At 50.7% G+C, this 128795-nt stretch overlaps 3 protein-coding genes across 5 annotated transcripts in view; 1 reads left to right on the forward strand and 2 right to left on the reverse strand.

The window, feature by feature from the left end:
- The first annotated feature begins 60854 nt into the window (after positions 1 to 60854).
- On the forward strand, positions 60855 to 113417 carry ACAN (aggrecan). Its single transcript, XM_074601265.1, has 20 exons — positions 60855 to 62557; positions 85510 to 85586; positions 86126 to 86497; positions 87796 to 87970; positions 88523 to 88650; positions 89251 to 89544; positions 91321 to 91833; positions 92343 to 92517; positions 92915 to 93042; positions 93164 to 93457; positions 93607 to 93801; positions 94470 to 96401; positions 96462 to 96603; positions 96844 to 98060; positions 107028 to 107141; positions 109845 to 110003; positions 110490 to 110572; positions 110920 to 111064; positions 111547 to 111729; positions 113204 to 113417. The coding sequence occupies exons 2-20, from the start codon at positions 85517 to 85519 to the stop codon at positions 113290 to 113292; spliced, it is 6408 nt and encodes a 2135-aa protein (XP_074457366.1). The 5' UTR covers positions 60855 to 62557; positions 85510 to 85516; the 3' UTR covers positions 113293 to 113417.
- HAPLN3 (hyaluronan and proteoglycan link protein 3) lies at positions 113385 to 119451 on the reverse strand. 2 transcript variants are annotated; one of them, XM_074601267.1, is made up of 5 exons: positions 119367 to 119451; positions 117645 to 117798; positions 117000 to 117371; positions 115646 to 115948; positions 113385 to 115455 (listed from the first exon to the last, which is right to left on the reverse strand). In XM_074601267.1, the coding sequence occupies exons 2-5, from the start codon at positions 117769 to 117771 to the stop codon at positions 115175 to 115177; spliced, it is 1083 nt and encodes a 360-aa protein (XP_074457368.1). In that variant the 5' UTR covers positions 117772 to 117798; positions 119367 to 119451; the 3' UTR covers positions 113385 to 115174. The 2 variants fall into 2 exon arrangements, with proteins under 2 accessions (XP_074457368.1, XP_074457369.1); XM_074601268.1 differs by having other exon boundaries at positions 117645 to 117801; positions 119367 to 119449.
- Positions 119452 to 123223: 3772 nt separating this feature from the next.
- Positions 123224 to 128795, reverse strand: part of MFGE8 (milk fat globule EGF and factor V/VIII domain containing) — an 11405-nt gene continuing 5833 nt past the window's right edge. The window contains exons 6-10 of one of the 2 annotated variants that reach the window (XM_074600315.1): positions 128239 to 128394; positions 127393 to 127537; positions 126313 to 126515; positions 124808 to 124963; positions 123224 to 124684 (exon numbers count right to left, since the gene is read on the reverse strand). In XM_074600315.1, coding sequence (XP_074456416.1) covers positions 124541 to 124684; positions 124808 to 124963; positions 126313 to 126515; positions 127393 to 127537; positions 128239 to 128394 — 804 coding nt within the window. In that variant the 3' untranslated portion in view covers positions 123224 to 124540. The remainder of the gene's footprint in view (positions 124685 to 124807; positions 124964 to 126312; positions 126516 to 127392; positions 127538 to 128238; positions 128395 to 128795) is intronic. The other variant, XM_074600317.1, reaches the window with a different exon arrangement.

Below are 128795 nucleotides of genomic sequence, written 5' to 3' on the forward strand. Positions count from 1 at the left end.
GTAATTAAGGGGAAAAAAAAAAGTTCGGAAGTCTTGGCCATCCAAACACTTTAGTGAGACCCACTTCCAAAAGTGAGCCTGGGGTGGGCTCCAGCAAAGGGATAGATTTCTCCAAGCGCTCATCCCCTGTGATCCAGGGCAGCTTTTTCCCCGCCTGCCCATGGCAGAGCTTCCCGGCCTGCCTGCACAGCCTGGGGCTTGCACAGCGGCAGGAGGCACTGGGAAAGTCCCAGGTTGCCTCTGAGAGCTTGTCCCCGTCACCACCACACTGATTTAACCCCCCTGCTGAAATACCCGCCCTGCTTTGGGGGCAAACCTGAAGGCAGCAAGGCAACCAAAGGCTGTCTGCCCTTTGGTGTTTATACGTCCTTGCAAGCTTTGCTTCTACGCCGTGATCTCCCGCTCTTGGGGAAGCTGAGAAACAAATCGGGGGGGGAGGGGGGGTGTCAGTGCCCATATACATCAGATTGAAGGGCTGGAAAACCCCTGCTGTTGTGCTCTGCAGCCCCCAGCCCCCCCAAGGCAAGGTTGCTGAGGAGCAAACCCCACCGCGGATGATGAGGGGTGGTGGTGACCCACTCCCTGCTGACGAAGTGGTGTTTGCTCTGAGCAATCTGAATGGCAACTTCTGTCACGTTTGCACCCAGCGAACCCTTCGAGAGCTAAACAGGATTTTCACAGGTGTTGGTGAATATTCACCTACACGCCAGGGAGCTGCTATGGCTGAGAGTCACCAGCCTTCGCTTCGGCTCGTCACCTGAGCAGCCCGCTGAGCATCTTCAGGCGGGCGAAGGAGAGCTGGGCTGGCTCACCATTCAGGCTAAATTTTGTGATAATTGAAGAATCTGCAGAAAACTCCGCCATTGTCTCAACGACCCTGAATAATGATTAACGCAAACCCACGAATCCAGCAACGGGGTTTTTTATCAGAGGGAAAACATTGCCAAATGAGGTTTTTTTTTCCAGCCAGCTGCGAGAGCAGGTAACTGATAAGCCCGTCATTGGAGTGGGGCTGAGCCAATGGGAGCCGATGGCGACGGCTTTTACTTCTGTCTAGCAACAGCTTCTCCTTGAGCAACAGACAGTGATTCAATGCTTTCCCTTGCTCTTATTCAGCTCCCCGCCTTCCTGCCCTCCTGTTACACAGGGATTTTCATGGGGGACACTCAGAAACTGAGTTTTGCGTGGATTATCTACGGCTTTCTGCAAGTTTTTGGTGTCCAATCCTACCCCGCATGGCGAGAGCTTTGCAGCGGTAGATGCGGATGCGTGCCCGCATCCTGCTCACACCCCGGGCTCTGCTCGCACCGCCGTGCCCGTGTACCCGGGGGCTCCGCTTCTGCTGGGTGGGTGTTGGACACCCATATGGTGAAATAGCAGCACGGCAGACCAGCAGCTGTTCAAAGAGACCCCACACCAGGGGTGCCTCTGACCCTCCTGCCCCACATCGCCAGCGCCTGGCCATGGTCCAGCGCCTCTCCCGGCTGCCGGGGGCTGTTTGCATGGGGACCATGGCTGGGAGCAGCATCTCCTCATCAAACACCTCGTTTGCTTTGATGCCGGCTCTGGTTATCACGGTACATGTGGTTGAAGTGCCACGTAAGCCCCAAATGCCTTGGGGTGGAGCAATGGTGGTACCTCATAACAGCCCAGAGCCAGTCGCTAACCTGGGGCTGTCAGTCCCCTCACTGTGGGGATGCTGGGGGACTATTTGCCCCATTTGCAGGCAGAGAGCAGAGTCTTCACTGGGCCAACTGGCCAGAGACCAAACCGGTCACAGAGGAAGGAGGAACCGGCCTTCCCGCACCCCTCCCCAGCAGTACCCCCACCCACCATCGCTCCTCTCCTCTACGCCCCCAGCGTAAATTAGAAGGCAGAAAACTCGCAGCCGGCTATAAATTAAAGTCTCGGGAGCCTTAATAACCCGCTTGGCCAGAAGAAGCGACTAGGTGTGATGTGGAAATGAATAGGCACATCTGGCAGCCGCTTAGCGCTCCGGCTGCGGGAGGGGTGTGCGTGTGTGCGTGTGTGTGTGCGTGTGTGTGCGTGTGCGAGCCGCCGGCACAGCCTCCCGGATTGGCTGCAAAACCCCTTCCCGACCAATGCTGGGGACCAGGGTGGCCTAGCAACAGCCTTTCCCTAATGAAAAACAAGCCACTTAAGCATCGTGACTGTCTGCAGACGAGAGGAAAAGGCACAATTTCCGGCACGCTCCATCCCCCCCAGGGGACACAACCCCAAAAGGGGGCTACAAAGGCTGCGCTGGGTGGGCTGGAATTCTCCCAACCCGAGTACCCCTCGGTGCCTGTGCCATGGGTGAGTTGGGTGCATGGGAAGGGTTTGCTCCAGGCACAACACAAGGAAGCCCCCACAGAAGAAACCACATCCCGTTCAGCCATGGCTCCATCCCCCTGTGCTGGGCTCACCCTCAGCACAGCAAGGGGACCCCTGCCGCAGGCACCCCACAGCCCTGCACCTATGGGGCATGTGGAGGGCTGGATGCCAAGTGGCCGTGGGCGCTGTGAGCTGCTGAAAATGTCACCTTTACGGCATGAAGGGTTCATGTGGTGCAGTGCCAGGAGCATGTGGGGTGCTCCCCACTACTGCCGGGTACAGGATAGGCCAAGGGGCTGGTCACTGCTGTGGTCTTGCTTGGAGACGTCACCTTCCCATGTCCCTGTCCCCTCCCCTGCCCGGGGAAAGGGGTCTGAGGACAGTGGGGTCCGACGCATGAGCATAAGCCCATGCCTTAGTGATGGCCTCCCTGCTAGCCAGCTCACAGAAGACCTGCTGAGCTCACAGCTGAGGGCACCAGGGGCTGGCCGTGGGGTCAGTGGGCACGGGGACACCTGTCAGGAGGCAGGCTGGGAGCTGGGGGACAATGGCAGAGGGTATCAAGGCACAGCATCGCTTTTGGGCTGCAGAAACACCTCTTCCTTGGGGAACAGTGAGATGCAGGTCAGCTCTCTCCCATCCATGTGTGCAATTCCCAGTAAGGCAATGCGGGGGAGAGGACCCAGCTCAGCCCACCTGGCACTGGGAGCAGCAGCAGCAGTTTCCTCCATCCCCAAGCGCCGCATCATCCCAGGGAGCTTTAAGCTCTGCGCCAAACTTGCGGTCTTTCAGCCCGCTTTTCCCCATCCTGGCTCACCCCGGGGATGACGGGGAGACGGGGAGCGCCTATGGTGGTTTTTAAATTTTCTCATTCAAAAGGGAGGTTTCGGCTCATCCGAAAGCACAGCCCACGCCTCCAGCTCAAACCTGCCCCACAACAGACCTGCCTGCGCCGCTCTGCTCCCGCACACCTGGGGGCCCCTCACAAAGCATTAGAAATAACTCTATATTTTTTTTTAATTTTTTTTTTTTTATCCCAGACAAGAAAACAAAATATCGTCATCTTACCAACGCCACCTGACCGGGGCAGAGCAGTAAGCGTGGTGTGCCCCAGGCCAACATCTCTGCCACGACGGATGGAGCGTGGCGAAGGCTCTTCTCTGGGGGAACCTGATGGAGAAAATGAAAAAATAACTGGAGGCGGGGGAAAGCACAAGACGTGACTCTCGACTCCTCTGGGCTGACCCCCTGGGGAACCCCCCCCTCGTGTTTTTCACTCCATTTCTGCCCGTTCCGGGTTTGTGCAGTCCCGGCTGTTCACTAGATGGTGCCCTCGGGCTGCTGGTTTCCGAGTTGTCCCCTCGCAGGCTGGGGACAGGACGGGGCCCGGCTCTGCCCCGGGCTCCCAGGCCGTATTTTAGGCAGGTCACAAGCACAAAAGGAGCGTGAAAGCCACTTGAATCCCATAATTAAATCCCCGCACGTTTTGGGTGCTTCGGGGTCTGGGTCCGGTAATGAACTGCAAGCGCTGGCCTCCCTCCGGTACCCCGGGTTTATCTGAATCCCTCAGTATTTTATGTCTCTACCACCGTGAAGGTGCTTTACATCCCCAAGACAGCAAGAGAAGATGTGATGGCCAAAGAGGTAATTTCATGGTGAATGCGTGTGGGTAAAATAGCAAATAACCATCCACAACCACCACCAAAAAAATGCGTACAGCCGTAGCGCTGCAGCTCCGGTGCAGGGTGCAGGGCGGGAAGAGGAGGAAGACATGCTAACACGCATTAGCGTTACTAAGAAGGTATTTATTCATTTAGAAATGTAAATCTATGCCCATTAAGCAGCATTAGCTGTCTCCACTAGGGAGGAGCCCTGCCATGGAGCAGGAGGATGCGATGGGACAGGGATGCAGGGCATCCGCAGGGCTGCCCACGGACCCAGGGCAGGAACAGCCGGGGCTGCTTCAGGTCAGCAATGGGGTCTGTTTGCCATCCCGGGAGGTCACTGTTTGCATTTGGCCTTCACCTGGCGAGGATGGAGACACTTTCCCTTTTATTAGAAACCACTCCTGCCTTCATAAGATGGCGAACCCAGATGCGAGTGGCAACTTACAGGGGTCAAGTCACACAAGGCCACTCTGTGGTGGCAGCATAGGATGGACGTGCCAGCATCCCACTTAATCTTCTGGTCTCTCAAAATAGCAGAATGACGGAAAAGATCAAAGCCAGAGCTACACAGAGCAGCATTTGTTGTCATTTTAAGATGGCATTAATATGCAGCTCTGGGTGAAAAAGTTGCTCAAAAAATGGTTTCTTCTTGCTGCTCATCTCTGCCCTGCCCCAGGCAAATCCTGAGTCCTGCCCGTGCGCAGGAACCCACAGTGCTCCAGGTCCTCCAGAGCTGCCCAGATGTCAGGGTCTGAGCCACAAAGGCCAGGTGCTGCTACTAAATTTTATTGTTATTTGTATATTTTCACTTTTTTAATTTTTTTTTTTTTATACTAGGCAGATCAAGCTGGAAATAACATGGGAGAAATTATGTTTGCCTTCAGCATCAGCAGCTCAAATATCCCGGAGGGAGACACCTCACCGATGAACCTTGAGGAGCTAACGTCAGCAGGAGGCAGGAATGATCTTCTTGGCCTCTGGCATCATTGGCTCCAATAAAAAGATGTAAAAGAGGGCAAAATGGCTCTCAGAGGCCTCCACAGCATCTCTCATTTTGGGGACAAACATGGAGAATGAGCACATGAACAGAACAACTGCCTACAGAGCCTGCTTTTGATCTTCCAGGTTTCCCTTGTTGTAGGAAACCTTGGCCAAACCAACCTATTAAATAGGGAATTCAATCCCAGGAACCTCCCTGGGAGCTGCTCTTCAACAATCCAACAATGCTCCTGCCTTGGACACGGGTTCATCCCATCTCTGGGAATGGCACCTTCCACCCCACTGACTCCCACCCTCACAAACCCTCACCTCTGGGCAGGAGACAGACCTGCCCCCTCATGCCCCAGGGACCTGACAATCCACTGCCTTCAACCCTGCAAACAAAACCCCACGTTTAGCACCTAAGTCCAGTGTTGGGGAAAAACACTGGAGTAAAGCTACACACCCTTGTCACTTCTATAATTTACCTTTGTGTGAGCTCACAATAGCCCCTTACAAAGCAGCTGATGGGGAACGGGTTGAAGGGCAGGGAGTTTTCCCTTGGACTTGCCTCTAAACGCATCCCCCATCCCAGGCCACCACTGCCTCCCCCAAGGAACTCATTTCACCTCCCGACAGCTGCATGGGTGGGAATTGCTGCCGTGGGAACCCACAGGGTTTTGCCGGGTTCCACCACAGGGTTTTGGGCACATATTTACCCCCTCTCCAGGAGCGGGCTCCAGGTATGAAGGCAGGGGAGCAGGCAGCCGTCCCCCAGCCCCCCAGTTGCCTTCTCAGACAGGATCAGGATCAATCCTGGCTGCCTTGCATCCCCCGAGGCTGGAAAACGCCTGTGCCAGGACCAAGACACTACGTGTGTGTGCACCTATTTGGCCTGTCTCTGCGTCCCCGGGAGCGGGGCTGACCCGCTCGGCGGATCCCGATAACGGGCCATTTTGAGCAAGATCCTTATGAAACCGCCTTTCACGGGCAGCACAGAGGACGGTTGTTCCCGGGGCCAAACCTCCCTCTCCCCGGCTCCTGCCACGGGGATGCTCGGCTGCTCGAAACCCGCGGAGCCAGCGGCAAAGGAGGAGAGGTGGGAAGGGGGATTTACGGCGGGAGGAGCCGTGCCGAGGCAGGGGTTTCGGGGGAGAGGGCGGCATCCAGGCTGGGCTGCAGCTGGCTGACGCCAGCCCCGCTCTGCGGCCTGAGACCCTTCCAAGGTGCCGGCCGAGGTACAGATGTTCCCATTGTGCATCTTGGGAGCCTTCTCGGAAAACTCCAGCAGCTTCGAGCTGCCTTTTTAGCTCCAGCTTTTGGGTGGTTTTTTTCGTTTGTTTTTTTTTTTTAAATCATATACATAAGTTTGGAAGAGAGCCTTCTCGCTACTGCATTTCTTTGCTTTCTGCCAACCCCCCAGTGTTTTAAGAGCTCCCTCCCTGCTTTGTGTCGTCCCCCCCACCCCCCGCCTGAATGATCGTCACCATCCCAGGGGTTGGCACTATTAAGCCCCGGTGCAAAGCAACGGCTGCCAACCACAGCCTGTTTTGTATTGCAGGGGCTGGTTAGCCGGGTAAAGCGGATGGGTGGAAAGGCAGACCGTGCACTAGGGATCCTGCAAACCGGTTCTGCTCCGGCACTGCCAGGCGTTTGATGATAGAAGCGCACATGACCCCATGGCTGCTCCCTGGCTCAATTTTCCCACCACCAGAACAAGCAGCACCGCAGCGGGGAGAAGAGAGGTTTGCAAACCGCTCTGAGATCCTCAGTTACAGGGTTTTTTGTTCCCCTCGGCACTGTTTCCTATGGGCAAAAGCAGCTAAGCAGGGACAAGAAGTGAGACGTGCAAAAGGGATGTTAGATCAGCCCTCAGACACAGCGGGAGAGGCAGCTTTGAAAAACCGAGCTGAGAATGGAGCTAAAAAAAAAATTATTCAAGGATTTTGGGAAGAATCAGCCTCTTAGAGCAGGATCAGGGCCAGGAACCAGAGCCACAAGGTGCCTGTCCCTGCCTCTAGCTCCATCGCTGGCCAACTTTATGGTGTGCTTGGTCCCTGCAGGGAGAGGGACCGACCAAAGCCTTGGGTTGAACCTAGGTGTGAGCAGAGAGGATGATAAAACCCTGTTTTGGGACCTGCGCTGGTCCTGTGTCTCACCCTGCCCTTGCTTAGAAACCATTTTGGCTGGGCTGCAGAGCTCTGCTGCTTCCCCGTGGCTGAGGTTCCCAATTAGCCTCCAGGTTCAAACGCAACGGGAGGGCAAGGAGAAAGCCCTGCAACACTCTCAAACCCCCATCCCAGCCTGAATCCTCTCTCAAGTACGGCATCTTTAAGGTTAGCGGTGGATCCAGGTGTAATTTAGTTAGGAAGTAACGCTTAGGAGAAGGGAAATTACCCTCTCTCTCCCGGCCAGCACTAGCAGCTGACGGAGAAGGCAGCGATAAATGAGAATCAACTTCCAAAGAGAAACAAAAAAGCAACACCACTTAGAGACAGAAAGCAACTGAAAGGGCACATTTGTAACAGGAAAGATGTTTACAGCCCACCAGCAGCAAGAAAAGCCGTGGCTTTTAAAGAGAGCAGGGGCAGAGGGCATCTGCCTTTCAAAACAATCAGGAAAGGGAATCTGAAAAGCAAACACAGCCCTCTCAGCTGTTAAAGAAAAGGCAACAGCGGGTGGAAGTCACCCTCGGATCACAAGGGCATCCAGAGAGGGATCACATCGGGAGGGACGCCAGCAGCGGGGGGACAGGCAGGGCTGGCAGCGAGAGGGAAGATGGGGCTCCCGCGAGCCCTTTGCTGGCGACGGACTGCCTTGGGAAACTGCTGGCCAGGGGGGTTTAATCTTCTCCTGCAGATAGGCTTTTCCTTATCAGCTTCCTCCTCCAGGCACGAGGCCCTCGGGGCTGGTGAGCCAGCACGTCCCCCCACTCTGTTGGTGGGAAGAGGAAGAGGGCAGCTCGGGGCAGGCATCAATGTGGTGCTGATTTCACACTGCTCCGCTTCCTATCTTCCCTAAAAAGCATGGAGCAAAACCACAGGGAGCTCCCAGCCCGCCCCCTGCAGCCAAGCCCCCCCATCCCCAAGCTGTGAGCACAACCCAGACCAGTGTCCCCTGCCCTCCAACGTAGGAACTTGGGTCTTAACAGAGGTTTTTTCGTAGCCTGCAAGCGGCATTTAAATTACCCAAACCATCACCTCCACCCCATCACATCCATCTTCAAGGTCTCTGTGCCCACCAGGAGCTGTGGCCCATCCACCTTCCCCTTCTGATGTGCGCCCCAGACACAGAGCGTGGGCACAGAGAGGTGCCGAGGAGAGGGGTTTCAAAGGCTGCCTCGCTAAACAGGGAGTCACTTGAGCAAGACGAGAAGGCAGGGAGAACCCCACCCGAGAGCTTTGAGATGTCAGATCTGAGAAATTGAGAAGCACCTGTAGGATTAAGGAGCCAACCAGAAGCTTTGAGAGCACCCTCAGCCCCTAAACGATGAGTAGGAGGCCTCTCCCTTCCTCTGACACCTACATCCCTTTTGAAATCCTGGCTTATATCCTAAAAAGCTCACAGTTTTAAAGAGAAACGTAGAGAGAAGGAAGCATCTCCCAGCAAAGAGTAGGGGAGCATGCACATCCTACTGCTGTTCATTAAAAGTGGCTAATAATCTCATTTTTTTTCCAGCCCAGATAAAGCGCTGTGTATAAGTAGATAAGAGGCTTACATACCCAGGAGGCTCAATTAACGTTCTTAGTTCACACAGCCTCAGGTAGAAGGCATTGCTGACCAGAGGTTGCAGCTACCAACTGCCGAAGGAATATCTTTCTTTTAAGTCTTTATAATCCCAAGTCTTTTATTTTTAGGTATTTCTAGGACTCCTCATCTCCGCAGCACTTCAGTGCAGCTCTCCCTGACTCTAAGGGTACCGCTGGCCGTTCACCAGCAGCCCAACAAAAATTATTTCTCTTGCCTCCCCCATCACCTAAATCCTTACACAAAAAGAAGAGGTCCCTCATGAACCCAGTTGTATACAGACCAGCTATGCTGGTGTGAACTGGCCCACCTGGATCCCCCTGTCCTATATAAAGCCGGAGCTGCCTCTGGTGCTGTTTTAAGTGAACATGTGGGAGCCCAGGGTGCCTGGAGGAGGGAATGGCTTGTTTTTCCCCTCATCTGAGCTTGTTGGTCAGGCTTGCTCACTCTGAGTTAGTTTTAGCTATTTGCTCTTGTGTAGTCTTATGAGAGAAGGAGCACTTGGGGATCTATATTTTCCTCTAGAAAAGGAGTGAGTATTTGAGCTGGGAAGGTGTTTTCTAAGGGATGTGCTGGGCTGTAGCTCCCACGGAGTTTCTCTCTCCTTCAGAGGTGGCTCTTAGGTTGCACCCTGTGCAAACAAACACCCTGGGCTGGGGTATCAGCAGGTCCTGCAGCTACTTAGGGCTTTTTTTTCATCACGTACTGACTGCAGCAGCAGGGTTTGGGTCTGTCTGTCTTCTAGGGCTGGTCAAAGGAGCAAGGTGTCCTTCACTGGTAAAGCCAGAAGGACAGCTGTAGGGAAAAAAAAACGCAACCCTGGAGATGCTCTTGAGCTGCTGGGGTATGGTCATGGGAGAGAGCTGTGCTATGGAAGTACTGGTCATAATAAGGGTACAACACCAATACTGAGAGCTACAGATGCTCAGAGGCACATGTGGGGCACAGCTGCTGTGAGCAGGATAACCAGGGATCAAGGGAATAGCAAGGATTGACAGGGCTGTAGTCATGGCTGAGGTTTGCAGTGTGCCAGCCTGTGCCCCTGGGCTCTGCCTCCTGCTCTTATGTCTCTGCATCGATGGGTGACAGAGCATCCTAAATATTTGTAGGGAGAGGCAAGTGTCCTAAGTGGAGGGTGCCGTAGAGAGGCAGTCAGGAAGGACAGCAGTGGGGAGCAGGAGGTTCCGCTGTCCCCGTGGGACAGAGGCACAGCTGAAGATCTGCCAGCACCTGTAGCCCACCCCTCGTCCCTAGTGGCATTGCCCAGAGCACTGCCTGTGCCTGGGCCACGTAACACAAGCGTGTCTGCCTGTTTCTTCCCTCTGCTTGGTTTGAGGCTGTACCCTGACCCAGCCTTCCGGGCTTTGGTCCCTTCTGGCGTCATTGGTGACCACATGCAAAGATGACTTTCAGATATAAAGGCTTTCAATTCTCACCGTATGCTTCTCCACCAGCTCACCCCACCTTGTTGCTGATCTTACCCACGGGTGGGTGAACCTGGCATGGAAGCATTAAGGTGCTGAGATAAACACTGTGCTTCATCCCGAGGTGAGGTGCACACTGTCCCTGTGCTCCCAGACGCACCGTGCTCCCAGGTTCATCCTGCGTGTCGAAGGTGATTGCTTTTTCTCAAGCCAGCACACGTCCTTCCCCTCCTGCCCTGCTCCTCTCTGCCAGCCCAGCCCTCCCCTGGGGCTGCACGGTGCCTGCAAAAGACAATGTGGGCCGAGCCCTGCTGGCCACCATGGCAGGGAGGCTTCAACAACATCGGTGCTAAACGGGCTACAGAAGATTAAGTGCTCTCTCTGCTCCTGAAAGGCCCATTTAATTCACTTTCACCCTCTCTTCCCCCTCCCCCAGACCTCCCTGGCATCCAGGACACAGGGACTTTTATTACACCACTGAAAACCTTGAAGGGGACTGATCTCTTTTTTTTTTTTTTGCCTGTTCCACCCCTCAGAGAAATGTCTCCTCTGACGAGCCACCAAGCTTACGTGCCTGCTGTCACGCACAGGCGGCTCCGGCCCCAGGACAACCTGCCAGTGGGTTTGCTCAGCCAGGATCGGGTGGCCCCAAGAGCAAGATTTAAAGCTTGGCAGTGGGGAGGGCTCCGAGAAAGGATGCGTTATCAGCCAGGGACAAAGACTGTCTCTTGCTACTTGTTCCGCTTCGGTGTTTTGGAGGGACCTGGCAGAAGCTCTGAGGTGCTGGCAGGGTGGCAATAAGATGGGCGTGAGGGTGCAGCTGGCCACCGGGATGGGACCAGCCTGGCCTTGGCCTCTCCTCCTCTGTTTCTTCCCGTGCTGGGCTATCAGCTTGCGTCTCGCCAGCCCTTGGCGACTGAGAGCCTGTGGCAGGGCACAGCTGCTTGCTTTCAAACAGTTGAAATTCCAGAAACGTCGTGAATTAATTCAGCTTCCTGGGTTTGCGCTGGGGAAGCTGAAACCCACTTCGCTCTGGGTTTGTCCTACTGGAAATGAGCTTTCCTCCGCATTGCACAGGGGCCAGCCACGCAGCGGGGTCGGTTTTCTTCTTAAGGGGAAAAAGCAGGCTGTGGGGAATGGGATGTACCATGGCGCTTTGCATGCACATGCATTCCTCTGGCTCAGGTCAGGAGCAAGTCTGCTGGCTACATGGGGCCAAGATCTCCCTTGGTGTAACAGCCCTAGAGGCAGCAGGAACACAGGCGGGACTACTTTGGTCCACAAAGCAGTAGTCACAGCTTAGCACCAGGTGAGTCTCCCGCTGCAGGTGTCTGAGTTTAACTGGAAAGGGGATAGATTCCCCGCTGGAGCAGACAGCTGCGAAATGTGCTGGTTTTTAAATACTTGATTGAAAGCTCTCTGCCTCATTAAAACAAACTGGGAACCAAAAGCTTTCTCTCAAGAGATGCACGAGCAGGGAAAGGTGTATCTGCCTGGTTGGTGAGCTCCCCATCCCAGAGAGGCTTCCCTCTACTTGCTGCCCTTTACCAGGAGGGGTTTGGATTATTCCTGCACCCCGTGCCTGACTTTGAGATGTTGCTCTGTGTCCAGTGCCCCTCCAGCCCCCTTGTGAGAGGTACAAATGCACTGATATAACTGCACAGCAATAATTGCAGCTTCTGCGGCGTAGGAGAGCATCTGCTGCTGCCGCCTTCCAGACCTATTCTCAGCCCTTCGGGTTAAGCCAAGATCGTGTCCTTGCAGAAGTCCACGGCAAAACTCCAGCTGAGCTAAAAGGTCTCCAGTTTCTTATTAGGAAATCTTGCTGAAGGTACAGTAATAAAAACAGTATTTTTGAAAGAAAATCAAATGCCAAGTAAGAATAGTATTTTCTCCTAAAGATGCGCCAATAATGAGAAAATCCTCAGTCAATAAAGAGCAAGAGAAACACTAAGCTGCTAGAAATCAGGTGGGGCTGTCTCCAATTAGCCTGTTACCATGTGAATGCAGCACATCTGGATTTTCTTTTGTTGTTCTGACATTTCTTTTCCAACAGGCATAAGTGTCCAACTTGTCTTTTTTTTCCCCGAGACAGTCCCGCCTTTCCCAGCACTCAGTCCTCTGGCAGTTGCGCTTCCCTACTGTAAGCAGGTGAGATGCCAGGCTCCGGAGACACAGCCGTTTACCCCAGGGAAAGTCTGGCAGGTGAATTTAAGCTGCATCAGAAGATCAATAGGCTTTGAAAACCTGAACAGAACATATGCACGTGCTGCTGCAAACCACCACATTGCCAAAATATAGCTGCCCCCTCTCTTGACAGCTGGAAGGTGCTGCTTTGGGACAAGAGCAGCCCAGACGCGCTGGTGCTGTGGCACGGCAATGTCAACGTGTCACCCTAAAGCAAGTCTTGCAGCCCCCAGGCGATGGGAACACACGACATGTGTTCTGATCCCCGCTGTATGGGAAAAGCAAAGATGTGAGTAAGGCAGGGTGAAACAAGGCCTTCTGTTTCAAGACAGCTGCAGGCTTCGAAGAACAAGAACTCTTCCATAAGGTCCATGCCATGGGTTTACCCAAAGGCTCCTGTAGACCCCTGTCTCTGCCATGGAGGTTACAGAGGGGACACTTTCCTTCCAGCACTCAACAAGCTCTTGGGGGAAGATTCAGGCTATGAACAAGGGCAGCACTTCAGAACCGCCTGGCACGCCCACCATTTGGATAAGCCATGTTGGCAAATATCTTCCCTTCGCTCAACAGAAATGGGGAGAAACCTGTCAGCCAATGGGTTATTGAAGACTTTTGCTTTTTCCCTTGTCCACTGCTTGAAAAAAAACCCACAGCTTTCTGCAAAGTGTGTGTTTATTTGAAATGAGTTCTTGAACTCCTTCCCTCCCTAGGTGTCGGACTGTAGGACATCTGTGGTGTCAAAGCTGCATTGCTTGCTCTGATGGGACACAGGTCAAATTTCTTTCTCAATCTCTCACTCCAAACACCCTCTCCAATATTTGCTTAAAAAATCACTCTTTCCACGTCCGTTCTGCCAGTAATTTCTCTTACTGGAATCTCTTGTAGTTCAAGTGCTGTCAAAAGAAGAAAAATTGCCCAAATAATCTTATTCCCTAGTGTTATCACACACTGGCTGCTCCATCCAGGATGTGCCCACAGTAAGGCAAAGCTAGAGTCGCCAGTAATAATTACTATTATGGCGCTGCTAAAAGCCTTAAAAAGCACGGTGGTTACGGGCAGGAAAACCTGCAGCTAGCAACCAGGTCCAGTTTATGCAAACACGACCTGACTCACAAAAGCTGTAGTCAGATGAAGAGTTGAGAGCTCCTTCTGTCATCCCAGGACTCTTTCCGGCTTTCGCTGGGCTGGTTGAGCTCTGGGATGAGCCATAGCCCGGGCTGTATGCTGTACCAAAGCATGCTGTGTGCGTCCCAGCAATGCAAGCCCCTCTGTTGCCTTCCGTGAGGCCAGCCCAATCTTGTGCGCACACCACAGCCTCCTCTCACCACTTACCCAGCTGCAGGACAACGAGTGGGTCTGAAACCTGAGTGGTGTTGACCATCATTAGGAGCGTAGCCCTGAAGGATTGCTCTGCAAGTAGCGTGCTTGTTTTCCAAGCCTCGGTACACACGGAGAGGATGCTGCTGTTTCCAGATCTGTCCCATCATGTCAGGGCCGGGGCAAGCAGGGCTATCTATGACTTTCCCTGGGCACAGTCCCTCAAGCCCACACCTTACCTGTTCATGCTGTCTGTGGCAACAACCACCGTCCCAGAGCTCTGGCGGTTCACAAACAAGCTGTGTCTGACCATGCTTTACAAACAGATAAAACCCAGACATTGTTGGAGATGAGGAACGTGAGCTTCCTTTAGCACCACAGTACGTGCTGATGTTCTCCTGAGCAGCACCTCTGCCTAGAGACACCAGACAAGTCCATCAGTCACTGTGTGATGGAGAGTAATGCAGGAAATGTGCTTGTGTCCTGGACAGGCTGTGCTTCCTGCCCAAGATCAAGTACAGTTTGCCCTCTCCCTGGCTTTTTGAGGAAGCAGAGGGAAAGCAGGTCTCCAAGACAGACTTCAGAAGAGTGTGTTGAGTTCACATGGCAGAGATGTGCCAGCCTGGTGCCTGCAGAAGGGACGACCTCGCTGGGCTCACTTCCTCCAGAGATTCCTGGTGCCTTGCAGCAAGGAACGTTATCCTGGCAGTGCTTTGTTCCCACCTTGGTTGGGCATCCCTTTACCTTCCCCTCCCCTGGTGCAGAGCTCTTGCCTGGGAGATCAGGGAAGGCAGCTGCCGGCAGTGGCAGCGAGACCTCTGCACCATCACGTGTCTCCTAAAAGAGAGAGGTGGAGGTCTGGGGGTGGGATATTTAAGGAAGTATTTGGTGGATAAATGTTTCAGAGCCCTTAACTGAGCAGGAGAGGAGCTGAGTTTTGATATCCTAAAGCACGTACCTCTGCTTTTCCACCTGCTGCTTCTCTGCCCATCTGTCCCACCCCAGGCAGCCAGGAGAGGGGTGAAGTGCTGACCTCCGTGTGTGCTTGCGGCAGTCAGCAGCTGTCGGCTGGTCACAGAGGTGTGTGTTTTTGCCGGTGAACTCTGTAAGCAGGGGTAAAAGGTGATGCTGAAGGCAGCGTAGCACCCAGGGCAGAGCCTCGCACACTCCGGCCTCCCGTGCCCCGGGGGCAGGAGATCTTGGCAGGGTCTGTGGTGTCTCCCCATGTACTGCGTCACACCAGAGGCTTCTAGTTCACATAGGCAAGGGGACAGCTACCGGGACTCTAAAACTTACCGCTGCCATCTTTCTCCCCAGACATCCTGGCTCCATCCTCCGCAGGTTACCATGGGAGCCGCGAAGCTCTGCCAAAATTCGCACCTTATAAGGACTTCTGAGTGGAAACTCCGAATCTGTGCAATTTCCACACTTTCGGCGGCAATCTCTCCATCCTTCCCCCCACTTTTCCCAGTACCTCATTATCCTACAAACCCACAGATTGACCAGCCCACCCCCCCTCCCCCATTTCAGTGTCTGTGCCCTGCAGCTTTGCGCTGGGCCCGCCCCAGCCCTCAATGGAGCCATTGATAGCGATCCCTGGTTTGCTTTGGCTTCCAGTTCAGCTCCTCAGAAACACTGAAAAATAGACACTGGCATTTCCCCGATGTATATCTAGGAATAAAGGGATTTCATTTCAGGGAGGCTACACGGCCCTGGCCCTGCCTGAGAGGTGCAGTGGGACCCACGTGAGGCTTTGACTCCATCCACTCCCTGCTGCTCCTTGGCTCTCCCTAGAAGCGTAGCACAAGGGCTTTCCTGAAGCAGACCTTGCTTTCTCCACGCTGTGGGTGCAGAGACCTCACAGCTATTTATCTCCAGACAATGCCCTCCACCACTCATTGGGCAGCTCAGGGGCTGGTTCAATTTAGGGACTTTCTGCATGTGTTGTGGGACACCCCCATGTCCCCTCCTTCTTGCCCCTGGCATGCCCTGGACTAAAGGCACGTCCAGCTGGTTCACAGGCTGATGCTTTTGGATTTATGCTAATGGAAAGTTTTCCTCCACAAGGCTTTTTTTTTTTCCTCCGGCCAGTCGCAACGAAAATCCAGTCCTCAACTTAGCAAGGACAGAGCAAAGGTCTCTGTATATGACTTGCGGGTTCTGGCTGGCAAATCTTAACATCATATATGGTTGTTGACTTTTCAGGTTTACAAATGTACAAGTCACACATTTTGTAGACCAGCTGGTGGGAGGTATTTTCTTTAAGCTCTTTGAAAGCCCCAGTGAAGAACAGTGAACATTTCTTATCCCCAGGCTACATACTTATTTTATCCTTAAATGTTCTTAGTAACTATTCACAGATTAAGTCTCTAATTTTCTTCAGGAGTGAAGGCCAAGATAGATTGTAGATAGCAAGGGCTATCAGCAGAGACAGGAGAGCACAGCTGAGATCCTTTTTTGATCACTAGAGTGTGATGCAGAGAATTTAACAAGCTGCGTGTTGCAAGGTGAAAACTACACAGACCAGCATTTTGATGAATTATGTAAAGATTTATACATACATATTTTGCATGTATAAAAATGCATATAGAAATACACACACATGGAGAAAATGAGCTTAGCTAGTGGTTGTGCCTGGCACTTACATCGCCTTCGTCATATAAGGAGCTCAGCATGGTTTATAAAGCCGTATGAGAGCACTTTTCCCTCACCATTGAAAAATGGGGGTGGTTGTTTTAATGTTTCATAGCAACAACTAGAAAGAGAAAGCACAGTGCCCAAGTGAAGCTGCTGGCTAGCTTGGGCAGGCAGGTTTATTGGAGGCTGGCTAGCGCAGCGGAGTTAATGCATTTCTTCCATCGGGTGCCAGGGGGACTCTTTGGTGACCACAGGCTGCCAGAGACCTCGTCTTCCCTGTCAGCCCAAAGGCAGCCTTTCATGGTGTGGCTGGTCTTTCCATAAGAGCTTGTTTGTGCTGACAGCTTCTTACTGAACTTGCAAGAGAGATTGACAGCAGCTGTCCATCCCAGCAGATGCTTCTTGGACTAGCCTGCCTGTTGACATGGTGGGCAGCCCAGTGCTTGGACAGGCAGGAAGCAGCCTGGCTTCCCTTCCAGTGTGACCTCCACAGGCTCTGGGAGACCAAGAAAGTTCTTGCCTTGTGGACAAACATCTCACAAATCAGTTTCAACCAGGTCATGCTTGAGTTCTCTGGAAGTGCCTTATGGATCTATCTGCAAGCCTGAAAGGTGTTTATCCCATGTATCTACAGTGTAGTGGAGTCCAGTCATCCCAGTCCTGCCCAGTGACCCAGTGCTTGGTTCTTAAACAATCAGCAAAAACCAGATTTTGTTCCAAATTGAGCCATTCCTGATGAAGCATCTTGGTTGATGGAGTTTTGGTGCCGGGAGGTTCAGTCTAAGCTGCTTTCACCCTGGCACACCATCAGGGGGACCCACACTGGATTTCCATGACAGCTTGTGGGCCAGTAGAAGGTCTTCTAGCAAACGATCAGATGAGAAGCAACATCCAGCACAGCCAGTTGGAAGAGGAGGGGAGAGGCAGGGGAAGGAGCAACCACCATCACGCATGGACCAGGGCTCCCCTAACCTCAGAGGACACTACCCTGTCCCGGTGAGCACCCTTCCATCAGTCACTGAGTTGTATGGTGCCGACAGAATGAGAATGAGAAGATACCATTGGTTCTGTCTTCATCCTTACTGTTGCCCTCTTCTCAATTCTAACAGTTGCCCTTTTTTTCTTGGTTCCCCTTTTCCTTTCCTCCCTGTCTCTTCTCCCTGTGCCTGCTCCAAGCCATCTCTTCTTAATTGCCTGCATGTATTTTTTTAAATGAAAGGGCTATACAAACAGAACCCCACGAGTGCCAGGCTAAATTCCTAAAACAAGCTTTCTCTTCCGGGAGGAGACCCAAACACATTCACTCATTGATTGGGCCGCTAGCTGATACTCAGCTCACCCCCCTCCTCCTGTATTTCAGATAGGTTTTCTTTTTTATTAAATGTCTCTAAAAAAGACCAACAGATTGCCTGTGAATGACCACACAGTAGAATCCTACAAAGCTCCCATTCATGGCCAAGAAACTTGTACAATCCCAGTGGTGCAACAGAAAGACAGCTCTTTATAAACCAACCTGAGTTAAAAGGTCAATGACCATAAACTCCCCCTCCCTGCTTTCCTGCAGGGTTTGGGTTTTTAATAGTAATCAGTATTTTTTTACTATCCTAAGGAATAGGTCTTTTGAAGGGCCGGGGGGAAGGGTTATTTTTTTGCTTGAGGACTGCAGGGAAAGAGCTGTATCATGCTGAGAGAGGTGCCTCAGGATCCCTCCACTGAAATTCCCTTTATCCAGTGGAGCTGTCGGCTGGATGGATTAACCCTGGCTTGGTTTGTTTTATGCCGCTGGCCTTGGAAAGCAGGAGGGTGCTTTGGCTTGAACATGGCCTGAAGATGAAAGAACCTCCTACAGAGGGTGACCATGGATGTGGTCTCTGAGAGAAGGCAGGCAATGGAGTTAAGTGGCCAAGATTCCTAAAATCAGGCCATCTGTTATGACCAAGGACAGGCAAGTTTCCACAATGTCAAAGGTCTCAGTACTTCCAGCAGCATCCTCTCCTCTTGATCGTTTGACCTTCCTGCCACAAATAACCTGCTCTGGCTGACTGAGCCACTTTTAGCTGTCTGTTAGTCTGCTTAGCTACAAGGTACAGACAACACATGGGTCTCTTCAAGGCTCTTCCATTTGCACTAACAAGAGACCATACAAGAATGCCTGCAAAAGGAAAAAACCAAAACCGGATGATTGCAGATAGAACATCCAGGTGGCCTGTGCCCGTGTGGTTACCTAACAACTATATGTCTCTGCTCAATGGCAGAGCTATGGTAGTAATTAGGTGTTTCCTAGAGACCCATGTGGAGAGGCAGGTAGAGCAATTTAGCTTTGCTACATCTTTGTGAACACAAGCACCGCCTTCTCCGAGCAGGTTCCTCAGCCAGAAGGTTATGAAGAGCCTCTGGACATCGTTCATTAAAGCATGGGGTGCATTCCCAGAGAAGAAAGCATACGAGTAGGCTGTGCTTTGCTAAGTCAGGACCAGCGAGCCCTGTTAGCACACAATCCTCAAGGGTTTGTCCAAGTAGGAACAACTTTTGCCACCATCCTGGCCTTTTAGAAATTGACCTGGATACTTTTATATCTCTGAGTGATACTTGTAAAATATACCTGATTCTGAAAAAGTTAAGTAATTTTTATAGGAGATGATAAAATCCCTTTCCTAAAAACCCCTAAAGCCAAAGGAGACGGAGTCCTCCATTGCAATAAGTCATAGGAGCATAAATACGAGGACTTGCAGCTGAAGTGTTTACGAATCGAGCATGTATTTACTGTCTCAGAGACACGTCTTTATTCAGGAATTATTGGGGAAGGACTACAGTTCCCTGTGGCAGTAGCTATGGATGAATGGGTGGGTCTGGATGAAGGCAGGTGTGTGCCCATGCAAGTTTATGTTCAAGTGAACTTCAAAGGCATCAGCCCACAAACATACCCACTCAGCGTGGTGGGAATAAAAGGTTATTTAAGTTCTTCCATTAAAAAATATCATTCTTCAATTATTTTGGCATGTTTAAGATGTTTAAGCCCTCATTAATATCCTTTAAATCTCCCTTTCACACACACCGCAAAGCCTTTCAACGAAGGACTCATTTTAATGGACTTAGAGGTAATCTTGTTTTTTAGCAAATAAAATAAAGGTTTTGCTAATTAAAAATGTTACAACATTTAGACTGGTCTTTTCTTTCCACTGCTTTAATGAAAAGGCATCTTGGGGGAAGGTCTTGAGAGCTGGATCCAAGTTTTATTTAATAATCCTAATACCGAGGCCAAAAAGGAACAAGCTGTTCTTGAAAGAATTTCATCCTGGAGATGTAGAGAGTGGGAAAGGCTTAGCTTAGCTAAGAGCCACTGGTTCAGGTGGTCGGATCTGAGCAAGCCCTTCACGAAAACAACGAGGGGGTACACGAAGCAGAGATTCTGTTGCCATGGAGAGCGGGGTTAAAATAGTCACGCTTTTGAGTTCAAGAACGAGGAATACACTTCTTAGGTCCCTGGAGAGCAACCGCAGCGACGGCAACTCTAGCCCCATGTTGCTGGCTACGCGCCCCATCGGCTCTCCGTTGCCTGTGCAGAATATTATCTCACACAAGAGCTGCATCCCTTCCAGCTGGCCTCGCGGCGTGCCAATGGAGGGATGCAGTGATTGCTCTGAACGCTCATTTGACAACCCACACCACCCCTGGTAGGCGGTTGAGGTACAAGCTGGAGGAGCAGAGTTGAGATTTGGCGATCCCTGTGTGTCTGCCGAGGAAGGGCAGGTTACCTGTTACTCAGGTCAGCTGCCTGCCGGAGACAGTGCGAGTGCTCCCTCCAGAGCCCGTGCTGACTCTCACATGCGCTGGGCTTGCATCAGCGTCTCGCTGGAAAACAGGTATGGTTTTTTTGGTGGAAAACCAGACAGGAGTGGTTCTTCTCCCTCCTTTTTTCCCTTCCCTCACCCAGGCTCCTGTTGCTGAGCACCTCTTTTGTGTTTAAAATCAGCGAAATGATCGAGGTTCGAACGAAAGCTGAGGTTTATTCTCAAGGGCTTTTTTTAAACACAGATCCCTGACCCAGTTAGACATGAGTTGGCGCAATGGAGTGGGGTGGCCAGCTGCCTCACAGCAGAGAGGTATGAGTAGCCGGAGGCTGGCAAGATGCGAACTTAAACTGGCTTTGCCACTAGGAAAATTGCAGTGACACCACACCCTGCATCTCCTCTTCCTTCTCCTCCTCCTGAAAGTGCTTGAACACGAGACCAAATCCCAGCCTGCTTTGCAATGGATGCCCTATTGCACAGTGTTGCTCTCTGCTTGATCCCAAATCCCACTACCTCGACTTTGAGACGCTGGAAGGCATTAGGTCGGTGTTAAACAGCAGGGAGGCAGAGAGGTCCTGGTATCCACATAGCGCACAAGCTGATGAAGAACAGCATCCTAAGGGGCACTGCTATTGACCCTTTCAGGGAGCAGAAAAGGGCCAGCAGCTGGCTTTTCCCCATGGAAGGAAGGAAGTTGGACTAGATGATCATTCTATGTCCCTTCCAACAGAAATCAACTGAAAGATTCTATTCTATTGTCCCTTCCAACTGAAATAAAATGAATTATTCTATTCTATTCTATTCTATTCTATTCTATTCTAATCATCTAAGCCTGTTTCCTTTGGCTAGTGCAGGGATAGCTGGAGGTCTGACTCCCACCTTGTTCTGATGAGCAGGAATGGGTGAAGCCAGGTGGTGAAGATGAAGGCTTCTCTGACATTGACCTAAACAAATACCCACAGCTCTGACCATGGGAGAAGGCCTGCTCTTCCACCTTCCAGCACTGAAAACACTCTTCCAAGCCTGGATGGAGGGGGCCTGAAGGACTCTCTTGATCTTGTGATCTTGAGAGCATTTTACAGCCTTCACCTCACTCAGCTCCTGAGCCGTAAAAGCATAAAGGACAAGATGGTGGACATCTGAACCTCAGAGTCAGCAGGGCACCTTGTCACTAACTGGCATAGGGGGTCTCTAGGTTCACTTACTGATCCTTTCTAGACTATAAAAGCTATTTTCAAAGCCTGGCCCGGTGTCTTTATCGGTGCTGAGCAATGACACCACTTCCCAGCTCCACCACTTGCATCCCTCCCACACATCTGTTAAAGGACCAGCAGCAACTGTTAACGGGTGCATGAGACATCTGCCACTTCTGGAAAATGTTAACGTTTTCCTGCCTGATATGCTCAGCTAGCCTGGAATTATTTAAAAAAAAAAAAAAAAAAAAAAAGGAAGGACTTTTCCACAAGATTTCTGGGAGGGGTCTGCAAAGAGGAACTTGTTGTCAGCCACAGCTCATGACTAATGTAATATAAAAAGCGTCTGTTTGGCAGGATTTTAGGCAAGTGACTGTTTCAGGAATGAGGGTATTATTTTATGTGCAAGGTTATATTTAGAATTTGTAGACTGCAGAGTCGCAAGAAAATAATTGCATCAAGGAAATCTGGTGGAATCATAAACCATGAGAATGCAAAGCCTGAATCATCTGAGCCCACAGGAGCCTGGAAATTTATTCCACCACGGCTCGCAGCAGCTCATCCATTTGTTGGTGTTTTGAGTATTTCCTTAGCTTTAAAGGAGTTTATGCTTCCGTGTTGATATATTTACTAAGGGCAATAATTGCAACATGTGAGAATGACTGAAGCTGTAAAATAGTTTCTAGACCCTTAGAAAACAGACTTCAAACTGTCTCGTTTTGAACTATACCTCCTCCCCCTGGCACGGGTGCAGCTGAAAGCTCTGAAGATATGAATCCTCAGGAATTTGACTATTGTTCAGATGTGGCTTTCCACATGATGATTCACACCCTCCTCATTTTGGGCATCCTGGCATTCAAGCGATGATGCGTCCCCTGCTCCTGAGTATCAGCCTAGAATACAAAATGCCCCAAGATGAGATGGCAAAGCATTAGGCTGTGACAGCCTCACCCCCTGCCCCTCACAAGATCCTCTTGTGTCAGCTAAAAGCCTCCCAAAGGGCTGCAGAGGTGTTTATGGCTCCTAGATATTGCATTATTTACATATACAGCATCAGAGGTGGGAGGGTTGCATACAGACTCCTGCATTCCGATATGGCAGGACCATAGATGTACAAGCTGGACGTTTTGAAAACAGGGGACAGCTCAGCTGGGACAAGAACATGAAACAAACTCTCCGACCCTTATCTCCCTCTGTCACCTCCAGACCCCTCCTCCTCACCTTTCTCCATACGCTCCTCAACAGGTTGCAGTTGGCTAAGCTGAAGCCTGTCTGCATTTTTAAATTAAATAGTTATTTTATTGAGTCTTCAGTCTGGTTGCACAGTGTGACAGGCCAGGGATGATCCTGGCAGTCACTGATCTTGCCTTTTCTAACAACAAAGGCATGTGTTTATCCCAGGGCAAGGAGGACATCTGAATGGGGCCAAGGGTTGACTCAGGTAAATTTGTTTTGCAATAAAACCATAATGCCTCTTCTTCACTTCTGCATCTGAGCCGAAGAGCATAATGGGTTTCAGTTACTTTTATTTGGGCAGTGAAGACAAGACCCTTGTCACAGCACCTCAAGGGACAGTCAAACACGAACTGTCCATGGCTCCCAATTTCCCTCCAACTGAAGGGCACGTATGATACCTAAGAAGAGTCTCTTTCTTCACAAGTCAATACACTGCCATAGTGTCCTCAGTGAGCAGGAAGGAGGGATGGGGCAAAAGAGGGTTTCAGAGAAAGAGATGAGAGCGGTGGTGACATTTATTTCAAGACCTTCATGATGAAAGCTTCCCCACGCTGTGAGGACTCATTCATGCCATTTCAGAGCTGGCATTCAACCAGGGCTTAATCCGGTGCAGAATGAAATCAGGCATTATGAAGAGATGGATGGTTGTAATTGAAATAATAACATAAATATAATTGAAATATAAATATATGTATGCACACACACACGCACACTGTATAAAACCTCCGTGGAAACAACAATAACCTTTTAGCTCTGCAAGCCAACTAACCTATTCCTGTAACCGCCTCTAATCTGTATGTTTGCACCTGGGGTTCTTTAAGGAAATGCAGAGTTGTAATTAACTGGGGGTGTGGAGAAGTCAGATGAGTGGGATATTCACACTACAAGACCAGAGCGTGAATTTGCACCAGGTCACAAGCATAAAGAGGGGGGGTGTGCCAACTTCGTCCCAAGAGATCGTTTTACGTGCTCTCCATCGTCAAATAGCCACACATTGCAACTCGCAAATTTCCTCCAGTGACCGTAAAGCTTCTCAGAAAACCTTACTTCTGAGTTAGTCATTCAAAAAGTTACTCTGTGACATTAAAAAAGACCCTTGGCTTTCATTAGACTCCTGCACAGCTTTAGCAGCCGTGAAGCTGGTACCAAGCTGCCATGAGACGTTACAGTGCCTACATTGTTGGTGGGAACCTTAGGGAAAGAGGTTTCTGGACATGCCCTAGCGTCCACTTTCAGGTGATAACTTCTTGGCTAATAAACACATTTAAAACACAAAATATGAATTTCCCTTATTGCTCATGATGGAGTGGCTGCCAAGCATCGGCAATTAGGATTATGTCTGGAGAGGGAAGGGGCTTAGCCAGCGCCTTTGGATGTTCAGCGCAGGAGTCTTGGCTCATGGCTGAGACCGCTCTCATGTCTGGCTGGAAGGGCTGGCTGGTTGTGACGCTTCGGTGAAGCTTTAAACTGGGCCGAGGCCTGGCTAGATGAAGCACAGCTTCCCCCCAGATTCCAGTGGCCCAGCCCCTGGGCAAGCGGTTCCTTCTTTTTCCCTGTTGACAATACTGTTTCTTGCCCGGTCTTATCTTGGAGATTAAAGTTGTCTGCAAAATGTCCACATCCAAACCAGTAGTGTCAAAGGTGTTCGGGAGGCTTCACTAACAAAACTTAGTTTATAAATCCGAATCTCCAATCAGTCTAACACAGCCCACAAATGGGTTCTTGTCTGTTCCTCTCTTGGATGCTGCAGCCCACAAAGCGGCTTTTGAAAGGAGATGATGTTTGTAGTGTTTGTTAGAAGGACGCTCTGTAAACCATTGAGACATCCATAGCTACCTTAAACCAACATCATGGTGTGGCTAGTGGGGCAAACATAGAGAATTTGGCAGAGCGAGTGATGGAGCTGAGAATAACGTGGAGGTTTCATTTTGTCAAGGCGGATGTTGCTGTTGGGTGGAGGTGTCTGGTGTGTGTTCTTGTCAGTGAGAACTCTGAAAATGCCAAAAAATTGTCATCGGTGATTAAGCTCCCTCACGCTGGGAGGCTTTGGGAATAACAGTCAATGGCTTTATAATTAGCAAAAATTACTGAGAAAAGAGTCATTTGGATGCTTCTTTTTTTCATCAAAGACTTTCTGTCTCTAAGTCCCCTTCTGAGCTGGTCTGTCTCCCAGCCCAGCCTTGTTGTGATGACAAGGGACAACAGACCGCCTCAGATCACACAAGACAGGATGGATTCACACTTGCCAACGTGTGAATCATATAATGACTAAAGAAACTCCACTGGAGTCTGCTCCTCTGAATGCCAGTCAGCTTTTGCATCGCACCTGATCCTGGCTGGGTGGTCAGTCACGGGCACGGTGTTCCCTGCTGGTGCTCACCCCTGCCAGCTAAAGCAGTTGATCCTTCAATAGACTTGGAGCTGGCTAGCAGGTTCTAGAAACTCTCTTTGATCCTCTCAGCCTGCAGCCCGAAGATCCAAACATGAAAACTAGGACCGCATCAGGACCTTCAGCTCTGATCTGGTCCTGCTGGACTCAGCACAACTTCTGCTCCTGGTACCGTTAAATCCCCTTTTCTAGCTGGATCACACGTGTGCGGCCGGAGGAGCAGGAGCCTGGCAATGGTTAGAAGCAGGGTTGCTGGCTTTTTAGGCACAAATTACACTCAGGAAATATAGCTAGTGTGGTTTGCATGCTTAGCTCCCCGCCATACGTGAGTGAAGGCTTGGCCAGCACGTCCTGGCTGATGCGCAGAGCGTGCAGAAGCCTGAACCTTTCCTTCTGGAGCTGATGAGCCTGGTTGAGCCCCAGGGAACTGTCACAGATTCACACCGCTGCTGGATGAGGCCCCAAGAGGATGCGTAACACCCTTTCCACAGGCAGATTGCATACATTAGTGTAAGAATTTCTCAGGAAAACCCATTCTTAGAGAGAGCTGGCTTCTATTTAGCAAACGCCACATGAAACAAGCTGTCATGAGACTGCTGTCTCCTATGGCGTGATGAAGACCTTTTCTTGCTTCAAGGAGTCTTCTCGGATGGAGAAGATTTTATCTGCTCCCCCCCTCCAAAAAAAATTTCACTGTCTTTCTATCTGCAGCTCTGTTCTTTCCCAGAGGGCTGGACATGCCTGCCAGTGAGTCTAGTCCCTCTAGTATGAACACAGGGAGCGTCACCCAAAAAACAGTGTGATGAAGGTCTAAGTGAACAGGTGCAAGGGAGCTGGTGGCACTGTGCTCAGTCGTCATGCCAGCGCTGGGATGCCGGAGTCACTTGTTAGTGTATAATGCATGTGCTCAAACACCCACGGGTTGCTCTTCACAGAATCACAGAGTCACAGAATGGCAGGGGTTGGAAGGGACCTCTGGAGATCATCTAGTCCAACCCCCTGCCAGAGCAGGGTCACCCAGAGCAGGTTGCACAGGAACACGTCCAGGGGGGTTCTGGATGTCTCCAGAGACGGAGACTCCACCACCTCTCTGGGCAGCCCATTCCATGTTTAGGTGGAACTTCCTATGTTCGAGTTTGTGCCCGTTACCTCTTGTCCTGTCACTGGGCACCACTGGTTACTTGCTCGTGGTTACTTGGATGTGACTCCATTGACCGCAGGGGGAGCTGCAATTGAAAGGGGAGCAAAGCAGACCCTTGGAAGAGGGACGCAATGTCCCAGTTGCCATCTGCCATGTGGAAGTGGCAGATATTGCTTTGCTTCTGCTGCCTTCAACAGATGGTCCTGTAAAACACACCACCAAAACCAGCAAAGATCTTGACAGCAAGGGCCGCTTAGCAGAGAGCGCTGCCTACTTGCTCTTTCAGAGAGACACTCGGGAGAGGTCCCCGGAGGCATCGGTGGAGCCTGGGGCTCCCACTGGAGCCAGCGTTCAGCTTCCCCAAGTCCCGCAGCCTCCGGTGAGCCCTGAGCAGCATCCTGCCAACAGACCAGAGCTTCTTAAGGCTCGAAGACTGGAAGTGTTGTTCCAGGCATAAGGCAGCAGTGTTTTAAGCCGCCTGTCCCCAGGGCTTTCTCTCACGAGCTCTGTGATTACGTCATGTCTCCAGTGAGGTCAGCGCTCAGCTATCGAGATGGAGTTTCAATTGCTGCCGGGCTTGCAGGCGCGCTCTTGCCCGTGCAGGATGTGGCCAAGCCATCACCAGGAGGGTGCAATGGGATTGTCCCACCTCAGTAGTCCTTTCTTCGGGGACCGGCTTCCCCCCGCACACCCAAGCAAGTCCCGTGGTGGGAAGAAAGGGGCGCTTGTTTCTTGCCTACCGTTAATAGAAAGGGTTGGAAGTGTAACCAGAAATGACAACTTGAGTGAAATGTGATGCCTCCAGAGGGGCCCTGAAGGCAGCAAAGCGGTGCCTTCCAGCCACACGCCAGAGACCCCTTTCTCCCCCTCACCAGAGAAGCAGTCAGCTTGGGAAATCTTGTTTTCACAAACGTATATTTTTCCCTCTAAAAACAATAAATGGTGTTATTGATGGGCAAAGCTGAGGTCCAATGTGGCCACACACTGTGAGGTTTGGCTGGCTTCCTCTGCTGTTGCTACGCTCTTCGTTTCCCAAGGAGACTTTGGATACTTCCTTCTGCTGCGAGGGCCACACATAATGACAGAGCAACCCATCGGAGGACCCTCTATACACCATCCAGTCGCATCCAGGACCCGGGAGGTGAAGAGGTGCCCAGGAGGATGAGACAATGGCCCCTTACTATAATCCGTGCCTCCAACTCCTTCTGTCACTGCTGACCTGCAAGAACAGAGCCTGCCTCAAGCCTCAAGCTCCAGTCCAAGCTGACCAACCTATTTCTCAATACTAAATTTCAATTGACAAGGCTGCAAATTTATGTGCATGCAGAAAAGACCATCCTCAGGAGGAGAAACAGCTCTGAGCAACGGCTGCTCTTTCAGTCCCACATCCTGCATGGCCTGGGCTGATTTAGAGCCATCCTTATCTCTCAGGTACAAGTGATTTGGGAGGTTTGTTGAGCACAGATGCTCAGGCTCAGGTCCAGTCTCATCTGGACAAGGTCTGAGCAAGGAAGGAAACATTGCTCGGCGCCTGGCTTGGACAATGCTTAATTCTCAAGAGCTGTCCTCACAATTTTCCCCCAACACTGTCTCTAACTAGCAGTTGCCAAAAAAAAAAAAGAAAAAAGGTCAGACCCTAAACAGATGTTAGAAAAGAAAAATTAGAGCAAATAAATAGTATCTGGCTTCGTATCAGGAATCCGAACTATGAACAAAACCCAACGGCTGGTCACCATTAAAGCAAACATCGGAGAAGAAAGCGGAAACTGGTCAAGCCCTTGATCTCTCCCACACATCTGCAACACCAAGCTGCTTCGCTGATTTACATCCCCCCCTGCCTCTCCCAGCTCCCGTGCATCACGTCCCCCTCCACATGCTGTCCTCCACGCGTGCACAGGCACACTCACACACACTCGCACTCACACGCACCCTTTCCTCCCGTGTCCCCTCCTCCGCCAGCCCGCGCCGCTCGCTTGGGCCGGTGCCCCGGCTGCCATGGCATGGATGCTGCTGATTCACATGTCGTCACCGGTGGCTGCCCTCCCACGCTGCCCCCATCCCTTGGATCTGCTGCGCCGCACGTCGCTGGCACATAGCGGGGCCAGGAGCATTTACTGGCCTGAAGTAGGGTACTGGGGCAAATGCCCGCTGCATACCAATGAGTGGAAAGCAGCCCGTGAGCAGCCGCGGGGCAAAGGTTCCCTATTCTCTTTTCTTGGCTGCTGGCACAACGTGGGGCAGCGGGGAGGTGGGAGAGGAGGGAAGGAGCGGCGTGAGCCAGAGACAGTGGTAGGAGCTCTGTCGCACTTTGGGATGAATGCTAAGCAGACCCCACTGGGCGGGAGTGCCCAGATGAATGGGATCCTTTCACATCAGCCTGACAGAGGAGGGATTTCATAGTTCTCCGAGCAGCACAGAGCTGCCTTAATCCAGCAGATACAATGCCCTGCTCATACGGCTCAGGAAACAAAATAAATATGTTCTTGCAAGGACATCACAATGAAGCTTTTAAGGACTCAACACGAGAAGGCTCTACCTGGTTCTCGGGTCTCCTCGCATGTGTGGGAGCTAAGAGCCAGGCTTTTTATTTTCTCCCTCTCTTTGGTTTTCTCAATACTTTTCTCCACCGCTGAACCTGGCCCCGGGGTGGAGGAGGAGAAGAACACTTCCATATAGTCTCTCCTCTAAAAATAAACAGAAACAGTAAGCCCCAGGTTTGTTCTAAAGAAAGCCATCACATATACACCTGGCAAAAAAAAAAGTAGAAATGCAACCACTGCTGCAGGTCAAGTAAAAATAACCAAAAAAGACTAAAACAGCTGAGGGGACCGTGCCTGGGCAGGACAGAGAAGATGTCTGCTCCCCACGTCTAACATCTCTGGTGTCTCTACCAAACAGCCATTGCAGCAGCAGCAGGATGGAGTAGTTGTGACTATAGGATAACCATGGAGCAAAGCTCACCATTGAGGACCAGGGGCTGTTCCTTCCATCTTCCCTGTAATCCCACGTGCAGGCAGGGATGAAGCAAAACAGCCCAACAGGGTGCAGTGTAGCAATACCCAAGCAACTCTGTGTCTAAAAGCAGCCGTGGAGCTCGTGATGAGCCGTTTGCACTGTGGCTTAGTCCTACAGCAGGTCCACTAGCATGCAGGACCACAGGCTGCCACAGAGTCTAGTACCCAGCAAGCTCTCAATGGCTTTGAGACAGGGAAGCTGTGGCTGCCCCATCCCTGGAGGTGTTCAAGGCCAGGCTGGATGGGGCTTTGAGCAGCCTGGTCTAGTGGGAGGTGTCCCTGCCCAGGGCAGGGGGGTTGGAACTAGATGATCTTTAAGGTCCCTTCCAACCCAAACCATTCTATGATTCTATGATTCTCCACTTCCATCCAACCATGGGTGGAGAGGAGTCTTTAGCATTAGTGGCTAACTTAGCTGCTCTCCTCTGGCCACACACCTGGTTTTTGATGTTCTCCATTTGTCCTGTGGTGCTGCTGTGGCAAAGAGCATTTACTCCGCCGTACAAGTGGGATGTTATCGGAGATCTGTGGCACATTTGCTGTGGTGGTTGGGGCTGGTTTTGGTGCTGCAGTCAGGGCTGCTTGAGTCCATCCCTCCCTCCCCTAGACTGCCCTTTCCCAGGTGGCATGCAGCCTTGAGAACAGGCTGAGTGACTTCACTTAAGGCATATATGGTTCATTTCTTATTTCTGTGGTGGTTTGGGTTCCCAGCTGAAGGTTACCCTTGTTGTGCTGGGAGGGCATATATTAATATCTCTGCTAAGAGGTAACGAAGGCTCTTTCCAACACCGCAGCTGAAATCTCCTCTGGGAATGGCTCCGAGGAGATGGGTTTATAATACCCAGAGGTTATGACAGAATTATACCACGTATATGGGATGAATGATCACCTTGTTTGGCCTTCTGTGCTGTCCCTGTTGTGAAGGACCAGGTATGGGGTGTTACTCAAGCAGCCTTTGTCACCTATCATCTGGAACAGATTTCCGAGTGCAGGACTCTGTGCTGTCACACGTCAGCTTGGGAAGCTGCCTGCTTGTTCTGCACGTGGCAGGTGCCAAACAGCAGCATAAAACTGTCAAATCCATTCCTGAGATAACGAGCTTGTGTCAAGCTGATCAAAGCATGCAGACATGAGAAATGCAGAGAGGCTGAGGTTTTAAGGCCAGAACCGGTGGCTTTTCCACCAGACCTCCTTGCGTACACCCAGTGGCAGAAATTGTTCTTCCTATCAGTGCCAGGGGCTGAGGAGAGATGTGCCTTTTGGGGACAAAGCTCTGCCTTCCAGAACCCTATCAGCCAGCTGTCCCGCTGCAAGACTTCTGGCCACATTTTGCTTTCCCAAAGCATTAAGCTTTGTCAGAAACCCAGTGCTTGTGCCCATCGCTGAAATGGAAACATGCTCTTCCAAAATTTAGCCTAACCGTGGCCCTCGCTGTTAGATGCGTGTTAGCTCCCATGCCCTGCAGCCTGTCTGGATGTGGAGTAAAATGCCCATTTTCTGCCAGCTTCCCCAGCCCCTCTGTGTGCGAGTGCCGCCGTTCCCGTGCCAGAGCTGCCGAGATGCGGCGGCGGGTTGGCCGGAATAATGGCAGCTCTGTGATTTCCCGGGCTGATGATCTACCAGAAGTGCCAGACTGTGTCAAGCGACATGTGAGTCACCGCTCACAGCTTCTGCTCAGTGGTGAAGCAGAAATCCACAATTCTGGCAAAATTTAGGCCTTTTTATTATTCTCTATAACAGCCTTACCAAGCTGGCATTTTTAGCGTCCCAAACCGAAGTTGAATAGAGCTGCCAAGGGCTGTCATCCCAAGTCTCTGCTTCTAATTTCCTTGCAGTGGAGATGCTGAGGCGGCTGAGAATATTTCATTTTACCACCTGGCCGCCAAAAAGCTGGGTCTGCATTTTGGGTGATGTCACATTTCCTGAGCTTTGGAGAATGGTTGTCTCTCCTTTCTCTTTTGGCGCAAAACGAGCTCGATCATTCAAAAAAAGCAATCCCTCGTGAGCTGCCAAGGAAATACCAATGAGAGAGACAGGAACAAAAGCACAACTGTAAAATCGGAGGAGACAAAAGGATTCAATAAATCTGATATTTTTTTTTCCCACCCAGACCGTAGCAGCCATGTCAACTGGTGACAATAATAATTTCGTGACGTTGGAAGAAGTCGGAACAAATCTGCTCTTCCTCAGCAGCCCTGTGTCTAAGCCACCCATCCCAGTGGGTTTGTGGTTAATCTGGCTGAGGTCTGTGCCCTCTTTGGCTCAAGCTGTAGCTCCCATACAGCCCTTCCTAGCAGGATTCGTCTCAGAGATGTCAAGGAGATGACTAATAACTGAATGTGCTCTCAAGCTCGGCGACTGAATTCATTTGTGTGGCCAAAGACCCCATTAATAGTCTGTACACACAGTGTATATATAGTTACTTTTTTAAATATAGAGGCATTGTCCAGAGGTATTTCTATTAGCCCTGTTTACTCCCAAACCACTTGGGCTCAGACATCTTGACGTCCCGAACCTAAATGTGGATAAAGCGTGAGGCAGCGCTCCAAAGGGTGAGACAGAAGGGAAATCACTGTGCCAAGCAGCTTTAATGGAAAAAACATTGGAAGTTGCCACAGTTCAAGATTTCTTTTTTTTTTAACCTGGGTAACCCAAAAAATGCAATGACTGGGTTACATCGAAGGTGGGGATTAAGGGTTACACCAGAGGCGGGGGTTAGGTGCCCATGGAGAAGGAAAAGACATCAGTCATGGGAAAAACACCAGGTTGGGTTATTGGAGCATCTCACTATCAGAAAAGATTGGAGACTGATTTTCTGGGCATTCCCACAGGAGCAGCTATCTCCTACTGGAGTCGTTATTTGTCAGGCCTTTTCTTCACTTTGCTGGTGGAGTGACCCCAACTTCTTTGAGAACATTTGCTACTCCAAAGCGCCTGCCGATGAACCTCTCTTCAGTGATTTTTAGGATAAGAAGTATCTGATGGCTATTTCCAGTTTGCTCCTTACTCTGGGGATTCAGGAGCTGAATTGCACCAAGTTTTTATTTTGGGTTTGGTTTGGTTTTGATCTGGAGGGCCTTGGTTTGGGCTGGTGTTTTTTTTTTCCTTTCTGGATGGAGAACAGGAAATCAGTTCAAAAAAGCAATGACAAAAAATAGTACCTGTATGGCAAGTACATGTGAACAGATGATCAGTAAGGTTTAAAGAATATGGAGGTTTGCAAATATTTTCACCCAGAAACAAAGTTGTGCCACCCATAAATAGCAGCAATTCAAACAGAAGGCTCAAGCTCACAAATAAACGCATGAATCGCTGTTTTTATTCTTTAGTCACATTAGTTACTAAATACTTGGGAACTCCAGTTCTTCCACCCTCCTAGCTGGGCAGGGAGAAGCAAAAGCGTAAGGCCAAATGCTGACTCAGAGCCGCGAAGGAAAGCATATGTGCAACAGAAGAGCTTTTGAGAGCCATTCTCCTTTCAGTCTGCCTTGTTCCTGCTAGAGGTCTTCTGAGGCTCTTGCTGAGGACTCACATTGTTAGAAAAGTGGTTTGGTTTGACCCAAACACAAAACAAAACTTTCCAGCTAAAGGAGAGCAGGAAGGTCTATGGCTCTGGGGCGATTCTGCTGGCTGGTGTGAAAAAGGATGCAGTGAGGATCCAGGGAAGCAGATTCCTCTGCCGTTGCCATCACTGCCTTAGAGCTGCAGATCCTGGGAGGTAAGCAGTGGAGCAGTCAGGGACTATTTTTCTGGCTGGCTGCAAAAGCAGCCAGTGAGATTAGCACAGGTCCCAGTGCATCAAGCAGGCTTCTGGAGCATCTCCCGACATGCCAAGGATGGCAGCCACTACACAAGCTTTTATTCCCACATTTAGCCCCCATAGAGAAACACTGTTGGTGGTTTTGGCAACAATGAAAACACATCAAAAAGGAAAGCGTTCTTGGGGGAGGAAATGGGGAGAAAGGAAAGGGAAGCGCCTGAGACTTCGTCTCTGTCACCTAAGGGACAAAGAGAAAGGGGCGTTGCTAATTAATGGGTGGTTTTCAACATTATGTAAAATGTTTTTAAAAGTTTCATTTGAAGAAGAGCTGGCCTGATGTGCAGGGGGATGTTTGAGCCCTTTCAGGTCTCAGCTGGCTCGCTCGCACCTCGGCCCCGCCGAGCCCGCCCGGCTGCTCCGGTAGAAGCGGGGCATTCATGCTCCCGGCGTGTTAATGATTTCACCCTCCATAAACCGGGCTGCTCAACCGCACGCTCGGCAGGACACACGCCGAGATGAAATGCTCTCTTTGAAGGCCGGGAGGAGGTGAAAGGACTGAAGTTTCTTCCTGGGACAGTTTCACCTCCATCCCAGGGGAGTTCCCCATGGGAAGGGTTGTCTGATTCCCATCACCCATGGAGGCATCTAGCCCTCTTAGCCTCGCTGATATTGATATATTTTAACATAGGCGGCTCGCTGGGAGCTCATGGAGGCTGTTAATACTCAAAGCCAATTCCTTCTCTTGGCTCCTGCTTTGGCAAAGGGGCAGGGGGACTCCATACATCCCGCTGCTCTGCTGGCGGTGAGGGGCAGAAGACCTTCTCTTGTTGCAGAGCTCTCCACCCACAGACACACAGGGTTAATTTACTGCCCAAGCACTCTGTTGACAAATTTTACAGAAGGCTGGGAAAGTCATGGAAATAGTCTGCGCTGCATGTTTATCTGAAAAATGCTATAAAACCCCCTGAATAATTTTCACACTGAGGTGATCTGACCAGCCTGACATGAAATACTTAAGTGGGCAACAGCCCTGGACCTGCCCGCGTAACCCAGCTGGGTATGATGCTCTTCATTGCTGTTGCATGTTCCAGCCGTTCCTGGGGGTTAGTATGAGTCTGCTGCTGCGTCTGGGCTGCTCCCATTTGCATCCAGCTGTGGGATCTACCTTGACACTTCCAGTGCACCAGAGGGCTCCATGATGCACCCTCCCCAGCTGGGAGCATAGGACACACAGAAGGAACCTGGATGCTCCTGCACTGGGATGTTCCCAGGTGATGATGTAGGGTAGCACAGCATCTTCCCAAGGCAAAGACAAGGGGGAAGGAGACAGCAAGGAAAACCCAGGATTTTCCTTCCATTTTCAAGGTGAAAAAATGATGCAACCATTCAAATACAGTGAATTAAATGTGATCCTATCTCATATTTGCCATCCTATCTCATATTTAATGGGGAGCCATCTCTCCAGATGAAACTCCGCAGGTTCCTCTCCCTGTAGTTTGGACATTTGCAGCTCAAAGGAACTACAGATCCCAGTATGCAACGGTCCTTGTCCTTCTGAAAGGCCTGAGGGAAATGTGGGTACTACTGGATTGAAGTGTTTTTACTAGTAAGACTCCACGCCAGTACAGATGTTTCTATAGCTTTTATCCTCGTTCCATCCACTTGGCTCCAGCAGTCAGTGTTTCCCTCTGTGACACACTAATGCTTTTTGCATAGGTGTTAATGGCAGGAAGATCCAAACCCGCCAGCTCCGTTGGGCAAAGCAGCTTTACACCCTCTCACACGGTGTTAACATCCACTGAGAAAACCCAAAGGAAAACGACTGAGCCTCCCACTGCCTGCTGGCTCTCTCCTGCTGCCCTGGGTGGGGAGAGTCCTGTTAACCAGGATCTCGTGATCACACGAGAGGGGCAGAAGAAGATGCGGGTGAATGGTTTTATGCCAAGTACAGCTCTCAAAGCTGCTGGGTCAGCGAGGGGTGGGACTGAGCACTGAGGGAGGGTGAGGATCTTCTCAAAGCAGCAGATGGAGAGACACAGCAAGTTCTCACATCCTGGAAGATCCATGGCCCACAGCAGATGGAAAAGCAGGAGAGGAGCAACACGGTCTCCGTAAAACTACATGGTGCTTTTGGAGGGAGGAAGGGATTTCTTTCATGGGGTAGTTGAGGTCAGAGTTTGGACTTGGATCGGTGTGTGAGTGAGACAGCAACTCACGTTGTGCTTCAGCAGGACCCAGCACTGCTTCTGGGTGACCAGAAGCTCTTTCTCCCTCTTCTGTAGCAAGAAAAGCCAGTCCTCTGCCTGCCCCTCTCAGGAACTCTGTCCCCCAGTGAGGCGAGGAGCAGCTTCAGGAGGATGGGTGAAATCCTGTAGCTGCTGCTGGCACCACGAACAGGACGTGTCACTTAAGCGCGGGAAGAGGACACACACCGCAGACTTCCTGAGCAAACCGGGAACTCCATCCTGTGCCTGACACAGCCCCTCCAGCCACCTTTGCACGAGCCTCCCGCTCCCCTCCACGAGACTGACCGTCTGCCAGCCTTCCTGCCTGTCCCTCCCGTCCCCTCCTTCCTGCCTGCCCAGCTACTCTCTCCTAGCGAGGGGAAGCAAACAACTTCTGTTTATTCCCTTTCTTCCATCTGCTAGTGCATAACATGAGCCCACTCCACCGGTTTTCCCCTTCTTTTCCCCCTTTCACCTTGCTGAAGGCGCCGGTCTCCATTGAGCCGAGGGAGGCCACCCGCACCGCTCCACTGCAGGTGTCCACGCGGAGACGCGGCCCTTGGTGCAAATGTGAAAATTTAGAAACAAACAAAATCCTTCATTTGCCTTCACCAGCCTCAGATATTTGTCACAGGAAGATGAGCCCAAAATATTGACTTCATGTGAAATACGTCTCTTTTATTCTTGACCTTCCAAGTTGTGGGGTTTTTTTAAATTATACCTGTCATCCCGAATGAATTAAGAATGGATCTTTCCATGGGGGAAAGTTAAAAAAAACCACCCTAATTCTTGTGAATATGCCATCTCTGCTGGCTATTCTCATTCCTTTCCCATCCTACTCTGCTGTGTGGGACAGCCACGTGGTTGCGTACAGAGCAGCCCCACACCGGACCCAGCAAAGGTCTATGGGATTTTGGGGCTGGGAGGCAGCAAGGAAACATCTCAACTCACTTTCACAGCTCCTCCACCACTCAACACCACTGTTATGAGGCGGCTACAGCTACGCGCAGGACACTTACCATGTTTGCCATGTTCCTGCACACTTCCCTGTAACTTTTTATGGAACAATTAGCCTGAATAAGAAAATCCTGTATAAATACATAAATCAGTATCTTTTCTAATTAAGCACTCTGGTCCTCATTTTTTCTGGGAAGAAACGGCTTGAGAATAGCTGGCGGTGCAGTGGAAGCTGAAGGTCCATCCTTTTTTCTTTCTGTCCACCCAAGTCATGTTCTCTGCGTGCGACATCAGATTAAACTGTTCCCATTGTAAGATTAGAGCAGGTCCCCAACAGGGACCCGCAGCAAAGCCACACTTGGCAGGACATTATTTCTGTGACAGCGTGTTAGCTCCCTGGCTGGATGCTCTTGCTGCCCTGCCCGTTGAGTCCCACATCATATACTTCATTAATACTCCCTGGAGTATTACTCCCTGGAGTAATACTCCCCCCCGTGGGAAGTCGGGAGTGCAGGAGGTGTTTGTCACATCCAGAGATGACAAAACCCACCCCAGCACCTGGGAGCACTGGGAGCTGCTGGCAGCGTTTCTGAGTCATACCTCTGCACTGCACAGGCAGTTCCCCAAGCCCAGCAAATAGCCAAAACCTCCTAAAACTCACTTTTTGGTAGTGAGTGGAGATGGGAGGAGCTCTCCCACCCCTGCTGTGAGTTATCCAAGGTGAGTCTCAACTCTATGGGTCTGCTTCCAAATAAAAAACATCATTGCTTACACATAGTATTTATATGTTCCTCCGCCCTGGTTTTGGCTCCTTCCCACTTTTCTTCACAAACTGCAGGCTGAAAAGGGCCATTCAGGGTGGCTCGATGATGGGGACGCAACTCCAGCCCCTCTGCCAGCTCCCTGCTCTGAAGAGAGCACCACAGATTTTCATCAGGAGAAAAATCTTCCTTGACCTGCGTTAACGTTTTCACTTCTTAACGCTTAGACGATGTTCCCCTGGGCTTTGCTTTATTCTCCTGTCCTCTTTTCATGCTAATTACACAGAATCACACAGAATCACAGAATGGCATGGGTTGGAAGGGACCTCTGGAGATCATCTAGTCCAACCCCCCTGCCAGAGCAGGGTCACCCAGAGCAGGTTGCACGAGAACACATCCAGGGGGTTTCTGAATGTCTCCAGAGATGGAGACTCCACCACCTCTCTGGGCAGCCTGTGCCAGGGCTCTGCCACCCTCAAAGTAAAGAAGTTCCTTCTCAAGTTTAGGTGGAACTTCCTATGGTCAAGTTTGTGCCCGTTACCTCTTGTCCTGTCGCTGGGCACCACTGAAAAGAGCCTGGCCCCATCCTCCTGATACCCACCCTTTAAGTATTTATAAGTGTTGATAAGGTCCCCCCTCAGTCGTCTTTTTTCCAGACTGAAAAGACCCAAATCCCTCAGCCTTTCTTCATAAGAGAGGTGTTCCCGTCCCCTAATCATCTTGGTAGCCCTTGGCTGTACCCTCTCCAGCAGTTCCCTGTCCCTCTTGAACCGGGGAGCCCAGGACTGGACACAGTGCTCCAGATGCAGCCTCACCAAGGCAGAGCAGAGGGGGAGGATGATTGTTGCAGTAGAGACCATAGCAGCAAGCAGGCAGCAGACCTGCAGCCCGTGTAAGCTCCAGCTGAATTCTATATAGTCACATAAGCCTGGGGAAGCAGCGCCTTCTTCCCATGATCCCGCTTCTGAGAAATCATTGAACTGACATAGCCGGCCCTTGGTTTCTGCTCCTGAAACACATTTGCACCTGGTTCGCTGTCAACAAGTGCAAAATGGAAAATAAGCACGATTCCCTATAGTGGGTCAAACAGGTCTTTGCTTTCTTCAGTGATGAGATAGGAAAATGTGTATTCACCAGCAGTTTTCAATGGCAGAATCTGTGGCCATCAGCAAAACGCTCCTTGCCTGCTGCTGGTTGGACCTGTAAACATTTAAATCTCTCACCGCGTGACGAAACACATGAAAGTGAAGTGGAAGGACAATATGTCAACAGTAAAATTGTCTTTTTTATTTTTCAATTTTTTTTCCTAAATCATGAAATTGAAATCCAAATAGCCTTTTTCTGGGCTGATGATTTCCAAAGTCCCAGGGTGTTTCCAGCTGGATGGGGCTTTGAGCAGCCTGGTCCAGTGGGAGGTGTCCCTGCCCAGGGCAGGGGGGTTGGAACTAGATGATCTTTAAGGTCCCTTCCAACCCGAACCGTTCTGTGATTCTATGATTAAATACCCGACAGCCCCACGACAGCAGCCAGGGCTGGGAGGAGCAGGCAGCTTCCCCTCAGAGCCTGCAGAAAGCTCACTAGGAATCATGCCCACTGCCATCCCAGATTTTATTGTTATGCCTATCAAATCTTAACCAAAAATAACATCTTTTCTGCTTAATCTCATCACTGTCCTTTCCTGATTAGATATATTCCCTCTGTCTATGTAGATAATAGGACAAACTGAGCCAGGAGTACAGTAAGGGAGAAAGAGAGAGCCACAAGTAAAGAATTAGTATCTTCAGTTTTACTAAGAGTAATAAGGTTGAAAGCTAAAAACAAACAAACAAAGTATTTTACCCTCTTTTGGAGACACAATCTTTACCTTTAAGTATAAGGATTTCCATCTGCTAAAGAAATCCCCCAGGGAGCCAGCGTGTTTCCTTTCGAGGAGAGGCTTGAATCCCATGCTGATCTTTTATTCTGATAATTTCAATTCTTCCCAAGTGACACTGGAGTCCACATTATTTTACCTGATCGGTATTTACACAGAGGGGTTCACGTTTCTCATTACAGCTTAACAGAGACACCACCTTCTTCTTAAAATAGGTCCAAGCCATTTTCCTGAACTCATGCATGCAGAACAACCGCAGATTTGGGCATGCAAATTCTTTGGGTTGGTTTTTTTTTTTCTTGTTGGAAGCTGAATTTCTTGATTTCTATAATATATTGCATGTGTCCTTGCAATCAGATCTGCAGCTGGGAGAAACCAGTGTGGCTCCATTTAGTCACGAGAGTGTGGCTGATCTGCATTTCCCAACTGTTTAGCAGCTCACTTCCAGTTACCTATAGGCATGTATGAACACACTCACAGAGTCTCTATAATTGCTATGAAGCTGATTTTCAGAGGAAATTTAAAACCTCCTCACTGTATATCAAGTCACTGCAGACACTCTTAGCTCCAGAGGAAGAGTTGGGTTGATAAAGGTGGATTAGATGGCCTCTGCTGATCAGTGCAGGTACAGCCTGGGCAGAAGTGGGACAGAAACCTCTCATTGATCAATGTGCTCAAAGGTAAGCTGAACCTGCTGGCAGAAGCACAGGGAAAACTCTGGAGCATGTAGGGCGACCTTGATCATAGAGTCATAGAATCATAGAATCATAGGATGTGTTGGGTTGGAAGGGACCTTTAAAGGTCACCTAGTCCAACCCCCCTGCAGTGAGCAGGGACATCTTCAACTAGATCAGGTTGCTCAGAGCCTCATCAAGACTGACCTTGAATGTCTCCAGGGACGGGGCCTCCGCCACCTCTCTGGGCAACCTGGGCCAGTGTCTCACCACCCTCATTGTAAAGAACTTCTTCCTAATGTCTAATATAAACCTGCTCTGCTCTACTTTAAAGCCATTGCCCCTCATCCTATCGCTACATGCCCTTGCAAACAGCCCCTCCCCAGCTTTCCTGTAGGCTCCCTTCAGGTACTGGAAGGCCATTATAAGGTCTCCCTGGAGCCTTCTCTTCTTCAAGCTGAACAACCCCAGCTCTCTCAGCCTGTCAGCAGCCTGTGATCCTTTTGTCGAATGACCAAGCCAAAGAATGACAAACCCTGTGGCTGCTGGGTTTTTAAGTACGCTGTCACTGGGGTCAAAACTGGGATTCTCCAACTCATCCAACCAAAAATACTATCAAATTGTAATGGCTTTTGGACATAGGCAGTGTGAAAGCAGAGAGGGACCACAGCTCTAGAGAAAAGCTGTTTTCTTCTCTCAAGTACTTATGCTGGCAGTGCAGTAGACAACTATTCCCCGCCCCCACCCCCAAAAAGGCACCAAGGTCTATTTGCTCTGATCTGGGGTCATATTTGTTGTACACAAACACTCCTCCAGCCATTGGGTGCTTGCAAAAATATTTGTGACTCCGATGACGGTATACACGGTAGCACAAAGATCTACCTGTGAAGGAAATGTCTAAAGAGAAGCACATTATTATTATTGTCCTGTTTTTGAAAACATGCCTCGTACAATCGGGGGGCCGGACTCTGGTGGCCAATCATTGAATGTAGATGCCAAGCAAACGGAGGACACGGCACACAAATAACCCACGGGCCAGCTGGGATGACTCAAAAGCTCCTTAAAAACATGTAGGAGAACATGCTGGGGACCTGCTCCCATGCCAGGGTTTGTGGTGGGGGTGGCAGGGTGCTGACCAGGTGCCCCCATCAACTCCGTCCCAAGAGGCATCTCCTCTCCAAGAGGGTTGAGACAAAGGAGCTGGGAGAAGCCGGGGGCTGCACTGGGGATGTGCAAGGTCTTGTCTGGGAGACAGGGGGTAATGGCAAGTTGGGGAGAGGACCTGCAGTAAACCAGCCTGTGGGAAGAGCACAACGCTCTTTGCTCCCACAGCACCACCCAGAGCTAAACCATCCCCTGAGGACTGCTCCTCTGGCAAATCCCAGCCCAGCTTCAGCCTCCAAAACATCTCAGGAGCAAAGAGCCCTGCTACCCGCCGTGCTGTAACCAGACCTTGTCCTGGTGAGCTTGGCAGAACGGCCCCCCAGGAGCAAAACCAGACCGTGTTTCTCTCCCTGACGTCCGTCACAACACTCTAAGAGCTACCCAATTTAGGGTTCTTGCAAGCCTTTCTTCTCCTCCTGTGTTTGCTACGTGTGTTTGCTTTGGCCGCCTCACCCCAACCTCCTTTTCATTTCTAATTTTTGTATTCAATCACTTTACACACAGCAATTGGCTCCGGTCAGAGCAGACACAGGTCCTCACTTGTTCCCCAGCTGGAGCCATAGACCACGCAGTGTTTGGAGCCTCAAAGAGGGGGAAAATGGAGATGGAGAAGAAGTGACTTACAGACGCAGGTAGACACAGGATATGGCGAGTGGAGGGTTCACAGGGACGCTGGCCCAAGGGGACTGTGGAGCTGAGCTGAGCTCTGCTTTTCTCAGACGGCTTTCTGTTGTCCACTCGAAGGAACATCGTGTTTTTTAGAAACCCCACCAAATCACAACTGCCAGCCAGAATACAAAATGCCATGTTGTTCATGGTGGGGTTTCTTATCCCGGACTGGTTTTGACTGTTTTTTTCCTGTAAGGAAAAAAAGTCACTGTTGTTTATTGCCACTTGCAGTGTGTGCATAAGCTGGTGTCGGCATGCTCTGGTGAAATGAGACATTGGTGGTTTGGTTTGTTTGCTCTTCTCCAGGAAATGTGGCTTGCTTGTGGCAGCCTGGTCCTGGCTCTCTCTCCCTTCTCATCATGTAAATGCAAAGGTTGTGATGGCATCTGGGCTAAAAGCCATTGCAAAAATTGGCATAAGGGATGTGCCCAAGACAATACGGAGGATCGGGGTGAAGCTGGGCACAGAGTCCAGCTCTTTGTCTCAGGTAGTCTCTATCCTCACTCAAGGACAAGAAACTATCTCAAGCCATTCAAGCCAATGAGGGGACCTCGAAGGAGTAAAGCCTTGAAGTGGTGGCCATCCATCCACACGCATGCTCTGCACTATAGCTGGGATGTGCGAAGCCTCATGACTCAATTGCAGTTAACAAGTATATTGAAGTTAGCTGGAGAGCTACATAACACCCTCCCTCTTTCCTTCTCGAGGTGCTTATTGCCTTGTAAAATGCCTACTACGTGATGCTGCCAACTTTGTCACGCAGGATCTTATACTGATCTTCATAAACATCGGTACCCCCACCTGTAATGTCACCAATGGCCTTAGGACTTGGCTAAAAATCTTCCAGTCTTGTGGCTAAAGTGGTTTCTGAGGATCTCATTTCAATTCTGTTTTGGCAGATAATTTGTAATTTACCTCTATCATTTTTACAGCACTGAAGAGTCCAATTACAAAATAAATCACTACCGACCAAAGACACATATTGCTTGCGGATGCTGCCCAAACACAGACCAAGAACCATCTAGATCACTCAGGAAAGGCTCAGAAATGAGAAGCAGAGCTTGTCCCTGCTCTTGGGGAACTTCCCAACCTTCTTCTTCACTCACCACCTTTCTAAATCTTGTGTCACAAGCATGAAGAAAGTGGTGTCTTTTGAGAGGGAGAAGACCACAATTAACCTGTGGCTGTGGTAGCCTGGCACCGGAGGAGTTAAACTCCGGTGGAGGGGCTGGAATCCACAAAGGTGTGTAAACGGCAGCCAGCCCCTCAGAAGTGCTGGGTTTGCCCAGGGGCTGCTAAATTCCTGCCTCTCCCCATGCAGTTGACATCTCCACCCCTACAGGCTTGCTGGCTGCCTTCCCTCCCCTGCCTAGCTGGGAGAGAGAAATGAAAATAAAGATGACTATAAGGCTGGAGAAGACGCTGCTGCTGCCGCCGCAAAGGTGGTTCCTGGCAAAGGAGGGTTGGCCACGTCACGGGACACTTCTTGGCTTCAGCCCTACAAACAGCTCTCACCGAGGCTGCCAGCAGCCTGCGAGGAGGAGGATGGAAAAGTACCAGTGAGTGCTCGCTCCCAGCCCTCCTCCTGGGGAGAGCTTTGCAGACACCCCGCACACACGCTCCTGGGATGCGGTATTTAACACCGGGCTGCGGGGAGTGAGATGCTTTCCGAGGGCATGGGCCTCGAGGGGTCACAGACTCTGTGGTGGGAGCAGAGAGAGCGCAGGGGAGACGAGACCAAGTGACCTTTCAGAGGTGGCATTAGAAAGGGGTGTCCATCTGACCCTACTCCCATAGCTGATCTGGTACCCAAGGAGGATGATGAGGGAGTTGCTTGGACAGTCCCAGGATTTCCAAGCCTGTCTCCAGGCAAAGCAGTTAAATTTTTAGGCAACTCTTACCAACCCCCGAGGCCAAGCACCAGCAGATGCCCCAGAGATGGCAGACTGGCTGATCCGAGAGCTGTCTATGTATTTTGCAGCCATGTCTTAAAAACGGGAGGTGAGCAATTTATAATGAAGCAGTGTCACCAGCTGGCATGTGAAAAGCATTTCCTCTCTGTCAACGGGCAGAGTTGAGGCTGGAGGAAATTATGTGAAACCAAATTTCATTTGCCTCGATTCATAAAACGTTTCCCCAGCTCAGCAGCCGAGCAGCTTCAGGATGGTTGTCGGGATCGGGGCTCAGAGCGTGTCCCCCGAGCCAGCAGCAGCCTTAAGCCCTGTTTGCAGCGTGGCATCGATCCGTACCCGAGTTAAGTCTCATCCTCGTGTCAAAAAGCATGCCAAGACAGCACATGTGCATGAATATCAGCAGTGGAGGCATGCCCATACTTTCTTAAGCTGATGCTGTGTAAGAGATAAGAAAATTCAAATCCTGTGTTTGTGGGCTCCGCGCAGCCAGGCAGAGGAAGAGGAATAGCTTTCCTCCGCCTCTGAATCTGATTTGCCCATTATCTCCCAGCTCCTGCCCTCCAGCCCGGAGAGTAATTGGGAATACAGATCTCTTTATAATTCTCCTCCATAAGCACATGAGTCAGAGCTGCTGCCTTCATTTGCAGGTAATCACAGTAGTGAATGCAGCCGCACTAGCTCCTTGCCTTTTAACATCCTTAGAGGGGGTCTTCAGAGTTTTAATGTTCTGGATCTGGATCAGCTCTCTTGGCTCATTATTTATGGCCATTTCTCCCAGCCTGAAACAGGTCTGTCAAGTTCTTTGGTGAGTCAGATGAGAGATCACTGAATTCCAACGGGGTTTCTGGAAGCGCCACTGTCCTCTATTAAAACCAGCATCATCCAGAACATTTAGCTTCATGATTTTCCTATGAGTTAATGTCATAACCATCCCTTCCTTGCCTCAGCAGTGCTGGAGACTGTGCAAGGATGCAGGAAGGCCTCTCCGATGCAGGAAGACACTGTGCAAAGTGTCCCCCCTCTGTCCAGGAAAGGGGAGGGGAAAGGTAACGTGTCGCATCGCTGAATAAGTGACAGATTATTATACCGATCCCCCTTTCAGCTTTACTAGGCAGTAGGTAGTCGGTGTTTCATTCATCGCGCCTGTGGCTACCACCATCAGACTGTCTGAGTGCTCCAGTCTTCACAGAAGTCCTCACATCTCCGACCACCTCCCAAAGGTTTCAGCTTTGCTCGCTGAGGAGGACCAGCCGGCATCTTCGTGGGATGCGGTGGGTGGCTGTAGCCCAATTCGCTGCACTGGCCAAGTGCAAGGCTGCGCTCAGACCACACAGATAACAGTTTAACTCCAGAAAACAGCGTAGCTCCTGCTTAATTCAGTTAAAGGTTTTAGCAACAGATATCTGTTGAGTCCTATGGGGAAAAATACAAAAGCAGCAGGCACAGGAGCCCATTGATTTAGGGAAGGTGACAGGGAGAAAACAGCGGTCCGACCAAGCTGGGGAGCGTGCAGCAAAGTGCAGGGTGCTCTCTGAGCCTTGCTAAACAAGGGCACTCTGTGCGTGGAGAGCTGCAGGACTTCCAGTTCTTCCAGAAGTCCAGGTCTTGAGTCGCTGCTCCCTGCCAGATGCCTGTGGTCATCAACTCCAGGGCACTGGCAGCCAGGACAAGATGACCAGAGCTGCCTCGTCTCTCCTCAAATCACAGAGTTATGCAAATTGCTCACTGGCTTAACAAACTGCTTTAAATTAGACACAGGCTTCTTTTTGCAGTGCCATCCGTGCTGCCACTAAGACCAAGAGTGTACGTTAAATTCCTGCCCTCTTTATCCATGGCCTGAAAGAAAACCATGGCCAACAAGCAGAACATTCTCACTAATCCTGCTTGTACCCCAGGCCCAGAAAGCCCTCAGCGTTTATGTTTAGCACCCAGAAACCCAGCTCCCAGCACCTCCATGCCATTTTGCTGGTGAATCTTAACCTTCTCCCAAAAGGACTTCCTCCTTTGGAAGTCCTTTGTCATTGGCAGGCGCCCTGGGTTTGTGTCCTCTTTGGTACCTTCAAAGCCTAAGCATGAGTGCTGTGTTAGGACCAGTTCTTGCAGTCCCGTAATATCTCCACTGCCTTGTCCACACAGGCACTGTTTAAGGAAACTGCCCTAAGACCTCTGGCTAAGAGCATCAGAAGACCCCTGGTTAAGAGCATCAGAAGCTTGGGCCATTTTCATGCAGGAGCCTTGAAGTGTACCCTATCGCTTTAATTTCTGGTCCTGACTTTTCTGAATACAGGGTGTTTACCCCTTCTCCAGCCAGAACAGCTCAAGATACCTAGGCCCACCGATAATTTTAGGAAGATTCACCACCAGTTGCTGGAACAAGGAAAAGACATCCTCCATAAAATCCCACTCTACACATGATTAGAGCTCAGCAGGCTTTTCTACTGAGACACTTATGAGATCCTTGGCCACAAAGAGGGGCATTTCAATAACCTGAAGTGGCTTGATTAGTGAACAAGATTCCTGCTTTTCAGCCCAGAGGCCGTCTGCAGCTTTGGTCCTGTCCTTTAAAGCCATTGAGTCAGTTTTTCATGAGTTTCCACAAAGGGGCTGCTCCTGGGCATGTCTGCCGTGCCAGCAGCAAAGAGCAATTATCCCAGGTAGCTTTAAATGAGTTAGCACAAGTGCTGGAAGGAACACAGCCCTCAATGTCCGTGGTTCTGTGGATGGAAAACAGATTCAGCCCGCTCCTCCCGTCACCGGACACCGGGCTCACCCCAATGAGCTGGGGCAAGAGGGAGCAGGAGGCTCCCAGGGCACGAGGGTGTCACTAGGAGAGATGTCCCACCACGCCACTCGGCTTACAGACTTGCGTCTCTGCAGTCTGGGTTTTCGCCCTGCTCTGTGCTCTCCGATAAGATAAGGGACAATTAATTTAATGCATGAGTGCAGAAATACAGACATGCCCAAACTCTGCTGCCTAATGCGCCTCCAGTCCCTCACCCCAGACATAGACCTGGCCAGGCAGGGGTTCCTCCGGCCAATACAGAGGAGAAATGATCCAATCTTAAAATCTCTTTTTTTCTCACTCCTGCTCTCTCTCTGCTGGTGTTTTTTGGTCCCACTGGACAGTTGCTTATGCGGGGGTCTCTGGCATGTGAAATGAAATACAGAGGCGCCTGTAGGCCCTGCAGTTAGGATCTGTGAGCCTCCAATGGTAGCAGGTTGGCAGCTTCTCAAAAGGCAGAGCTAGCACTCACCCTGGCACAGAAAATTATGTCTGCGTGTGTTTGAGGTCAGTCAGCTCTGAGCTGTGTCAAGTGTCCTATTCAGGTCTCAGCTACCATTAACCAGTTCCTTCGTTTGCCTGCAGCTCATGGTCATGCCCGGAAAGGAAACCTCTTTCTCCATCTTTACGTCCTGAAGTTCCCTCAGCAGGAGCTCACTGCAGCACAGACCGAGACTCTGCTGGGAAGTCGGATGCAGCTGCACAAGGCAAATGTATTGCTGTCCGGAGAGCCAGAAGCTGTCATACCAGAGCAGTCCCTTCTTCATCCAGCCTCATAAATCTCTCATGCCACCTCTCTTTCGCCATGTTGAAAAGTGACCATTTATTCTCAATCTACCCGATCTCTCTCAGATGGATTCTAATCCTGACATCGATCTTGGGGCAGATGTTTCCCATCAACTCTCTCTAGGCTTGCTGCTTTGAGGGAACTTCAAATAATCAATTTGTTATTTGACATTGTATGCTAATATTCACTCGCTAAGGGTTTTGCAAATGAGCTTCCTGCTCAAAGCTGGGTTTCTGAAGGGGTCCTTGGGTAACTCCTCGTCACGTAGCAATGGGATAGTTTTCCTCCTGTGCTTAAGCTGCCTTTCTGGTTCAAGTTACGCAGGCAAGATAAAACCACGGTGCCTTAGTTTGTTTTGAGACTGTCGGAGAGGACAAGAGTGAGAAAGCTCTGCAGGGACAGCAGCGGAGAGGTGATGGTCTCAGCATACGCTTGAATAAATGGCAGGGAATGTGATGGAGTGGTGCTCTGAGCGTATTTGTGGCTAGGGACTACCAGCCTTTTGCTGGTGCAGTAATCACATACCTGGCCCAGGTATTCGTGGAGGCGGGGATGCCACCTGAGACAAGCACTGTGGTTTGTGGGGTCTGTGGGGAGGATCCCTGGGGTGCGGAGCAACACCAAGCCCAGGCGGTGGGAAGGGAGCATGCTTTGGGCCACTTTGTTTCTAGATCTCCCTTTCCCACCACTTGCGCCGCCCTGTTTTGCTCTGCTGTGCACTCTCTTCTGCCTGCGGTCTACCGCACACTGCATGGCTGTGGCAAAGGCACTGGACCACTGGCTTTCTTAAACCGGAGACATGCCTGGTAGCTTATTCGCCCACCTCAGCAGAGAAAGAATTAATGTCACAAACCAACCTCAGCACTAACGGACACGGAAAATTGGCAGGGGAAAGAGCGGCATAATTGCAGCAGCTGCGGGAGCATGGAAAAGCGCTGCCCAGAGGCACACATCAGAGGAAAATCCCTGCCAGCCTGGCTGGCTCTGCCATCAGCCCCACTTCCCTCCTCCGTCTTTTGTCTCCTACCCTGAGGGTACCATGAGCCAGAGCGTGCCTGCCAGCCCTCCACCTCTGCATCCAGACTGGAAGGTAAACAGTGTGGCTTTAAATGAGGGAAGAGCGGCAACGAAGAGACCAACGTCGCCCGAGTGTCTCGGGGGCTGCCGGGGATGCGTGCTGTCCCTCCTCGCACCCCAGCCTCCTCCCGACTAGCTGAGCGGTGTTGAATAGAGAAGCCTGTTTGGGGACAACCGGGGCAGTGGCTTTTCCAGGGCTGGCATGCGTCAGGGGACAAAGATGAGAGCCACACACAGGGCAAATGGAAAAATCCAACCAGCTCACCTTGCTAATGGCAAACAGAGGGTTATTCTTGGCCACCCTCCCCCTGCACGAAGGAGGAGTGCTGTAAACACTGCCCCAAAGCCTTCCCTGCCTCCTGGTACTGCTTCCCAATTAATCCGCATCCTGAGTTTCAGGCAATAGCTTAGTAATGGGCAGAAATACTCATCTACCTAATCTAATTCCCAACACCCAGGTGCTCCCTGGCCAGCAGAGGCTAGAAGCATGACGAGCTCCCCAGTTCCCTTCTCAGACCCAGCAGTACCAGTCGGCACTCTTTCATCTGTGACAGACAGGTCCTGCCTGCCTAAGCCCGAGTATCTTTCCACTCACTTTCCTCCTCGCCATAATCTGGATTTTGTCTGGATTTTGCTCCTCTGCCTTATTCCCTTCCCCTTGACCTCCATGTCTCCAGCAGCTGATTCAAACACAGCCTCCAAACCCAGCCTCCTCAGCTCCTCCGTACAAGCAGCACCCGGCACTGAGGGAGGACATTTGGCAGCCTCTTGCCACATGGCACATGTAAAGACAGAGAGGACACGGGTTGGGAGTCGGGGACGTGCACAGAGAAATGGCCTTCTGACATGGAGGTAAGACAGAACCTTCAGGAGAGCCAGAGGGATATTCCAGAAGCAAATACTGGGCAGGGAAATGTACAAAGTCCAAGAAGAGAAGAAAGGAGAAGAGCTCCCAAGAAAAAGGGATGGGCACAACTTGAATGTAGTGTCAAGTGACTGCTGTGCTTTGCTTCACCTCCATCCACCTCCTCCATTTCCGATCAAATATGAGGAAAAACTTCTTTACGGTGAGGGTGACAGAGCACTGGAACAGGCTGCCCAGGGATGTTGTGGAGTCCCCTTCTCTGGAGACTTTCAAGACCCACCCAGATGCAGTCCTGAGTAATGTGCTCTGGGCAATCCTGCTTTAGCAGGGGAGTTGGACTAGATTATCTCTAGAGGTCCCTTCCAACTTTGAAATTCTGTGATTCTGTGATTCCATGATTCCGTAGTCCTCCACAGACTGTAGATGCTCAACACCTCTGACTTTATGTGTCCTCTAGCCAAGCACCACCATACAGTCAGAGCAACACAGTATGGCAGCTGAGGCAACACATAAAGAATTGAGCAGCTGTTGAATTACTGAATTACCCGGGTGCTGCCAGCCCACTTGGGGAGTAGTTAAATATACTGGTGCCCCTGTCAAGGATGAGGAGACCAGGTCATGTCACTTTGCCTTCAAAGTCAGTGGCATTGCTGTGAATATAACTCAGGAGTCCTGACAGCCCGTCCCTACGCTAACCACCAGGCAATGCTCCTCCCTAATGTCTAATAGCAACCACCACAAATATGCTTCACTCATCTCCTAAGCACAGTAGGAAATAAACGGCCACAGTATATTCATGCCTTCTGTAGAGCTGCTGTTCAGTTCTGGTGTTGCCCTCAGGTAACCTGGGAAAGAGTGGCTCTTGTAAGACACCCAAGATATCTCTGGCCACAGAGTGACGTAAGCTTTAAAAATGAAGCGAGCAGCAACAATAAGGAAGACAAACCAGCTGGCAGCAAGCACTTCGTTTTCATAGGGAAGAGCAGGGTTTGCAAGCAGGAGAGTCTAAGTGCTGCTTCCCCTGCCTGGGAACAAGCATTCAGGGTATACAGGGCCACTGTAGGGCTAGTTGTAGGTGGCTAGATATGTGTAAAACAGAGATTTTTAACAAGGCCCTGGGTAAGGCTGTGGTCTCATAGAATTGGTCTCACCAGACCAGTGAGACCTTCACTCTTCACTTCTCTATTTTTAAAGCAGGAATAATAGTACAGCAGATCCAGAGAGGTGATTCTACCCCTCTACTCTGTTCTTGTGAGACCCCACCTGGAGTACTGTGTCCAACTCTGGAGCCCTCAACACAAGAAGGACATGAACCTGTTGGAGCAGGTCCAGAGGAGGGCCACGAAGATGATCCGAGGGCTGGAGCACCTCTCCTATGAAGACAGGCAGAGAGAGTTGGGGTTGTTCAGCCTGGAGAAGAGAAGGCTCCAGGGAGACCTTATAACGGCCTTCCAGTCCCTGAAGGGAGCCTACAGGAAAGCTGGGGAGGGGCTGTTTGCAAGGGCATGTAGCGATAGGACGAGGGGCAATGGCTTTGAAGTAGAGCAGAGCAGGTTTAGATTAGACATTAGGATGAAATTCTTTACAATGAGGGTGGTGAGACACTGGCCCAGGTTGCCCAGAGAGGTGGCGGAGGCCCCATCCCTGGAGACATTCAAGGCCAGTCTTGATGAGGCTCTGAGCAACCTGATCTAGTTGAAGATGTCCCTGCTCACTGCAGAGGGGTTGGACTAGGTGACCTTTAAAGGTCCCTTCCAACCCAACACATCCTATGATTCTATGGTTCTATGATTCTATACTTCTGCATGTCACAAGGTGTGGTGGAGAGCTCGGAGAGATCAACAATAGGTGCCATGCAATAAGGTAGCAACATGAGTCTCATGGACACATCAGTCCTCTACTCCTCGTATCAGTTTCCCTCAAACTAGATTAAAACAGAGACTTGGGGTCTTCATTTTCAGGGATCTCACTGAGCCCAAGGGATCAAAAAATCCCAACAGCAGTGAAAAACCCCACCTAAATAAGGTCATACCTCACTCATATAACTCTCTCTTTGGAGAGAAACACACACTCACAGATACAGCAAGGTCCACCAGCACCAGGGAACTCAGAACTCTAGAGGATACAGAGCCTACACTGATGGGTTTCATGGGAACAGCCAGAAAGAAAGAGGTCTATGGTGGACTTGTCACTACAGCGTGGGCAAGGTTGAGCAACTTGAATCTGTCTGGGGAGATTTTGCATTAAAAAAACTGCTGTTCTCTGTGGAGTGGGATCAGTAGATGGAAGAAGCAGGCAAGAGCTCTTAGAGAATGTTGGAGAGGTCTTCAAAACAGGAGGACTGGCTGGTTTAACTCACTGACACAAGGCAGAAATTGGGTGCATTCAGCTGAAGGAGACACCAAGATACCAAGATTCTTGATACCAGAGGAGTAAGTGGGGCTCTTGGTCCTTGCTCTCCTCGCTCGTAGGTATCTTACCCCTCAGCTCCACACCTGACCACCCAGGTTGGTAGTCTGCAGCCCTCGCGGGGTCTGGGGGAGGGAAGCAGGGAGCATCACGCCCGCAGTAGCTTAGTTTAATCCCAGACCCTGATGCACATGCTGCCCTCCTGAACAGTTTCTTTCTTGCAGCTTGAACACTCCACATTGTCCTTCCCTACCATTTTGCAGGCAAGGTCCTTCTCCTGGTTGCTAGTGTTAACACAGGTTTCCCTTGTTCTGTCCCTTGAAATTTCCAGTAAAGCGCCCTTAATACAATCTCTCTGTGGCTGCTCTAATTATGTGTGAAATATTTTTTCCCCCCATAAACCAAAGAAAACAAATCAACACAGTAAGATCCTTTCTCTCGGGCTGTTTGGCAGGTCTCACAGTCTTCAAAAATGTTACCCAAGGTCCACACAGTCTCTGCTGTCTTTTCACAACTACTTTTGGGTTCCTGTAAAAGGACCCAACAAAGGAAAGGGTAAAACAAATCACAAAGACCTGAAAGGCTATTTTCCCACCTGAACAGTCCAAAGCCAAAGGACAGGCTGTCTGCTGAAGGGCAGAATGTATGTGCTCCGTGCCAGGGGTGTTTCTGATTTGGGAGAGATTTGGGATAGGGTAGCAGCAATCGGGGATCCTTTAAAGGCAAGGATGGGTCAGTCAGTTTATTCTCACAAAGGACAAGATGCATTCACAGCACCCAGGAAGAGAAAGGGATTTTGGTTTTTTTTCTGAAGGCGAGGGACTGTTTAATCTCCTCCCCACACCAGTGCGTCTCCATGCCTTGCTGCTCCATCCCTGGCAAGCACCCAGGTGTCCACACAGCCCTGACAACACCTGGGTCATAACCTACTGCCCCTGTGCCCTTCCCAGTCCTCCTCCACCACAGCAGGAGGGTCTCTGCTGGCACCTCCGTCCTGCCCCGCAGCAGCCCTGGTCCAGCCCGGCTCTCCTCAGGGCCACATCGCCAGCACGCCCGAGGCCACACAGCGGGGATTTCCTTGATCTGGTTAATTTTGCTCTGGTTTATTGCTTGCCCTCTTTGCAGCCCTCAGCCGCTGCTCAGTTCCAGTTTCTCTTGTTTTTGCTTTTGCCATCAGGACCATGTTACTTGCCTTTTCTAGTAATACTTGGGAGAAGAGAGTCCAGAAAGTGAATGACCTTCAGAACTCAGCATGGCTGTCATTCCTTCCATACAGGGAATATTCTGACATCTTTTTTTCCAAAACCAATACCGAGCACTTACCACTTAAGGAAACATTATCCCCATATTTAGGACTTATTTGAAACACCACAAAGAAGAAACAAAGAAGGGAAGGAGGTAAAGCTTATATGTCATGGGAACAACTAGTCTCGATCTTGTAACTGCACCAAGTCTGCCACTCGGTCAGCTGAAGGCTCCTGGCAGGTTCAGGCCCCTAACCCATTCTTTCTGAGGTGTCTTTTCCCCTCCTTGGGGACAGTGACATTACTCTCGCAGCCTGCCATCAGCATCGTTACATCCAGGCTCAGCTTCTTGCCCTCTCTCACTCGTAGGGCTGTGAGATTCACATCACTGTTAACTCGCCCCTTCGAGGAAGCGGTACTTTAACACGATGATCACACCGGAGCAGCATTATTCCTTTGCAGACATCAGAGCTCTTCCCCTCGTGCCCTCAGGCAACTGTGCCCCCCCTGCCCCGTATCAAAGCCAGTTCACTCATGCATTTTGCCGAAGCAGAAGGACCACAGCATCAAAGCAACATTTGCTGTGTGCTTCTGTGAAGAACGGTATAAATCTCACCCAAACCTCAAAGGGGCAGGTCAGGGTTGTGAGTAGAGCCGCCCCACCTTCGCCTCCCCCAGCCTCGCAGGGTAGGTCCGGCCGGGGGCTCCTGAAGCATCCCCAGCCCCCGGTGTCCCAGGCTGAGCCCGCGGCGGCTGCCCCAGCCCTGCACACAGAGGCTTGTTTCTGGAAATGCTGCAGCTGGCAGGACCCTTCCTACTTCACAAATATTGACACTGAGATCTCTGCATCCCAGCCGAGGAATAACATTTTCAGGGAGCCCTTGATCTGCAGAGCTTTGCCGTTTAATGGGAGGGGGGGAGTTGAATTTTAGTCCTTTGCTTTCCTCTCTACCGTAGAAACGCCTCAGGTGGACCTCTCCAACCCTGAGCCAGCTTCGGGCACCAGGAACCTCTGGAGAGCCCACAGAAACACCTCCTGGAGGTGCAGCCGCCACTTTGCAGGCCAATGAGGGACGTTTCACAATAAAGTACAGATGCCAGGAAGCAGCAGTTATCAAAGAGAGACCTGTTAAGAGCTCTGAGCACAGTCCCAGATGGGTTTTTAAGAAAGCAACTGCAATTGGTAAAGTAGAAGCATACAGACTGATGGGAAGGTATCCTGAGGACTTCTCCCCTGCATCCTTACTTGGTCCAGTATTTGTGAGTGTGGATCTAATCTCAACACGGATGCAAAAACCTAGGGCAGTTCAAGATGTTCTCTCCTAACATAAGCACAAGCCAAGGCAAGTTTTTCTTACCAGCCACACCACATATGCCTCAACCAAGGCTCAAACGTCTATTGTTCGTCTCATCAGCCTAGAAACTCAGCAGAGGGCACAGAGAGACATCAACATGTGGCGAAGGCTCAGCTACAAGGAGCTGAGGAAAAGGAGGAGGCTGTCTGGAGTCGTGTTTGGTGATGGAGAACCATACGAGTATCTTTCTAACTCTGGGTGCTCCTCAGAGAACCGCTCCAGTGATGGGGGAAGGATGGGAGGGTCACAACCTGCTCTCCAACCATGGGTTTTTAATGATAGGTTTGATCTGGTCCCCTGAGTACTCATAGCTAAAAGGTGAGGCAGGTTATATCTTCCACTGGCAGAAAAAGATGAGGTGCGCTATTAGGAGTAACCCTGGGGATATTCCTGGGCCTCCTGAATTAAAACTCCAGCTCCACCTACCCACCCTACAATCCAGACAGAGAAGTGTCCTCTCTCCCGCAGCAAACAAAAAGATGCATTTGCTGAAGACTGAAAAGCAAGGAGTGAAGCGCTAAAACCAGAGGATGAGGTTTCATAGGTAAATAAACCAAGAAAGAGAAAGACTAATAATAAATGTAGGAGAAGTGGAAGGAATAAGCTGCCAACTCACTGGCAACCTTGGGGTTGGATAATTTATTAGCATCTCCATGTGTCATGCCTGGAGAAGCCCCCTACACTCTTCTTCTTCCCTACAAGTCTGATACTGAGCTCTGAGCACACGAGTGGGAAAAGGGCTGGTGGAAGGTAGCAACACCCAGCAGTGAACTTAAATCCACATCTGTTATATGCGGGTCTGTGTAGCTATTACTGATGAATTGTGGAGGTTTTAGTATGATTTTGGTTTCGAGATTGACTTTTTTACAACATTTTCTTGTGCACCAGCGTGAAACCTGTTTCACTTGGAAATTAGGAACTGAGGTATAAATGGGAAAGGGAAAAAGAATACTCCAGGGCAGGGCTGAGAGGGTTAAAAGGCTCAAGGGGATTCTTGTGTTAATGGGATGGCAGAAAAGACTGACCTCCAAAAGATGAGCGTGCACCTCTTGCTGAAGGACTGAAAACCCATTTAACCACAGTAAGAAAAGCCCACTGCCTGCTGTGAGTGTTCTTGGACTTTCTGCTTAAAAAATGACCTCCGGGCTGTTGCATGCCAACAGAGCCGAGTCTGTCTGAGATCCCCTTATTTATCAGCTGAAGCTGCTCCGCCTGGAGGATTCCTGGAAAGCAGAAAGCTCTTTGCAACCGAGGGCCTTGGCCTCGTCTTCTGCAGGGACTTTAAAGCTGCCAGCGCAATGGCCATGACCTTCTCGGTACAGAAGACATTCCTTCTAGCTCCTAGCAGGAAGCCTTTCCCCCTCCAGAAATAAGTGGGTGAGGAGCACCTCGTTCACCTCTCATCACTGAGATGCGAGGGTTCATTCCTCCTGTTTCTCAGCAATACTGGCCACAGGACAAGCTGTACCCAGAGCTGCCAAGCAGCCCCTTCAACGGTGGCAAGCTGCTCCTCTTTCTGTTGAGTTTCCTTTTCACCGCCAACAAATCAGCTGAAATATTTCTTTGTGGAGGGCCATTGGTATGATCATGTCCAACGCCTCTCCAGTGACCTCTCCCACCTCCAAAGTGGCCAAAGGGCCTGACACAGGCCACCAAGGTCAAGAAGCTTTTTGAAGAAGGCAGACGGAGCTATATCTGCTGTCGGACCCTATTTGCTGCCTGCTCTTTGCAGCCCGCATCCCCTCCCTGCCTCTTCCTCACCAAGCTCAATCAAACACCTTTCATTGGAGCAAAACAAATGCCTTGTTCAACACCAAAAAAAAACAAACAGGGAAACAAAGCAAAAGGAGGAACTCTCTGCAGACTTTCCCCTGAGCAGCCAGTTTTCTGGGGGTCAGGAATATCTCTGGGCTTCCCCCGTGGGGAGAGGCAGCCGACCCCACTTTGGAGCCCAGCACAGGGCTGAACGCACGCCCCGTACGTCACCTCTGCAGCCAAAGCAAAAGGGTGCGAGACCGTAAATATCCAGCCCGGCAAACCTGCTGGACTTGACGTAATCTCTCTGCCAGCTTCCAAGGTCAACAGCAACCTGTTTATACGGCGCGGGGCGAGAAGAGGCATTCTGGGAGAAAAGCAAACAGAGGAGATGTCCTATGCCCATACAAAAGGTGCTGTATTCCCGTGTTGCTCCGTCCCAGGCTGGGAGGAACATAAAATTAGCACTGTTTTCATTCATTCATTGTATAAATATTCCGCGTGGTGCCCACCCCCACATTTCCTCGCTGAGCCTGCAGGTCTCCATCAGGGAGGCTGGGAGGGGGGCGAAGTTAGGTTCAGTCCAAGCAGCTGATTAACAAGGTGAGGTGAGGGCATGCATGTGTGCAAAAGGGAGGAAAAAAAAAAGGAGAGAGGGAGAAGCGAGGGTTGCGTTTCGAAGGCAAGCAGCGCACGAGAGGAGCACGCACGGGCAGGGAGGTGCGCATAGCATCGCCCTGGCCAAGGGAGCGGTCCACACTGTGCCTCCTGGACAAAAGCCGTTTCACCATCACCTGGGGATGGTCCGGAGGGCCGGACATGTACTGCACACTCTGAGCACGGAGCTGCGTAGCGGGAGGGACAGCATGTCCCTTGTGCGGTGGGGCACCGTGGATGGAGCTGGATGGGCCGTGCGGTCACGTCTCGGCTGATCAACAGCACCGCGCAGCCCTGCCACCCCCCGCTGCAGCCTCACTGGTGCCCACTCCCCTCACCAAGGGGGTGCCAGCCCTTTTCTATACCCTAAAAACCACAGCCAAAGGCAGGAGGGAGTTTTCCCGGAGTGCCCTCCATGAGTGCGGAGGGGTGCGCAGCCCCAGGGTGCCGGCATTCCCCTCTGTGCGCCCAGCCCCAGCCCAAACGGCAGTGCAAGCCCTGACACCAGATGTGTTTAAGCTAGTGGAACCCTCCACACGCCACCGGCAGCCATCCGAGGATGGAGACAGGGTGCTGTGCAGCCAGGACAAGCACAAGAGGCCCCATCTTGGCGAGCCTGTGATGCCTGGCGCCGAATCTGTGACCGGAGGTGTCCGTTCCCCACTCCCTCCGCACAGGCCCATTGAGCAATTCAGAAAGACACCGCGAGGACAGGAGAGGGGCAAAAAGAAGAAAACATTTTTGAAAAAAATCCGCTGCCAAACAAACACCGGTCTGTGCGCGCCATCCCACCCGCTGGCCGGGGCTTCTATTTTTATCGGGTGATGAACAAGCCACAATACCGGGGTGGGGGCGAGCCCCGCTGTTTATGTCTGCCAGCACGGGGACGGCCGCTGCAAGCAGAAGGCAGCTCATTCAGCAGGAGCCGGAGCGTCCCGGTCGCTGCAGGTTGAATAGGTACATTGTCCGGCCCGGGAGGTTCAGGAAGGGCACCGTTTCCAATCCAGGATGCAAACAGGGCTGGGAGAAGCTCTGTGTGTGTGTCTATGGGGTTTGCTTTTTAAATATGGGGTGAGTATTTCAGCCACACCAACAAGGCTGATATTCACTCTGGAATGAAGGGGCACAGGTGCTGTCTTTGAGACAGAGAGAAGGCTCCTCCGTGCCCTTTTTACCCCCAGATGTTGACTCATCTCTTTTCAGTCCAGTCCCATGCTCCCAGGGTAACATCTCAGTGGGTAAAGTCTCTCCTGGGAGTGTTTAGACCCTTCCTAATTATTGGCTAGAGAAGTTTTGGCAGCATCCCTTCCCATCCCTCCAGTGGGACCCCAAAGTAAGGCCATACAATCCCTCCCAGGACCCAGTGACATGGGCTGTGCAGAGACAATGACACTTCTACATCACACCATGCCTTTCCCATCGTGGGATCTTGGCCTGGAGAAGGGCAGGACCTTCTTGACCACGAGGGTCAAAGCTGATGTTGAGGCACCCTAAGAGCAGCACTGGGGCAACAGCTATTCAGGCTTTGCCCATGACATTTGGGAGGCAATCCTTGCTGATGCACAGGGTGGTGCCTCAGCATCAGCTCCGGAGGGGTTTCCTCCTGGTGTAGGACTTTCACCTCCAGGACACCCAAGGCTGTCCCTGCCGGGCTGCGTGCATGTTCTGGGCTGTCAGCAGGACCAAGCAGCCCAAATGGATGCGTGTGAGCCCGTACGTGTGTGAGTGCAAGTGTCAGTACCCAAACCCTGGCACTTCTTTCCCACGCACGCTCAAGCTGAAAGCCAGAAAGGACGGGAAGTGTCAAGCACCTGGGCAAAAACACAGAAAACGGGCCATCTCAGCCCTCTCCCCACCCTCCCAATTAGAGGCTCGTTTCCCTCGTCAGTCAGGGCACAGAGTGGGCTCGCTTTGCCGGTGCTCGTCTCTCCCTGCTGCGGGAGGCGTGGGGGCTGTCAGCCTGCTGCCTCCGCTCCCTATCTCCCAGCCGCCACTGCTGAGAGGCGAGCTCCGGACCAGCAGGTAGGTGGGACCTGGCTTTTGTGTTTTTCCCACCTGGATCAAAGCCCAGCAGAGGTTTCTAAGTGGCAGCCTCCCCCTCGCAGAGCATCCCTGCTTCAGAAAAGACAACCTCGCAGTGCAGGCAAACCGGCTCCTGAGCTGCTGCAGTGGATCAAGGCCTTTGTTAGCTTTAAAAGAGGGAACGGAGCTGGGAACGGAGAAGTTCTGGCTCTGACACTGGCTTCACCCATAGCCTTGAGCGAGTCATCTCTGCGTGCCTCAGCTCCACACGGTGCCAGGGCTTCAGCAGCACCACGAGGCAGCAAGGACTCAAATACTGTTATCTAAAGGAACCTGTGACGGCTGATCAAGAAACGTCTGTTGTAATGTGTTTTGAACTCCTCAGACGCTGACTGTAAAAGCATGAACAGTACTTTATAGGCTCAAGCTCAGAGCTCCTGGGTTGCCCTTAGATCTCCAGTGCCTTTTGCTGAAGACGGGTCGCAGACAAACTCTTCACCACCCCACGCAGCTACTTGTGCACAGAATAGCTGGGATCCCATACCCCTTCCTCACGTCCCTGTAGGTTTTCTTTAATGCCCAATTATCTTTTAATGGGACACAATCATTCTAGAAAAGGTAAGCGTCCTAGGGGCACAAAACCTCCCTTTTCACCTCAAGAGCAAGACAGGGTTTGAGTTGAGAGCCATGAGGTGGCTCCCCTTGTAGTTGCAGGGAAGGAGCAGTAGTCCACAACAGTGGGTGATTTCGCTTGCACAATTTTTAAAAGGAGTTTGAAGGTTTTATTCTACTATTTTTTCTATTTCTTTCTTGTTTCCTTGCTCTCTCTCTCGGCTGGAAAGCCACCCAAGTCTCCCTTCATCGCTTTTGGAAAGCTGCAAGCAACTATCAACTGAAGTGACAAAACCTTTTTCTGTGTGGTATTTTTTCCTTTTCTACCCATTTTCATTCAGTGGCTGCTTCCACCATACAAATTCTGGATATTCTATAGTTTTCACGGCAAAGCTATTATTCACTCCTCCATGGCCACAGGGTTTGTTCTCTGTTCAAACATTTGCTCTCCCTGAAGGCTGAACTTCACTGGGAATAGACATAAGCCTCCTTTGAAATTTATAATGACATGTAAAAATCTTACCTAACTGTAAGCACTTTTGCAATGTGTTACCTGTGTTTCAAAGAGCTCTGAGTTGTTGCTTCCCTGCTTTAAACAAAAATCAAAAGCCATCTATGTGACTTTTTTTGACCTGGCCTCTCCTTAGCTTAAAAAACAAACACACACAAGAGCAGTTTATGAATCACAATTTCTCTGAAACATATTTAGCTGTTTTTCCAATCATTCCCGATGCAGACAAAAAACTGGAAGAGCCAGCAGGTACTGAGCAGTTCCTACCCCTTTCCTGAAGTTGCTAAGAAACTGCTTTGTGTGGAGCATCACATTTTCCTAACTGGTCAGCTCCAAAGTGGAATTTTCTCTGTTCCCTGGCTTAAGCTCATCAAAAGTTTAGATGGGGGTTTTCTTCGCCAAACCACAGTGGCAGCAGAGGGTACACAGGGCTCACAGTTATTCCACAGCAAAACAACTAAACATATACATTTCCCAAAAGGTCTTTATGCTACGGGGAGAAAGGGCTGCAGACGGGCATGAGATGTTTCAGAGTCTCTCACGTACACGAGCCAGAACAAAATCGGTCAGGTCATATTTTATAGCTCCTGTCTACGTGCTTCTTATCCCCAGCTGGAAAAAACGAGTCCTGCCTAAAGCGTGAGCTGTCAAGCCCCGTGTGAAGTGTGTTTTGCCTGTCCGCTCTCATTGCTACAGCTACACCGTGCTGCCCGGTGTAGAGACAGCCCAGCCAGCGAGGCGAGGAGGCAGGCGATGCTCCAGCACAGCCTGTGCGGCTCCATCTGCCCCAGCCCACCCAGCAGCTGGAGCTGGTGGCAGCCCCGCGATGGATCCTTTGCCCTGTAAGTTGGTGGGAAGGTCCCCGCTTGAACTCCACAGATGAAGGATTAAGTTTTTTGTGGACAGGCAGCACTCTTATACACCGAAAGGCATGTGAGGTCAAGGAAATAAAGTCCGAGAGTTTCAGATGAGGCTGTAAATATACTGTCCTTTCTAATGGTTGTGGAGTTTTCCCCCACTGCCCTTTGAACTTTTAGCATAAAGGCACCTGGAAAGCTTTCAACACCTAGCACTTCACTACTGAAAAAAAGGGGGGATGATTCAAGGGAGACGTTCACACCCAAAATCTGGTCGTGAATCTTCAAGATGGAATAAGGTACTCGTGGGAAGAAGCGTGTCTCCACGCTCTGTGATCTGGGAGCATTACGTGTCAGGATGATGGATGCACGGCTCTCACGAGAGGGCACAAACACTGTGAAAGGGTTACGAGCCTCAGGCCTAGGAGCGAGACAGTCAAGGAAGCAAGTTTTGAAACGAGGCATGGGATCAAAATAATTCATGGAGGGAGGAAAAACTATTATATCATAACCCAGAAAGCAAAGGAGGGTTTTGGGAAGAGAGGGAGAAGTGCAGATATCAAAGATCCCATCAAAAGAGAGCTGGAGGGAGAGAGGTTGAGGGCTGGCAGGCGGCTTGGGTGCAAGGAGGGCGTGAGCAGGACATTCAGATTTTATCTGTACTTTAGGCTAGTGATGCTCTCTTCCGTATTAGGGGAAAGGGCTTTCTCCTTCTTAACCCCAGAGGGTTCCTCACCTTGTAACTCTTTAAGAATTATAGGCTTTAAAAACTTTTCCCTCTTTCCCACAGGAACAGTGGTACTGCAGAAATTAGGCTGTTAAGACTTGATATAATTTGACCTACCAAATTAGCCATCTCTGTCTCCTGCTCTTCTCTGGTAACCCATGTCACGGCCTGCACAATGACTTTCCCTTGGGCTGGAAATACTCTCCTGCGGTGGAGGGACCTTCACCTATGAGCCAAGAGGAGTGGTTACTACCCAGATAGCATCATACAGTTGCATTTCTGTACTCAGGATCACCCTACTCTGATCTCTTGGAGATCTCTTAGCAGCCAAAATGGCGATGAACAGGGAGGTGAAGAGACTGACCCACGGCAAGGACAACCTCAGCCTGAGCTGGGGCCTTCTTACAAGCCTGAGGAACTTCAAATGTAAGACCTCAGGTTTCTCTGCTGATGTACAACAGGTTTTTCAACCAGAAGATCTTTTCTCAACTGTGAAAATCTCAGCGGTTTCCCACCTCCTCCCAGCTGCCATCTGGCCCCTTCACAAGCCAAAGTGTGGGCCTGCAACAACAGACCCGTTCCCTCCTTCCCAAGCACAGCTTTTTCTCCCACTCAAAGTTACCAGCATCCCCCACAGGAAAAAAGAAAAAAAAAAAAAAGAAAAAAAATCAAAACACGTTACAACCTCTTCAGCACTTTCTGACAGTACCAGAACTGCCAAGGATTCAGTTATGGGATCCTCCTGAAAGTTTTGGGGTGGTTGCTCCACTCTCCACCATTCCCAGGTGCTTACAGGCTCTGTATTTCTCAGCTTTTAGACAAACTCACCCCTAACATCCTCCTTTCTCTGCCTTTATATCACTTATCAGTTACTAATGCTCCAGGTGCTTGCTTCAGGAGCACGGAGCATCCCTTCGCTCCCTCCCTCCCGAGCTTCACTGCCATCACCTGCCTCCTCCTCCTCTGCAGGAGCTAGCACAGCCATGCCAGAGACTTCCCTAAACTTTCCTGTTTGCTACTCTCTTTCAGCTCCCCACTAAATCTGCTCATTTCCACTCAGACTGCAGTGATATTGACTGCATTGCAGACACATGGACTTTGCTCAGGTTCCTTAATTAGCTTCATCTTATTTTAGTTTGCATAAACCACGTTCTCTTTTTATTACATAAACTATTTCTTGTCTCTCAACCACTTGTGGTGCTCCAGCCAGTTTGCTTCCAAACCAGAGGGCTAAATTTAATCCCCCACTCTCCATTCAGCTTTCTCCATTTACAGTATTTTTTTTTTTTGGTCGTGCTTTTTTTCCCCCTTTCTTTTCTTTTCTGTGTTTTTTTTTTTTTCCTTCTTTCCAAGAGGCTGGGCTTCCCTTTCTGTCCTTAAGCCCTCCTATTTCCCCCTGCCCCCTGGATGCCTGCCTACCTTTACTCTAAAATCCAGAGGAGGATCCAATGCACTTAGTTTGCCAGCTCTTCAAGAGGTATCTAAGGAGGCTGACAGGAGTTTGATGGTCTCTCTTGCAGCCAGTGGCAGCTAATGTGGTCTGAAACCCTCTCTCTCTTTTTTGCCATTCACACACAGTACTTACTCTTCAAGCCTGCTGCTGCTGCCACTGCCTGAAAGGACCTGAAACACCATACAGGGAATTTTGATTTCTTCTGGGGAACCAGGGAAGAGAGAAAAAAAAAAAAAAAAAGGGCAGGAAAACTCATCTGGAGATTGTGAAGAAGACCTACAGTAATAGCAAGAAGTGGCAAGCTCTTTCCTTCTTGAACGCCGAAAAACACCTCATTTCTCTGCCAGGTGTATGGGACTTAGATTCTGGAAGCACTGCACTGAACTGTTAAAGGTAATGTATTGCGCTTTCCTCCCTCCTTTCTCTTTGGTATCTTTTCCTTAACTTTCCTATTTGTTTCCTCAGCGCTCTAAAGATGCAGGCTCTCCATCAGTGGATTGGCTGTTTCCCTGGTGAGCAGCCAGCAGAGAAATGGGAGGAAAAGTTGTAAACTGATTGAGCCCCAGCCTCTCCACGGAGTTTCCCTTCTGGAAGCTGCGCTGCCGTGAGCGGGGAGCCTGCGCCCGCGGTGCCTCTGGGCGCAATGGTCCTCACCAACAACCCACCCGTTACGGGGAGCAAACCTATAGCCAGGGGCAACACCTATGTGTTGAGTTTGTTAGTCAGCTTGGGGAAGGGAGGGAACGCAAGCCACTGGCTTCAGAGACCCTATAGCCAAAACCACGAGGCGGGAGAGCAGAGACAGGGTTATCCCCCTTCTCCCTCCCCAAAAGACCTTCCAACCCACCGGTGTTTCTCTGTGATGGATTTCAGCTACTGCTCAAGCCCTGGTGATGCGTCTGATCCTGCTTCTGAGCACGGGGGAAGGAGGCTGCCGTCGTGCTGGGTTGTTTTTTTTTGCAAGCGTCCTAAATGGCTGTGCAGGGGTTTCTCGTGGCTATTGCTTTGATCAGTGTCGTTGCTTTGCTACAGGGAAGGCAAAGGATGATCTCTGAGCTAGAGGGGTGTTAAGCTTTCTAAGGGCTGGCAAGTTTAGAAAGAGAATGAAAAGAGCCTGGATGCCGGAGGGTTTGACAGCGCCGTCCCCTTGCATGTGGATGGCAGGGGCCGGCGGCTGGCAGCGTCTCCTGGGTTATTTCCAGTTAGCTGCTCCGGGCGTTACTCAGTACCTGCCCTCTTTCTGAAGCCATTCACTGATGAAGCATATTTTTAGCAATAGTTTGCAGGGAGATGAGTTCTTCTGCAGAAGTTTTATTTTTCAGAATCTGTCTATCAGAAATGTCTTCTTCTCATTCATTTACTACTTTTTAAGACTTTTCATTTAAACCTTGTGCTAAGTAACCCTCCGCAAGTAGCAGAAAGCGTGCGCTTTAACCTTTCCCTTTTGAGTTGTGTAGCCAAAAAACTTCAGTTTGAAGAGCTTTCCTAGCTTTCTAAAATAACTTTGCCAGATGTGGAAAGGAGGGGAACATCCCACAATGAAATAGTTGGGAAAGTGGAATTTTTTAGCATTCCTTACTACTGTGGTTTTTCGTCTATAAGTTCCCAGTAAAGGATGTTGGCTGGGCAGAGGGACCGGGGGTTCGGGGACTGAGTTTGGTGGGTTTTCAGATCCCGCGAAGGAGGGCAACCCTGCGTGCTTTTGGAAGCCAAGCTATTTGTTTCTTTGGTTTGGATGTTTGATGTTATATTTTCCTGCTGGCTTCAAGAGATTGCATCCGCCTGACAGGTCGAAGGGGAGATGTTGCTCCTCTCCGAGAGGTTTCGAGTTGCTGTCAGAGTGTGAAAAGGGAGGCATCCCCTCCCACCATCGCCAGACGGGGCAGAGGGTGAGGGTTGGAGATGTCCCTGGCTGAGCGCTCTCAGCAGCCTGAACGGTCTTTGGGGGAAAACTTCATCTGTTCCACTTGAACTTGCCGGTTAATGTTTCCTATAATCACCTCCATGTACAGTAGCAGGGTTTGACAGCAGCACGGGGGCTGGAGGATGGATGGATGAAGAGAGCAGATGAGATGATAGGAAACTGGGGGAGGGAAAAACTTCCTAAGGAAAAGATGTTCAGCAGACTTAGCACTGTCAGAGCAAACAGCAGCTCATCACCGTAAAACACTACCTAATTAGTGAGAAACATTGAGGGGTTTAGAGGAGAAGAGGATGGACGGTATTACTTAAAAGACAGAAATGAATGAATGAATGCGTAAATGAAAAGAGAGACCAGATTGTTTTTCAGTGCTCTGGTATCACCCAGGGACGTTCATAACAGTCAGAAACCCTGGGGACTCCAAAATCCACTCCACTGTTGGTCTTTCCTCTCCTTTTCTCTCTCTGGGGCAGATCCTCTGCAAACATAAGCTGCACAGATCCAGTGACTTCACTGCCTTCCCATGCTGACGGGAACGTGGGCTGGTGGAGGGCCAACTGGTCCCATTTTAAAAATCAACAGGACCTTTCTTAGCTGCCTGAGACAACTTTTCCACCGCCACCTTCCTCCGTCTCCTCGCTTCCCCCTTTCCCTCACCAGTGGTGGGACGGCTGCTCTACCACAAGACATCCTTCCCTGAGCTGCTCTCTTCTTCCTCCTCCTCCTCCTTTTCTTCCCCCCCGCCCCCCCCGAACCCGCTGCAGCCTCCACATGTGAAACAAGCCGGGCTGTGTGTGCCTCTCTCAGGCAGCTTCCCAGCAGCGGCAACAAAAGCCGTGTTCATAGCGGGTCTGGACCACATACGGAGCCAGCGCGCGACGGCTGCCGAGCAGCCCAGAGCAGCCGGGGCTGTTTAAAGAGTGAAAGAGAGAGAGTGAGACGGCAAAAGAGAGGGAGCTGTTATATATTAAAAAAAAAAAAAAAAAAAAAAAGAAAAAATTAAAAAAAATACTTGAGCCCAGTGCAACAACGGAAACCTTACAGTTTACTTTTTAAAAACTCAGTGCTTCCTTGTGAGAGGGCAGAACAGCTCAGCCTGTGTGCGGGGAGCAGGTCTGCGGGCTCTGCCTGTGTGCACAAGGATGGGTGTGTGAGCGCTGCCTCCCCTCCCGCTCAATGGACTCACAGTATAAATCTAAAGAAGCTTTTTGTTGGCCTGATGAATAGGCGGGGGGTTTTGTTGCGCTACCCGCGCAGCCTTTTTTGAGACACTTCACACCGAGATATTTTTTTTTCCCTCTGCGTGCTTTTCATTGGGCTTTCCCTTTTTAATAAAAATTTCCATTTCTCCCTTGCATGATATTCCCCCTCCCCGGTGATTGCTCCGTACAGAGCAGAGAGAAGAAGGGTGGGGGGAACGATGAGAAATACCAGAATCATTCGACTTGGGTGGAATGAGCCTCCATGTGCTTTAGCTGTTGAAATGCCCCGAGGTGTTAAGTAGCAGCCCCATGGACCGCCTTGCTTCGATTTCCTTCCCCTGCTTTACAAGCCCAACCACTGTGCAATCAGCTTTACTGATCTAACGCTCCCGATGGTTCCAGCCACCTCTGTCAATGGGTTGGAGCCATGTCACTGCTCCTGTGACCAAGTGAGGATGAGGGAGATGATGTGACTCGGGCACACTGGCCACGCAGCAAAGTCCAGAAGCCACCAGGTCTCCGTTCCTGCTGTATAAGCTGCATGGAAGCAGCCTGAGAGCAGGCTTTGCCCGCGGGTTTCCATGGCTCTGCCTTTCCCTGAGGCTGGCTGAGGAGGAAACCGTGCTGGACTTGGGAAATGGAGGGAAGGACAGAGCAGAGGACACGGAAAGGGCTCTGCTGAGAGAAGGAAGCAAGAGATGAAAGCAGGGGAACGGGATACCTCTGACAAGCATAATGGTCTGGGGTTTTCACCTTTGTCGTTGCTCTTTATGTCAGCCAAGGCATGGCAATTCATGGCTCTTTTCCAAATCCCAATGCCAGCCAGAGGACACCTGGGCCAGCTGAAGTAGGGAGAACTTTAGGAGAGACCCAAAATTAACCCAGGTGAGGAGTCCTGCCTTGCTGCCTTGTTCCCCCCAGGTTGTCACCGTGTCCTGAGAGTGTCCAGGCTTATGATGGAAAGGAGCAGTAATTGCTGTGAAGAACTTGAGTGGTGGCATGTCCCAGGAAAGGGACGTATTTGACCTGGCAGCTGTACTCATTATTACAGTCAGTGAGGCACCACGTGAACCTTGAACGTGGGGATAGCCCTGGTTTCCGCCATGTTACCAGGGGACTGCATGGGAGGCAGGGATCTTCTGATACACCTTGGTGCTGCAGAGGGGTGGAAGGAGATGAATCCAGCCTTGCTCCATGCCCAGCCATGGGTAGGGCAGGTCCCAGAGGAAAGGCACTCGCTTCAACGGAGGCCACATCAGGCAAGCGAGACAAAAGGGCATCTGCAAGAGCAACCACATCATATCGTAGGGACAAAGTGATCAGGACAGGAAATTTCTTCTGGCAGGGTAGTGCTCATGGGTTAGGCCCAAGAGGAGCAAAACTGTCTATTAAGCCATGCCCAATAAATGTAGCTTACATTAGTGGGAGAATATGGAATGTAAATACTCATGCTTCAAGGCATAAGGTGACCACTAAATGCCTAGTGTTAAAAAGAAACTTCCTCCTCAGCAATTTATTCCCTATTTTTTGATGATGAGAACTTTGCTCTGAAGCTGGTGATATAGGTCTTGTCCAAGATAGGATACTGGCCTGGACACACCATCGGCTTCATCTGGTCTGGCAATTTCCATGTGCCTTTGGCGTCTCCAATGCCTTTGGTTAGCCCTGGGCAGAGGACTTGGACACTTTATTAGCAGTAGTATAGAAAACCGCTGAAGGACAGAAGGAATCTTCTGTGATGGCTGCAGGAGATTTGACTTAATAGGTGAGAAATTTAAATAGGAATAATTTGACAGGAAAAAAAAAATCCATAGGGAAAACTAACAAGAAATAACCAAGGAACATCTCCTGACTGAGGTTAGATGACAGACTGGAGGAAGAGAGCGTGTAAGGAAAATGCAGAGGTCAGCAGCTGATAAACAGGTGAAAATGATGGTGCTGATCCCTTCCAGCTGGAGCTCCCATCCATCATTCACACCTCTGCAGGGAGAGCCGCTGCTGTGCCGGCGATTGAATAACCTGTAATCCACTGCAAAACCTGCTACTCCTGCTGGGATCCTGCATGGGATCAGGGATAAATACCCAGCCACAACCCTGGAAATCCCTGGGCACCTCAGGCTTTGCACAGGGCTGGGGCAGATTCGGTAGTTTTGCTGGCACAAATCTATTGACTTCAGAAGATTACTCTGGCTTAGCAGTACTGTGGTACAGCAGCCGTAGATCTAAGTGTAATTAACATTACATCATCTGTACCACAGTTTCAAGGTTGAAATAATCACGTAGTTCACATATTGGAAATTACAGGATGGCTTTCATATAAATGATTAACTGTCACTATTACTTACCCCAGAAAAATAGTTTCTATGGTGTTTGGTGTATAAATAATACCCTGTACCTCTATAGCGCTCGGCTTCAAAGTAATGCTTCAGTGCCGTACCATAACGAATACCCTAACATTCTGTAATAACCGGTCTGCAAATGATGTCTTTTCCCCTGTTGTAAATTATACCGTACGGTTACTGCCACTGCTGCTATTGCATTCAGTCTGGTTAGTAAATAATACTCTTTCCCTACCATTGTATCTGGGGTTTAAATAATACCCTGTCCTCATACAGCAGTTGGCATGTAAGTGTCACCCTAATCCTGGTCCGTACTTTGGAGTGCACAGAACTTCCTGCTGCTGCAGAACAAATTGCAGCCTTCCTCCCCGTAGCATTTGCCCTCTAAATATTACCCTGCTGTTTTATATAGCACTTATTGTATAAATAATACCCTGCTGCCTTTTAGTAATTGATATGTAAGTGATACCATCAGGCTGCGGGGTACTTAGTCTGCTAATGCCGCCTACTACATGGGCATTAGATGACACAGCGGGGCTGTGTGGTGGGGGACACTGGGATACCAGCTCAGCCCTTCATCACTGTTACCTGGGTCTTCTCTCAAAAACCAGGGTGCTCAGCAGCCACAGAGCTGGAGCTCCCCTGCAGCCGTCACTGCGTGTCAGCAGGGAAAAGAGGTCACCCTTTTGCTTGGCCACCTAGCCCACGGGATCTTCATCCTTCCTAGAGTCCTTCAGGATCACTTTGCCAGAGACAGAGCAAAACCCCTATGCCTTCACAGTTCCCAGATTCCCCGCAGTTTGCCTCCTTAAAAAAAAAATAAAAAAAATTGATGCTAAGGGCAGGGGTCACCTTCCAGTCTCAATGCACGGTTTCCTGCCTGTTATATGACGGTGTGAAATGATTCAGCACCGCCAATAATGTTGAGAAAAACCTAAGGAGAGTCATGTTTAGCACAGGACAGAAGGATCTTCATGACTCTGATTGCTCAGCTCTGAATCTGTCCAGTGTTTTGAAATGCCCCGGGCCATCCCCGGTGTTCCCCTGAGACTACAGCTCTGTGCAGTGTTGTACCCATTTCATCTGCGCAATTATTCCCATATCAGCACACCGATGCTGCACGCATACCTCCTTTATACCATTTTGAAGTATGCGCATTCTGGTTTGGACTACTCTCTTGTGGTAGCCAGGTAGACCTGTGGGTTACGGGCATGAAAATCTCAGAGATTGGGAGGCAAATGCGATCTTCATTTCAGTTCATGTTCAGTGCTGTGCTTCCAGCTCTCGCTAACCTACCCAAAGAGACTTTGAATTAGCTAGCCCAGGCACCATCACCACTCCAACCAAGACAGCACTGAGTTCAGTGTGGGCTACAAAACCTACCCGAGAAGCGAGATAAGTTCTCGGGTTAGTTGTCCGCTGCTGGACACCACACCGCCATGGCATGGCGCTTAGGCGGCTGGCAGCCAGCTCAGTCTTGTCTGCAATACCTAGTGAGGTTCCCCTGGAAGAAATTAGGACAAGTGCCCCTCAGTCTTCATCTCCATTCTCCATTAGGGAAACCATGTATTTTTCCCTAGAGACCCCATTTCAAAGAGATAATAAACTTCTGTCCTTCCTTCTGCTAGCCCCACCAGGTGTTCTCCTTTAGTCAAGGTAAGGTTTATGGGCAGAGGTGCTATCTCCAAGGGCAGCTGAGAACACTGGAAAATAAATATTCTTTGTCTAACACAAGTCCCTTTTCCAGATTTTCAATCCAGACCAGCCACCTCGCTTCTGCTCTGGTTTTGGCCAGTTTCATATAATTGTCACTGTCAGTTGACTTAAAACTGGCTTCCTACTTTGAATAAGCACATCGAACCAACATAAACCCCTGTATTCTGTGAATATTAAGCTCAGCCCCTTTTTTCCTTGGTACTAAGGCCCCCTGCTCCCCTATATCCTCCATGGCAACTCAGATGTTGACGTGTTCTTGGAGAGAGGGTGCTTTGGCATCTTCAGAATCAGTCTAGCATCAAAGACAAGAAGGTTGGGTTTGCTCATGCTTAAAATGGAAATATCTCTCTTATACTGTAGTCTCAGGGTAATGTTGAAGCTTTACTTTTGCCTCCATTATGTGTATTGGTGAAAGTGAAGTCCCTCAAATACGTTGGTTGGCACATTCTCCCCAATCCTGGCACAGTTTATTTCAAATTTCTTCTGTTCTCCACTAGATTTCTCTCTCTGTTCTGCAACTGCAAATGTAGCTGACTGTTTTTCTTGTAGATCTGCAGTACCTCATCCGTTAGAGAGTTACCTCTCATCTGTGCTGTTGGTATAATTAAACAGTAATATTTAGAAATTGATTGGATATCGGGGTCATTAGACGCTCAGATAGCTGATTGGATTTATCTCACTTATAAAATTATGTCATTTTCCAGAAGTTGCTTTAGGGACCGAAGGCCACGTTTTGCAGAAGCAGCAGAGCGCCCCAAGACACAGAGAGCACTTCTGCAAATTCCATTAGGTGCCTCGCCTATCCATTTGCATCTTTAAATTCTGAAATACGGTGGACATTTTGGCAGGCTATCAGAGTTTTACTAAACAGTTTTGACGCTCCCAGAAATCTCAAGGCATCTCATGAGAGTGCACTGTTCTTTTGCTGCTGTATCAAAACTTGTATCCAGGATCTTTAGAGTGCAGTTTAGAAGCCTGCTGATTTTGTCAATGACCAGTGGGGCTTGTTTCTCTTGCTCTCCTAAATACTTGCTTATACTTTTCATTCTCTTTTGCAGCATCCTTATGGTGGGGAGGAGGTTGCACTGAGTCTTTCAGAGAGCAAGCACAGAGCGCACAGCCTAAGGGGAGAGGATGTCCAACATAGCTTTTGAACATCCTCAGTGCCGCACAGAGGGCTCGAGAGGTCCCAGACATTGGCTGGACAAGCCTGGGGTCTACATGGACCAATCTTTGAGGGCGAGAACAAGTACCTGCTCTAGTCCCTCACCTTCCCAGTATGCTTCCATTCAAAATCATTAACTTAAAGTATCATAGAATGTGTTGGGTTGGAAGGGACCTTTAAAGGTCATCTAGTCCAACCCTCCTGCAGTGAGCAGGGACATCTTCAACTAGCTCAGGTTGCTCAGAGCCTCATCGAGCCTGGCCTTGAATGTCTCCAGGGATGGGGCCTCCTCCACCTCTCTGGGCAACCTGGGCCAGTGTTTCACCACCCTCATTGTAAAGAATGACTAATTGTAAAGTATGACTAATTGAACCATGTTTGCAGGAATGCTCATGCAAAATGTTAGAGAATATTTTTGTTTTGAACATCTAGCTGTCAACCAGTTTTCCTGAACATCGCTCCCGTTGTGTGGTTTATTTAAGCGGTGTGGATCAATGTGCATTAGTGCTGTGATGGTTTTTCAGTTGCAGTGATGGAATTACCACGATCTGCAGACTGCTCCGTGACGGTGCCCAAATGTTACGTATGATTAGATCCAGTTCTCATACTGTGCGTAAAAGCCAAACAGGATTTTCCTTGCTATATTGTCTTATGGAATTAATTCTTCTTCTGTCTGAAAGCAGAGTGCTGTGTACAAACTTTTGGGGATTTAGACTTCCTTTAGAGAGCTCTCCCTGCTGTCTGTTTGGGACTTGCAAGCAGTTATTTGTCTAGACTAGGTTTTAATACCAGAACTCGGGCTTAATGTTCCCAACCTCATAGTTAAATGACATCTTTTCTACTGATTCCAGTGGTAACTGGATCTGGCCACCAGATAATTTACCTGCCCATCCTATTGGAAGGATCTGGTTAAAATAGATCATAATTATAACTTGCCTTTGAATTGGTCTTTTATGCCAATAGTATAAAACAATTTTTACTTTTATACAGTTTCTTTTGCTAGTGTTTTGTGTCTGAGCTAAAATACCAGTGTAGCATGCTCCAGGATCCATTTTAAAGACCACATCTCCTCCATTAATGCTGGACCGTATTTGCTGGTTTGAAACACTTTGCTAGGCAGTTATTTTGCCTACAAGGAGATCTGTGTTGGTGTCTTTGTGTTCCCCAAAATGTAGGGTACTGTTGGTTTTAAGCTGTTCCACGTACCTCTGGAAAAACAACATTTTCTGTTGCCCTTACAGAATGCTTCACCAAACACTGGGCAGTGTTTTGGCGCTCTCCCTCAACCACATCTCATACATAGGAATTTATTTGCCTCTCAGAAAATTTTGCATTCCCATCTAGTTGCTGTTTTGGTTTCCTCCATACCTATGTTTCTCTTATTGAACGTATGACATATGGATTTTGCTTAGCAAACTGTAGATTTGGGCTTAGTAGCAGCGTCTCTCCAAACGTCTGTGGCTTATGCTAAAGTTAAATGGTTAAATTTCTTTCCCTTCGCAGTCTACACCTCACAGAGTGATTTTATATTTCATGTAAGAGCCTTGCTTTTATTCAGGATTCCCATGGTCTCCCCAAATTCACGTTTATGCTCTCTAGGCTTGGTCAGAAGCATTCCTTCTAGATTGCAAGGTCTTTAAGGCAGGGACGGTTGCCTGCCTGTGCTGGGGTAATTCAGTGGAGCCCTGAGGTCTGAGTTGTAATGAAAAGATTATTGATATGCATTCATTGACCCTAGACTGAAACTAATTTTGGAGAGGCTAATTGTCTCCTTCTTGCTCTCTCTTTCAGTGTCACATCATCACAGTTGCTTCCTAAGTAATACCATACCTAAGCCCATTTATAAATTCATGTATATGTAGAGACAAAGCTCTATATTTACATAACACACATTCAGGTCAAAGAGTTTGCCTGCTTTTAAAGTGCAGCGTTTCTATTCTTCAGGCCAGTTTCACCGCGTGTTTGAAGGGAACAGACCTTTCAGTGTGGGCAGAGTTTTGTGAAGACACTGAGATCTCCTTTGGAAAAAAGCAAAAGGCTGTGAATGAGTTTTGGATTGAACAGTGGGTGTCATAGGATTAAAAATTTATCCTTTTACATTTGTTGCTTGGTTTAGAAAGTGTTTCTTTCAAGGGTTTTCTTGGTGAAGTTTTGGACTGACCCAAAATGGAAATCTCAGCCAGGAGACTGAAACCCTTCTGCCAATTATTCCCTCTCCTATGCTGAGGTGTCCCGTTATCTTTTCTGATGGGTGGATGAATTCATCACACAGAGACTGACATCCACGTTCATGGAGGGGCCAGTGGCTAAAAGAGGACAATTTTTAGGCATCTTTTCCATCACCTTGCTCCTTCCCTTCCAGCTCCCTGTCAGTCTCATAAAGTAGGACTTAATGATCTTGAGGTCTCTGATGGATGGTCTTTCTCTGGGGCAAACCCAAAACAAGCTTGCTTGGCTGTGAACTATTTTGTTGTTGTCTTTCTTGGCGTGTTTTTTTTCCCGCTGTACAATTTGGCTTGGTTCAGAAGCGTCGCTATAGTGTAAAAAAACAAGAGGAAGATTTATTTTCTGCCTGGAGTCCCCGTCGGTTTCTTCCCAAGAAGAAGGGAACAGGCTGAACCAAAGGCAGGAATTACTGTTCGGATAAAGTGACTTGACAGGTGAATAGGAGCAGTGGATGAGTGTCCGTGCCCAATGGGACCACCCCTAGCAAAGAGACCTGAGCATCCCTCAGTGTTCCCAACATGGTGAAATCCCCTTGGAACGACTGGTGCAGGACAGGGCAGTTGACTGTACTTTGAGGCTCCCCGTCCCCCAAAAGGAATGGAGCAATATCAAACTAAACAGGGAAGTTATTGACTGAGCCAGTTAAATTGAGTTAAATACACACTGTGTGTCTTGGCTAAGAGGGAAGAGGACACTGCATGCCAGAACAGTCTCCTGGTACACGAACGGTTTGAGCACACAAAAAAAGGAAGGAATTGTACAGGGATGCAGGGCTACCAGGTGCCATGAGATGGCACTGGCTGGGGGAGTGACTGGGGATGAACATAAAGGAAAAATCTGAGCGAAGAGATAGCCTGGTGAGATTTTAACAGGCCCTTAAACCCTCCACGCACTTACAGCAAAGCCCCTGGTTTGCACCACCAGACAGCAGCCACAGACGCTGCCCCAGCTCAGCACCCGCCTGCTGCGGGACTCGGTACCGGAAAGGGAGGAGAAGGGGGAGCACATTGTCCATGGTCCACGTAATCCTCCACCGCTGCTAAAACTGTCAAGAGGGGGACAAAGTGGGCCAGGAGAGCTGGTCTAGGAGGAAATGAGAGGAGACAGCGAACCATTCTCCTGCTGTCATGCATGAGGCAGTTTCAGGGGGTGCAATGCCCAGCCATTGATTAAGATTTCATAGAACCAGAGACGGGAGTGAAAAGCTGCTTCTCTTTCTTAATCCTTCCTGTACTATTCAGTCTCCTAGTACAAGCTGGCATGGCTGTTTTGTGCTCAGTCTAGTTTTCAGAGGTTTGCTGGCAGAGGAAACCGAGAAGTAGGAAAGTCTTCTTCAACACAGCCAAGGCAGAAAAAACCTCATTATAGTCTGAATGTGAAGTCTGTGGTCTCTGCTTATGCTGTGTGCCCTCTCCATAAACTGGAAGGCGAAGCCAGCCCAGTGCCTCCAGAACTGAGGTGCATCATATCAGCCCCAGACAGCAGACAGCTTTGGTGAAAACCTACTCCAACATTTTGATAAAGACCCTTCTTCAGACAGTGGAGTGCATGAGATCCTTCGTCAGCAGTAGCAAAGCCCACACTTGCATTATGGTTGGGGGTTCCCACCGCTGCCAGAAAAAGTATCTGAAGTCCTTGTGATTAGAGGCTTGAGAGGAAAAGCTCTTTTGCTCCCAGGAGGCTCTCTCCGCTTGCCTGCACAAGGAGTGCGTGAGAACATTTGATATGCATGTGCCTTTCTAGGGAGTCACAAACGGCTTGAGCATCTGGAAACAGAAGAAAATAGCAATCCCTTTCTTCTCCACTGAAATGCCAGTGATCTGCTCAGTAGGAAAAGATGGTTCTCCATCTTCTGGGGTTATGAAGAAAAAAAAAATGCCAAGAGATTGGTAGATTTCAAATCTTGCAGTTTATTTATGGCACGTAGTAACACTCGTTTGGACCACTGGCACTGCCTCCTGAACAGCACGTCGCAGGATGTCTCCCCGCTTTCCAGCCAGTCAGCAGAAAGCCCCAGGCCCTCTCCCATGCCATTTGCCCATTTGTCTTTCAGGTCATCCCAAAGGGAGGATCGAGTCGAGATTCCACCTTCCTTGCAAAACTAAACTGTGCATGTCTTGGATTTATGAGACAGGAAATCTACTTGGGAGGAAAGCTGGGGCTGAAACGGCCTCATTTAAGTAAATCTAAGCACAGTGTTTACACAACGTCTGGAATTAATGCAGAGAAAACTTTCAGGTGCCAACTTTGGAAAGAGAAAATGGGGCGCAAAAAGAGACAGATACTGAGACTGTGAGGAAGCTGGAAGCTCTTCCTCCAGCTTGGTTGGAAGGTTGCTTTTACTGCTGTTAAGCACCAGCAGCATGCTATGCTTGGTAACGCAAAGGACAGATAGGGTGTGATTGCTCACCTATCTCTTTTGTGTCCAAGCTGTGAGAGTGGGAGGATGTTTAGTATCACCAGCTGTGTGTTTTCCCAGCACGGACGGGATCACCAAAGATTGGGGTGCAGCATGATGCACATAGCATATCAGTAGAAGGTGTCCTTAGCAAGAGGTTGCTGCAGCCTTTGTATCTTAAAAGAGGTGCCTAATTCACATGAAGGGACATTAATGCAAGTGGAGGCTACGCACAACATTACACATGACTGATACTAACCAGAAATGGGGTCACACTGTCATTAGCATTAGCATGTCATTACCATGACCCAAATGTGTAGTTATTACAGAGGTCCTACAGCTATGTCTTGTGGCTTTCACCTTGAATGTCCTAAGTTTGTTGGCGTTCCAAGCCAGGGTGATGTTTTCTGTCCATCTGGAGCACACCAAGAGGAAAAATCTTTACCACCGTGAAGCTGAGAGGAACCAGCTTCATGATGTCACTTCCAGTCCTGCCAAGTGCCTTGTTAGGTGAACTTTCACATCACATTTCTTAGGAGAAAATGTTGCATCCAAAAGTATTTACAGATATCAGATTTGGGCAGTAACTAGCAAAGTCAGTGAAGAATTAGGTTTCCGTGCCTATGAATTCTGTATTAAAACATGGTTTCAAAGGCATTATGGATTTCTGGAAAGCCAGCTTTCTGAAGGGCTGAGCTCAGTCAGAGCAGAAGGGAAGCAAGGCAGAAGATGGCCACGAATCTTCTGCCAGCGTAGCAGCGCTGCAGAGATTTGCTTCTCTGCAGTCACGTTGGCATCTTGTTCTGTAGCCAGAGGGGGACATCTTCTCGTTTTTAAGGCTGCTTCTTTGCACAGATGAGGTTTCAGCCTACTCACGAAACAAGTGGAAAGCCAAATGCTTCACAAGTGAAAACCCCCAGCGCAGCCTGCGCACCATTGTCACTCTCCAGCAGAGTAATGGGACACCCCCCAGTGGGGACAAGCAGCCGCTGTCAGTCGGATGAGCTTTAACCGTCCGTGAGGATCTGTAGGATCCTCGGCATCTACGGAGTACCTACCTGCCTGTTTAGCTGATACCTGCTCGGAGTAGGTAGTTATGTGGTGATTTAGAGAGGCCTTACCAAGGTAACGGAAGGAGGGTTGTCCAGGTCCCTCAGTCTTTTCTTTCTCCTGCTCTGAACCGGGCTTAGGTAGCTCAGAGCGTAGGTGCACAGAAACAACAGCTTTCGTATTTTTCAGAGGGTTTTACGGTGAGCCAGTGCATTTGAATGGGAAAAGATGTCACTTGAAGGGCTCGTTCTTGACTTCCTTGGATTGTGGCCCAAGGTGCCATCTTCACACCTGATATCCAGGGAGGATCTGGTTTCTCTTGCGTTTTCGTGGGTTTCCTGTCTGTGTCTAGGGGACCTTTGCTGCAGGCTGACAGTAGCTCCATAAAACAAGCGTAGATTGTTACTTTCTTTCCCTGGGATATAACTGTTTACCCGCCTCTTGCTACCAAAGGAGGGTGATGGGTGATTGTCATTCCCAGAGAGAGCACACCCTGGAGGAAAGAGATTTCCAAGTTCCATTACTTCTCTGTAGATTAAATTCGTCCTTCTATCCCATGCGAAAGAATAGATCCCAACTACATCGACTGTTGTGCATAAAGAATAGGGTATAAGGAGGCTTTATGAAGTGCACAACCACCCTCCCATCTCTGACAGTTAGATGTCTAACAGTGCTCCAGGCTCCCTTACTAGCCGACAGAGAAATGGCTGAAACCCTCTTCAAACGTTCTCAACCGACACATCTATTTCATAAGGAGGTGAATTGCTCTTTAGAAGGTTCTTTTTCTCCCCTTGGAGCAGAGAGGATTCTGACTGCGAGCTTCAGCTGGTCTCAAAGGCTCATTGTTCCCTTGAATTTAGAGGCGCTGGGGGCCGTTTGCATGTGGCTCTTGCTTTCCGTATTGAGCAGACACTCAGAGCCATGGCAGCTCAGGACTTGGTGCTGATCCCACACCTTGCATGAAAGGCTCCAGCTGTCATCTCTTTACCATAATGGACATTTTGCAACTTCTCTGTCCTTGAAGGGTAGGAAAATTGCTGGGGTGTGTGCAGCCAGTGACAGACAGTTCTGGTTTTCCTGCAGGAGAGCTAGTTTTGGGGTGGCCAGTGGTATGGGTTTGCTCTTTGCTCTTTGCTCCTACATGTTTACCTTGCTTCTGATCTCTCAGGGGGAAAAAAAAAAAAAAAAAAAAGAGAGAGAGGAAAAAAAGAAGGAAAAACAACAAAGAAGAAATGCTGCTGAAGTTAATAGAGATGTAGTGTAAAACCAATGTAAATCAGGGGAGCATGAGAGCCATTCTGTGGTAGATACCAGAAAAGAGATAAATGCTTATAAAGCTTTTTATGCTCAGTAGGATGTTTGTTCCAGATCATACGTCTGAGCTTGGATCATAAACTGAACCTAGCGTATGACTGCTTAGGTTTTGCTAAGATTTCCTGCGGCATCTTGCTTATTGAAGCATGTCCACACATCCTTGGATATTTTGTCCTTCCCTGTAGTGTATGCACAATATTATGAGAGAAACAGTCAAATTATAACAGACTGAAAGTCTTTTACTGAAGGAAAAACCATAAAGACACTGAAAATGTAATAGCAAAGAACCAAAATTACAGGTCCGGTCAACTTTGGTTCTTCACGGAGGAGGACAGAGAGGAGCTCTGGACCACACGTTATGGCTGAGGGACATGCCGATACCATCACCAGGGTGTAGTGACAGAGCTGTGTCTGACCGTGTTCACGCCTGCAGTAGCAAGGGGTGCTTGAGGACAGGAGCCAGACGAGGCTTGAGGTGAAACCTGGCGTTATTCCTACTCTGCAATAAATGTTCTCTGTTTTGTGCCTTATGCACTAAGAACGCCTCAGTGCCATCAGTCTGCCATCTCCTGTAACAATCCAGGCAGGACTGTCATTGTGTGGAGGACTGCCTCCCTTGATGACAAAATATCTGAGCAGTTACTGCCATGTGTCTTTCTGATTCGGGAAAAAAAGGACTTTATTGTTCCAGGGATGGTTTCAGAAGCAGAGCAGGCGGGAGCAGCATCCAAACTGCTCTGTACATAAAGACCTTACTCTCAGAATGGTTTGGAAGCCAGACAGAATGGAATATTTCTCCTATTTTCTTTACAGCTGAAAAAACATGAAAAATCACAGGAGTGCATTTATTGCCATATTTCAGTTCCAAAGTTTGCCTTATTTAAAAAAAGAAGAAGAAATAAAACTGGTTTTGCCCACCCCCCTCACTTTTTTCCCCCCCTTTCCATCCCTCCCATTTCCTGGACCAGGCTGAGGTTTTTAACAGAAAATCTCTCAGTCCTGCACAGAGGCTGGGAACATGCAGAGGGACAATAAAGTGTTTGTTCATTGACATCATAGAGGAACGGTCTGTAGTTTTACAGGGGAGAGGGGAAACCACCGTTTGACACCGAAGCCAACAAGGCCCTGGGACATGCTGTCTAAACATACAGGAGATGTCCTGATGTCCCTGCTGGGTGATGGTGTCTCCTCAGACCTCATCAAAGCCTTGATCCCCGGTGCTGGTGCCTGAAAATAATAGTGCTGAAATAAGGCTGGATGGAGGTGACCATGTGTCCTAGAGAAACTAAGATCCGTTCCCTGATGGGGAATAAACTGGGTATGGAAAACCAGTTGAAGAGAGAGAATCCAAGGCTAAATGAGTAGTGCTGGTTTTGACTCTCGTTCAGAAACCTCTTTATATCCACAATTTTAAAGGAAATATTGTCTTTGGAAATACCTTTATGTCCAGGCGTATCTTCTAGGTAGTGAGTGTCATTTTATTAGCTGCCAGAAACAACACGTAAGTGTATTAAAGGTCTTTCAAAACTGAGAAACAAGGAAGCTTAAAATGGCCCATCCACCCCCAACCAAAAAAGAAAAAAAAAAAAAAGGACAACAGCAGGATTAAGGGTGATGAAAATAAATTTAATTGCAACAAGGGTGATTAACATGGTCTGGAACAAGCAAAGGCCACAGGAGAAACTGCAGATGGGACTCAATTAAAATAGACTAGAACAGAAAATGCTTTCCAGCAAGCAAACAAGTTAGACTGTGCTGCAAATGGGCCATCTGGCTATTTTCCACTGTACAGTCTTACTGTGTAGGCACATTGTTGGACTTTCACTGTAGTGACTTTCCCTTTTCTTGCTTCCTCCAGGTCCTTCAGCTTTTTGAAAACCTGGGGACAGGGTTGGAAGAGCAAGGGATTAAACCTGTCTGCACATATGTACACACTTCCCTCCACACACACTTAGATTCTCAAATAAACATATTTATATGCAGCCAATTTAGGACAGTCTGCACACAACCTGATACAGAAGCACGGCCTTAGGCATAAAATAAAGTGGCAATAAACTCCAGTGAAAGGGACAGTTGTTCTCTGGGGTGGAGAGCTCCTGAGCCTACCAGCATTTCCCGACTCCGTCTTTTTTGGAAAGGCAAGAGCTTTTCCTGAATTCTTCCTGGCCCAGGCTGAATTGGAGAGGGCCTTGTTTCTGTTTCGGTCACTGGTTAGAGAAGGTAGGATAGCTGGGATTTTTGTGGCAGTTTGGTTGGATTCTTGTTCCTCCAGACTGCTTGGTGCTCTGCACAGGGACAGTTATTCTGATGCAGAGGCATAGCCATGACCTTGCGTAACTTGTCCTACCTCCTTCTCTCTTCTTGCCACAAAAGCTGCCTGCTCCAGCTGTTCTCCTAGCAAGCACAAATGGAGTTTTGAAAGAAAGTCATCTGCAGGGCTGGAAGGTGTTTTTGTAGCATGGACCTTGCAGAAAGCATAGCGTGATCACTGCTGCTTGTGTGTAGGGCTCTGTGCTGCAAGAATTAGTCCCTTCCAGGGCTCCCCACTAGACACTGGACAATCCTCTCTTAGTAGTCACCCTAGGAAGAGCTCCACCAAAGTATCTGCAGCACTCTTGAAGGTGACTTTTTCTACTGGAAGATAAGGAGAAGACCAAATTGAAGTTTGTCAGCAGTGACCTGGTATCTCCTATGGGTTCCGTAGCTCATGAAGTAGCTCAACGTTTTCTAGTAGCCAGGCTACCTTGATGATCTTCAAAACAGTAGTCAAATGAAGTTACTTCCAGTCAATGCCCCTACCATATATGTCATAAATATTTATGACATATAAATATTTATTATATATATGGTAGGGTCATTGACTGTATCCCTAATATGTTGCTCAAATCCACCTCTCTCCTTGGCCATTCAGCTAAAATTGGGGGCCCTAATTAGTAAGATGCTGAGCAGGGGATATTCCTGCCACTGCTATGCCTGCTCCAACCTTTACTCTGCTTTACTCAGTCGTGCAGCTCAGGCACTTCCTTATCCTTGAAAACTTTTCCTCTGTGCCAGATCCCGGTCGGTGAGCTCGGAAACTGCTCCAGGTTGGTTCTCCCATGCGCTGAACTGTACCTTCGTGCTCCTTGGGCACAGCTCATCTAATCTGAACTCACACCGCTGTAAAGACAACATCCACACTTGAGCTAATCACCCTCTCTGCTCTGACAGCCAGTGGAGAGGGATCAGCAGTTTTGAGGTATGCTCTACATAATCTGGTTTAGGTGTTGCTTCAGAATGAGAGGAACAACCTCCCCAGTTCCCTTGGCCAGACAGACTATGTCTCCATCATCTGTGCTACCCATGTCTGCTCAGACAGACCTCTGTCTTTACTTATTTACTTCCAGAACTGCTCCTTCAAGCAACTGTTTGCTCATTACCATGTGCTTGGACATCCCACTAGAGACAACACGGCGTAGAAGTATTGCAGCATGCAACCACTGCTGTAACAACGGGACGTTAATCAAAGGCATTCCCAGCATAGTGAATCCCGACCAGAGCTGTGTGCAGACTCAGGGTTGGATCTCTTTGGCATGCTTAAGGGGAATGAAAAATGGAGATCAACATTGCAAACAGCACCCTGAGGAGTAGGTTGGGTTTCTTACTGGCAGGGAGTCAACACTTTCGCAGAATACACCCAAAACATTATTATTGTGATTTGTTTAACCACTGCTCACAAGGAAAATACATTGCCTCTGGGCTTCTGTGGGATAAAAGGAGTCTGGGTTTTTTTCTCCACAGCTAAACCAAACTGCAAAGATACCCTGGTCCCAGTTATTATCATATGAGGGTATATTTCCTTGTGAAAGATGAGCGTAGATCTTGAATAAGACTCGGAGTACATGAGCTTGTCTTAGCTTTTGGGACAAAATGAATTTCCTCTAGTTAGGGCGTTTTGTTCTGTCATGTCTAACTGATGCACAGATGAACTTGTTCTCCTCCTACCCATTGCCAATGTACACGGAAATAACAATTGTGTGGGCCTCAGAACAATACCAGTTTGCTGTAGGCATGGACCCTAAAAATCTTTTCAGCCAGTCAGCTCCCGTTATATTTAAACACCTCTGTTTCCCTGCTGTAGGATGTTTCTATTATTTAGTAGGTAATCCGGGTCTAAAGTTGCCTGCCTCTCTTGGCTGAGTTTGTCGCATGACACTCAGGACTGTTCAGCTTGGATTCTGGCAAAATGCAGAGCCTGCTGAAAGGTACCCGATTTAGGGAGCCTAGAGAAGCAAGAGCTTTTATTTAGTGCTCGAGCAGGTATCATGACTGAAGACTTAGTTACTAATGGCTAGGAGAGTGTCCTCTGCCTGAATCCCCTCCAAGTGCCTTCTGCCCTGGAGGATCCATCCCTGCTCCCAGGACTCACATGATCGTTGCCTTCCAATTTCTCCTTTTATCCAGAGATTGAGAATGTAAGCTATCCACTGGAATGGCAGGTTTGGGATGGTGCAAGTAGAAATAATCTGAGTCCACCCCACAAGCTCAGTTAATTCTAGGGAGACAGTCCTCAGCCGATGTGGGGCTGGTCCATACTGAAAGTAGTGACCTACTCTAGGAGGGGTCTGGATGCACAGTCCCACGGTTATTTGTTCTTGTAGGAAGCATTCCTCTAACTAAACAAGAATATGCTTCAGAGAATGGACTTCAGTTTCCCACAAAACTCAAAGATACGTCAAAATGCAGAAGCTGTGTCTGCTTCAAGTTTTCTGCAGTGCCTCATGTGATAGCAGTGACTGATCTGTAATCCTTCTTCCCTGGCAGCTTTCCCCCAAATCCCTTTCTTCCTGCCTGACATGGAGCCAGGGGATGCCTCGCCTGTGCGGATTTAGGGTATGGATGGCTTAGATTAAGCAGGGAAGGGGATTAATTTTACAAGATGTCTTTTTTGCCTTAGATCCTACAAGGCAGGTAAAAAATATATGGGGTATTCATAAACACGATCCTTTGTACTGCCTAGAGCCAGGCGAGGTGAATAATGCAAGAGCAGAGATGGAAACAGTGATATGTTCATATTCATGAATTTTAGCGTCAGAAGGAACCATTCTGGGCCGATCTCCCATGTATGTAGGCTCCTTAAACTTCGCCCACCTACCGCTCTATTGAGCCTACTAACTTGTGTTTGCCTAAGCCATGTCTTCCAGAGAAGCCTTCAAGTCTGGATTTGAAGCTACCAAGGGATGGAAACTCCATTGCTTCCCTTGGTACCGGTTCCACCACCCCCTGTTTAAAATGTGGGGTTTGTTTCCCATTTGAGTTTGCTTGGCGTCGGGCTCCCAGCTCTTAGTTCTGGTGGTGACTTTCTGTCAGCCCTTTAGCAACAGCAGCTTCTGCTTGAAACCACACTTGTGCACTGCTGTCAACTTCTCCGTCTTTTTTTGTGTGGTGGTGTTAGAATAATTAGATTCAGACTTCCCAGCCTCCCCCCATAAGGCATTTCCTCCAGCCCTCACATCCTTGGTGGCGGATACATTCTGTGCTATCTTTTTCTGGTATCCTTGTGCCAACCCAGAGGTGCACACAGTACTCCCGTCGCTTACCACTGATGCACAGAGAGGTATTCCTCTCTGGTTTTATGGATGGCAGCAGCTCTCCTGAGTGACTCTTTCTAGGACGCAATATCTCATTGTCAGGCATGTTCTGCGTCCCTTGTATAATTTTGTATTTGAATCTGTTAAAATACAGTCTATTTGGAAACACATCGGATCTAATACTGACCCCTGTAGACGCCCATCAGAAATACCTCCTTCAATATCAGTGTCCCTCAGACGGCTCCTTTTAGAGACCTGCCAGCTAGGCTTCTGCTGAGCCACCTCAATGTGTGCACTACTGACATTACATATCCTCATAGCACTGAACGAACCCTATGAAAGTCAAACCTTATCAAAATCTAATTACATTATTATGTTACAACCATGCAGGCAGCTTTATCAGACAAACTTAGAATCATGCCAACTAATAAAATCAAGTTTGGAAGCACTTGTTTTATATACAAGTGCCTCGACTAAGATTAATATTACACTTATTCTTCAGCGCTTAATGAGTTGAAGTCTGTATCAGATTTTCCATTATTTTGCCTGGAATTTATGTCAATCAAACCAGCGTGTATTTATGAGGCTCATCGTTGTATATCTTGGCTGACTGTTGGCACAGCGCTTCAGTATTCGGGACCTGCCCCAGTGCTCCAGCGCAGATTATAAATGAACATCAGTGGGCCAGCAATTTACTCAGCCAGCTCTTTAAGGACTCTTGGGTACGGCTGTTTAGCCAAGCTGATTTCAGACTGTTTATCCGTAGCAGATGGTGTTTCCAATTCTCCTTGCTTACCGATGAGCGGAAGGCACTTCATTGCCCTCCGCAGCCCATCCTGTGCGCACGTCCCCCTGCCATTGTCCAGCAGCTGACTGCCAAACGCTTTGACCTCTTCTGAAGCATGGCAGTTGACTTGGTCCTGGCCATCAGTAGAGGGAAATGGTGAAGTTAACTGTCATGCTGCAGAAGAAGTTCATAATACATTGCTTATGCAGATGTCATTCCTAATGGGAGAGACACCCAAACAGACACACAACTCTACAGTTTCTCTCTGAGGTTGGTACTTACCTGATATTTCATTCCCAGGCCCAGCAGAAATTGATATGTCTATCTGATCTTGTTCATCCCTACAGCTGCAAACTCAAGCCTCCACACTTCTCTGTCAATGTGTTCCAGCCCTGTTCTCCTCTATTTTCTGCCAGCATAGCTGTCTCTATTAACTAAAGATTTCACAAATGTAAGATTTTGTGGTGTCAAGTTGAAATGAATGAGTGCATGGAGGTCAATTTTTTCATAAGTGAAGGGCTAATGCTGAACTGTTCAGGATGAGGTTTATTTTTGGCCTTTTCTTGTGCCAGTGAGGATATTTAATAGACCTTTCTGCAAGGTCGATAGGCGTATACTCAGGATGTTCCCTGTCAGCTGAAGTCAGCTGGGATCTTTCTCCATCACTGGAGTCAAACAGCCAATATTTGGACAGGTGACCTCAAAGAAACAGCAGTGATTCAGTAGGTGTGGCCTTTCCTTCTGAGTCAGTGCTGAAATGTGATGCCAAATGATGCTGTGTTGCTGGAGGACATGGTTTTTATTTGAAATATTAAAACCGACTTGAGCGTTTGTGGCTATTTAAAATCCCATGATTTTATACTGGATGATAATCCAGTTAGGATTAATTTAGTCGGCCTCCCTATATTGCTTCTGCCATTCAACGTCAGGAGGATGCTCCTTCCCTAAACCTTGCAGCAGTAGCAGGTTGCTCTGACTAATTGAGGGATCCCAAGAGGATATTTTTAGAGTGGAGTTGAGATGTCCAGAATTGTATCCAGTGGATTTCTTCTATCAGTTCAGGATCCATTCGCAGTTAAGGCTATGTATGCTGTCAACACAAGAGTATTGCCAAAGCATTATAACCTTTGCCTTTTCCACCATATAGACGGCAGATTTCCCTTCAGAGCATTTTAAGGTATAACAGAACGCATCAAATCATCTGGCCTGAGAGTCAGCGCGGGCTGGGATGGAGGATGCTGGTGAGGAGCAGCTCCTGTGCTGAGGTGAAGGCTTAGTGGATGTGATGGTCCATCTTGAGTAAATACATAATAAGCGTGAAGATCTGATGGAAAATTGTCTTTCTGCTCCACGGGAAAGATTGAATCGCAAGAGAGAGAACGGGAGAGCAATATAATAAGTGATCTATAATAACACTTCAGTCTGTTGTACATAGCAGAGCATCTTATTTATTTGTCTCACAGACTCATTTCCTGAAGCAAGAGGCACTTTGAGACAGCATCCTTCCCCAGGGACCAGCTTTCACTGCCAGACACATATAAAAGGCTTAAGGGGCGGCTGAGAGTACCACGCTGCCCCACAGCAGCATCCTCGCCCCTCGGCTCCCGGGGAATGTACAGCCGTCATAAATCCTTTCTCCCTCTGTTGTTTCTTGCAGGTAAACTATGACCACTTTACTATTAGTGTTTGTGTGTTTGCGAGTCATCACAGCAGCCGTCTCTGTGGAGCTCTCAGGTATGTGCCCAGGGTGCGGGAACGCGGGGCTGAGCAGTGTGCTGCGCTCTGATCCCATCCCCAAGCACAGCAGCCACCAAGTGTACCCAAGATCTGCTCTGTGTACACGCAGGGCTCCTCTATTTGGATGGCTGCTATGCCATAGCTTCTCACTGTCCTTGTGCTTGGGGAGCCACGGAGATAGCTCCAGGCAAAGGCAGATTTATGGGGAAAATGAGGGGTTTTCAGCATTCCGCTTTTTAAACCCTATCAGTGTGATCTCGTAGTGTGGGAGGCAGCTTCATTGCAGTAGAGACCTTCATTCCCTTCATTCCCACATCCAGCACTGGTCCAAATTACAAAAGCAACCGTGGCATGAGAGGCATGGCTGTAACTGCCCTTTCTGTAAGTTATTTTCAGCAGACTAGACCAAAAAGGGCATGTCTGAATATGTAGGTATAGGTTTGAGCAGATATAGGCATTGGAGCACGTGGAAGCACTGGGTGTTTTGGATTAAATATGTTATTGATGTAACCATTGCTTTGTTTGGGAACTGGCAGACAGTAGTGATGGCCTGGAAGTGAAGATACCTGAGCAGTCTCCCCTGCGTGTTGTCCTGGGAAGCTCCCTGAACATCCCCTGTTACTTCAACATCCCCGAGGAACAGGACACCAGTGCTCTGCTGACCCCACGGATCAAATGGAGCAAACTCTCAAACGGTACCGAAGTTGTCTTGCTAGTGGCCACCGGTGGGAAAATCCGGCTCAACACCGAGTACAGGGAGGTCATCTCTTTGCCCAATTACCCCGCCATCCCCACCGATGCCACTTTGGAAATCAAGGCGCTGAGATCCAACCACACCGGGATTTATCGCTGTGAAGTGATGTACGGGATTGAGGACAGACAAGACACAATAGAGGTCCTAGTGAAAGGTGAGATCCTGCCCTTGCTCTTTCCTCTCAAGATCTTGCTGACTGGCCTGGGTGGAAGGGAGGAAGGAATATACAGGCAGAGGAGGTACTGACCTCCCCGTAGGCATAAACCCTTTCAGACAGGTCACGGATAAGGCGATGGGTAGGCGAGAAGAAGCCATGGGCCAGGCATTTATTTTAGCAGGCTAGGATCAGACTAAACAAACCAGTAAAATGACTCATGGCAGAATATACAGCAATAAAATGAGTCTTCTGGCAGAAGGTGAGTTACAGAGACAGCAAGATGACATCCTTGGCAGGAGGTGGTACTGGATACGCTGGGCTGTTGCTCAGAGAGGTGAAGCTGGAACAGGGCCGCTATGAGACCTTTTAATTTTTCCAAACATTTTAGGAGATGGGATGCCCTCAGCCGGAGAATTGGTCTGTTCTGAAAAAACTTTCCCCACCGTCTTGCAAAGCCCATCCTAGTGATAGGTGGATAAAATAAAAGAGGTTGCCTACAATCCTTATCTTTATTGTGGTTTTTGCTTCCAGTGTAGGACAGGGAGACATCTTCCACTACGACAGTTAACGAGGCAGCCTCTGCTGCTCACATGCACTGAAGTACACACCTGACAGTGGAGCCCCCTCATTGCCTCCTGGTGAATTTTCCTCTTGACTTAAAGCCTGCTTGTGCCAGACCAGAGTGTACCGCTGGCCATCCTTTATAAAGATCCCTATTCATCAAAAAAATACAACTTAGATATGTTTGCAGCAGATCTGGAGACTTTAACTGTATTTGCCTCTTGCTGTTGTTTCCTGCGTGTTTGTACAGTGACTGACACTCTGCACCCTTGGTGCTGAGCAGGACCTCAGGAGGTGGCAGCTTTCAGTCCTGCACAGCAGCGCAGTCCCTGGATGATTTCTGCACCGTGCATTTAGAACGCTGCACAGAGCTCTATCAGGAAAGTCCTGAGTCCTTCTGACGGTGATACAGCTCTGTGTTCTGGGTGACGGGTTTCCTCCCACCGGTCATACCGCTATTTGGGTACTGGCTTTTAATACACCATGACTTTGCTACAGCACCATGGGAGAGCAGTCACTGTCCTAGCTCACCAATGTGCTCCACAAGATCCTGTGAAAGGACCCCATCAAGTCACCCTTGGCTTGAGATGCTCAAATACAGACAATCAGCATAAATAATTCATTCTTTCTAGTTGACGTGTAGTATCTGTTCTTTGAATCTGTAACTTTTTTGGAAGGAAAGGGGCTGGTTGCTCCCTAGCAGACGTGTGAGTGATGGCCGTTGTGTTTTCCAGGCATCGTATTCCACTACAGAGCAATCTCCACAAGGTACACCCTGAACTTTGAGAAAGCAAAGCAGGCCTGTATCCAGAACAGCGCTGTCATTGCTACTCCCGAGCAGTTGCAAGCTGCCTATGAGGATGGGTACGAGCAGTGCGACGCCGGCTGGCTGGCTGATCAGACTGTCAGGTAATGAGCAGTGGAGGGGAAAGGAAAGCCACAGCAGGCTCGATGGGGAAGGACTTCTGTAACGAAGCCACCGAGTGAGAATGGTTGAGAAACGGTTGCTGAATAGCTGCTGTTGCAATTCCTGGTGTGCAGAGGGAGGTGGTGGATTGCAAGCCATTCCCTGCCAGGGGGGAATCTATAGTAGGAAGGCAGAGTGACCACTGCCCTCCTCACCTGGTGGTGACAGCTGAGTGAACAATGGCCTAATCCTGATCCTCCATCCCCCCTGAGCAAAACAGATGCTACGCCAAGATGCACAAGTGTGGCTTAACCGTACCAAGTTGCGCATCCCCCACTGAGGAGGCACCCTGGCCTGATATCTTTGGCTGGTGCTCCCAGGGATCTGCTGTGCTCAGGACCATCAGAAGGAGAGCAGGACAGCTGATCATCCTTCCCCATAACCCGGGAAAAGCCACGAATCACCACCCTGTGCAGGGCTCCACAGCTCCCTCCCAGCCTTCCTGTAGCTGCCAGGGTCCTGCTCCCACCCCTTACGCACCCTCTCTCCCCCAGGTACCCCATCCACTGGCCCCGGGAGCGCTGCTACGGCGACAAGGATGAATTTCCAGGAGTGAGGACCTATGGTGTCCGTGAGCCAGATGAAACCTATGATGTTTACTGCTATGCAGAGCAAATGCAAGGTGATTTGATGCTTTTGTTGTTACTAGATGCAGAAGCAGCCAAAGCTCTGATCATTTCTGGGCTGGTGAACAGTAGATACAGAGACAAAGGGCCTTGAGCCAAGACAGGTTAGATGGAAAAGCACGTCCCCTGGCAAGGCCAGATGTTCTCTACAGTCTCTTTGTTAGACCTTGGACAATTTTAATGTCAAATGACTAATGCAGTACAGAGGGTGGAGTCCGTCTAACCTCCACCACAGGCCACGCCATCCTACGTGTCTCTGGTCATCCATTTGAGGGTGTGACATTCAGAGGTGTCCCTCACCCATGCTTACAACAGGGATCCATTGAAATATTCAGTGCATCAGAACTGAAATTGTTCTTCATCCTCTACTTGCCCTGTGGCTCTAGATAGTTCGGTATGTTTTGCTCCAGTCTGTATTCGGTTTGTAAGACTCCTTTTCTTCTGGTCTTTATAGACGGTCACCAACAGGGGGTTGAAGTTCAGCTGTAATTCACTTTTCATCTTTTCCTGACTCTCAGGAATGGGAAGGAGAAAGAAAGGGAATTGGGATTAAATTCTACAGTTAATTCCTGTGCAAATGGATGTTGTGATTGCAGGTAAAGTCTTCTATGCCACCGATCCTGAGAAGTTCACCTTCCAAGAAGCTTTCGACAAATGCCGCAGTTTGGGAGCCCGTTTGGCCACCACAGGAGAGCTGTACCTGGCCTGGAAGGATGGCATGGACATGTGCAGCGCAGGCTGGCTGGCCGATCGCAGCGTCCGCTACCCCATTTCCAGAGCACGGCCCAACTGTGGAGGAAACCTGGTGGGTGTGCGGACGGTGTACCTGTACGTCAACCAGACGGGGTACCCTCACCCCGACTCTCGCTACGATGCCATCTGCTATAGCGGTGAGTGCACTGGGGCTGTGGGACTAAGCAATGTGTTTCTACACTTCAACAAGCAAGAACTCCCTGACCAGACCTAACGTCTTGCTTATTTCCTTTTTTTTTGGTTTTTTTGTTGTTTTTTTTTCAAAAACTGGGGGTGGAGGGAAGCAGGTCTGGCAAAGAACTTAGTCCCCTCTTCATGTTCAGGTAGGAAGCAGGTCCAGAAAGTGCACGGATGCCTGGCTTGTACAAGGGGCTCTGAGGAGGTGGGTGTAACACAGCCCTCTTCTCTCCAGTCCTCCCACACCTTCCAGCTGTGGTAGCTCTCCTGGATACGTGGAGCAGAGCTCAGGTGTTTCATGCACAAGACTTGGAATGCTGGAGATGGAAAGGAAGGAAAAAGAGAACAGATCTGCCCATGAACATGTGTGTAGTGCTGTGATGTGGTGCAGACATGAGTTTCCAGGCTGGGATAAAATGAGGACTGCGGCAGTCTCCGGCAATCAGAAATGGGGCAAAATTGCACCTAGGAAGTCGAGAGCATCCCAGCTTCTCCCCCTTTCTTCTAACTGCACTCTTCTCCTTGCAACAAAAAGGGGCAAAGCACGGTGTTATACGGTCTCTTCAGGACAACCAGAGGCTAACATTCAAATAGGATTGCCGTCCTTGATAAATTAATAGCAGTATTCTGAAATATGTTTTGAAACCCCTTTGATACAGACCTATTGTGCCCAGATGCGTGCATGATCAGTGTGTCAGGAGGCCCTGTAAAATTCCAGACCCCTTGGAATAATCCAGCTATGTGGCCAAGCTAAAGACTGGTCCACCAAGCCACAGCCTTCTGGCTGTCTCAGGGCACGCATCTGGAATCGCTGAGCACAGCTAGTCGTTGCCTGAGCGTCTCTGTCTAATTCTCTGAACCCCTTGAGGTCTGAGAGGTACTGGCTGTAATGAACTAGCAGGAAAATGGAATTGGAAATAAATAGAGCAGGGAAAGCAGTATTAGGGGAAAAGCCTGACAGTGCCTTATTATCTCTCCCTCCCCAGCTGAGACCTGCCTCACTGTGCGTCTGAGATGTCCCATCCCTCCCTAACCTTCCCAGTTCTATTTTATGCTGCTCTTTAAACCGCTGCCCTTGCTGTAGGGTGACCTGCTCAGTGGCGCGTTAAGCATGTTCTCCTACAGCCGGGGAGATGAACGAAAATCATTTGGGAGGGGGAAGGTGGGAAGTTGTTTGAATGTATTTGGTACAGGAAGAGACTGCCTTGGTGATGGGGTTAGCATGCTTATGTGTGATGAGCTCTTAAGTCTTTGCCTGGGCAGAGCAGCAGGAGATAGTGATCCTAGTGAGACTTCAGGCATTGTGTGTGAGGACAGCTGTCTCTCTCGCATGGCCCAGACCTGCTGTGGAGGTTATCCAAGCTCCCCTACTTCCCTCCGGCCACGTTACATTCCTTGCGGCAGGCACTAGAGGTCAGTGCAGACTTGGATATGGGCAAGGTGCTCCCACTAAAGAGAGGTGGGAGGAGAGCAGGGAAAGTCCTCTCTGATTTACCAGCTGTGGAGCATGTGGTGGCTCATTGCCTCTAACTCATGAACATGCCCTCCGTGCTGAGGTGTTGCAGAGAGTCACAGTGGAGGAAGAAAAATCGTTTCTTTTACCAGACTGTCATGATTTCCCTGCTCCTCTCAGAGCCAGCAAATACCCAGCTGCTTCTCTGAGGCAGCACCAGAGCGGTACACCTTTGCTAGACTGACCATGTCCTCTCTGATTGCTGCTTTGTCTCCTAATGTAGGGGATGATGCTGAGATTCTGGTCCCAGGGCAGTTCATCGATGAGACGGGAAGTGAGCTGGGCAGCGCTTTCACTGTTCAGACCGTCACCCAGACCGAAGTGGAGCTACCTCTGCCGCGCAACGCCACAGAGGAGGAGGCCCGTGGCAGCATCGCCACCCTGGAGCCCATTGAGATCACACCCACCGCCACCGAGCTGTACGAGGGCTTCACTGTCCTGCCCGATCTCTTCGCCACCGGTGTCACAGTGGAGACAGCTGCCCCAGGGGAGGAGAATGTGACCAGGGGGGATGTCACAGGGGTGAGGGCTGTACCTGAGGAGGTCACCACCATAGCCTTAGGCACTGCCATGACCACCGAAACAGCAGAGGTGACCTTGGTGGAAGAGGTTGTGGGGGTGACTGCCACACCAGGACTAGAGTCTGCCTCGGCGTTCACAGTGGAAGATCAGCTCGAGCGAGCGACAGCAGCCCCCGGTGTTGGTCTCCTCCCTGAGCAGCCCATCTCCCCCACAGGTACGTCACCAGGACTCCAAGAGGCCTGAAGATCAGTTTCTTCTAGGGGTAACCATTCAGCTGAAAAGAGTCTGAGCTTCTCTCTTCCCTGAGGGCACCCAAGTCCCTGGAGGTGTGCAGGCCTGTTTGGGGTCAGGGACAGGCTGAGTGCCTCCACTGAGGCAGGACAGGAGGGGTGAGGAGAAGGCTGTGGGCCACCCCATCCTGTGCCAAAAAAGGCTCAGCTGGCAGATGCTTGGGGCTGCCATGGTCACGCTCTGCACTCCCATGTGCATCTGGCTCCAGGGAAGGGGAAAGTCAAGGCAGGAAGATCCTAGAGGATTGATAAAGATATCCCCAGAACATCACCCTCAATGGAAGCAGAGCTCAATGAATGAGACATCTCCATCAAAATGTGTATGACATGCATTGGTCCTCGCACTGTTGTTGGGAAGACACTTTCTGGTCACGCATCTGGGTGGAGGGGCTGTCCTGTATCTGCTCTCTCACCATGGCTTCTCTTCTCCCAGGTGTGGTGTTTCACTACCGCGCTGCCACCAGTAGATATGCCTTCTCCTTCGTCCAAGCCCAGAAGGCCTGCCTGGAGAACAACGCAGTTATTGCCACTCCCGAACAGCTCCAGGCTGCCTATGAGGCTGGCTTTGACCAGTGCGATGCCGGCTGGCTGCGGGACCAGACAGTCAGGTAAAACTATATCGACTTGGGGAAGACCCCTCTCAAAATGACTACTCAGTTGTGAAACTGGGGCTTTACTCTGGTCTGTCCTGCTGCTCTGCTCATCATCATCTAAAGTCTTCCTGATCTAAGGTTGTCTCCAAGCTACGATATCTAGTGGCCAACAGACCTGTTCTTCTGAACCTGTCCTACCAGTTTCCTAACCTGTGTATACATCCTGCAGCAATGAGCTCCCCTAACATGTAGGAAAAGTGGAGGAAAGTTTGTATTCATTGCCCGGAGCTGCAAGTGGACTTGAGCACCTTAAATGGTGAAGGGCTCTTGTCCTGCTCCCAGGTTCACTGAGGTTCTTCAGTCCAGGATACATAAGGCTGACCTTTGGTTACCTCCTCTCTTCTGTTAATAGGTATCCCATTGTGAATCCCCGAAGTAACTGCGTAGGAGACAAAGAGAGCTCACCGGGTGTGCGGTCATACGGCATGCGCCCAGCCTCGGAGACCTACGATGTGTACTGCTACATCGACAGGCTCAAGGGTACCTTCTCCTCCTTCCTCTGGGCACAGCTGTGGAGCAAAATCTTGCTTCACAGCTCCGCATCTGCGTGTGCGTGGGTGGGTTGCAGGGACTCATGCCTGTTTTCTCTCCCATCCCTCAGGTGAGGTGTTCTTCGCAACCCAGCCAGAGCAGTTCACCTTCCCAGAAGCTCAGCAGTACTGTGAGAGCCAAAACTCCACGCTGGCCTCTGTTGGCCAACTCCACGCCGCCTGGAAGCAGGGCCTGGACAGATGCTACGCTGGCTGGTTAGCTGATGGCAGCCTCCGCTATCCCATCGTGAGCCCCCGTCCCACCTGCGGGGGGGATGCTCCTGGTGTGAGAACTGTCTACCAGCACTACAACCAGACGGGTTTTCCCGACCCCCTGTCCCGACATCATGCCTTCTGCTTCAGAGGTACCCTCCCACCCTCGCAGGGCATGTAGACCTCTCTCCTTGGGGAAAGGGAGGCTGGGCACATCGGGGTGCCGGTTTGGGCAAAGCACTTCACCGGCATCTTGGACTGTGAAGTTTTGGAAACTCCCTCCAATATCTTTTTGTTTCAGCTCTGCCACCTGCGGAGGAGGAGGGGGTCACCTCATTCTTTGAAGAAGATGTGCTGGCAACCCAAGTGATCCCTGGAGTGGAGGGGGTACCCTCTGGGGAGGAAGTGACCATGGAGATGGAGTTTGACACTCAACCTGAGAATCAGACAGCCTGGGGGACAGAGGTCTTTCCAACCGACGTGTTGCTGCTCTCAGGTGGGTCAGAGATTCCCCATCTCCTGGGTCGCACTTGGCTGGTGTCGTAGTGTTGGGACACTCCCAAAATAAATTGTCCGTGTCCTTGATGAAGGCAATTCCTTCTAAATCTAGACAGTTATCACCATATTAGCAAAGTGTGAGGCTGTGCACACATGCATATTATTGAATTTGTGCCTAGGACTGAACTAAATGACTGAAAGACCAACACACACAGCATTGTTAAAGCACCTTACAAAATATGTTGTTGTGTATCTGGGATGGGAAAGGCAGGCTAGAAACAGATCTCAGGCCATGCCTTCTAGGGAGGACAGAGCTGCAGTGTGATCAGAGCAGCACCAAACTTTTTCTCTTCCACATGTTATCTCTGAGGAAGCAGTAGCTCAGTCTTGGCACCTGGGAATTGGTGTCGCTGTTGCCATCATCCCATGACAGAAGATTTTAACAGTTTCCCAGAGATTTTTAATTTGTAGTTGTTTAAGATATAATGTTCATTAAGAAATTTGAAGGGACCAAATTATTTCTGCAAGCACATAGGACTTTGTGCTTTTATCCCAAAGTATCAGTTTGTAGGTGAAGTCAATCATGAGATTCATAATAGCTTCTTTAAAACAATTTAGTCAATAATTTTCCTATCTCCCTCTCTTTGTTCGCTCTTTCCTTTCCAGCGAGTCCATCTGCTTTTCCTCCAGCTACTGTAATACCAGAGGAAACAAGTACCAACATTTCCATCAGCGAAGTGTCAGGGGAGGTGGCTGAATCTGGAGAACATCAAGTCAGTGGTGCATCTTCAGCATCCGGGTGGGTATCTGGAGTTCCAGACACAAGCGGAGAACCAACTTCTGGAGTTTTTGAACTTAGTGGAGAACATTCAGGGATTGGAGAAAGTGGATTACCATCCGGAGACCTGCATACCAGTGGCTTTCTACCTGGAGAAAGTGGGCTGCCCTCAGGAGACTTGAGTGGAGTGCCTTCTGGCATTGTTGACATCAGTGGCTTATCTTCTGCAGAGGAAGATGTATCAGTGTCTATTTCGAGGATACCAGAAATTAGTGGGATGCCATCTGGAGTGGAAAGCAGTGGGCTGCCTTCTGGATTTAGTGGAGATATCTCCGGCACTGAGCTAGTCAGTGGCGTGTCATCTGGAGAAGAAAGTGGACTCACCTCTGGCTTTCCTACTGTCTCTCTTGTGGATACTACATTGGTGGAAGTTGTCACAACAGCGCCAGAACGGCAAGAGGAGGGAAAAGGATCCATAGGAGTCAGCGGTGAAGGAGATCTCTCAGGGTTCCCATCCACTGAGTGGGATGCCAGTGGTGGAGCCCAAGGGTTACCCTCAGGAGCTGAGCTCAGCGGGGAGCCCTCTGGAGAGCCTGAGCTCAGTGGGGAGCCTTCTGGGGTTCCTGAGCTCAGCGGGGAGCCCTCCGGAGGGTCTGAGCTCGGCGGGGAGCCTTCTGGGGTGCCGGAGCTTAGCGGAGAGCCCTCTGGAGGGCCCGAGCTCAGTGGGTTGCCCTCAGGACTGGATGTCTATGGAGAACCATCTGGAACACATGAGGTCAGTGGCCTGGTGGACTTAAGTGGCCTTACTTCTGGTATTGATAGAAGCGGAGAGGCCTCAGGCATTACCTTTGTGGATGCCAGTTTGGAGGAAGTAACAACAACCCCCTCAATTACAGGAGCAGAAGCAAAAGAGATTTTGGAAATCAGTGGATTGCCTTCAGGAAGTGAAGATGCATCAGGCATGGTATCTGGGAGTTTAGACATCAGTGGTGAGCCTTCTGGGCATGTAGACTTTGGTGGGAGTGTTTCTGGAGTGCTCGAGATGAGCGGACATCCGAGCGGAGTGATTGACAGCAGTGGAGAGGTCTCTGGAGTTGATGTCACCGGTGGCCTACCATCTGGAGAGGAAAGTGGACTTACCTCTGGCTTTCCCACTGTCTCTCTTGTGGATACCACTTTGGTGGAAGTCGTAACACAGACATCAGTTGCACAAGAGGTGGGAGAAGGGCCATCTGGGATGATAGAAATCAGTGGATTTCCTTCTGGAGACAGAGGACTATCTGGAGAAGGGTCTGGAGCCGTGGAGACCAGTGGGTTTCCTTCAGGGACAGGCGACTTCAGCGGAGAGTCATCCGGGTTCCCATACATCAGTGGAGACATTTCTGGAGCCACAGATCTAAGTGGACAATCTTCAGCAGTGACTGATATTAGCGGGGAGTCCTCAGGGCTTCCAGAAGTCACTTTAGTCACTTCTGATTTTGTAGAAGTTGTGACAAGACCAACAGTATCACAGGAACTGGGTGGGGAAACAGCTGCCACATTTCCCTATGGTTTTGGGACAAGTGGTGAGGCCTCTGCATCTGGTGAACTAAGTGGAGAAACATCTGCATCGCCAGAAAGTGGTACCGAAACATCAACAGCTTATGAAATCAGTGGTGAAACATCTGCATTTCCTGAAACTAGTGTAGAAACATCCACGATTCATGAAATCAGTGGGGAGACATCTGCATTTCCTGAATTTAGCATAGAAACATCAACAATTCAAGAAATCAGTGGGGAAACATCTGCATTTCCTGAAATTATCACAGAAACATCCACAAGTCAAGAAGCCAGGGGTGAAACATCTGGCTATCCTGAAATTATCATAGAAACATCTACAGTTCAAGAAATAAGTGGGGAAACTTCTGCGTTTCCTGAAAGTAGCACAGAAACATCCACAATACAAGAAAGCAGTGGGGAAACATCTGCATTTCCTGAAATTAGAATAGAAACATCCACAAGTCAAGACATCAGTGGGGAAACGTCTGCATTTCCTGAAATTAGAATAGAGACATTCACAAGTCAAGAGGCCAGGGGTGAAATATCTGGCTATCCTGAAATTAGCATAGAAACATCCACAGTCCATGAAACCAGTGGAGAAACATCTGCCTTTCCTGAAATTAGCATAGAAACTTCAGCAGTCCATGAAATCAGTGGAGAAACTTCTGCTTTTCCTGAAATCAGCATAGAAACTTCAACAGTCCGTGAAATAAGTGGAGAAAGTTCTGCATTTCCTGAAATTAGAATAGAAACATCCACAAATCAAGAAGCCCGGGGTGAAACATCTGGCTATCCTGAAATTAGCATAGAAACATCCACAGTCCATGAAACCAGTGGGGAAACATCTGCATTTCCTGAAATTAGCATAGAAACTTCGACGGTCCACGAAATCAGTGGGGAAACTTCTGCCTTTCCTGAAATTAGCATAGAAACTTCAACAGTCCATGAAATCAGTGGGGAAACATCTGCATTTCCTGAAATTAGAATAGAAACATCCACAAGTCAAGAAGCCCGAGGTGAGACATCTGCATTTCCTGGGATTAGCATAGAAACACCAACAAGTCAAGAAGCCAGGGGTGAAACATCTGCCTATCCCGAAATTACCATAGAAACATCCACAGTTCAAGAAGTAAGTGGGGAAACTTCTGCATTTCCTGGGATTAGCATAGAAACACCAACAAGTCAAGAAGCCAGGGGTGAAACATCTGCCTATCCCGAAATTACCATAGAAACATCCACAGTTCAAGAAGTAAGTGGGGAAACTTCTGCATTTCCTGGGATTAGCATAGAAACACCAACAAGTCAAGAAGCCAGGGGTGAAACATCTGCCTATCCTGAAATTACCATAGAAACATCCACAGTTCAAGAATTAAGTGGGGAAACTTCTGCGTTTCCTGAAATTAGAATAGAAACATCCACAAGTCAAGAAGCCCGGGGTGAAACATCTGCATTTCCCGAAATCAGCATGGAAACATCCACAGCCCATGAAACTGGTGGGGAAACATCTGCATTTCCGGAATTCAGCATAGAAACATCCACAGCCCACGAAATCAGTGGAGAAGCATCCGTGTTGCCTGCTGCTAACCTCGAAACAGCTGCCACATCTTTGGCCAGTGGTGAGCCCTCTGGTGCTCCCGAGGAGAAGGAAATTCCTGACGCAACATATGGAGCTGTGACATACTCAGCTGCAGGCGTTTCAGGGGAAACCTCTGTCCCAGACGTTGTAATTAGTACCAGCACTCCAGATGTTGAACCAACACAGGGACCCAGGAACCCTGAAGAGGCTCAGCTCGAAATAGAGCCCTCCCCTCCCGCAGTGTCAGGACAAGAGATGGAGACAGCTGTTGTTCTAGACAACCCTCATCTGCTGGCCACCACTACTGCTGCCCTGCCTCAAGTTTCACAAGAAGCAATAGATGCATTAGGACCCACTACAGAAGGTACCGTGTCTTCTTCTTATATGGAAGGGAACTTGCTATGGGGGGTAAGGGAGGGAGGGGGCATAGCTGTCGCATTTTACTTCTTCTGCGGCAGAGAACATTGACACAGAAGCAGGCTTGAGCAAAATGTTACTATGGTGGGAAACCATAAACACGTGGGGTTTTCCACAGGTCATGTTCAATAGGTTCTGTCTTAACAAATGATAGTCTGTGTTTGGACAGATAATGCAATTATCCGGTCAGCATAACCCCATCCCCAGAAGCCTCCTGGACCTCCCTCCTGCCTGCCCACAGCAATTACATGCCCCTGGGGAGAGCAGCAGAGAACCAGTTCAAGGGAAGCACCAGGAGATGCATATCTGGCCTTCCTCCACTGCACCATAGCAGTCGGCATCAGCCACTCCTGGTGGACACGGCTGCACACCAGCCTTGAGGAGCAGCCCAGCGAAACTGGCACTTGCCAGAAACATGACGGGGGCATCACCTTCTTGTGCCCCCCGGGGTACGTGGGTGATTGCTGAGATGTAGGTGAGACCACCCCTCTGCATTGCCGGAGGTGGGGGCTCAAAAAAAGAGTATTCTGTGAATGGTCATTGAGAGCCGCTGTGACCAGGCTCCTGGGTGTGATATAGCTGGGGAATGCACTAGAACTTTGACGCCCCCTCTTAAATTGCTCTTAGCCATTGCTATAGCAAAGAGAAAACATTTTCTTCTCATGTGGAAACAAGAGCAAGGACGTCTCCACCCGCCAGAGACTTCCACCCTGGCTAGTGAATGCAGCTGAGAAGTTGGATAAGACAGGCTGCAAGTCTCTGCCCTGTTTTGTTTCTCTTTCCGTGATGTGTTGACTTGCTGCCTGTATTCCTGAGCGTTCCATCGCGTTTGCTCCAGAGTGGGAGGCTGGCCATCAGCAGCTTTGCAGTGCCAAGGGGTAAGAGGCAAAGCAAGACAGCTTGGGGACAAAAATCTCTCCTACCAGCATCACCCGTGCCGAGAGCAGTGTTTGGATGGGGCAAACTGCTCCACTCCCTTTGGCACAGAGCATGATCGCCCTCTGGTCTGTATCTCATGGTGTTCTTTGCAGCTAGAACGGGATAAATGTGTGAGACGACGCTCAGAGCATCGCTACCTTTTGTCAGCTCTGCTGATAAATGCCCTTCCTCCCATCCTGCCCCTTTTTGGTGTTTTAGCGCTCTGTCTTTGGTAGGATCCCTCGCTGCCAAGTATAAACAGACACAATATTTAAATCTGAGTAACCATTTATGGTGAAAACACTCCGCTAGCTTTCTGATGAGCATCCCCCGAGCAGTGTTCACATGCCATGGAGGCATTAGGATACTACAATGAGAAGAAAATGAGATGGGACATTGTTGCGCTTGCTGGTGGCTGCTTCTTGGCCAAGGGAGGAGCCCAATGCCGGTAATACAAGGTGTCCCACGACATCCCTGGCCACAGCTTGGTTTCAGTTTGCTGCAATCAGGAGCAGGCTCCGGGGACAAGCCCCTTTTCAAAACCATCAATCCTTGTGCTGTTGTATGAAGGTCCTACATATGGTCAGTTCTCAATGGGCTGCACGTTTGTGTAGGACGTGTTGCTTATATATGGTACAAAACGTATGTGCAAAGAGATTTGCTCAGTTCCTTCTAGCAAAAGTAACATTAATTCCAGCCCCTTCCCACATTACCTCCTGAACTGCTTCTTTTTGGTTAATTTACACCATTCAGCATAGATAGCTCTGGACCCCTTAGGAGTCTGTAAGTGCAGGGCTTTGTGAAGCTCAGCCTGGTTTCTAACATCATTTCCATCCCCAAAGTGTTTCGAATGAGTCACTGCATTTCCCTCTGCGTCAATTCTCTCCCTCTGAGAAAACAGGTAATCACAAACCTTTGTTCAGTCCTACCTGTAACACGTTTGAGGTCCTGCCTGTCTCTGCTGAGCACAGCGGGTGCTGCAGGACTGGGTGAGGGCAACTCGGTGGGGTTGCTCCTGCAGCACTGGTCCAGCCTGGCACAGCATCTGTGGATGGGCAGGGTGCTGCAGGGGTTACGCACCCAAAAGACCTCCTTCCACACCTAATGGGCTCTACTTTTGGGCCATGCTCGCTGCCACGTCCAAGCCTGGAGATAAAAACAAGCCAGCAAAGGCAGGGTTGAGGGAAAGGAAGGAAACTAGCCAGTGAGGCTCAGAAAAAAAAAAAAAAAAGAAAAAAAAATTAAAAAAACATATTGGCCCCAAAGTATGGTTTTATTTCACTGCTTTTTCTTTTTATAAATTACCCACAAGGCGATTGCCAGATTCCTCGGAGCGTTTGTTAGCCAACATTCTTGTGAAGTATTTTGAAAGAAAACCATGTGTTCGGCAGCTCATGTGTGAAGAAGCTTGAAAAATGTTCTGAAATTGGAACGTGTTGTGTATTTGCAAGTCACAGAGATGACGACGTAGCAGCTGGGGTTTCTTAGCAGGTGACAGGGAGAGGTAAGCGACGACTGCATGAAGTTTAATTGTAGACTCTTTATAAACTAGAGGTGGGCTGTACACGTGCAGTACACATGCGTGACTGGTTTTCCCACCAGGGATACTCTAGGGTAAAACTTCTCTTTCCATTGGTAAGCTTCTTTACTACAGTGTCCCTATAGGGTTAAAGGCAGTCCTGGTCAGGGTCTGAAGGAAGCTCATCCAGGTGGAAAGAAAGTGTGTTGATCATGAACATGCAATGCCTCTGCAACAAGGCGAACTTATTCTAGAGAGTTAGAGCAAAGTCATGACAAAAGAAGAAAAATAAAAAGGAAAAATAACCACAGATTTCCTTTTTTGGGTCGTTACTCTTTACAGTGCTCTGGGGATTGTGAACATGGAAAGTCTACAAGGAAGAACCATAGGCTGGAACCCAAAATGCTATTTCCCATGTTGTGGCTGCTTTTTTACCTGAAGCTTTCCAGTGTTGAAATTTAGCTCTCGCAAAAAGATCAGTTCTAATATCTGCACCTCGTGCCTCAGAGTTTGTAGGATGTAATGGATGCCCATTAAGTGCAATCAATTTTTACGAACATTAAAGCACGGGTGAGGCTCATTCAGCTTACAGAAGGAGCTCAGAGTGAGGAGCAGGGAGGCATGTGGCTGTTGCCCTCTTGTCCTGTTGTTGAAGGGTTCCAGTTAGATCCAACAGTCTTTTTAGTGGGATGATTTACAAAGAATTATATTTTTCTGCTCTGCTATAGCCTCTCCTTCTCTCTAAAAGCCAGAGCCAGAAGCACAAGAAGACCAACAATTAACGCTTGGAGTGCCAGTATTTTTGAGTATTTAACCAAATTGAAGGCTGTGCGTGCACATGTCTTTAGTCAGCAGTTTGATTCCTCCACGAGGACAGGAACCCCGCAAGCTTGAAGAATTGTCCATAGGCTTGGCGTCTTCAGCCAGAGTTTTGCCAACTCAGCGGGTCTTTTTTGCTTCGGGTAACATTTGAAGACAAATAATTATTAGCTGAAAAAAGCATGCTGGCACTTCAGTGAAAGGCTGTGGTTTGGAGCACTCTGACCAGTCAATGACTTAAACACTTCACTTTAGCTGGGGGAAAAAAGAGAAATGTGCTGAAATGGCAGCTATTTATGTTAAGTTTTGCTTCTCTCTGGTGAAATGAGTTCATGAAGTTTGCTGCCTATGGCCCCGACACAGCTGAAGGTTAGAATCCAAATAAGGAAAGGTCTTGATGGGCTTTCCTCATTCCTAATGCCTTCGAAGTCCAATGAATAGAGTTTTGTTGGTCCAGAGAAGATCAACCCAGAAGAAAAGAAGTCTAGAAAAATTCACCCGATTCATAATTTTTCACCTAATGTGGAATGAGGTGTATGCTCTCAAGAAGGAGATGGAGGTACCAGTCCTGGCTGAGAGACAAGCAAAAGCACAGACCGTTTGTGGCTGACCAGATGATTTGATGTCTCCTGGATATGCTGTCTATTTTGCATCAGAAGTTTATTAGCTTCATTAAAACCTTTCTCTGAAGAGGCAACCTACAGTCCTGGACTACTGTTATATACATGTCAGTTTTGTTCTACACATAATATTTTGGAGGCAGAGATGTCCAAATTTCCTGAGCTCTCCTTCCATGAGAGCGTTGGACAAATCGAAGGTCCCAGCAGATCAACAGGTTCCCCTGGAAACTTGCTGTTCTCTAGATGAATATAGCTTTTTAAGGCTGTAGCAATATCTGCCGCTTCTCCTCCGTGGCGGCTTTGGTTTAATTATTGTAGTTAATTATTTTAATGACTTCAGTGCTCATCATAAGTCACCAGCTGATGTGATTCAGTTCAATGCTAGTATTTTATTTAAAATGTGAGAACTGTTTTCCCCGACTCCTATTCTTTTCTTGCAGGAGTCACCCCACAATTGCTCCGATGTTTTCCTTCCCTGTTTGAGCTATCAGATCAGCAGTTCAAACTTCCCAGGAGTCTCTGAAAAGCAAATTTAATTTGTACCTGGATTTTTTTTTCCTCAATCTCTAGAAGATAATTATCTAGCTGGTCTCTGGGTCCCTGTTTGGATAATTGCACTTACAAGGAGCAAGGAGGAGCATTTTTTTACGAAGAAAGGGTGAGGGGCACAACAGGGACTGTTGGACATCCGGAAAATGTCTTGCCTTTCAGTCTTACCTTTTCCTCTCTGCAGAATAAAAACAGGAGTTTAAATCCTGGTGTATATTTCTAAACCGGTCACTCACAGCTTCAGGAAAACTACACAGTTTTTTCAGGGCTCGGGCGATAGCATCCTCTCTGGTCACAAGCTGCTTCTCCTTAGTAGGTGTTTCAAGCACAAAGCTGACCTTTTCAACGGGTGTCCTCGCTCATCTTCCATACAGGCTGCCATTGAGAGAAATGCACAGACTGTATTTATTACTTTAAAAAGTGTCAGGACTGTTTCTAGTATTGTATTCTTAGCTTGGGATGGAGGATTTTAAAAGCATTTCCTTCTCACCACTGACACTGTGTGTTCATTTTTGCATGCCGTTTGCCTTCTGAGCTAAACCAGGACCAATCTATTTCTCTTTCATTTCTAAAGGATTTCTCTTTCCAGTTTCCATGATCTAGTGCAGCAAATTGTTTTCAAAGGCATTGGGAGAATACTGATGTTGTGTTCAGTTGCACCAAAAGAAAATAATTCCGACTAAATATAGTATGTATCTGGCAATGTAAAAGAAATCTTAGGAAGAAAATGGTGAAACAAATTCGAAGTTTGCATTGTAGCTATGTAACTCCCCTTTACTTTCTCCAGCCAACAGTTTACATCTTCCAGATGCAAGACCCTGTTTACATTGGATATTTTGTTTTAATTGTTTTATTTTTAAAAAAAATAAAAATCTAGAAGTTCGACCGTAGGTCCCGTTAGCAGCAAAAAATAGAAATTGTTGTGACAATAGATTTGAATAATCTTTTGCAACTTCTGGGCAATATTAACTGCAGTAGGAAAAGTCTTCTAAAGAGCTGCTAATTTTGCGTTATCCTCCAGAAGTGAGTTAATAATATGTTCTAAATGGGCTTCCTATTCTTTGGCACCACAAGGCATTTTCTCCCCCCCCCTCCCCCCACGCCTTTGTTTCAGAGCTGAAGCCTTGAAAGCGAAGGCTGCCTCTGTTCTGCATCCCATGCCGCATTGCTTGTCCTTTGTTAGCGCTGGGCAATAATAGCAGTAGTCTTGTCTTCTTGTCGGTTGATAAGCACTTGAGCCGCATCTCAAAGCGGAGCCGACTTTTTGCATGACTGCTCACCCAAGCAAATAAATAGCTCGCGTCTGCGTAAGACCCTTGGGTGTCAAGGTACCTGGCAGCCGGTGCCGTGGAAGCAGGGGCTCGCTCCGGGCTGAGCAGAGCTGGCACATCTATCGTGTCGCAAGCTTTTCAGCTGCCTGAAGAGGTGTGCAGTGATTTACTAACCTCACCTAGCTCTAAACTCTGTGGAAGTGGACACATTTATGGTATATAAAAGGTTATGAAGAAAACAGCCAAGCGTTGCATGATAGATGGGATTTTATTTTATTTTATGACTGGAGTTCTCACCTCCCATAAATCCAATGGCTTAGTCGCGATATATTAGAAACACCCACAAACCGATTTGCCACGGTTTCCAGAGACAACATCGCTGCCAGTTTTACCGTTTAGAACTTACTTTTCTCAAAGACCTCCAAGACCCAGGTTTTCTGGGAGGACCATAATCAGCAATGCTTCCTCCAACCCAGCGGATACGTTTGAGTTTCCTGGTGTCAGCTTGGTGACGGGATTCTACATCCAGATGGAGACGGTGTCCCTGCCCCAACAGCCCAATGGGCTGAAGGAGGAGCTTGGTGTTTATGATCATCATGTGTTTAAAACATCTTCTCTCCAGCCATTTGCAGCATGCTTCTGGGAAGGAAATCTGTCTGTCTCTCACTTGTATTTTTTTTCCAACGCTACCTACGCGTACATACCCTTTATCTATGTGTCATACATAAAAATATATATGTATCTGTATGGAGAGATATATAACATATATATTATGTGCAGAGATTTGTTTTTACAGAATATATAATATGTACAATCGTATTATATGCAATAGCTGTAAAAGGAAATTCTGTTCCGGTGTTATTTCCCAGCTGTAAATTTGTGGCAATGACTTTGCACGTGTGTGCCTGCTCCCTCCTTCTCCAAGACCAGAGACGGCAACTCACAGCCGGTCTCCTGCATCTCAGAAGAGATCTTGGACATGCCAAGTTTTGGTCCACGTGGCTGAAGACAGCTGAAGACTCGTTATGGCCTGCTAAATGTTCTGCTTTAGCTGTCATATGTGCTTTGTTCCCACTTCTGCAGCATGCTTTCCACTTCATGGAGCATAACTGACAAAGGAGAGCCTTGCCTTAACTTGTTCAGCTGGAGCCCATGGGAATCAACATGAACTTCTGCTGCCACTGCTGTTGGGAAGCCCAAGGGGCCTCTAGAGTTACAATCATCCCTCAGGATATCTCATTTTCCTTTATCCTCTCTATCTCCCAGGAACTCCAAGTGTGACTAATGAGCAATAGTCAGCCAAGTTCAGCTCCTTTCTTCTACCAGGCCCGTGACCCCCATTTTGTTCAGAAAGTCTCTAAGTGTCACAGAATAGGAATTCTCTTCATGTTGCAGTGAACAAAGAAATCCAGAAAGCATTCATGAGCATTTAGAAGGGCAATCCAGAGGAAAAAAATCCTCGGAGAAGAACTGCAAAACTGGAGTAAAAGACTCATCAGACACCTGAGGAATAATTGCATTGCTCACAGTGGTACGGCCTACACTAAAATGACAATCTTCATGCTCCAAAGCACAAATGGATTTACGATCCAAGGTCAGAAAAAATTTTCTCCATCACTTAGGCATATTACAGAACACGTCAACTTTTAGTTGACGGATCAAATGTTGGCCACCGAGCAACTAGACAGTCACACATGGTATAAGACGCATCTGCTCTTATATGTCTGGGGACACTGAGCAGCTGGGCCGTGGTTCTGCAGGGAGACAATATCCAACCAAATATACCCCAACCAGAAGATGAACAGACCTTGGGGAGTTGTTCTGGTATTTCCATAGCCAGCATGTCTATTGTCTTTGAATGTTTCCTCACTAACCCCTCTCATCCACAAGAAGAGCATGGAGTGTCAGTCAGCACTTTTAAAGCCTTAGATTTCTTCTGAGTGTGAAAGAGAGAAACGTCTCGCATGAGGATCTAACCAGTCATCTTTTAACCTAACCTGCATGGATGCACTCCCGCTTTCTTCCTCAGTCTTCCTCCTTGTTTCTGAGTTGAACATCTCTGAAATCTTTCCATTCTGAATGACTCGTCTTCTGATTCCAAAGCTCAATAAGTAGGATTAAGGCTCAGTCTGGAAACATACTGGGAGAAGAGCTTTTACTTACAGCACAAGATAGATTTTACAATATATAGACACAAACTGGCTACCTGTGGCCTTCTTTGGAGCATCTATATTTCCTTCCTTCTGCCCCAAGATGACAGAGGATGGAAGTGCTACCAAATGGTAGCATATACTACCCAGACTTGTGCTAATTAGCAAATTGAGAAACATTAGAAAGTTGAGCGCCAAACTCTTCACATACCAAGTTCTCTTCTCAACTCCGTTAAAGCAAAAAGGATCTGAAGGGCTGCTCTATCTAGATGGGAAACTGAGAGGACCTTTCTCCACCAAGACAGAATCCACAGCTGAAAAAGACGAACCAGCTTCTTCCAGCCCCATCACAAGCAAGAGAGAACATAGTGGGGACAGGTCTGAAGAAAATGGCAGTGCACTCCAGTATTCTTCACGAAGGAAGATGCACCCAAAGCTAGGCCTAAGATCCTCAAAGGAAAAAGGTTGAGGCACTCTGAACCACCTTTGAAACCACTTATTTTCTTCTCTGCATTCTCTTCATCTTCATTGAGAAGAGATTTCTTGTCCCAGGATTCCATATAAGTTATGGTTAGGAAGAAACTAGTAGTGAGCACCGTCAAGCAGGAAGGCCGGTTAGGAGATAGGGATCTATTTCAGGATGTTTCCATCACTTATGAGAATTCCACGTTCTTCCTCATAGACCCACCGCTGGTGGAGACACAGACACAAGTTTGCATGTTTGATGCATCAGGCAGAGACAGCAGACAAGGAAGAGTTACCACAGCTGCCAAAGACACTGAGTGTTGCGTATTGGATACATCTTTCTGAGCTTGTACTGATATCTTCAGAGCGGTGTTCAACCATCAAGTGACAGAAAATCAATGCCTTCCTTGTAGGGTGGGTTGGGTCTCTTGCCTTCATTCTTCCAGCAGCAGCAGTGGCAGTATGGTTTAAAATCAGACCCTAGCAACTCCCAAGTTCCCCTAGAACAACTGATATTCCCTCCTAAAAAAGCAAGGAAACAAATTCTCCTGTTGGTGGAGTTGTCTGCCCAGAGCCCTAATGGAAGCCCTTGATTTCTTGCAGACACTGATGAGTGCCACTCAAGCCCCTGTCTGAATGGAGCTACCTGCGTTGATGGCATCGACTCTTTCAAATGCTTATGCCTTCCCAGCTACGGAGGGGACCTGTGTGAGATCGGTACGGCCTACCCAGCTTCAGCTAATCTTACTAACTGCTGCACTACCTTGTTCCCACCCTACCCCACCAAAAAGCTGATCCCAAGTGCTCCCATCAGTCCTCATCTCAGTAAGCTAACCTCTAATAGCAGCTTAAAATATACTAGGGAAAAGCTTTGAGACTTTTGCTTATATATTTTGACTAGTTTGTTCATCACAGCACCATGTCATCTAAGATTCCTAAGCAGGAGTTTCTGGTCTCTTCTTCAACTTTTTCTTTTTTAAGTTTCTCTGGTGAAGCTCCATACAGATCATAACAATGTTGATCACAGAAGTCACTGTCTCTTTGGGTCAAGGGTCTTTCTGTTCATCTGTAACAGTAGGAAAACATCTAAGTACATCTTCACCCCAGGCAAACTTTCTCTGCTGGACTGGAATTTCATGGAAGGATGCTTCAACTGAGCCATGAAAAATGATTGTGTTTCTCTCTGTGAAGATGCAGCTGAGAGAAGCCTTGTTCACTCCAGGAATTTCCACCGATTTGACACAGCATGACACTTTTGTCACCTCTTCAATGTGGTCTCCTGTCGCAAAATCAGCAGGGAACGTATATCTTTGAGAAAACATGAAGTGACCTATTTTTCCATCAAAATTAGGTACTCTGAGCTGCACTAATACTTCTTTTTGTTTCTACAAGGAAAGAAAAAGAAGGTGGGTTTTTTTCTTAAAGCTGATCAAAGTCCAAACTTTTATCAGCTTATCTGAGGGGAAGCTTTCCTGCCTTGCTCAAACAAAAGAGAAATAAGGTTGCAGTGTCTTCTTCACCTCGGCATGAGTAATGATAATATATATTGGGTTTTCCCCTGCCCTTTCTCTGCATCTCTCTTTCTGCTTCCCATATGAACATATGGAATAGACCATAAGAAGAAAGCTCAGGATCATTGGAACGTCTGGGCAGGAATTGTGCTCTCTTATCATCACTTTCCTAATGCCACCTAATCAGCCCCGGATTTATCCATCCCTGCTACCTGTTGTTGAAGATCCCTGTAAACCAACAAGAGACTTTCTACCCTGCGGCTGCTTATGATTTTGTTTGGTCGAAGCCAGAGTTAGTTTCCTCTCTTCTCTTATTTGTGGGCTCATGATGCCTGGGAGATGCAGGAGGAAGCCAGTGCCTGAATTCAGTGGGGAATGTAGATCTTCATTATTCCCATGAGGCAGACCACCCTTTCTGTTGGTCTCCAAGGACAACAGCACACCATAGTTGAGCTCTGCCATCTGTGCACACAGCCACTCCTTCTTGCCACCTCAACAGTGTCCCTACTGGGGAACAAGATTTCTGTCATTCTTTTCCAAAACGATTGTTGTCGTATTTCCCCATAAGTAACAGCTATGTAAGAAAGAGTGGCTTTTCTCCTAAGAAATGTCCTGCTGATGTTCCGTGCCATGTGCTGTCCCATCCCCAGGCTGTGATTACAAGGGGTGGTGTTGAAGCTTCTGGAAAGAAGTCTTAAATCTCAAAAGTCTTAAATCTCAAAAGCATGTTCTCTGCTTTGTGATCGGCCTGGAAAGACCAAGAATCCTTAGAGCTTCAGCTACTTACAGATAATCCATTTGAACTGCTGAAGAAAGTGGAAAACATTTCTAATGCCTCAACTAACTACCAACCCTCCCAACAAAGTATCTGCAATCTCCAGCTGGAAGAACACCAGAACAGTGGATTAGGAGGAACTAGTGTGACTGAAGGTGACAAGCGCTTTGACCTACCAAGTTTAACAACAGAAGAAAGAAACTGAGTACAGAAACCCTTAATGGAAGGGGAGAGAGCATGAAGACTTATGAAAGCCCACTACTCCAAGAACAAGTGCCTGAGAAAGGATGGTAGATCGGCCATCTGAAAGGCAGAGATTAAAAACATTTCTTTTTCTGTTTCCTTAAGTCCCATAGAGCACACGTGTGGTGTTGCATTGCATGGGAGCTGCTGAAGGTCTTTTCTGGTGGCTTCTCCATTCGCCTCTGCTCTCCTCCATCTGTAGTTCCATTTATTTTAATTAATGAGTTCAAGTCTTCAGTGTTTCTCAGATGGTAAAAGATATTCTGAAAAGTTGAGAAATTTTCATACTTCTCTAGCAGCTTCCAAGCTTTTTCCTTGAGATTTCATTTTGTCTCTCCACCATGGTAAGTTCCGGCCTCTGCCTTGGTAGACTTGCTTCTCCTCAAAAGCCGCAGAACCACACCAAGCAATGCGACCACCTGAACCTGGGCTCTCCTTCCCTCTTTCCTTTTCAACATATACATGTTGATTCTGGACATCTGGATTCAGGTTTTGGAGTTTCTTTCCAAAGCAAAAAAACTCAGCAGGCCAGCACAAGTGGGAAGAGAGGGGTTCTTGCTTGGTCAGTTCCTCAAAAACAAAGTCCAGGAACACGACACGGGGATCGAATTGCTCAGGAATAAGTTTGTATCTCTCGTCTTCTAGTAGCACTGGTCACATTACTGCAAACACGGGGTCTTCAAGACAGGCTGCCCTCTCTGCATGTGCCTTGGATGCCTTCTGATTGTTTTCCCTAGGATTTCCCACAGGCAACAGTGTCAGGTTTTGCCTTTTAGTGGAAGTGGACATGTGTTGTCTTATGCCATGAGAGCATGAGCTGCGAAGAGGTGAGTTGGAAGACTTCCAGGCTCGTGCACCAACTCCTTTTCATCCCTCCTTTGTGTGTTTCAGACCTGGAAAACTGTGAGGAAGGATGGATCAAGTTCCAGGGCCACTGCTACAGGCACTTTGAAGAGCGGGAGACTTGGATGGATGCAGAGACCAGATGCCGACAGCATCAAGCCCACCTGAGCAGTATCATCACCCCGGAGGAGCAAGAATTTGTGAACAGTGAGTGCTGAGGGAAGCCTGAGACTGGGCAAGGGTCCATCCTTTGGACTCTCACTCTATGGGCAGATGTATCCAAAACTATATAAAAACCACAATTTCCCCCAGTAGTGCTCAGATATTTCTTAAGGAGGCCTCGTCCTTGCATGGGAGAGGAAGAGCTGTCCGGCCATGAGACGGAAGAGGGCCCTTTCTTGGCTAGGACAGATCTTTGCTCTTACCAGGTTGCTGATGTGGCTTGTTCACAAGATGATCACTTGCTGCAAAAAGCGCAGTGACCCGTGCCAGTGCGGGTGGCTCCATGTTGAGTGGGGAGGGAGATGGACAAGCACGATGCAGGGAAAAAAAGGACACCAGGGGCTAGTGGCTGGGAAGGAGCCCAATGTCCCAGAGGGTCCAGGGCCAGAGATGGCTGAGATGGCAAAGAAACACTTTAACAAGGTGCAGGGGAACCACGACCCACACTTCTCTCCTCCTCCACTCTTCTAGGCCACGCACAAGACTACCAATGGATCGGCCTCAGTGACAGAGCTGTGGAGAACGACTTTCGCTGGTCCGATGGGCACTCCTTGGTGAGTCTGCAGCCCATGCCACCAGCAGGCACTGGCTTTTGGGGCGGGAGGAAGAGGTTCGCTTGGGTGGGAAGAGCCCCATGAGTTCCATGCTGAGTGCTTGGGTTGGGAATTGAGTGGAGGCAGCCCTAAACTTTATAAGGCTCATGGTTTTTCCAAGCCTCTAGTAAAGATGGTCAACTAAGCTCCTGGGCACCATCGCAATAGAAATAACCACTGTAGAAGCAGTGCTGGGAACCCATGGTCTCTGATGGTGAGATGCATGGGTGAGGCAGCAGCAAGGATGAAGATGACAGCAGGAGAGGGGAGGGCTCAGCCTTAGGAGAAGGGCTTTCCTCTCTCTGCAGCAATTTGAGAACTGGCGGCCCAACCAACCCGATAACTTCTTTGCGGCGGGTGAGGACTGCGTTGTGATGATCTGGCACGAGCAAGGCGAATGGAACGACGTTCCCTGCAACTATCACCTCCCTTTCACCTGCAAGAAAGGAACAGGTCAGAACCCTGCGCTGCACCAGCAAGGACAGGGGGCCCAGGCAGAGGTTGTGGGGCTGGAGTGGAGCCCCCAGTGCACATGAATGTGGGCTTTGTCACTGCAAAGGGTGGTCAAAGAGGTAGAAGGAAGTAACAGTAGATGTTGGCCAAGGCTCTAGGAGAAAGTTTGCCAAGGGCTTGTAGACAAATAGGTCGAGCCACCAAGGATGGGGTTTCACGTCTGCAGGCAGAGCCATACCCTGGCTGCAGCATCACTCCTGCGCACCAGGACCATGCCCTCCCATGGACGCAAGCGGCTTGTGTGATGTATCCTCCCGCCCCTAAATTTTGTGGACAGAGGCAATCTCAAAGGGATTCAAGGTTTTATGCGCGGGAGGAGTGATGAGGCTATGCATACCCATCCCGCGCTGGGCAGGCAGGAACTGCCCGCTCAAACAGGCAGGACTCCTCAAGCTCTCCATGTCTCTGCCCATCTCCTGCAGTGGCCTGTGGGGACCCCCCTGTGGTGGAGAACGCCAGGACCTTTGGCCGGAAGAAGGACCGCTATGAAATAAACTCCATGGTGCGGTACCAGTGCAACCAAGGCTACATCCAGCGCCACGTGCCCACAATCCGGTGCCAGCCCAATGGGCAGTGGGAGGAGCCGCGGATATCCTGCATAAACCGTACGTCTTGTCCCCTTTGCCTTCGTGTTAGGACTGATGCATCCCTGCAGCGGGGAAAAGCAGCTGGGAATGAGGGGGCTATCATCTCAGGGTGCAGGTTAGCTCCGAGACGGACAGAAGGGGACATCTTGGTCCCCTTGACTTGTTGAAAGCTCCCCCATGATGGGGCCGTGGGAGGTGGCATCTTCTGAGCAGATGTGGACCACGGGGGCTGGCTGGAGGGGCAGCCCAGGCAGGGGTAGGGGCAGGTCCAGAGCCAGAAAAGGGCTACAGAGATCTTACCAAAGACCCAGGCTACTTAACGAAAGGAAAGAAAAATAAATGCCTTCTGAAAGGGTGAGTTTTGGCACGACCTGCATCAGCAGAGAGAATAGGATGGGGGAGCTCTGGTCCTCCCGAGCCCTTCCCCAGCATCCCCCTGCCTGGGGAGCAGACAGGAGCCCTGCGGCAGAGCTAAGCCAAGGGACAGGGCTGGGCTCCTGACCCTTCTCCTGTCAGGCCTCCAGCTGGCGGCAGCCAGCCCTCTCCCACTGGCGTCCCAGCCCACTCCCAGGCCTGCCTACACCCCTGTCCCATCCCTGCTAGCCTGCAGCTTCCCAATAATTTCATTGGCCTCATCCAAATCACATCTGTCCAGTGGCCTCCTTGCCAGGTTCTGGTCCAGCTGGGCAATTCCAGCTCAAGCAACAGTCCCACGGCCAGGGAAAGTCGATATGGGCTTAAGAGACAAACCTCCACCCCAGGGAGGAGGTGGAAGGAGGAGGGATGGAGGAGGTGTCTGTGTGGTGTGGACCACGCCACAGACTCCCTTGGCTCTGCCGTGGATCCAGAGAGCTGCAGGCTGCTCCTGGCATGGACCACCAGCGGTCAAGGGACCTAGATTGTTCCCGACCAGTTTTTGCCTCTTCCATCAAAACCCTCATGGAAATATCGCACCGGAGCGGTGTCACCTTCAAGGGAGACTGGCAGCAAAGATCAGGCAGAAACCTTGTCCCTGCCAGCCAGACGGGGCTGCTTCCCCTCCTGTGCCCTGAGCCCATCCCACTGCTGATGGAAGTTTCCCTCCCTGTCCCAGGGCACTGGGGGGGGCGGGACCGGCAGGACAGCGGGGGAGATGGGGAAGCAGACCCCATGCCCACCCCATTAGCAGAGCTGCCCTCCCGGCCGGCCATAGGGAAAGGATGGGACAAGCATCCACGGAAAGGATGCTCCTGCCCAGGCTCCTGGTAGGCACTGGGCACCTTCACCCCTGGGTGAAGCAGACCCCAGCTGCAGGGACGAGAGAAGGGAGGATTGTCGGTGGGCAGGCAGGCTGGCGCCGGGGCACGCACAGCCGCCCGCCGGGCAGCGCTGCCTGCGGCTGCCCGTGTTTTTCCAGGGAACTGGGGGCCAGGGCGGCCAGCGCGGGACAAGCAGCGTCTCTGTCCCGGCTCCTGCTAACAAGGTGCCTTTTCTTCTCCTCCCTCTTCCGCAGCCTCCAACTACCAGCGCAGGCTATACAAGAGGAGCCCCAGGAGCCGGTCGAGACCCAGCGGCAGAGCCGTGCACAGACCCACCCATTAGAGTGGGGCCAGAGAGACCCGGGGGGAAAGCGAGAAAGAGAGATTTTTAACAGAACAGTTATATTAACAGAGTCGATTTCTTCTTCTTCTTCTTGTTGCTTTTTTTGTCATATAAGGAAAAAAAAAATTATATTAAAGACAAACCCACCTTTGTGTATATATATAAAAAAAAAAATTAATGTTTTTCCAAGCACCAAAGCAAAGTGAATTAGATCTCAGCATTTTTACTAACCGTCCGGTTCCAATTATCTTCGTGCCTTCGGGGACAGGGAGGGGGGTGGGTTTGCAGAGGGCAGGGGGTTAAGTTAAATAATAAAGATGATTATTTTTTCCTGATTTTATCCACGAACAATGTAATTATTTCTGTTATTTAATCTCCGGGGTGAACAGCACCTTTTGGGGTTTTATTTTATTTTTATTTTTTTTTTCCAGAATCCTCCTACTGCTGCAGCACGTCGGGGCGGGTGGGGAGGGCGAGGGGGCTGCGGGGGAAGGAGCTGTGGGAGGAGGGAGGCGAAGGGATGCTGAGACCCGGGACCCGGGCGCTGGGGGCTGCGGCCCCTCTCTGCTTCCCCGCCGCCTCCCCTGTGGCTCAACGCCCATCCCGGGACGACGTGCTCTTTCCAGGGGACCGTGCGGGGCACCAGCGTTCCCTGCACCTATTTATATTTTTGAACATATCCTATTTTGAAAGAATGATAAATAATAAAGAGAGTGAAATCGGAACAGGCAGTTTCTCAGCGTTGGTTTTTTGGGGGGAAAGGGGGGTGTCTGTGTGGGCGGGGGGGGGGGTTGTTCTTCCCATGGCAAGGCAGCAGGGAAGGAAGGGAAGCCCAAACAGGGGGCTCAGCCCCAGCCAGCACCCAAGGGTGCAGCCCTGGGGACAACGGTGGTGTTGGGGGGGTGGTTCCCAAGCCCCAACCGAAGAAGGCCCCTGGGGTGGGACATCACCGCCCTGTTCAGCTCTCACCCTGGGAGGGGGTTAACCCACATGCCCAAAACCCATCTCAAACCCATCGCCAGCAGGAACTGCTTCACCCTGCAGCTCTCAGTCGTGACACCCAGGGAGTTTATTAACATTCATTAATGAGGGAGCATGGGGACCCTTGCAGGAGCAGGGCTGAGCCAGCAGCGATGAGATGATGCTCAGCCAAGGATGAGACAGTCCTGGGTATCAAGCCAGGAATCCCCAAATCCTTTCTCCATGGCAGACCCCTCTCTCGTACTGGGACAGAGATGGGGACACAGCCACGTCGCTCCAGGGCTTTCTCCACGGATTTATTAAAGAGGTCCAGGAAAATACATCTTTTCACAACCAAATGCTCGAAGAAGAAGGCACCAGAGTTCAAGTGGAGTCTGGGCAAGGAGTGCATGGAGATAAGGCACTGGCACTCCCACAGGGACAGGCACAATGGTATCCTTCAGCAGGACGGGTACGGGGCTGGAAGAGGGGCCAGGATGCAACGGAGACACCCACTCTCTGCCTCTGGCCAAATCCAGGCTCACCTCACTCCTGCCCCATGAGCTGAGGGGCAGGACCAGCCTGGAAGGGCAGGTGGATGTTGGAGACGTGCTGCCACGGTGGGAAGGGGCCACGACCCACAGGGTAGCAGGGACCAAGCCGGGGTGGCAGCAGCCCATGGGGATCGTCCTCATGCACAGCCCATGCCAGGGACAGTCCCACACTGCCCCAAGCAGCTGCGTGTGCCAGCTGCTCAGCAAGATGTGGAAAATATAAAGGAAGGAAACAAAATAAAACAAAAAGAAGCCTCCCCTCCAACCCACCTCCCCCCCAGTCACCCCCAAAACAGCCCTAGGAAACACCTGACGCCAGGCACCGTCAGGCTGGAAACATCCTCCGGCCAAGGAGCACTCCCAGCTCCTTATCTCTCCTTGTAGCAGAAGACCCCAAACCTGCCCTTGCTGGGGAAGCCGAAGCTGCGGACACCGGGCTCTGCGGGGCCACAGTTGGCCCGGGGCTTTGTGATGGGGTAGCGGACGCTGCCATCTGCCAGCCAGCCAGCATTGCAGCGGTCCAGTCCCAGGAATTTCCAGGCAGAGTAGAGCTGCCCTACCCGGGCAATCTCAGCCCCCGCATCCTGGCAGCTCTGCTTGGCCTCCTCCAGCGTCATCCCGGCCAGGTGGTCCAGGTAGAAAACCTCTCCTAGGAGGGAGAGGAGAGCATCAGTGCTGAGCATCATCCAGAGCATCCCCATCTGGAGCATCCCTGCATGGAGCATCCCCACCCAGGCTGAGCCCTGTGCCCAAAGGGGGAGGGAGGACATGGGATGCCGCTGATCGAGCACAGCACCTTCCCCAGAATCCCACCCCCCAGCCCCTGGCCCAGCACCCACCTCTGAGTCCGGAGGAGAAGCAGAAGGCATCAAAGCGGTGCAGGTGCCGGTGGCGTGGGCCGTAGCTGCGGATGCCCGGGGCGAGGTGCAGCCCACCACAGGGCTTGCGGGGCAGGCGGATGGGGTACTGCACGGTGCCGTCAGCCAGCCAGCCCGCGTTGCACCAGTCCAGCCCCTCGCTCCAGGCCTGGAAGAGCTGGTTGAAGGTGGCAAGGATGGCGCCCTGCTCCTGGCACACTTGCTCGGCTTCGTGGAAGTTGAGTCTGTACTGCCCGCGGGGAGGCTGGTAGGGGAACACGATGCCTGGGGGCAGACGGGGCACTCAGCCGGCTCTGCAGGCAGCCCACCCACCCCGAGTCCAGCCCCGGCAGGAGCCACAGGGGTCCCCGACCCAACCCAAATTCAGGCTCTACGACAGGGACCACCCCAGGGTGGCACAGCCCGAGGCTCAGGCAGGCAGGGACAGGGCTGCTCCCCCCACGCAGCCGCCAGCGGCAAGTTGCCAGCGACATCTGGTGGCACAGGGGCACATGGACCACAGTCCTGGGGACACACAGACCATGGTCCCAGGGAGACATGGACCACCCCTGTGGGGACAGACAGACCATTGTCATGGGGATGCACCAGCTACAGGAACAGGGACACAAGGACCAGCATCATGGGGGTGTATGTGCCATGATCCCAGGACACTGGACCACCAACATGGAGATGGATGGAACACTGTCACAGGGATAGATGGACCACGGGAATATGTGCACCACCTCCATGGACCACAGTCACAGGGTTCAGAGGGGACAAGCCACCATGAAAGGGAGGGGCCAGGGGCTGAGGGGGTGGGCAGGGGCCCAGCAAGGGGGACCTTTCCCCTGCTTTGGGCTTGGCAGTGGAGCTGGGACTGAGTCAGGTCCTCAATGGCAAGTGAGCAAGAGGGGTTGGACCAGTCACCAAGATTCATCACAAGATTCATGGGGACACTCAGACCTGGGAGGCGAGGGGGCGGCTGCACATGGTGCAGCACAGCGGGAAGACAGGAGGAGGCAGATGGGAGGAAGAAGAGTGGGAAGAGGCAGGAAACACTGCGGCCACGGGGTCACCCCCAACTCTGACTCCACAGTAGCATCCCCAGCATCCCGGCTGGGCAGGCTGCGCTGGGCTTACTCATTGCTGAGTCCCCACAGTCAGATGGCCCCAAGCCACCACCCCAAGCAAACACCCCATCACACTGAGCACCCCAGCCCCTTTCTGCCCACGATTGGACTCCCCAACGCCCCTGCCTTGTGATCTGCCCCAAGGAAAGGGTGCCACGGGAAGGCCAGGCTCACTGGCTTGGCACAGGGGTTCAGGCGGTCCCCACCTTGCAGCTGGAGGTCCACCACGTCGCTCTCGTCCTCCAGCCCATCAATGACCTCGCAGCGGTATTTGCCATCATCCTGCAAGCGCACATCGCTGATGACCAGCGAGGCTTCCCGCCGGCTGACCTGGCGGAGGTGAGCACGGCCCTGGAAGTCCCCAAAGGCCATGTAAGTCTTGCCGATGGCCACCAGCACATCCTGCTCCTTGGTGTAGTCATCCCGCAGCTTGGACCACTTGATGCGGATCTTGGGCTTGGCCTCCATGTCAGGTTCGTAATGGTAGTGGCAGGGCAGGGTGACATTGGCGCCATTGGAGCTGTAGACAGGGTCTTTGGAGGTCTCTACCACCAGTTTGGCCCCGTTGAAGTAATCCACTGGGGACAGGGAGGGAAGGTGTGAACTGTGGGTCAGGGTCCAGGGCTGGGCAGTGTCCCCAAATCTCCCTGCAGACACTCTGCTCCCTCCCTCCAGCCACCTCTTCTCCCTGAGCATCCCATGAGCATTCACAGAGCATCCCTGGAGCACCCCCGCCTGCTCCTCTGGGGTCCACATCCCCCCCAGGAGATGGGTCCCAGCAACATCCCAGAGGTAAAGGGGGGACTTCAGGCCCTTGCACCGACCTCCACCCCTGCCAATCCCCGATATACCTTCCTCCTGCCCGTTGCCCTTGTCGTTCATGAGGTGGTTGTAGTAGAAGCCGTTGTAGAAAGGGCGATGGAAGCCACTGGCCAGCTGCAGCAGGGTGGCCTCCAGAAGCAGCAGGAGCAGCAGCATGGCAGGGGAGCGAGGCTGAACCCTGAGCTGCTGAGGGGGAAAGGTCTGCGGTAACACCCCAAAATAGCCAGGAGGGCCCCAGCACTCCTGGCACACGGCAGCAGGCAAACCCCATCACAGGCATGCAAGGAGAGCAGTGGGAATAGCTGGCAGAGTGGCTCGCCTGCCCGCAGGGGAGGGCGCAGACAACCTGAGCCGTACCCCCAGACCTGCCCCACAACTGGGGCTCCCAGTCCCCTCCATCCTCATCCTCCCGCCTGGGATCCCACCGAGGGGATCACAGAGCAGCCAGCCCGGAGAGGGAAACTGAGACCAAGCCTGGGACAGGGCAGCCGGGGGAAACAGGATCCCAGGGCATCCTTTGAACAGGGAGCACTGGGAAAACATCACGTAGAGGGTGTGGGGGGGAGAGAAGTGGCCGAGCCCCGCTGCAAGCCGCAAGCTCGGTTTACAGAGGCAGCCGAGCGTGTAGCCCAGCCGAGGCGGGGAGGAGAGAGCTCGGGGCTGCCTCCGCTGCCCGGGCACCGGACAAAGCGCGGCGGCACCCAGCCGGCCTGCCGGAGGACCCCTGGCTCCAACCCGGGGCAGACGCTTTGCACCGCAGATGTGGCTGGCGCTGATCCCGTGCAACACGTTTCACTCCCAGACCAGGTCCTCTGGGTGGAGGGAAGCCCGGCTGCCCCACGGCACCGGAGACCCACGCTGCCCCGAGCTCTGGGTGCCCCAAGCAACCAAGGGTGCCCTGCATGGGGCTCACCCAGGGCGGCTCGAAGCAGTATTTGCCAGCTTGCGAACTTTCCCGGAGCCGGCAGAGGGGGCCCGGAACCCGGCAAGCCTCCGGTAGCCCCCCTCCAAACCTGGGAGGGATCTGACATCCATGCCCCCTGCTTAGACAAGGTTTACCAGTGCCTGCAAAGGTGTCCCAGGCCAGGGGGCTGTGGCAGAGCGGGTGCTCACCCCCGGCAGGGTCCGACACGGCGTACAGCGGTGGTCTCTGGGGACGGGGGTGGGCAACCGGCTGCTCTCACCATGGGTTGCTCATTCCCGGGCTCTCCTCCCCGGTCGGTGCCCCTGCTCCCCTTCCTGTGGGGTGCAGCCCACACTTGCCATCCTCTGAGGTCCGTGGCGTCGGTGCTGGAGGGCACGGGGTGCACCCTCTCGATGGCCAGTGCCGCCTCGGTAGCCCGGTGGCAGCAGTGCATGGTGCCGCAGGCACCGGAGCCTGGCAGGCACACGGCCACGTGCTGCCCACGCCTGGCAGGGCGGGCTCGAGGCACCGGCAGCTTCACACCTCAGTCTGGGGGGCCACCAGCTCTGGTCCCCCTGTGCCTAGCCACCCCCCAGAGCCCAGCGTTGCAGTGACATGCTGGGAGGGCCCGGCATCCTCAACTGCGATGGCGGTCAGCATCGTGCTGCAGCACCCACCGTAGCGATGCTTGGCACATTCCGTGGTGATGCCCAGCATCCTCCAGGGTGATGCCCGGCACCCTCCATGGCGATGCCATCCCTCCCTGCCCTCCCCGGCAAGCTGTGTGCCCACCACCCCGGGGTGCCAGCCCTCCCCAGCCCCGGCTCCGGAGCCAAGCCCCACTCACGCTGGTTGCGGGCAGGCTGCAGGCAGGCGTGCGGGCAGGCTGCAGGCAGATGCACTGTGTTTAGGGCTCTTGCAGGGCTGAGAGGAAGCAGCTCCAGGTCCTGCCTCTTAAAGGGAAACACACGCCTTTCCCAACCCCCTGCTCGCAGCCCAGAGCTGGGGTGGGTGTCCCCGGCCCCCCGCCTGCCTGCCGTGCCCAGGCAATGGCCTCGCCATGCGCCCGCACGCTGCCCGCACGCTGCCCGCAAGCTGCTTGCGTGCCTCATCTGTGATGTGCCAGCTGCCAGCATTGCCCCCAGCTCGGAGAGCAGAGCGGCGGGCAGCGGGGTGCCCAGTCAGGGCTGGTGGGACCCCATGATGCACCATGCAAAGCCCCAGTGAAGCCACAGGTCAGGGGGAGGAGAGCCACCCCTTGTCCCACGTCCCAGTGGGTGGACTGGCAGTGGTGCCCAGGCGATGGTGACATTGAGCACGCATGTGGGCAGGAGCACTGTGGGCACTAGCAGCTCGGGACGGGAGGGCTGCAGTGGAGGGTGGTCTATGCCTGGGATGTGGAGGCAGTGTCTGCCTGCTCTGGGGTCCAGGGGAGGCAGCTGAGCCTCAGGGTTCAGCATCTTCCGGGTCTGCTTGAGGCCGTGGGGGCAAAGCAGAGGCACAGAAACAAGGGAAAAAGCTTCAGGGTGCCCAATTGCACCCATCTGAGGAGGCATTATCCCTAGACCTGGGTGATGCCCTCCATGCCAGCTCCCACCGGCACACAGACACGCAACCCCGGCTCTGAGAGACCCACACCAAGCCTTCAGGAAGGGCAGCACGGCCAGGGGATGCCGGTCCAGGGGTGGCCAGTGGGGCTGAGCACATGGAGGAACCAGGGAGCAGCGTGTGCCCTGACCCGGTGACCCGCCGCCCCAGCCCAGCGCGCCGCTTCGCCCCCCGCTTTGTTGTTTTATGGCAAGGAAATGAGGCACAGGGGCCCTGGTCCGGCTCTTGCCGCCGCGCAGGACGGCATCAAGCCGGAAAGAAAACAACTCGTGTAAAAATAAACTGCACCGAGGCTGGCTGTGGGCTGAAGGGGGCCAGGACCCCTTCCCGAAGGCCCCCCCGGTACGGCGTGCTTGGGGTGCGATCTCGTCTGCCCGCCGCCACCACGCTGATAGGGAGCAGCCGACACGGAAACGGCGTTATCTGCCGCCAGCGCCGGCCCAGCAGCCCCCGTCCCCCATGGGAAGCCCTGACCAGGGATGGCTGCAGGACCTGGCGTCTGGTGGCACTGCTCTTCCTTGCTCTCCTTCTCCCTGCACAGCCACACTTCGGGGCCTGCCAGCCCTCCCCGAGGAGGGACACAGGAGGGCTGGGCTGCTCAGGGACACAGGAGCGTGACGGCCGGGCACGCTGCCTGCTTGCCTGCCCGGAGCAGACTGCTCAGCAGCCCACAATGGAGGGGCGATTACATCTCTCAGCATGATGGCATGGGGTTGCTGCACGCCAGCATCCCGACCAAGGCTCCCCGGGGACCCCAGCCCTGCCCTCTGACCAAAGCAGGTGGTGGGATGGCATCCTGGCTGCATCCCAGACACATCCTGACTGCATCCCAACTGTATGCTGGCCACCAGTGTCCCCCGGCAGTTGCTTGCCCAAGTTGTCCATGTCCCAGTGAGACAGTGATCGGGATGGTCCTCTCCACCCTGGTGGCTGTGCGGACAGACAGACACCCTCATCATGGAACGCTGCTCCTTGACGTGGCCGCCCCATTGTTTCAGAGCCGAGGAATAAGCCACACGGTGCCCTGCGCTGCCTGTGCTGCTTGTGCACAGCACCTGCCAGGAGCCATCCTCTGCCTGGCTCGAGGGGAGCCGCAGCGGGGAAGGGGAGATGCTTTTGTGCATCTCTCTTCAGCTCATGGCTCACTTTTGGCCACGGCTCTTGTCTGGAGGTGGCCAATGACACCCTCCACCTCCTCCTGGGGAGCAGGCAACACGGGGAAGGATCCAGCCACCGGCACCCCCGGAGGAAGGAGGACACCCCTTTGCTCCCTCTCACCTCTCACCCTATTTTTGGATCTTTCAGGGATGATCCCAGATTTGTTTTCTCTTCCCTGAGGGGGACCCTGGGTGGGACTTGTGGGTTTTAGGGTGAGCGAGGCTATGCAGAATCAGGGTAGCTCTGACCTGGGAGCACGTGTTTAGGGCACGTGTGTAGGGCTGGCTGCGATTTTCGTTGAATGGGAGCCATAAAAATGTCATCCCTGTCTTCCCCGCCTCAAAGCCGGCAGCTGACAGCTCTGCCGTGGCCCCACCGGGTAGATTTCCCACTGAAATGCCGCTTGCGCGGGACGATTCCAGCGGGAACCTGTTGCCCAAAGCTCAAACTGGGGAGGAAAACCCACATTCCTAGTGGGATGGAAGAGGCGGTGATCTGTGCCGGCTTTTCCAGGTGGAGCCAGGAGGATGCTCTCCCTGATGGCTGCTTCCTGAGGAACTGGCTCGTGGGCAGCTGGCAGCACCGGCAGCCGAGTCAGCAGGCAGCGGGGTGCCACAGCCACAGTGTGACGGCCCTCCCAGCCTTCCTGCTGTCCCAGCAACCCAGCCGCGTCCGGGAAGAGCATCCGAGGGATGGGGACAAGCCGTGAAGGGCTGTGCTTGGGGTGGAGGGCACCCTGGCCCTCGCAAACCCCCAAGTCTGGAGCTCGGCAGGAGGAAGGAAACACGACAGAGCTGGGAAGGGGCTCAGCATCCATCAGCAGGTCTGGCCTGGGGGGGTGGCAATGGGCAGGGGGAAGCAGTGGCCGAGCACTGAGGATGCATCCCCTGCTCCAACACACAGCATCTGCTCCCATCACCTTCCCCATGGAGCCTCTGCCGTGCCCCTGGCTCGGGGCTCTCTTGGCCGGACTCAGAGCTGCTCTTATCTCTGCCCCAGCTTCCCGGCGATAAGGGTGGCACGTCTGGAGGTGAATGGGGCTGACTGTCCCTCCCGTCCCCAGCTCTAGCTGTGGCTGCTATTTGTCACCAAGCAGCCACAGCCAGAATGAATTCAGCCCGGTTTCTGGCAGCACCCCCCCCAGCCTCTCTGGTGCCCAGGGCTGGCACGCACAGGACCAGGCAGGTCCCACAGGCAGGGGCCGGGGACAGGATCCATGGCCAAGCACAGCACTGCTGGCAGCGGGAAGGTGCACGGAGGTTGTCCAGGGCTGCGATAGCTGCGGTGGGATGCAGGTGGCCCTGGGCCATTCGTGCCGACCTCAGGGGTCCTTTCCCAGTGTGGCAGAAGACTCTGAGGAGGAGAAAAGCTCCTTTGTCCTGCTCACCCCAGTGCTCCTTCCCTGCCAGGGACCCCATCCTCAATGCAGGACATTCCTGCTCCAGCAGCATCCGTCCCCCCACCCTTCCTGGGCGATTCTGCCAGGAGCATCCCCGCAGGCAGCCCTGGCAAAACCCACAGCTCCTGCCCACCCCGGGTGCGCACTGGGGTGAAAGAGCCGCTTTTGCTCTAAGCTGGAGGATTTGCTCCAGGATCAAAGCCAAAGGAGGAGACGCAGGGCGTGGGGTGCTAATAGCGGCTTCCCCTCCCCAAGTCCCATCCCGCTGCGCCTGAGCAGCTGCGAGCACAGGCTCCGGCAGCTGCAATGGGGCGGAGGCAGCAGGGAAGATGCACAAAGCCCTGGTACCGTTTTTTGGGCAGAGAAGGGAGCTAAGGAGGGTCTGTGACAGCAGGAGAGGTGTGGGGACAGCATGGCAGCCAGTAGCCCCCAGGATGAAAGAGGCTGGGGTCTCAGAGGGGATCCTGGGGGCTCGCCAGACCTGCCGGGCTTTGGGAGGTGGCTTTCAGGGAGACAAAGAGCAGCCAAACCAACAACCCTAAAGTTTCAGCTGGTTTTAATACTGTCAGAGACACTCGAGAGCGGGGCCACCACCGCTCCCACCATCCCACCCGGGCTCCCTCGGCACTTGCCAAAGCAAACCCGTCGCCAGCCCAGCCCCATGGCCGCTTCGCACCCCAGCAGGCGGGGAAGCATCGCCGCCAGCGCCGCTGCCGGACACCCTGCTCGCACTCCTGCTTGCCAGCACCGGGTCTCGCTCTTCTCCTACTGCTAATCCCAAGGGCTTGAGCAACGCAAGAGGCTCCCCTCCACCCCACGGAAAGGGAAAAAGTCAGGTTACAAAAAGGGTCATGGCATAGGTCTCTGCCTACTGCATTTGGGTGGTTTAACCACTGCCTTTCTCATCTTTTCTCTGCGCCCTTGTGGCTACGAACCATCTCTCCCTGGCTAACCAGATTGCAGCCCCCCCCAGTCACCGCTTGGGTCTGGGGACAAGGGATCTCCAGGCACCCCAAATTGCAGTAAGGTGGGGACAGCGGGAATGCTGAGACTTGGAGGACGCTGGAGCCAGCATCCCAGGAAGGGGAATGGGCAGTGTCTGCCAAAATGCCAGCTGTGGCGCCAGCTGGGAGCGCCCAGCGAGTAGAGCCACCGGCAATGGGGACCCAGCGCCTCTTGGCAGGAGCCATCTCATCACTCCGCTCACACTATGTGGCGCTGACACCACAGGCAAGCAGACCCAGGGCCTGGCAAAACTGGCATGGGACAACAGCCGAGTAGGTTTTTCAGAGCCCTTGCTTGCAGCCGTGCAGGGAGCCAGAGGGATGTCGGAGGCTGCGAGCCTGGGGTGCCTCCCATAAGCCCCCCAAAACTGCTGAGCCCTGAGCCCCAGCATAGGCGGGGGACTGCTGCTGGCTACAGCCTCTCTGCTGGAAGCAGAAGCAAAAAGGGGGAGAAAATTTGTCTCTGGGCTTAGCTGGCAGGATGCAGACAAGCCCTGGTTGCAGGACGGGGTCCTCCAGCAAAGCCCCATTTGCAGGACGGGGTCCTCCAAGGAAGCCCCAGTTGCAGGAGAAGGTCCCCCAGCCAAGCCCCGGTTGCAGGAGGGGGTCTCATCCCTGGCTAGCGGGACAAAAGGGCTGAAGCCGTCCCCGCATCCCACCTGCGAGGGCCCCATAAAGTGCAGTGCTGCAGCCCCAGCACCAACGCGGGGCAGGGGAGCCCTCTTGGCTACCGCCCGAGTTTGGGGACAGGGAGAAGGGGGAGTGTGAGGTCGGAGCAGGAGCAGGCAGGGGCGGGCAGGGCGTGGGCCGGGCGGCGAGGAAGAGCAGCCCCGTCCTTCCTCCCCCGGGCGCCTACTCGTCGCAGCCCAGCAGCTCCACGCGCAGGGTGATGCGGTTGTGCCAGGCCACGGGCAGGATGCGGACAAAGCGGGCGTAGAAGGGCACATCGAACACGTTCTTCTTGTGTGAGTAGTTGTCGCTGTTACCGTGGAAGATCTAGGAGGGGAATAAGGTGGGTGTCAGCACCGCCGGGACCTCCCTGCCACCATTCCATCCCTCCCCACAGCAGCATCCCCGAGCCCCGGGATGTCACTGCCCGCTTTGCCACGTCCCACACACCTTGGTGCTGTTTGTCTGGCCATCCCGGTAGAGGGTCCAGGACGTGCCGTTGTCGCTGTAGGCCACCTTGTAGGCTGCCACATATTGGATGTGCCCAAAGTCACGGGCTCCTTGCGTGATGATGCCCGTCACCTTCTTCTGGTCCCGGAGGTCGATCTGGCACAGAGACAACGCTCGTGGAGGCTCCTCGCAGGAGCAGTGCTCCCACCCCAGAGCATCCCGAGTGTCCTGGAGGCAGTCGGGATGCACTGACCCTTGGAGGTCAAGAGTGGAGAAAACACCACTCGACCCCTGCCCCAATCCCAGAGTGACTAATAAAACATACTGCAAAATATTTGACCCTTTAACACTTGCAGCATCCCTCAAAGCAACCCAAAGCGGGACACAAACCCTGCCGTCCCAGCTCCCTTCCCCATCAGTGCCGCTTCAACATTGCTCAAAAGGTCAATGTGGGAATGATGGCAAAAAAATCTCAATACAAAAAAAAATTAAAGGATTCCCGGAGGAAACGCATTTCCACTGGAAAGTGATTCTGGCTGAGAAAACAGGCAATTCAGCGCGGTCTGACATTTGGGTTGTAAGTGAGATGGTTTCTATTCTCTTTACTCTGCCACACTGCACTGCTGCTGCTGGCACGCTACGGGGCAAGCCAACAAATGAGATGAAAATCTTAATTTAGTTCCTGGTTTATGCTCGTCGAGGGTAGTACTAACTATATACACGTATATATGTGTATATATATGAGTATACATGTAACTCTATACACACGTACACAGGCAGCCTGCGGTGTGACAGCCCAACTCAGCATGTCATCCCGACCCCACCAGCAGACGTCTTGATAAGCTGGTTTATTTAGGGCCAGGGAGCAGCTGCTTTTAATCATTTCCCAAATAAAAAGCGGGACAAATATCTAAACTGCTTTGTCCCATTATGTCATGAAATCATGTGAAAAGTACAAAAACAGGGGAGGAAAGGAAACTGAGAAGGAAATTTCAAAACTATTTGTTCCCATTCCAGACTGAGAAAAGAAAAGCAAACCTGATTTTTTTCCTGCAAAACAGAAACGTGGTGTTCTGGGCAGCCGGAGAGCCGTGGGAGGGTGACACCAGGCTGGGATGGCATTTCCCGTGGGGGTGATGCAGCGCTGGAGTGCTGCAGGCTCAGGGCACCCCACAAGAAGGCCTGCGGAGATGTCACCACCCTGTCCCTGTCCCTATGGGCACTGATGTTTCTGGCCCAGCGCTCCAGCATCGCTGTTAAAACCGGTGGCTGCAGCCCTATCCCGACCTGCCCCTGCGATCCCAGCTCGGGGAGAGCCCCGCTGGGCTGCGTGCCCCATGGCTGCACCATCGCAGCGGCTCTGCCCGGTCTCTCCCACCATGCCAGTCCCGCTGCCAGCCAGCCCGGCACAGGAGGTGGCCCCAGGCACAGGAAGTGGCCTCGGGCACATCTGGAGGAGTTGGGGAGGAGAAATCAGGTAGCAGAGGGGGGGAACCGAGACTCACCTGCAGCCACTCGGACTGGCCATTGTGGAGCGCCGTCCAGGCGTTGGTTTTGCCCGTCTTGTCCAGGCGAGCGTAATGGGGGTGCCAGGTAAAGGCGTCGATGCCCCAGGTCTTGAAGACGCTGGAGGCTGTGATCTGCTGGTCGGAGATCAGGCGGGATTTCATGCCCAGAGGCTCCGAGCAACCTGCCGTGTTGAAATACACTGTAACACAACGGTTTACACAGGCGATGAAAAGGAAAGAGTCCACGGCACCGTCGCAAGCAAAACCCCACAGGCCCGGAATGCGCCATCCCCATGTCCCCACGTTTCCACTGCCCGGAGTGGCAGGAACGGCTGGGCAGGGAAAGGCTCGGCAGAGGCGCAGGGTTGCAGCTCACTCGCCTTTCCCTGGGATTTTTAGCTCCCAGCTATTCCCTGGTTCACAGTGCCTCCTGCTGCAAGGACGCATGGATGTCCCTGTGGCACAGCCCAGCCCGGGAGGACGGAGAGTTTCGGCAGGAGGCAGAGGAGGATGCTTTTACGGGTGAAGAGAGCAAGGCAAAGGCATCCCCAGCCCACGGCATGGCTGGCACTGCACCCACGCAGCAGCAGGATGTGACCCAAGCCCCCGCGGAGCCCTGCACCCACACGGGTCCCGCTCAGCTGACGGGGACGTGCCGCAGGGCAGGAATGCAGGAGGCATGGGGAAAGGGCTCAGGCTAATCATCCCTCACATTTCCCAGAGGACTTTGATCCTCAGTGCTTTTAAAACTCTCCAGCAGGAAAAGCAGCTGGTTTGCAGCTCGGATAGGGAGCGGGGCACAATAAAAACCCCTCAGCTGGGAACTGGGAGAGTTTGGGAAGGTGTTAGCAGCGTGAGAATGCAGCTCAAGCCTGGCTGAGATGGTGGGATTAACAGCTTGTGCTCCCCAAAAACACCCGTGGGTATTTCCAGGTATCACATAGCCGGCATGAGAAAAAAGAAGCGCTGACAAATCCCCTGTCCCAGGGGATCAGAGCCAATACAAGGGGCGATGCCCTGCCCTGTGTCACCCCCTGCCCTGTGGTCCCTGGGGAGGGGAGAGCCACCGACATTTACCGTTCATCTCGCAGCCGATGAGTTCAAAGCGCAGGGTGCAGGCGCGGCGGCACATCACGGGGTAGATGCGGATGAACTGGGCAGTGATGGGGGGGTTGAACATGTTGGTCTGCATGGTGCCGTAGTCCATGTTCCCCTGGAAAACCTGCAACGGCGAGCAGGGCTGAGCGCCCCAGCCCCCCCCGCAGCCTCGTGCATAAAACCCCTCTCGCTACAGCAATGTTCCCCGAATTGTGACCAGCAGAGAGGTGCTTCCCTCTTTTTAACACAATACATACAGACAGGTCATGTTTTCATGCATTTTTTGCACCGCTGCAGAAACAAGAGAAATTTTTCTTTTTTTTTAAAGCAAGGCAGATATTCCCAGTCATTCCCTGGATGCTCGAAAAACAAGCACAAGGCACTTGCCATAGAAACTGAGAGTGGGAAGCGTTGCCCTCGGTGATTATTCCTGCTTTGAGAGGGTGATACGCTGTCAGCTCATGCTGGGTGCAGACACAGCACCGAGCCGCGCTAAGCCATTTGCTGGCACTTCCAGACCATGCCCGGTTCCCACAGTGTGTCAGCGATAAAGATGTTATCTGAATGACCTAAATAAGTCAGGGCTGCTTCTTTGGTTGCGCTTATTATGGTCAATTAAACAGAGCCAGAGTGTACTGCTCAGCGCTGGAACCATCTGTGCCATCTCGCTGCTAGGACAGTTCCCAACGTGGCTTTGACGCTGGTTAAAAGCACTTTCCCAAACATGGGGACAGTCTGGGATGCAGCTCACAGCCACGCTGGCACCCACACCACCCCTGGGTGAGGGGAACCGGCACGGCCCCCACGCGGAGCATCGCAGCCCACCTTGTCTGCGTCCTGCTTCTCGTCCTTGCAGAAGGTGAACTCCCGCCCATCCAGGCTGTAAGCGACTTTGTAGGCGCGGACATACTCCTGCTGGCCCACGCGGCGAGCGCCTTGCGTGATGATCCCAGTCAGCCGCATCTTCCGCAGCAGATTGGCCTGGGCGGGAGAAGACAGCATGAGCTGGGATGGGGTGCACAGCTCCTGTGCCCACCAGCGCCGCCGAGCCCCACTGGGAGGGTGGGCTCACGCTCAGCATCGGGACCAGGAAAGGCACCGCGCAGGGCACTGTGCCTTCCTTGAGATTAAAGTCCTCCATCCCTCCAGCCTCATATCCGAGGGTGGGCAGAGAAGGGGGGATCACCACCACCACCCCAGGTCCCCATCTTCCCCCCCAGGGACCTCATCTTCTCCAGACATGTCACAAGATGCCCTTGGGTGGCACCTTGCTGCAGCAATTTAGCCCTGCCATTGCCACCAGAAGCAGAGAAACCCCATGACAGCAGCCCAGCAAGACCAGCTGGGGCTACCAGGGCTGCCCGCTACACCAGTGCTCCCAG

This window comes from Larus michahellis, chromosome 9, assembly GCF_964199755.1.
Source record: "Larus michahellis chromosome 9, bLarMic1.1, whole genome shotgun sequence".
Taxonomy (NCBI): domain Eukaryota; kingdom Metazoa; phylum Chordata; class Aves; order Charadriiformes; family Laridae; genus Larus; species Larus michahellis.

What these genes read in the sequence shown, in the direction of transcription:
- ACAN (XM_074601265.1), top strand. Translation starts at nt 85,517, where the DNA reads ATGACCACTTTACTATTAGTGTTTGTGTGTTTGCGAGTCATCACAGCA. An exon ending in CTATGCAGAGCAAATGCAAG is followed by an intron (nt 88,651 to 89,250) that starts GTGATTTGATGC and finishes TTGTGATTGCAG; the next exon opens with GTAAAGTCTTCTATGCCACC. An exon ending in TATCACAGAAACATCCACAA is followed by an intron (nt 96,402 to 96,461) that starts GTCAAGAAGCCA and finishes AAACATCTACAG; the next exon opens with TTCAAGAAATAAGTGGGGAA.
- HAPLN3 (XM_074601267.1), bottom strand. Translation starts at nt 117,771, where the DNA reads ATGCTGCTGCTCCTGCTGCTTCTGGAGGCCACCCTGCTGCAGCTGGCC. An exon ending in GGGCAACGGGCAGGAGGAAG is followed by an intron (nt 117,372 to 117,644) that starts GTATATCGGGGA and finishes CCCTGTCCCCAG; the next exon opens with TGGATTACTTCAACGGGGCC. An exon ending in CTTCTCCTCCGGACTCAGAG is followed by an intron (nt 115,456 to 115,645) that starts GTGGGTGCTGGG and finishes TCTCCCTCCTAG; the next exon opens with GAGAGGTTTTCTACCTGGAC.